The sequence below is a fragment of the Patiria miniata genome, unplaced genomic scaffold (genome assembly GCF_015706575.1).
Source record: "Patiria miniata isolate m_02_andy unplaced genomic scaffold, ASM1570657v1 HiC_scaffold_13, whole genome shotgun sequence".
NCBI classification, from domain to species: Eukaryota; Metazoa; Echinodermata; class Asteroidea; order Valvatida; family Asterinidae; genus Patiria; species Patiria miniata.
In genome coordinates, this window is record NW_024037051.1 from 11,138,009 (window position 1) to 11,241,014 (window position 103,006).

Below are 103,006 nucleotides of genomic sequence, written 5' to 3' on the forward strand. Positions count from 1 at the left end.
ATGGCAAAATATCTCTCAGAATTCTCTAATATAGAATATTAGAACTTTTTTTCACGAGCTCGGCGGACGGATTTTTGGCCAATTTACAGGTGTGCGCCCTAAAGATACTTTTGCAGTCCAATGGACAATGGGGTCAGGGAACCAGACTAGCCTGCACCCTTTAAACAGCTGCAGCAGCTTTATGTCCTATTATGTAGGCCATGATAAGAATGCCATCCCCACTTCGTTCACAAGATTCTGTGAAGATCATCAGCCCTTCCCGGCCCAGCCCCCTAGGCCCGGTGTTTGCAGGGCGGGGGTACGAGCGAAGCGCCATCACATGATGAACATCGGTATCATGAACACCGCCCCGTAGTTTAATGTGGTGTCCTGATGAAATGTTGTTTTCGACTACATTTCAATATTCGTTTTTTGAAAACTAGGAGGAGAACTTGATGTTCACATTACTTTTCACGGATACAATGTTCGATGACAGGCTGATGAAGGACTGTTGGGAACAGTGAACGGAATATAAGCCTGATTTACGGTGTTAACAAACAAATCCATAAAAACAATGATCGTTTCCCTTTTTAAAGACGTCCGCGTACAATGTTGAAATAGTATAGCAGACGAAGTTGAGAATCTGTCCAAATACAAAGAGTATAGTCAAGCGCAGATCCAGAGGGGGTCGAACCCCCACCCCACCCCACCCCCAACCTCGCTCTGACACACACAAAATATGTATAACAATAATAATGAAAGGTGCACCTATTATCAACGATCGGATAAACATCTAACGGGCCTGACCCCCTCCTCCCCGCAAAAAAATGGGATCCGCCACTGCAAGCCTGATGACTTTTTTAAATAAAAGCCCTGCATAACAATGGTGTCCATTGTTGCGTAACGATAAGTATGTTTAGCGCACGTAGGCATACGACTAACGAGGCTGCCGTATACAATTTTCCAAAGAAATGAAACTGTGAGCTCATTATTGCCCGAAATGTCAACTTCTTTTCGTCCAGGGAGCCAAAACAGATGGACCCGCCAATGTTCCACGTTTTTCCTCCTATTAAGACAAATTATTTTTGAGAAGAGCTCTAAGGAAGCCGAATGGCCTAGTGGTTAGAGAAGTCGTCCGCACATCGCGGGGCACGGGTTCGAATCCCCTCGGTGTCTTTTTGGTTTTAGTCGGCCTCATTCAGTCATTATAAGATGTTTCATTTCCCGTCGTAGAATACCAACTGTACCTTAGCTTAATCGGTAAGCACTGCGGCTGGTACTGTCCGCGAGTTCCAGGTTGGCGCCTTCGTACAGGTTCAGGGCATGTGGTCCACTCGGAGGATCAGGGCTTAGGGTGCCGCCCTGTTCCTCCCTTAGCTCTTTGCTTTTACATGGTGACTGGCCCTCCGGGGTTACATGGATGGACAGGGAAGGAAGTGTGTATTGGTCGGGACCCCCGAGAGCCCGGAAGAGAACTAAGGGATTGGCTGGGGCATTGTTATGGCTCAGACCGATCCCTGAAAGCTTGGCCAGCACATAACTTTTTGATTTTTTTTTATCCTATATTTTTAAAAACTTTGGTTTAGTTTGATATTTACATCTGCTCGGCAGGCCTACGGAAGTATTAAAAACAAAACAAAGGTCTATGTCATAAATCAATGAATTTTTAATAATTGACTATAATCAAAACGAAATTTCGTTCCATTATGACTATAGGTTTTCTGGACATTCAACAGGATAATAGGATATATAATAACAGTCCGATATTTTAATTTAATACAGCAGGTATGTATTGAGTTATCATCTGGAAACGAATGTGTTCAATTAGGCACTGAGATTTGTCTCCTTGTTGACAAAAATATTACGTTGTACATGACCACATTTTGTGTAGCGCGCCCTCTCTTGAAATTATAATGGTGTGTTTTCTCTGCTAATTGTTCAGCGCATTGGAACCCCGTGTAAAATGCGCTTTATAAGAACGGTTTAGTATTATTGAAAGAAAATTTTAGTTGTTTTTAATTCGGCTGATATTTTTAGCGCTAGTCTAGAAACACACTGCATTGTTTTGTTTGTACATTTATATTTTTGAGGATTTCTCTTATATTCTAAGATTTCTGTTATACACCACGACCAATCCTGGGCTGAAATTACAATTCAATACAAGCCGCATTTTTTGAGTTTTTTGCTGGAAAACGAGTGTGTTGTTTTTGTTCCCTGAAAGTAAACTTTTATTCGGATGGTTACTTTTCGCGCATACACGACCTTTTTTTTGTTGCTATAATATATTTATTGGTCGCCGATTTCTGTCGATATTCAACAAATGTGTTTAGTATATTACGACCAATCTTTTGATGATAGTTATTAGTTATCATCGGGAACACAAAGGTGTTGTTTTACATCAAATTTTCTTCTTTTCGGATTGTAATTTTTGAGCACAACACACCACATTGGTTTGGTTATATTATATTTATTGTTTAAGAATTTTTTTCGATATTCAACAGATTTTTGTCATATATGACGATCAATAATTGGACGAAATTGTAATTCAATATAGCAGGTGTATTGTATAGCATTTGGAACCGAGTGTGTTTGACTCGGTTAGGAACTGGGATATTTCTCCGTGTTGACAAAATATTTACGGTGTCACCACTATTTGTGCAGCGCGCCCTCTTTTGAAAGAAAATTGAAGTTGGCTTCAGTTCTGGTTGGATTTTTCTCTCTACAAACATACTACATTGTTTGAAAAACATATTTTTATTTGATAATACTTTCTTTTTATATTCTACAGATTTCTGTTACATATCAACCCCAATCCCGGGCTAAAATTTTAATACAATACAATGGGTATTTATAGGAGTTTTCTTTCGGAAAACGAGTGTCTTGTTTTTGTTCCCTGAAAGTTGACTTTTATTTGGATGGTATATACTTTTCGCGCTTAATACACCACATTGTTTTGGTTATATTTCATGTGTTGCTCTGCAATATTTCCCGATATTCAAGAAATGTGTTGAAAGTATTACGACCAATCATTGGACGAAATATTAATTTAATAGAGCAGGCATTTCTTGGTTTATATATTTTTCTCCGTGTTGACAAAAATGCATAGTCACCACTATTTGTGTAGCACGCCCTCTCTTGAAAGTAAATGCTTCAATTCGTCTGGCATTTTTCGCGTTAGCAACATCTACATTGCTTTGGTCATATGATTTTTTTAGAATTTATTTTTAGAATTTCTCTTATATTCTTAAGATTTTTGTTATATATCAGGACCAATCCCGGAATGAAATTTGAATTCAATGCGTATTTCTGGAGTTTTTTCCCTGGAATATATGTAAAGGACTTAATTAGTTACCCAGGATGCCATCCCTACTTCCTTCACTAGATTCTGTGAAGCTCATCAGCCCTTCCCGGCCCAGCGACCTAGGCCCTGTTTGCAGGGCGGGGTACGTGCGAAGCGCTATCATAAAGGAGGCACATCGATATCGTGAATAGCACCCCTAGTGTAATGTGGTGCCCTGGTGTAATGTTGTTTTCATGTACATTTGGGGGTTTTGGGGGGCGGGGGGGGGTGAATTAAGGATACTTTATTTTTCAGGAAGATAATGTTAGATTACAGGCTGACTGTTGGGACAAACAAATCCGTAAAAACACGTTTCTTTTTTTTTTTTTTTTCTTGTTGAAATAATAGTGATGGAGTTGGGAATCTGTATTCTGTCCAAATAGAAAAAGTGAGTCAAGCGCGGATCCTCAGGGGGTGCGGACTCCCCCCAAATGGCGTAGCCACGGGGGGCGTGGGGGGGGGGGGGGCGACAGCCCCCATGAAACCTTGTCACCCCCCCCCCGTCGCCCCCACTGAGATTTTGAGTTTCTAAAACAATTATCATTGATCCACATGACGCCCCCCATGAAATGTTCCAGCCCCCCCCCCCCTGAAAAATTCCTGGCTACGCCACTGCTCCCCCCTCCCCCTCCACTATCCCGCCAGACACCCCCAGCTCTGACACACACAAAATAGACTAAATTATCTAAAATGCTTAGATTGGATATAGAATTATAACGGGCCTGACCCCCCACCCCGTCAAAATTCAAAATAGCCTATTGTTGCGTAACGATAAGCATGTTTAGCACACGTATAGGCCTACGAATAACGAGGGTGCCGTATACAATTTCCCAAACAAACGAAAACAGGTTACTCATTACTGCCCGAAACATCGACTTCAATTCTGTTCGTCCATGAAGCCAAAACAGATGCACACAGCAATGTCCCAGGTTTCTCCGCCTGTTTTTAAGACAAATTGTTTTTGAAGGGAATTTTTATCGAATCCCCGTCGGTGTCTTTTTGCTTTCAATTCAACGCACGCGTTGTATTCAGTCATTATGAAATTTGGAAATTTCCAAAAAAGTCTAAAGTCAAAGGCTTACCCCTTACATGTTGAAATTTCCAGAAAAAGTCAATTTTTTTTTCAAATTTTGAGAAAAATGCAATGCTAACCCCTTACATTTTTTAATTTCCAGAAAAAGTCAAATTTTGATCAAAATGCCAGGCTCACCATTTACGTCTGTGATTTTTCAGAAAAAGTAAAAATTTTCCGAATTTGGATAAAAATGCAAGGCTAACCCCTTACATTGGTGATTTTCCAGAAAAAGTAAAAATTTGTTTAATTTTGTTAAAAATGCAAGGCTAACCCCATTACATGTTGAAATTTCCAGAAAAAGTCAAATTTTGCCCAATTTGGATAAAAATGCAAGGCTAACCCCTTACATTTGTGATTTTCCAGAAAAAGTCAAATTTTGCCCAATTTTCTTAAAAATGCAAAGGTAACCCCTTTAGTTTATGATTTAAAAAAAAAGGCACATTTTGCCCAATTTTGATAAAAATGCAAGGCTAACCCCTTACATTTGTGATTTTTCAGAAAAAAATCAAATTTTGCCAAATTTTGATAAAAATGCAAGGCTAACCCCTTACATTTTGAAATTTCCAGAAAAAGTCAAATATTGCACAATTTTGATAAAAATGCAAAGCTAACCCGTTACATTTTGAAATTTCCAGAAAAAGTCAAATTTGGTCCAATTTTGAAAAAAAAAAGCTTAACCCCTTACATTCTTGATTTTCCAAAAAAATCCAGTTTTGTTCAATATTTAGAAAAATGCAAGGCTAAACTCTTACATAAGAGAATGTCCCCGAAAACAAAATTTTGCTCTTTTTTGATAAAATGCAAGGCTAACCCCTTACATTTTGAAATTTCCAGTAAAAGCCAAATTTTGTCAAATGTTGTTAAAAATGCAAAGCTAACCTCTTACATAATTGAATTTACCCAAATTGTCAAATTTTGCCCAATTTGTTAAAAATGCAAGGCTAAACCTTTCCATAATTGAATTTACCCAAAAAGCAAAATTTTGCCCAATTTTGAAAAAAAATGCAAGGCTAACGACTAGCATTTGTGATTTTTCAGATAAAGTCAAATTTCGCTGAATTTTAATAAAAAGGCAATGCTAACCCCTCACATATTTGAAATTACCCAAAAAGTCAAATTTTGACCAATTTTGATAAAAACCAAGGCTAACCCCTTACATTTTAAAATTTCCAGAAAATGCCAAATTTTGCCGAATTTTGTTAAAAATGCAAGGCTTACCCCTTACATCATTGAATTTACCTAAAAAGTCAAATTTTGCCCAATTTTGATACAAATTTAAGGCTTACCCCTAACATTTTGAAATTTCCAGAAAAAAATCAGATTGTACCCAATTTTGATAAAAATGAAAGGCTAACCCCTTATATTTTGAAATTTCCAGAAAAAGGGCAAATTTGGTCCAATTCTGAAAAAAACCAAGGTTAACCCCTTACATTCTTGATTTTCCAAAAAAGTCCAGTTTTGTTCAATATTTAGAAAAATGCAAGGCTAAACTCTAACATTAGAGAATTTCCCCGAAAGCAAAATTTTGCTCTTTTTTGATAAAATGCAAGGCTAACCCCTTACATTTTGAAATTTCCAGTAAAAGCCAAATTTTGTCAAATAGTGTTAAAAAATGCAAAACTAACCTCTTTCATTTTAAAATTTCAAGAAAAAGTCAAGTTTTGCCGAATTTTGATAAAAAATTACATAATTGAATTTACCCAAAAAGCAAAATTTTGCCCAATTTTGAAAAATTGCAAGGCTAACGACTAGCATTTGTGATTTTCAAAAAAAAGTCAAATTTTGCCCAATTTTGATAAAAATGCAAGGCTAAACCCTTACATAATTGAATTTACCCCAAAAGCCAAATTTTGCCCAATTTTGAAAAAATGCAAGGCTAACGACTAGCATTTGTGATTTTTCAGATAAAGTCAAAATTCGCTAAATTTTAATAAAAAGGCAATGCTAACCCCTCACATATTTGAAATTACCCAAAAATTCAAATTTTGCCCAATTTTGATAAAAAAAACCAAGGCTAACCCCTTACATTTTGAAATTTCCAGAAAAAGTCAAATTGTGCCGAATTTTGTTAAAAATGCAAGGCTAGCCCCTTATATTTTGAAATTTCCAGAAAAAGGGCAAATTTTGTCCAATTTTGAAAAACCAAGGCTACCCCTTACAATCTTGATTTTCCAAAATGAGTCAAATTTTGCCCAATTTTGATAAAAATGCAAGGCTAACCCCTTACATTTGTGATTTTCCAGAAAAAGTCAAATTTTGCCCAATTTTGATAAAAATACAATGCTAACCCCTTACACTTTGAAATATCCAGAAAAAGTCAAATTTTGTCCAATATTGATACAAATGCAAGGCTAACCCCTTACATTTGTGATTTTTCAGAAAAATCAAATTTTGCCGAATTTTGATGAAAATGCAAGGCTAACCCCTTACATTTTGAAATTTCCAGAAAAAGTCAAATGTTGCACAATTTTGATAAAAAAAACCAAGGCTAACCCCTTACATTTTGAAATTTCCAGAAAAAGTCAAATTGTGCCGAATTTTGTTAAAAATGCAAGGCTAACCCCTTACATAATTGAATTTACCCAAAGAGTCAAATTTTGCCCAATTTTGAAAACAATTTAAGGCTAACCCCTAACATTTTGAAATTTCCAGAAAAAATCAAATTGTGCCCAATTTTGATAAAAATGAAAGGCTAGCCCCTTATATTTTGAAATTTCCAGAAAAAGGGCAAATTTTGTCCAATTTTGAAAAACCAAGGCTACCCCTTACAATCTTGATTTTCCAAAATGAGTCAAATTTTGCCCAATTTTGATAAAAATGCAAGGCTAACCCCTTACATTTGTGATTTTCCAGAAAAAGTCAAATTTTGCCCAATTTTGATAAAAATACAATGCTAACCCCTTACACTTTGAAATATCCAGAAAAAGTCAAATTTTGTCCAATATTGATACAAATGCAAGGCTAACCCCTTACATTTGTGATTTTTCAGAAAAATCAAATTTTGCCGAATTTTGATGAAAATGCAAGGCTAACCCCTTACATTTTGAAATTTCCAGAAAACGTCAAATGTTGCACAATTTTGATAAAAATGCAAGGCTAACCCCTTACATTTTGAAATTTCCAGAAAAAGTCAAATTGTGCCGAATTTTGTTAAAAATGCAAGGCTAACCCCTTACATAATTGAATTTACCCAAAGAGTCAAATTTTGCCCAATTTTGAAAACAATTTAAGGCTAACCCCTAACATTTTGAAATTTCCAGGAAAAATCAAATTGTGCCCAATTTTGATAAAAATGAAAGGCTAACCCCTTACAATCTTGATTATCCAAAATGAGTCAAATTTTGCCCAATTTTGATAAAAATGCAAGGCTAACCCCTTACATTTGTGATTTTCCAGAAAAGGTCAAATTTTGCCCAACGGGCCACGCAGTCTGGGGTGAGGCCACGTCGTGTTAGGATTGACAATGTGCCGACGCCGGTGGTCCAGGCGCGGTTCTACGGGGGGGGGGGGGGGGGGGCTAGGGGGGGGGGGGGGGGCTGTAGCCCCCCCAAAATTTTGTCTAGCCCCCCCCCCCCAAATAAATTCCGTAAAAAAAAAATTGCATTAGCAAAAAGAAGGATTGTGATGTACATGCGAACGGTCTCCCCCTAAAGAAGAAATAGCCGTGACAAGGGTGCATTAGTTAATATAGTGTGAATGATTTTAGGATTTTATTGGCGCTCCCCATTGAAAATATGGCATGAGCCCCCCCCCCCCCCCCCCCCCCCCCCTATTGATTTTCGGAGGCCTAAGTGTCTGGAAAAATAACCGGTCAACATTTCAGCACGCCTCCCTGAAAAAATTCTGGATCAACCGTGCTAGCCCCCCTAAAATATTGGTTCTAGAACCGCGCCTGCGGTGGTCAGAAGTCAGCAGCCGGCGTTAGGACAACCGGAGCTGCCGATCAAACCTGCACCAGGACCGAGTGGATCTGAGAGCCAACGAGCAAGGTGGGGTGAGTCTAGTCTGGGGTGTCATCATTGCCTGCAATCAGTCTGCAATGAACATTAATCACGCTTCTTTTTGCGAGCCAGCCACGACTGGCTTACTAGACAGTAGTCGTAATATTAATAGTTCTAGTAATTTTGCACGGGTTGACGGTTCCGTCTCCCAGCTTGGCGATACTCGGCCTGTACCGGCCCCAGCCATGCCAGCCCTTGACCAGATTTTGTCTAGGCCCGACCCGGTCTTTTCAGGCCAGGGCGAGGCTCCGTTAGGGTTTCAAGTACCCATTGGGGTTAAAGAAAAAATATGGAGAGGGAAGTACATAGATCTTTCCTTACTTTTTCATGATCCGGCCGCGACTTCTCTGGTGCAACCAAAAGATAGAACCTTAAAGTTAGCGCTTGAAAATGGGGCTATTGTCTGCAAGCCCGAGTCTCCTAAAAGGAAACTCGATACCATTGATAAATGGCTCACTGCCTTTCACACCTTTACGGCCATTTATGCGGTGCGCCACCCTCTCCGGGTAGGCAAGTTACTCAAATACGCGGAGACGGTGATGATGGCTGCCTCCCAGTTTAGCGGCTTAGGATGGCGCGCGTACGACGAGCAGTTTCGTCTGCGCCAGGAAGCTAATCCGAGCCGTTCCTGGGGGGCCATTGACATGGACTTGTGGGTTACGGTAGCAGCCGCTGCCGTACTCGCCAATTCCTCTCCATCTGCACCACCTAGTTCTGATGCCACTTTTGCGCATCGTTCATCCAAAGGCGGTGGCTTCTGCTTCGCCCTTAACCAGGCGAAGGGTTGCCACTGGGCGAATTGTAAATTCGCTCATGAGTGCAAGAGTTGTAACCGTTTTGGCCATGGGGCACTAACTTGCCGTGTAGGTTTTTCGAGCCGAAACGGCAGCCCTCTTCAGGGATGACTTCTTCGCAGGGGGCTAGAGCCAGAGAATCGCGTGCTTGAGACAATTTTCGTTCTTCCAACCCCAATTAAGTCTAACCCCTTACATTTTGAACAGTCAAATGTTGCCCAATTTTGATAAAAATGCAAGGCTAACCCCTTTCATTTTGAAATTTCCAGAAAAAGTCAAATTTTGAAAAAGTCAAAATGTCTGCAGGGCGGGGGTACGTGCGAAGCGCTATCATAAGATGCACATCGGTATAATCAACACCTCCCCGTAGTTTAATGTGGTGTCCTGGTGAAATGTTATTATCGTCTACATTTTGATATTCGTTTTTTGAAAACGAGGAGGAGAACTTGCTGTTCACACTACTTTTCACGGATACAATGTTCGATAACAGGCTGATGAAGGACTGTTGGGAACAGTGAACGGAATATAGACCTGATTTACGGTGTTAACAAACAAATCCGTAAAAACAATGATCGTTTCTCTTTTTAAAGACGTCCGCGTACAATGTTGAAATAGTATAGTAGGCGAAGTTGAGAATCTGTCCAAATGCAAAGAGCATAAGTCAGGCGCGGATCCAGAGGGGTCGAATCCCCCGCCCCATCCCCCAACCCCGCTCTGACACACACAAAATATATAATGATAAGGTCCGTCTGTCCGCAAAGATCGGATTTAAACATCTAACGGGCCTGACCCCTCCCCCGCCAAAATTCCTGGATCCGCCCCTGCACGCCTGATGACTTTTCAATAAAAGCCCTGCATAACAAGAGTGTTCATTGTTGCGTAACGATAAGTATGTTTAGCGCACGTAGGCCTACGACTAACGAGGCTGCCGTATACAATTTTCCAAAGAAATGAAACTGTGAGCTCATTATTGCCCGAAACGTCAACTTCTTTTCGTCCAGGGAGCCAAAACAGATGGACCCGCCAATGTTCCACGTTTTTCCTCCTATTAAGACAAATTATTTTTGAGAAGAGCTCTAAGGAAGCCGAATGGCCTAGTGGTTAGAGAAGTCGTCCACGCATCGAGGGGGCACGGGTTCGAATCCCCTCGGTGTCTTTTTGGTTTTAGTCGCGCTCATCCAGTCATTATAAGATGTTTCATTTCCCGTCGTAGAATACCAACTGTACCTTAGCTTAATCGGTAAGCACTGCGGCTGGTACTGTCCGTGAGTTCCAGGTTGGCGCCTTCGTACAGGTTCAGGGCATGTGGTCCACTCGGAGGATCAGGGCTTAGGGTGCCGCCCTGTTCCTCCCTTAGCTCTTTGCTTTTACATGGTGACTGGCCCTCCGGGGTTACATGGATGGACAGGGAAGGAAGTGTGTATTGGTCGGGACCCCCGAGAGCCCGGAAGAGAACTAAGGGATTGGCTGGGGCATTGTTATGGCTCAGACCGATCCCTGAAAGCTTGGCCAGCACATAACTTTTTGATTTTTTTTTAATCCTATATTTTTAAAAACTTTGGTTTAGTTTGATATTTACATCTGCTCGGCAGGCCTACGGAAGTATTAAAAACAAACAAAAGGTCTATGTCATAAATCAATGAATTTTTTAATAATTGACTATAATCAAAACGAAATTTCGTTCGATCCATTATGACTATAAGTTTTCTGGACATTCAACAGGATAATAGGATATATAACAATAGTGCGATATTTTAATTTAATACAGCAGGTATGTATTGAGTTATCTTCTGGAAACGAATGTGTTGGACTTCAATTAGGCACTGAGATTTGTCTCAGTGTTGACAAAAATATTACGTTGTACGTGACCACATTATGTGTAGCGCGCCCTCTCTTGAAATTATAATGGTGTGTTTTCTCTGCTAATAATGTTCAGCGCATTGGAACCCCGTGTAAAATGCGCTTTATAAGAACGGTTTAGTATTATTGAAAGAAAATTTTAGTTGTTTTCAATTCGGCTGATATTTTTAGCGCTAGTCTAGAAACACACTGCATTGTTTTGTTTGTACATTTATATTTTTGAGGATTTCTCTTATATTCTAAGATTTCTGTTATACACTACGACCAATCCTGGGCTGAAATTACAATTCAATACAATACGCATTTTTGGAGTTTTTTGCTGGAAAATTAGTGTGTTGATTTTGTTCCCTGAAAGTTTACTTTTATTCGGATTTTAATTTTTCGCGCATACACAACCTTTTTTTTGCTATAATATATTTATTGCTCGACGATTTCTCTCGATATTCAAGAAATGTGTTTAATATATCACGACCAATGATAGTTATTGTTTAAAAAAATCTCGATATTCAACAGATTTTTGTCATATATGACGATCAATAATTGAACGAAATTGTAATTTAATACAGCAGGTGTACATTGATTTATCATTTGGAAACGAGTGTGTTTGACTCCGTTAGGAACTGGGATATTTCTCCGCGTGACAAATTATTTACGGTGTCACCACTATTTGTGCAGCGCGCCCTCTTTTTAAAGAAAATTGAAGTTGGCTTCAGTTCTGGTTGAATTGTTCTCGCTAGAAACACACTACATTTTTTTTAAATATAATATTTTTATTTTATGATAATTTCTCTTTATATTCTACAGATTTCTGTAACATATCACCGCCAATCCCGGGCTAAAATTTCAATACAATACATTGAGTATTTCTGGAGTTTTCTTCCGGAAAACGAGTGTCTTGTTTTTGTTCCCTGAAAGTTGACTTTTATTCGGATGGTATATACTTTTCGCGCTTAATACACCACATTGTTTTGGTTATATTTTATGTGTTGCTCTTGAGTTATCATCCGGAAAACGAGTGTGTTGCTTTTGTTCCACGAAAGTTTACACTTTCTCGATTTTCAACATATTGTTGTCATATGTGACGATCAAAAATTGGACAAAATTGTAATCCGATACAGTGGATAAATTGAGTAATGATCTTGAAACGAGTGTCCTTAACTTCAATTTAGGCACTGAGATTTTTCTCCGTGTCGACAAAAAAATATTACGGTGTACATGGTCACCACTATTTGTGTAGCGCGCCCTCTGTTGAAAGTAAATGATTCAATTCGGCTGGTATTTTTCGCGCTAGAAACACACAACATTGCTTTAGTTATATAATTTTTTTTAATTTTTTTTTTAGAATTTCTCTTATATTCTAAAGATTTCTGTTATATATCAGGACCCATCCCGGGATAAAATTTCAATTCGATACAAAACGTATTTCTTGGATTTTTTTTCCGGAAAACGAGTGCGTTGTTTTGTTCCCTGAGAGTTGACTTTTATTCGGGTGGTTATTTTTCCCCACATTGTTTTCTTTATAATATATTTATTGTTTGACGTCATATTTATTTATTTTTGTGATATATGACGATCAATAATCGGGACAAAATTTCAATTCAGTATAGCTGGTATATATGGAGTTATCTTTCGGATAACGAGTATGTTTGACTTCAATCAGTTAGGCACCAAGTTTTCTTCGTGTTGACAAACATTCTTTACGGTTGGTCAACTCTATTTGTGTAGCGCGCCCCCTCTTGAAAGAAAAGTTTAGTCTACTAAACTTTTAATTCAAGAGAGGGCGCGCTGGCGGGAGACTAATAATAATTAATAGTACTTTGTACGTGAGTTGCATATTATTATGGTAAACAATGGTTGAAAGAATTGTAAATTTGTCTAGATGTTGAATCAATCAAACTTAGGATTTAGGGAGGGTGTGTGTGACCGGTAACAAGAAGTGTAGAAAAGCTGAACTTTGGAAATCTATACTTTTGTACACAGCAAGTGAGGGAAAAAAGCGGGGGGGGGGGGGGGGGGGGGGTAAGGGAGGTATTTACCACCCCCCTAATATTTTGTAAAGACTGCCCTTTTCTATTCAAATGCCCCTTCTTCACGAGCGCTTTTACCCCCCAATATTTTGTAAAAGAGTTCCCCTTTTTTAGCAAGTGTCCTTTTTTTCTGAACAAGTGGTGGCCTTTTTGGTGCCACCGACCGTTGCGGGTGCTTTTGTGTTAATTTCGCGCATGTATCGCCGTTAAAAGCACCATATATTGTAGGTGTGTGTAATCGTTGTATTTGAATAGCGCCCCCCCCCTCCCTTCCCCCCCCTCCCTTCCCCCCCTCCCTTCCCCCCCTCCCTTCCCCCCCTCCCTTCCCCCCATTTGGATTTTACGGAGGTCAAGTGTCCGGCGGAAAAAAACAACTCAACATTTCAGCACGGATGTGCAAGTGCCCTTTTCAAAAAAAAAATTAACCCCCCCAATAAAAATTACTGTGCTACGCCACTGGAATCACAGACACAGGGAGTTTAGTCTGTTACTGGTGTTGATTATTTTGCCACACATTTAAAGGAAATAAAATTGTGAGTCCACGCATATTTTTTTTTTCGTTCTTTTTTTATTCTGTTACTTGACTCTTGTGATATAAATTTGTCAATGTGACATAAAAGCTAATTATACTTTAATTGATAATATTTTTTCAGAACTAGTGGGACAATTAACACTTTTTTTGTTGTTAAACACAAGTAAACAGTAAAAGTAAACACACCCTTTTTGATTTTCCTGAATACTTTTGAGTTGACAAAAACAAGGACCGGCTGAGAGTAAACATAATGCCATCAACGAAACTAAAGACATTTTCTTATCTTTGCAATAACAGTTTACTAAAGATTAGATTTTGTGCAATCATTATTTCTTGAGGAAACACTTTTGTTTTACTTGTCACAGGCAACCTCACATACATTTTACATTGATAAATAATAGATATATAACGATTCTACAATTTTAACCAATTCATTCACACTGCAATGCACTACATGTATGCAACCAGTAAACTATGACAGTGTACAACCTAGACTTACTTAAGTTTCCAAGAGTGCCACCGAAGATGCTTTCGCTTTGAAAGTTCAACATGTATTTTCCATCAATGCTTGTTTAAAATTATCCCGTATTTCTCTCAACCAAATGTATTTTTTTCCACATGTACAACTGCAGACACTCAGAAATTAAACAAAAACCTTTGGAACTTAAAACAAATCCTGTATAATTTTTTGTAAATTGTTGTAAGAAAAAGTTTTGACAGAAAAGATTGTTCAACCAATTTCAATTGACATCCAGTACAAAATTGATTTGTTTGTATTTATTCATTTGTTTCTGAACTCTTCAGTGGTCGAAATTGCATGCTCCAATTTAAAGGTATTGTTAAAATGAAAGGGTTCAAAACGACGATGGAAATATAAAACCAGTGGAGAAAGGGTGGCAGGGCCCAGTTTTAGTTTTATATTTTCATGTATTTGAAAAAAAGAAATCATTTTAGTTACTGAAGATTTCCCCCCCCCTTATTTTGTTGGTAGTGTGTCCCCCTGTTTGTTTACTTAAGCCCACATGTTCCCCCTATTTAAGCCGCCACATGTTCTAGCCTCATTCACTTTACCCAGCAGACCAGCAGAGACAAGTTCTATATACATTTATGTTCCTCCTAACTGGAGTGGTGTATTCTGCTTGAAGTTAATCTGCTGTTGGAGTCATTTGATATTCTGTCAGAGTGTATTCTTTATGATCCACTTAATACACACTGTGTTGGTTTTTAACTTGGTTTTAGTCTTTGGATTTTAAAGTTTTATTTTTTGCTTTTAGTTTCTGGTTTTTGGTTTAAGGTTCTTGTGAATAAATTCTTTTTGGTCCTTTTTTTTGTTCGAAATCTAGAATTCGTCTCTGGTCTCTATTAATTCAATTTCCTCGCGACAGTTCCCTTCAAAGATCATGAGTTTAGTTTAGTTTTGTTAGTTAATCCCCATTGAGTATTAGTTTTTGCGATTCCCCCAAGTGTGTCGTTTTTCCAGGTTACATTTTAAAAATATTTTTGGTGGAGAATCCGGTACGGAATATATTTTTTAGTAAAATTTAGCCAGGAATTGTTTTAATAGGGACTAGGCATTTTTTTTCAAAGGATTTTGTGTGTGTGTGTCATTGGTGGTCAGTTTAGTGATTAGTGGGTCATTTAGAGTCAAAACCAACACAGTGTTTTCGGTGGGTCTGAGAAGTACACAATGACTGGAATCCTGACTCCACAGTTACACATCCTGGAGCTGCTGCAACACCAAGCTCGGATGCAGCAAGTCATTCTCCAGCAGTTTCGGCAAATCAACATGCTGAAAGAAGTCATCTCACATGTTATCAAAGGGCAGCAGCATCAGAGGATGAACCTGCAAAGTCAAGTTCATGTTTCCCCCGTCTCCATCCACACGCAAGAACCAAAGAGCCTAGAAGTGAGAAGTGGCATACTTCTCTACAGAAGAGGTGAAGACGAGGCCAAGACTCCGATGGTACCAGTACTACCCCGCAGCTTAAGGGACAGAGTACTACACGGCTTGCATCAAAGCATGGAGACACGTGGACATGGACATGTCCTAAATCTAGTGAGAGGACAGTACTTCTGGCCTGGTCTCCATAACGAAACCATGGAGTACATGAGACGACATAAGATGCAAGTACTGCAACACTGTGAGAGGATGTCCACCAGAGTCCCCCCCCCCCCCCCCCAGTTGAGTTTCGAGATGCGCGTGACAACAAAACAACCCCTATGACGGAAGATGTTTGTGTCATCCCACCTCCCCTTGCGTTCCAGGATGTGGAAGGGTCCTACCAGTGTGGTTGATTGCCGGGTAGTTCATTGAGTGGTGTATTCTGCTTGAAGTTAATCTGCTGTTGGAGTCATTTGATATTCTGTCAGAGTGTATTCTTTATGATCCACTTAATACGAAGTCTGCAGACCTGCGTCTATCCAGACCACGGCATCCAAGCAGCTAGTCTGCACCAGTCTAGAGTCTGGAGCCTGACAAAAGGAAAGTAACAACTAAGATGCTTTGGTGGTGACTAACCACTATACACCAAACCATAGACCACACAGAGTTGCAAATGTGCCGTAAAAAAACTTTCTTCATACACGATGGATTCCCAAAGAGGCTGCATTCAGACCGCGCCACGCTTGTCTTGTTGTCTTGGATTATGTGCGGTTTCTGGAATTCAGAAATCTAAGAGCGACTCCATACCATCCACAGGGAAACGGCCAATGCGAAAGATTCAATCAGACCCTGCTCAGCATGCTTGGTGTTATCTTAGATGCCAATAGAAGAAGAAATGGCAGCTACATTTAAAAAATCCTTGGCACATGATACAATTGCACCAAACACTTCTCCATAGGCATGTCCCCGTATTAATACTGGACTGAATTTGTATTCATACAGCAGATACATATATTCTTAATAAATGTTTGAAAAGAGCCGCGGATAATCCTGAAGTGTGCATTCTTAACGCCTTCAGCCGATATGTTTGCTAGTCTTAATTGGATGTCATTTGCTGAAAGAGTAGAGTATAAAAAGGCTATTCTTGTTTACAAATGTATAAACACAATTACTCTTTGTATATGACAAATATGTTTACACCACTTATTCAGATTCGTGAAACGAGACAATCCACTGATATGGCATTGAGGATTCCTTTTGCAAAAAAACAATGTTATGCCTCAAGCTTTGCTGTAACTGGTACAATCATCTGGAATAATTTACATGTGCAGTTGAGAACCATGACTTTACTAGCCTCATTCAAATCTGAACTACGTAAAACGTTCAGTCAGTAATAATATTTCTGCAAATAATTATTTGTGTATTTGCCGCTGTCTTCTCTGATTATACAAATCTAGGTATGTGCTGATCTATGGAATTAACAAACTTGGTTGCCATAATAATAAGAAGATAATAAGGAGCCGGATGGGAATTTCCCCGTGTTTTCTCCCAAAAGGGTTTTCGCGGGGTTTTCGCCCCTCCCGTAATCAGCGAATATAGTTACAGCAATAGGCCTATTGTTTTTCTTTTCTTGATGTTACAAGATAGATCCAAATTTTTCGTGTTCACTGAATCAACTTTATAGTAAAGCATTCATACCGCACATGTAGCTATAATAGTTTTAAAATATATTGTATTTATAATATTTGCTTAACACCTATGCATTATTCAAATAATGTTTTATCTCACTGTATTGAATTTTATTGTATTTGTAATGTATTGTATAAATACATGTTTGTAGTCATTATTTATTTAATGCAGGGCCCCAATGGAAACCAGTTTTAAACTGTTTGGGCATACCCTGGGTAAAGAAATGGAATAAATAAATAAATAAATATATTGAGTTATCATCGGAAATTGAGTGTTTGACTGAAGTGTGTTGACTAAAATTATATACAGTAGTCACCACTATTTGTGTAGCGCGCCCTCTTCTGAAAGGAAATTTTAGTTCCCTTCAATTCGGCTTGTATTTTTCGCACTAGAAACACACAAAATTATTTTGGTTATATTATTTGTATCATTTGAGGATTTCTCTTTATATTCAACATATTTGTGTAATATCACGACTAATCCTAGGCTAAAATTCCAATTCAATAAAACAGGTAGTTCTGGAGTGTTCTTCCGCAAAACGAGTGTGTTGTTTTTGTGCCCTGAAAGTTGACTTTTATTCGGATGATATTTTCAAGACGTCAGTAGCATGCCCAAAGGAATCTGCAGCTGGCAGGAGACTGTCATCATATGGGATGAAGCACCCATGACTCATCGACATTCTTTTGAAGCACTCAATCGTACAATGCAAGACATCCTACAAAATGATCTCCCCTTTGGCGGTAAAGTTGTACTCCTAGCTGGCAGACTTTCGCCAAATACTTCCAGTTGTGCGACATGGAACTAGAGGCGTCATTGTCAATACTACCCTCAAAAGATCTCCTTTGTGGCAACATGTGCAAGTCCTTCCTTTAACTACAAATAAATAACAGAAACTGTACATGGGTTGCACAAGACATCGCAAACAATGGTTGAAAGAACAGTACATTTTTGCAACCTATGTCCAACAACGACCCCGACCCTCCCTCAGTTTACCAGCCCAACTATAACGCAGATGAAGAAGGATGGACGAGAACACTGACAAACCGCAACATCCACAACTTCAGGGGGCAAACACAAGCAGGCCCCACATTCCATAGGGGGAAATTGCCACTCTATTACTTCTTGAGGTTTTTCCCCCTCCTGCTCTTTGCAAGAATGGTGGAGTGGACCAACCAGAAACTTTGTGCAGCTGGACACATCAAGCTCACTTGTCTCGCTGAGATGAGAGCGTTCATTGGTATGCAACCAATGATGGGCGTTGTCAAAATCTCTAGCTACAGGCAGTACTGGTCAAGACACCCTGGCCTGAACAGCTCATCAGCATGACCATGACAAGAAACAGATTTGACCAACTGAACCAGTCCTGGTGCTGCAACGATCCTCAGAAAGACCCACAGAAAATACCAGACAAAGGACACCGCTTCACATAGACCCATCCCTTGTACCCATTACAACCCATATGGGATGAGGTCAGGAAGCGGTGCCTACAGAAGTGCCACCCACGAAAGGATCTTTCTATTGACAAAGCCATGATAAAGTATCGTGGCTTCAAAGCCAACGTCAAGAAAGTTTGTATGCCCCTAAAGCCAATAAGAGTGGGCTTCAAGGTGTATGCCTTAGCGGAGGCAACCACGGGGTATTTCCTCAACTTTCTCGTCCATCCATTCCAGAAGACATCAATGCCAGGCATTGTAGCAACCCTTATGAAGCACCATCGCGGCCGTTACCACCACCTATATACTGACAGACTGTACACGTCTGTCAGTCTGGCAAGAGACCTGCTGGCATCGCAGACCTACTTCACAGGTGCAGTCAAGGCAAGCAGTAAGGGGCTGCCCCGTGAATTCCTGAAGGCGCAAGACAACCCAAATAGGGAGAGAATCAATCAAATGAGCAAGACTCCTCGTGGCACCTTCTATGCTCGTCAAAACGGCGCAGTTGTTGTAACTGCATGGAAGGACAGCAAGGTTATGCTCACCGTGTCTACTGGCCATCAGGGGTGGCGTGACCCATACATCCATACTGTCCAGCGGAAAGTACCCGATGATGCAACTGGACAGCTGAAGACCAAAACCATTCCTGCCCCACCTCAGATCATCGACTACATCCACCACATGGGAGGAGTGGACAGAAACGACCAGCTCCGGGCCTACTTTACCTGTGCTTGTAAAGCACAGTTCTGGTGGAAAAAGATCGCCTACTTTCTACTGGATATTGCACGGGTGAATGCCTGGCTGTGCTATACGCAGCACCACTTGAAAGAGGGTGAGGGCTCTGAGACAGAAGATGACAGCGCTGCCGGTGAAAAGATGTCCCATGCCTCCTTTGTTGTCAAGCTGGCAACTGATCTCATCGAGGGCTACGCCAAGGGTGGTACGGAACGACACATCCGCCAGTCCAAAGCAACATCCAGCAGCACAGTCAAGGGCCACTACTGTTGCAAGATGCCGGGCTTATACCCGAAGTGGTGCAAATGGTGCCGACTACATGTCGCTGACTATTGGTGAATTTTGTGCACAAAGGCCACAGAATATTGGGCTGATTCTTACAAATCATGAGAAGATTAATTTATTATTATTAATTATTATTAGTGTATTTATTTGCAACTAAACATGAAACCTTGTTTGGAATTCAAAACAATCGTAAATTGTCTAATTTGTATCTGGAACATGAACAATGGAATTTTTTAATATTTGGTTTTGTTAGGTGTAAATCTGTGTGTGCCTGTCAGCTTGTTAACAATGTTTTAATCACTTACATGTAATGTATTTGTTATTTTTTTCCTCAAATTTTTCATATTGGCAGGTTTCTTTAGGTTACTCCTGTGTTCTCGGTCCCTGTTTTGTTGTGTTGTTTGATGTTTGCCAAATTCATACAGTATCTTTGTGTGTGATGGATTATATGTTTTATTTGAATGTTCTCATTGTGTCTCCAGGAGTGGATGAAAATAAAGGTGATCTCAAATAAATGAGTGAAATATAATGTATGCATGTACTTCAATTTCATCACCGACTTCACAAAATGTTAAGTTGAGACTTGAACATTTTCTCAGAGCAACACCAACAACCAGAACTGCCAGTAGTTGTAAAAAACAATCAAACTAAGAAAGACCAGTGACTGCTTTTTCAGAATGGATGTTTACTGCAAGGACACACTATCAATTACTAAGTCACCTTCAAGAAGCGGCTGCCAACTAGTACAGATTTTCATACAGAAATCAAACAAGAATACAGAAGTATTTGCAAAATCCGAACATACATACCAGGTACATAGTATCTGCTCAGTGAAAAGACAGTCTCTTTACTCTCTAGGACAGAAGGCAGCACTTCAAGGAAGTCACATAAATCACCAGGAACAAAAACTGATAGTACTTCCAAGTCAGTGCAGGGAAAAAGTGGTACATGCTGTTCAGAAAGTATAAAAAGCTGCTGGAATTCATGCCAAACTCAATGACTACAATAAGCTGCACTGTTTCTCAGCAAACAATTCCTCTGTTCAACAAACTAAACTTTGAGCTTCAAGAAGAAGCACCTAAAGTACACCTCCTTCATGAGAAATTGCAGGACTTCCTCCGTGGCATCTTGCTTGGCTTCGTCAAACTAGCAGTGATTGTTACTACTTCATCACTTGAGTCATGTGGCTACAAGAAGGAATGCAATCAAAAAGCAGATGAAGAAATCATTGTTGGGAAGAATGGAAGAGAGTTTCTTCGTGCAGGAGAACAGTTCTCATCTAAGGAACGGGATGAATCCATGATACATCTGTGAAAAAGTACTACATGTATGTAGCTGTCTGCAATTATGTCATCAATAAATTTCCCCTACATGATGAAGTGCTTCAGCATGCAAGAGTTGCTAATCCAAGGAACAGGATGGAAGTTACATGCTCATCACTCTCCTTTGAGAAGAGATTCCACTTCATGGAAGAAGTACTGGATAAACTTGAAGTGGAGTTTGCACAGTTTGTAATTACAAATGTCATATTCTTTCATCATATGTTAAGAGGTGTATGGAGGGCGCCATATTTTCTGTTCTAATTACGTGCGAAACTCCGCAAAACAAGACTGATCACATCATAATATCATTGTTATTCCATCAGAGATCCTCCCGGGGATATCCCTGTGGCACTATGGAACCACGCGTCCACGAGTCCGGTGAAGACTGGCGATACTGTCAAAATGACACATTTGACAGCCAAGCACAAGAAGTACTACGGTTGTTTGGCTCTGAACTCTTCATCATACTCGACAGTTCTGGTATGTTCACATCTTTTAAAAAGAATTGCCTAATATTATCCTATTCTTTTAAATACCCACACATTGCCCTGTGTTTAGATATCTCCCTTTTGCTCTTACATTTTAGTCCCAATCTGCATGAACCCCTCAACCAATGAATATGTTATGTTCAAAGTTCAGTCTTTATAGTCCGCGCCGGCGATTCTCAGACTGCTATATTGATGAACCTGAATTTACCGGATACAGTTTTTTCCTATGCCGATTCATGAGCTTTTAAATACCTCCACATAATACACGAGAGTGCTCAGTGATATCCCTTGAGCATTTTCATATGTTAACCCCTTTCTGCCAGAAGCACCAAAATCCCCCCCAGAAATAGATGTGAGATGACGCCACTAAATCACACCATATGATTATTCGTCATATTATTTCCTGTTGTACCTTCAAAACAAAACGGGGCTCTTGGCAAACCGCGCAGCCAAGGCACTCACGAAAAACTAGTTTTTCTTAATTACTTAACAAAGGAATAGTCGTAGCGCCAATGCCGCTTAAAACAATTGTGTACTACAATCACATACCCTTGACAAAACAGTCACTTTTAAGACAGACTTCATTCACCATCCAAAGCAACCCTGGGAAAAGTATGATTTCACCAAAGTTGGAATATACCTAGACTGGGATGTCTTATAAATACATTTTTTTTTATGTCATGATGACGTCATCACGTGACATATGACGTCAGAGTCAATAAACATATTTTAAAGGCATATATCTTTGATGTCCCTGTTATTCTATTATTATCATTTTTAATATGCAGGTAATAGTTTCAACTTCCAATTTACAGGGGTGTGAGTGACCACTGATAAAAAGAGCTGAAAACAGCTGAAAAAGGTGTTAAAAAAGCTGAACTTTGGAAATTTGCTATACTTTTGTACACAGCAAGCGAGGGAAAAAGCTGAAAAAAACTGAAATCCAAAACTAAAAATAGCTGAAATCAGCTTTAAAGCTGAGATTTCACACCCCTGAATTTAAGACCCACGAACAACTACACTTGTCAAAGCTTTAGTTTAAAAGGAAAAATTGCTATAAATATTGTCATTTTCATTTCTCCAGTGTGTCCTGGTTCAAGTCAGGAGAAATTGAGGATTTTATTTCTCTTGAATTAAAAGGGTTACATGTAGTTAGATGCCATAGCAAACCAGTTTAAAGTCAAATGACAAAAAGAAATGAAGTGTTGATCCATTATATATAGAATAAGCTTGAGTGCAAGAAAACTCCCCAGTGACATGCAGGCACACAGTTTTGTTGAAGTTGAGAAACTAGTTGAAACACATTGCCATAATGGAATATTATTGTCAATGTATGTGTTTTTACAGGTGACTTGGAAAGAAGCCGTCAACCTAATTGACTCCGAGTTTGAATTACTTAGTGTCAGCAAAGTTGGCGACCGGGTACGCATTCGTCAAAAGTGCCAAGAGATTCTCAACAGTAAGTAAGATTAGTTTGTTTCAAGGATGATTGCTATTCCAATTCTGGATAGTTTTTATAAACTGACAAGTAATTGAGGTAGATTTTATCATGGAATAACAAGTAATACATTACATACAAGTAATCGGTACTTGTCGGCAAATGTTATTTCAAAAAATATTTTTCATGTAAGAGTTAGTTTTATTTGCAGAAGTTTGTTCCCTTACTTACAGGTTTATCTGTCTGGCTGTCACGAAAAGAATTACAGGATATGTCAATTTTGCCATGGGAGAGGAGCTTCAAAATCTTTGTACACTTTGTGGGGAGCCTAGAGCAGTCAAACCTGGAAGAGCACTCCATAGTAAAGACACCCAGGTAGAACTCATGTCACGGGCCGTGAAGAGAGATGTCAACACTGTCAACGAAAAACGTACATCCCAAGCTTGTTTGCCACAACAGCGTCAAAACTTTAAAAAACTGGTGACAGAATCAGAAAGAAGGGCGTAAACTGCAGCATTAACACCCATAATTTTGTAAGAACTGGTTGCAGTGTTTGTCATGGTGAATTATTACCTTTGATGATATTGCAAGTGCTCATGGACTTTAGTGTGGCATGGACAGCACCTCACATGGGCGATGCGGATGACTGAGGATGGAGAGCTATGATTAAGTGTAAGATTGTGGAAGTCCATTATTTGCAGAAGTGAAGTTCCAACATCGTCATTTTAAAGATATTTCGGCATTGTTAAATGAATCAGAACACATTACCTATCTCGTTCACACAATCACAGGTAACAAAACATGTATTGGCAATCAGGATTTCAAAGACATTGCCGAAGCAAAGAAAGGCATGCGGGGAGAAATACCAGTCACAATAACAGGTAGTGACTGGTATGAAACTGTACCCATCCACCACTGTCCGCCACAAAAATTTTGCACTACTGGTGACAACGCCATCGATTAGATGCCCAGCATGCAAGCTGCACCGAGGAGATATGTTCTCTATCGACAACAGGTTGAAGACCCAACAAAATACTTTGACCAGCACATCCACAAGAAACAACAGAGTAAGTCTTGCTGAACATATCCAGAAGGCTGCCGGTCTTAGTAATGAAAAGCAGCATCTAAGCAGAAAGCTACCGGTACATGTACAACATATGAGCAGTAAAATTGATTCTTTAATATCAGCAGAAGGTGTGTTGCTTCGATCTACAGAGGAACAGGCATTGGTGACATTCATCAAACACAATGATGCAGCACTCAAAAAATTCCTTGGGCCAGGTTCCCCAGCTTACCTGCTCTGGGAACAACAAAAACAAAGTGCACTGAAAAGTCGAGGAATGCGTTGGCATTCAGCAATACTACGTCTCTGCATTGCTTTACATAGCAAGTCATCATCTGCATATTTGTAGTCTCCTTTGAGAAAGTGGATTTATGAGACTCCCGCACCCAAACTACCTCCACCCGTACAGCCACTTTGGGAATCCATTCACTGGATTTAATCCAGACCTGGTTAAAAGAATCTTACCGGACATTGGTCTTGCCAACCTTCCGCAATATCAGAGGAACATAACTATTGCCTTTGACGAGATGAAAACCCAGTCTGGCCTGGTCTACAACACCCGCACTGGCCAGCTTGTTGGCTTTGTTGATGTGGGCAGCATCTCTAATGAGATAATGCCTTTGAGAGGAAGATAATGGCCTTTGAAAGGAAATCCTGGGGTGAAGCCGAAGCTACACTAGTCCCTAACCACTTCTGAGTAAGTCAGAAGAGTGTGTTATGTATATTGAAGGAAATGAAAGTATTACACGTGATAACCCTTCATTATTTTGACTACAAGAACACGTTTGAAAAAAAAATTGCTGTACATGGTATCATCATTTGAAAATGGCTGAACAATCTTTTCAGTGATAAATTTTTTTTGCAAAATGACAATCGTCGTCAAAGCTGCAAACTATCTCCAGGATTTAGAAATTGTACAAAGGCTTCAACTGTGAGCTTGTAAAAAAAATAGTGCGTATTTCATTCAGTGAAGCAATTAACAGTGTTGATTGTGACCAAAAAAACACCAAAAAATAAGAATATATTACCCTTCAATTAAATTCACAGGAGAAAACTCCCTAAAACGTGTTTTGGTATAGTATTTAAGAATTGTCAAACAATTTATGATTTGAATTGGGTAATTTAGGTCGATGTAACATATTATCATGCAATAACCACTGCTTTATAAGATTCTAAATCAGCTAAGCTCAGCCGTTGAGCAGTTAATACCTGCACAAATAAGCAAGTCGTGGGTTCGGGTCCTAACCAAGCAAGGTAGTTAACTATATTCATTATTTTTTCTATCAAACTCTTGTACAGCACTGATTAAAGTTGTTAAGGACAAAATACGATAATAAACATAGTTGTCATTGTATTATGCAGAATACGAAAAACAGTGTATAATGTGGAATAATCCATTGATGTTACCCAAGATGACATTCAGCAGCAGCAGCATGCTGTGAGGATCAGGATTCTCTTGATATCTGCAGGATGCTAGCTGGGTTTACTGGAGACCAATGATCTACGAATTGCAGTCAGCCACAGTATAATCTTGGCATATTTCACATACTCCTGAAAAAATACACACGTATTAACCTATTAGCACTCATATTATAAACCCAACTGCACATTGTACTGCAACTGTAGTCATATGTAGCACATATGTGACAGCGGGAACCCCTACTCTGTTGTGTTGGTCATAGTGTTACCAGAATCTCAGGAATTCTTTTTGAGTTATCTGGGGGGGGGGGGGGGGGGGGGGGGGGAGGGTGCTAGGCAGCAATAGTCTAGGGTGTGTATAGGGTACAGTGAGATCTTTTTTTGGGGGGGGGGGGCGGGGGGTTAACCCTCTGTCACATATCGTGCTAGGTATAACTGTAGTTACTCCTTGATGAATCCATAAAACCATAAAGTGCTTGGGCTGTATAGGGAGTATCAGGCAGGGCGCTTTGGTGCGGTATGTTGCACCATGTGTCCTTTCTCTATGGTTGCACCACCTGAAAAGACTGATTCATTAACCCTCCCATGCCAACAAACATACATGTGTCAAGTCGTCCTTACTGTCAAAATCAATCAAGTGACTGTTTTCAACAGTTAAGAGCTCACAGCCTACATGAAACAAGATTGACTGTCTGTGGCTGATCATGAACCTTGATACAGCTATGCTTTGACTTTAGGTGATTGATAATCCAGCTGTGCCTGATTTTGTCCGTTGACTGAATTTGACTAGTCACAGTGACTAGGCTGTGTAAAAGGCACGGCAGGGGAAGAGGATTGGTTTTCTTGCTCTGATAGCAAGAGGGTTAAGCCCAGCCCACTGCACAAGTGGGCAACCAATACTTGCACCTCTCCAATTCCACATGGCTGTCTGTCACGCGTGCACAAATGTCGGACATTAGTCATGGCTGTGATTGGTCAAAGCACCATGTGGCAGGGCTTACTGGATCAGTCTATTGTGGCAGGTCTCCAACTGTGGTTATTTTTTCCCCTGAAGGCCGGTTTATACTTCACACGAATGCAACGCAAATTTGGCGTCAGGAAACATTCACTACAAAATTTGCCAAATTGAAATGCAAGTTTAAAGTTGAACCTGCGACCTCCGGATTGCCGTTCCGGTGCTCCCCCATCTGAGCTATTCAGCCCTTTGTTGGCGGTTTCTCATTTTGTCTATGTCTTTGCTCAAAGGCCACAAGTTGAAATGTGTTCAACTTAGCACTGGTTCAACTTTTGCAAATTTTCTTCACAAACACTTGCCATGACGTAATACATTTGTAATTTACGTTCACGCCGAGTTTGATTCGGCCTTTAATCAGAAAATACAAAAAGTTATGTAAACACAAACCTTATCTTGAATATATGTGACAAGACTTCAATGTATGTGGAGCTATCTTGGGAGATCCATGTTACTCAGGCCCCGTAGCTGCAAACATGTACTCAGCCAGTCCATGTATCAGAAGATCTCCATCTCACTGAAAAGCAGGGCAGCCGCCTACAAAGGACCACCAACAATAAGTTAAGAAACTGCGGCATATATTTCTCTTATCTTCAAGAATTGAAAGAACAGAAATGAGGTAATTTTAAATTAAAATGTGAGTTGACCTTACTGTAACCAAATTTCTATCAAGAAATGTCTGAAAACTGTATTTTCACTAGATGCCCACCATACCGGTATGTTACACAAATTCTAGGCTACAAAGCACTCAGAGAGCGCAAACCTGTGCCAAGGCTAAACAACTCCCCGCCATATTGCGCCAATGTGGGACCCTTTGGTGGGGCGTGAGAAATACCCGGATGGGAAACACCCAAAGCACGATGACTGCGAGTGTTGGAGGGCGCCATCTATTGACATGCTTGTCAGTACACCCAAATGGTGCAGAATCCTTTAAAAAAATCCTAGATCCAGACCCAGATCCCGATCACTTCCAAAATCCAATGGATTTCTACTGGTACCAAGGACCACCCCTACAAAAATCTTCATGCAAATCCGTCCATAACTTTTTGCGTTATCTTGTTAACACACAAACCAATCAACCAACATGATGAAAACATAACCTCATTGGTGGAGATAATAAATTGACCATGACCCCAATGCTATAAACATCACATCAACTACTTTACATAAATTTGTCCTCTCAAATCGTTTTACAACCCATTATGTTATTCAATACTACTAGCATCAGCAACTTGGTCACACTGTTTTCAATTCACGGCAAAGTGGATCAACCAATTTTCAAATGCTGACTAAGTAATAAGCCCAGTTTGAGTCAATGTAGAAACATTTATGACCGGTTCTCTGGTTAGTCAAAGTAAAACAAATAAGCCAGTTTTCGCCCCCCCCCCCCCACTTCATTTTCCTGCCCGCTTCCCCCTTTTAAAAATTCCTACATTTGCAGTATGGGCTCCATGAGCCAACAAAAGAGGGCGCGTTTTTACTACTTTTGATAGCCCCTTGGACAGGACACCGTGTGTGCGTAATATGCTGGTTCGCGTTCGAAGTATGGACGACTATTTATCCTGAATTTGCACAAAGCTAAGCCATAGCATCTTCGCCGTGAGCGTCAGGCGTCGTTGGCGCGTGAATACATTCAAATTTAACTTGCGATGGTCTCCCAGACTAATCCCTACCCCCAATAATTTTGGATCATTCGAAATACGCAGTGGATGGACCAGGAACCAGTCTAGGTCTCCCCCAACTCTCCTTCTCTGGCCGTTGAAGGGGTACTTGTGCACGGTGCCCATATTTTGCAAATGTAGTCAATATACCGATATTGTCTATATATTTTAACAACATTGTAGCTACATGTACGTAGAAAGGGTGCCGGCTCCTTTGTTTGGACAAATTGTTGTACCGGTACCAGCAAAAGAGTCGAGAAAATGGAAGAATCCATCTGGTATCTTGGAAAATCTGCCATCTTTGGGGGGAAAAGGGGGCCGCCTCATTAATTTTTCCAAAAAGCCTGGACGAGAAGCCTTTTTTTTTTACTCGGCCTTAAAATTTACTGAAAAAAAAAAAAAATCTTACATGCTTTCACTAGTGTCAGTGATGTTATCTGCCACACATCAGCCTGGACACTTCACTGACATAGTTCTTTCAATGCGTCTGGCCACATCATCAGCTCCTCTATGGAGGACGAACGGCAATCGTCTCCAGTTTCCCATTTCCTTGGCAAATCTCTGCTTTCCGTTGACTCTGCGCCATCCCTTCATATGGATGAGACTACACGATCATGCAGCAAGGGCAAATATTCATTAGTCAACACGGTCAGATCACTGTGGGAAAGAATACACGTACATGTAGGGCAACAAATTTCACAGAAAGGGAATTAAGTCAATAACTTAATCAAAATACATTTTCTTGTGTAGTATTTGCTTTATGCATGATGGACTATGCATCATGGATACCAGCACATTTGTGGTCATATGATAATCTCTGGGTACATTTCACTGAACACTGTTGCTATTTTTACAAAAGTTGACCACTGCATACATGTGTCGGTGGTCAACTGAATGGTTTACAAATGTATGGACGTTTTTTATACTTCCTATTTAAAAAAATTCCTCAAAAAGAGTTCCATACGTGGACATATCACTTGACACTGTGTACACATGATATGAGTTGCTTGAGAACTCCAGCTCCAATGCTTATCGCATTAGCAGTGGAGCTGGAGTTACTCAAGCTGAGTATGAGACTGGTCTGAAAAAATCCCAAGTGTTTTCTCAGTAAATGCTTCAATATTTTCCCTGCAAAATTTGACTTTTTTAGGACAAGTTTATGTTATTGCTTTCTGATGGCTGCTAAAAAAGGTTACTGCAGGGAAAAAATTGTGATGTCCATGTATGGAATTCTTCCCAAGAGCATGAAGAGGAGGATTTGCTTTGTTAAAACAATAAACATAAATTTCCTGACAAAATTGGAAATGTTTCTCACATGATAAAGTCACAGTCGAGTCCCAGATTCATGTCTTATCATCATTTTTAATGACTGACCTTCATTGAGATGATATATGAAGAAAAAAAGTGGCATCATTGCAACATTTTTTCGAATACACCATCTGACCATGGAGGCAAAACTGGAACACCTCCACCCCCCCCCCCCCCGCCCCGCCCCGCCCCGCCCCTCTAAAGGCCTAGGCCTATGTGGAAATGCGTTTACCTGATATTGATAAACCACCCTACTAAATGATGCTTCTTCAGATTCTACAGAACTCAAATCTTCCCATTTATTATCTCTTCTACTTATCCTCCATAATATCTTTTTCAAAGTTCCATTAGGCTGAATCAACGCCTTTATCTTGAACGAAAAGTACGCCAGATTTGCCTGAACTCTGCTGGAACTCCAGTCCGATGGCCACTCGATGTTAGGAATTCGGAAATTATCGGGAAAGATCGGACCATTTTAGCTAGTCTCTTTTAGAGGGTTAATGATTGTCAACTACGGTTTGCGCCATGCTCTACAGTTGACGCAAGCACCATACTGTACAAATTGAGCTTGAAAAGAGAATAGTAAATGCCACCGGGATGTAGCATTTTTCGAATAGGGGTGCTTCGAAACAAAAGTAACAAAGTAATTTACTTTACACAAATAGCTTACAATAAAAGAATGTAAATCAATATCAGTAAATATGCAAAGATAGTTTCCTATGTCAGATCGGGAACATATTTGTGCATTTAATGAGAATACGTGCAGAGGAAGTACGTTAAAATATGATGGACACCCTGTGTACTTAGCCGATAAATTTTCCATGTCACGATTCGGCAACCATCGGCCTTTACCGAACTTCACCGAGAGGTCACAACGTACCCGTATGTATCATGGCGATTCCCCCACCTAATGGAATGCAATGTGTTGTGGAGTGATCTAAAAATCGAATTTTCGGATTTCGGGCCACGGTTTTTTCGGTATCTAGCTCACTCCACACACACTAGCATTGATGGTAATGCATGCAAGCAAACATCCGAGACTCAGTGATGGGTAATTGTCGCCAAGTTCTCCGTTCAAAATGAACCTTCCTTATCTTGGACTGATGTGCAACCCGCCAGTCCAAATCAAATGACAAATGGTCATGTTTGTCACATGAACATCTACGCCTGGGGAAAGTGTCAGCTACCATGGCCACTTAAGCCTGCTAACAAACCCCCTCAGTGTTACTAGATGGATATTTTATGTCCAGGAATCCATGAAAAGGGTTTAACATGCATTTTCTTCTTTTGTTTTCTTTCTGCAGGTTCCACGACAGGAACGAAGCCCATCCTTTCCAGGTGTGTGAAAGAAGCCTACCAATTGGATGATGAGACTTTGCGTCATTCACCGATGATGAGAAAACTCACTCAAGGAGCTTTTCAAGATGGAAGATCTGCTGATCATCGCACATGTCTTCTCTACTCCGTCTTACGGCTGCACATGCTTCATTTCCATCGTAGACATGGAAATCAAGCATTGCAGAAAAAAGTGTCATTCAAATCATTGAAGCAATTATTGTTGTTTATGTTTTTCCCCCAGATTAAGTGCACTCATCACAAAACTGTGTCTCAAAGGGGCCTTGTATTAAGAGTGAAATATGTACACTCCAAGTCCAATCACGTTTGTCTGCAGATGTTTCTTAATGGCAAGAGACAAAAATCATGTTTGCTTTGGCTTTTCCCACATAGGCCTAATCCTGCACCATGAAAATCTCACAAAGTTAAAATTATAAAAAAAAAAATTAAAAAAAATTGGGACAGACCTGAAAGTAAACTTGAAATGATTTTTTTCATCACTTAAATGGTGCTGCTGAAAAGGGGAAAAGTTGCTTACAAATATGACTTTTTACTGGCGTAGTCAATGAAGAAACTATGCAGTTTGCAGATTTGTATGTAGTGGTTTGCCTTAAAAATGTGTACAAGCAGTTTGAGACCTCTTAAACGCACTGTTGTGATTATTGCACTTCGTCTTCAATATGTCTACATGTAGTACATCATGTCTTCAATTGTTTTCACAGCTGGTGTGAACGAGTTTCAGGTGTAAATATGGAGACGCCTGAGGGTGCTCATAAACTGTTGTCAAACTTCAACCAAAAGCTTGACAGCAAATTATAATGTGACCATAATGACGAGGGATTCATACAAAATCACACTGCATGTGTTTGCCATGGCTTGTATGAAAGTCAAGTGATCAAAATGAAAAAAATCTGAGCCAAAAATTTTCGGCCATCATTAATTGAAAATAATTTTTAACTTGATAAACTCAGACTTGCAGTGTAATTGTTATGGATCCACTTGTGCTATAAGTGGAACAATCCAATTTTGAAAGTAAGTGTGTGCACCTCAAAGTACAATTTCACACAGCTACTCCTAATCCAGGCATTCATCTTTCTCCATGGATGAGCTGAAATGCTGTGAGACGACAACTTACAAGTGGGAGTTGGAGGAATTTCCACTAGGCTAAGACAGTCAATTGACCCACTAACACCGCTCCAGGTAGGACTTCAATTGCGGTCACCAGAGATGGAATTCGAGGAAAGACCAAGAACTACATGTATCCATAGTAACTTAACCCTAACCGCCCTGAATCCTTCAAAATCCTCTTTACCAAAGTGGAGGAATTTGGAGGATTGAGGTTACATGGTAAAAGTGCATTACTGATTTCGTAAGATGCACTTTGGGAAAGATTTCCATATATACGAAGTTCACTAATTTTCCTCTGTATTGACTAACAAGCCCCCAGATAGCAATTTCATGTCATCAAAGTCAATTTGAGCAGTGAGAAAATACAAGCATTTTCTTAGAAAACTCTTAGAATTTTTCAGTCCAATCTCATAGGGTTTGTACACAGGGTGTTGAGTGAACTTCGTATATGGAAATCTTTCCTGCACTTTGTCAAGGTCTTGGGCCGGACCTTGTGCTGTTTTTGCCCAGCCATGCATAAATATGGGCCTGGATTATATGCTTGAAATCCTCCGCACTGCTCCAAAATGTCACTGGCTAAGCCTCAACATATTGACAGTCACTGCTGCAGGATTTTGCAGGACCAAATTCAAGAAATAATGGAGGAATTTGCAGGATTGAGGCTGTGCTATTTTTCCAAGGGGCCAATTGGAGGATTTTGCAGGATTGAGGCTACATCCTAGCAAAAAGACCTAGGGAATTGGGGTTAATATTAGATTTTGCCCTTCACTGACGTACATGTATAAACACTGTATACTCCGTGTGTTTGAGTCCCAACCGAGTGATTCTTTTTCTCACTGTCACTCGGGAGGTATCGCACTGAGTATACAGTATTTATTATATGTCAGTGAAGGGCAAGAGGTATTACTTATTTACATCACCCCAACGCAAATTCCATCTTATGCATAGAAAATTACTTCCTAAGCCTTGTGAGTTAGCTTGCCCATAAAAGAGGTCCATTTACTAGACCACGTCCATATGCTGGGCCCCACTGCCACCCACATGGAAAACATAATAAAGTTGGGTTTTTTTCCACAAAATTTTTACATGGAAAGTAGACATCTTGTTATTTTCCATCTTAATTTCCCTGTGTTTCTAAACCAAAAATGCAGTTGCAAAAGAGCCACTAAATGCAAATTGTATTGAGTTTTTCCAGTGGTTGTAGCAGGGCCTAGCATTCAGAGACGTCTAATATCCAGATTCCATGTGGAAAGAATGTTGTATCCAGACGCCACTTCTTTGGTTGCGTTCAAAGTGTATGGAGAGTTCCATGCATTTTTATAGTATTTTCTAACAAAATTGGAAATTTATGTTTCTCAGTCCCAGATTCATGTCTTTTCCACATTTTTGTGATCACTGACCTTCATTGAGATAATATATGGTGAAGAAAGTGGTGTCAGGATGCAACATTCTTTCCTTCCTTTTTATGGAGCCACTATTTAGCCACTATTTAGCCACTATTTCACTCACTGACATCACAAAAAGCTGTGGTACATGTATTTGCTATGCTGAGCTGTTTAGTCAAGTTAAATTGGACAGGAAAATGAAAAATATGTAAAAAAAAAAAAAATGACCAGGGTCTACAAACAACTCATTTAGCTTGATGCATCACAAATGGAGTTTGGGTTAAATAATGAACTGTCTATTTCAAAAATTGTTCGTTTCTGTTAAAGTTGCTCTCCCGGTGCTCTTTAACAAGTCAGATTTGTTTTCCTCTTAAAGGTAGAGTACATCATTTGCAGCTATCCAATACACAACTGACAAAATTAGTGTTGGAAAGCATAGTTGGTTTTAAAGATAGTAATTGCACAAAACTCCCTGTGAAATTGTTCTTTCTGGCATGCTGTCATTTTGAGGAAAACAACAAAAGAATGTCATTTCCAATGATGCGTCAAAACTTTGGAAATTTTCATTCGTAGTTGGTTTTTAATTTGGCAAAGCCGTGAATGGGTGTGCACAAGCGTTGACATGGCGCACACACACACGTGGTTGATATATTTCATCGGTTCAGTGGATGACATCACAGAGTTGCAATTGGCTGAATGAGAGCATGTCCCGGATGCTGATTTCGTGCGCAATTCAAAAACACAACTCGCCACTGTTGAATTGAAATCGAGATCCTAGAATATTGTTTTCTTGGAATATTCTGCATCCAATGAGCTAAAACTTTATCAGGTTAGTTGTTAAGCATCCTTCTTTAAATTGTGGACACTTTTGTTGCTTCAAAAAAAAAAATGCGCAAGTGATAAACTCTACCTTTTAACACAGGAGGTTCTAGAGAATGTTGGAGGATTGGAGATGGCAAACCCAAGCCACCATTACTCTACATGGACCTGGTTGTCCTTACCTTTCAAAGTACTGTACAAAGAATGTTCTATTAGACTCCTTCACAGTGGAGGATTTTGGAGGATTCAGAAAGATTCTAGCAAAAAAGTCAATTGAGTTCGGAATTATATGTATGCTTATATTGGTTATCATGTGGATGAAAGGATTGAAATTGCATACATGTACATATAGCTTGAAGAAACCTTTGGAGTGTGTTAAGTGGATTGTTAAACATGTTGTTTATGTAAGTATGATACATTTCAGTGTATTTGTGTTAAAGAATCGTCTTCCTTTTTTAACTTGTACAAGTTTTTTCCAGTATTGCTTCAATGATTGAAATGTACACACAGTGTTTCCTGATCCTCTTTGTCATGTGAGGAAGCAGTGAACACTTCCTGTTTTTATTTTAATTAGAAAAATGGCATGTTGCAGCTTTTAAGATGATCAGCATGTTTTCCACACTTGAGAAATGTCTGGGTGATGATTTCATCTTTGGCATTTTATCAAACCTGTTAACAATTCAAGTACATACAAAAAAATCACTTCAATTCCCTGTGAACAGCCAAAAACAGGCTACTGCATAATCATGCAATTAAAAATGATTATGCAGTTATTAAACTTTGCAGTATTGCAATGCAAGGCTGGTTCATGCTTGGTGCAAATTTGTGACATCACATGAAGTTTACCTGAATCAGCAAAAGTTGAACAAATTTCAGTGCCAGTGAATTTCACAGCGACCATTTCGGAACCTTCAAATTTGCTGTACATTCGCATTCACGCGAAGTGTTTATCAGCCTTTAGCAAGATGTATCTGGGCTATTCCAGTGTTATTTTAATGTCCATGACATTTTCAGAGCTCGGTGAATAAACCTAAAAATGTATTTTTCAAATCTTACAGATCCATCATCTGGTAATGGTCATTGAGATTACACAGAAGGAGTTTTGCATCATTTCTCGAATCTTCATCTTGAATCATTAAATAGATATGGTTAATTGGCTTTGTCACGGACATTACACTTCCTTTCATAACGCTGGAATTGCCCATCTGTAGTAATACAGTTGGGAAAGATATTTATAGTAATAATACACAACAAAACTTCATTAAAAAAAAAGAACATATTTTTGAACGTGTGGAATCCCTTTAAAAGAGGGGGTTTGTTTTGGGCACAGACAGATCAGCTTTGCAGATGAAACTCGAAAATAGGATGGAGAACACAACTTTCAAAACTTTGAGTTTGCCACTAAACTTCATTTGTTTTCTTAATCCTCTTTGTTGGAAACCCCTAGACTGTGGACAGATATCCCGCCAAGGGTCACAGTGGGAAAAGTGACAGCAACCAGGGCTCCATGTCCAGCCGGCCCACTGACCACACTGACCATGCTGACCATCGAGACCGACTGCAACTCGCCAACAAGGACTCGCCCAACCAGCGGCCCACGACCAGCCCGGCCTCAAGGCAGTCCAACGATCGGAGTAGCCCTCGTACGTATCGGAGTAAAGAGTCCTACTTGCAGCGGCAGAGGGAGAAACAAAAATGTGAGTGCCAAAGTCCACTTTTGAAAAATATTACTCTTTTTTTAACTCTAACCGCCCTGAATTCTTTAAAATCGTCTTTGCCAAAGTGGAGGAATTTGGAGGATTGAGGTTACATGGCAAAAGTGCGTTAGTGATTTTATAGGATGCACTTTGTCAAAGTCTTGGGCCGGACCTTGTGTTGTTTTTGCTGTGTTGGGTTATGCTTGAAATCCTCCGTACTGCTCCACTACATGTATGTCACTGGCCAAGCCTCAACATATTGACCGTCACTGCCGCAGGATTTTGCAGGATTCAGGCAGTGGTCGCCCCTCCACTGACAATGTTCAAGAAGGAATTTGCAGGATTGAGGCTATATGTTATTTTCCATGAGGCCAATTGGAGGATTTTGCAGGATTGAGGCTACATCCTAGCAAAAAGGCCTAGGGAGTTAGGGTTAAATATTCACTTCATTGTTTTTATGATAACATAATCTACATGGAACTGACTTAAAATGCCCTCTAAACCTATAACATGTACCTCAAATTCTTCAAAATCCATAAGGAAGTTTGGAAGATTTTGTGGGATTGAGGAAGGCAGAAAACCAGTTGCTACCACTGTACAAATGCCTTCATGCCCCTTTAAAAGGTTAAGTGTGAAGAATGTATTCATTGAATTTTCATACTTCGGACTTGTTTGGAGGAATTAAGAAAGTTCCACAATAATGCAAGTGAAACGAGGATTGCTGCGTTACTGGTACATTGATCAAGTCAAAATGCCAAGTACTATATAGCTAAGGATTTGAGGAGTCCTTTTCAATGAAGAGCTAGTTTTGTCCGGTTTTAGGACAGTAATGCACTTCCATGTTTGATGTCCCAATTTGTGTGAAAACGAAGACTGGTGGGTTTACTGCACAATGCTCGAGTTGGCATTCGGGAACCTTTCAATAAGATATACCTGCGAGGTTAGGGATAAGGATGAACAGTACATAATTGACATCTAGCCGGTAAATTGTCGCAGCTACAGCAGGTGCCATTTCAACCTAACATATTGGCTCACCGTGCTCAAGAAGTTAATGCAAAGTCCCAGCATTGCCTTTGTAATTTATTTCTTTGAGGAATTCACGTGCTGTGATAGCCGATTCTAGTTACACACGAGTCAAACATCAAACCCGGCGAACATCAAGCAATGCTGTAAAGAAACAGATTGTACATAGCTTAATTAATTGCACACAACCAAACCTATTCAATATATGGGGAAACAATGCAATACAAGTCACTTAAGCCCTAACCCCCTTGAGTGATTTACTATGAACCATCCTCACTCCTGCAGATTCCAAGACCATATGGTGACTCTACACCCAAACTGTTGGACTCTGATAATGGTGGTATGCCTGACCCCATGTAAAGCACAATCAGTTTACCAGCGCAGTACTCACTCCAACAGACTCTGGTGTTGGAGTTAGATTAGATGGGGATTGTTAAGAAATAATAAAAAAAAATGTCCCTGTGTCATTTTTCCATGGTTTCACTCTTTACAGCACTTGGTAGTTCACCAGCAGAAAATGCAGTCAATCACCATGGAACCAACTCCCACGTCACAGATCACGAGAGGCACATCAAAACGGTGAGCATGCTTTTGTTCATCTCTTAAAACACTCCTCTTTGTAATTTTTGCCCCAAAAAACACCCCCTCTCCCTCCCCACCCCCCTCAAAAAAACCCTGAGATTTTAAGGGATGTATGACTTTGTTTGTAGACGCATCGTTTAGGAGTTGACATCCTATTTCTAAGATACATTTTGTTTCCTGACTGGGCCTTTTGAGTCATCGGCAGTAAAGGTCTGTGAAAAAAAATATACTGAAGAATATCACCATGGCAAAATTTTGCAAATTAATGACCATAATAAAACAACAAAATTGAGACCTCAACTTCTAGTCAATAACTCATGCAAATTATTTTTGTGTAAAGACGAACACTGAAGTCTTTGACAAGTTGGTGTTTGGTACCAAGACGTCATACAAAAATGAACATGAACTTGCATGCTCTTATCTACTGTGCATATTGAACACATTTCAGGTCACAACCCTAATCAGCAAAAAAAAAATCTCTATTGAATGATTTTGGCCACTCATTTGCTTATCAGAAGATAAGCTTGGAATTCCTAGGAGTGTATAGCTGCCACACCCCGTGTAGGCATGGGTCATTTTCTCACTTTGTATGAACTCTTTTTGGTGTGTTTCTGTATGCTGCAGATCTTGGCAAAGGCAGGAGAATGGACAGAGCACACCAGCTCATCAGGGAAGAAGTATTATTACAACTGCAGGACGGAAGTGTCCCAGTGGGAAAAGCCAAAGGAATGGATGGAGAGGTGAGACAGCAGAAATTGGTGTCCTCTCCCCACCCCCCCCCTTCCCCGATCCTCAACCCCATCCCCATTCACCCTTCCTCCATCTGCCCTTCCCCATCCAACTGTCCCCCATCTACCTGTCCCCATCTGCCCTTTCTCCCATCCCCCATCCACCCTTCCCCCATCTCCCCTTCCCCCATCTCCCCTTCCCCCATCTCCCCTTCCCCCATCCCCTTCCCCAATCCACCTGTTCCCCATCCGCCCTTCCCCCGTCCGCCCTTCCCCGTCCGCCCTTCCCCCATCTACATTTCACCTTTCCCTCATTCGCCCTTCCCCCATCCACCTGTCCCCAATCTGCCCTTACCCCATCCACCTTTCACCTTTCTCCCATCCGCCCTTCCCCCATCCACCTGTCCCCCATCCTCCCTTCCCCCATCCGCCCTTATCCCATCTGCCTTTTACCTTTCCCCCGTCCACCCTTCACCTTTTCCCTCATCCACCCTTCACCTTTTCCCTCCCTTCCCCCATCCACCCTTTCCCCATCCGCCCTTCACCTTTTCCCTCATCCGCCCTTCCCTCATCCACCCTTACCCCATCTGCCTTTCACCTTTCCCCCATCCGCCCTTCACCTTTTCCCTCATCAGCCCTTCCCCCATCCACCCTTTCCCATCCACCTTTCCCCCATGCTCACTCAGATAATTAAGTGCAAGTATTTAAACACTAACTTGAAATCAAAGCACAATTTCGTTATTATTTTTTTTTTTACTTATGTACCTAACAGAGAGAAACTTCAGCGAGCTCTTGGCTCTAAAGAGAGACCAGTGGCCAAGGAGTCGCCGAGACCAGCTCAGAGTGGAGATGCAACACCTTCAAAAAGTAAGTTTTGTTTACTGTAATTTGCTTGATACATTGACAACTCAAATGATAAAGGATTGACACATTTGTATTGTTGCACAGAGGAAACAGACTGTACTACAAAACAAATCTAACTTATTGTGTGTCCAAAAAAACCGTCAAATTTGCTGAATCCTTGTTGCCAAAAATTGACGTCTAGTTTTGGTGGTACACTGCGGGCAACTGTGAATTTCTTGAATTCAGGTGTCAATGGACTGCAATCTGATTTGTATTACAGGTGATGCCAACAACAAGCATTCCATTGAGTCGTCCCATGAGAAACCCACCCCTTCTCCTCACCAGCACCAGGCTACCAATAGATACCCAGACAGACCCTCCGGCCGACCCCAGGACCGGCCCCAGAGCAAACCCCAGGAGAGACCCGTCCTCAGACCCCAGGACAGACCCGCGACAACCAGTGCGGCCACGCTCTCCCGTGCGTACAGCTCCAACAGCACTCAGTCGCAGAAGCGGCCCTCGCAGTCTAACCAAACTCCTTACAGCTCCCTGTCCAGGAGTCAGAACGAAGGAGTGCGGACTGAGCGCGATAGGAGACATGAGATGGACTACCCTCATCACAGGGAACACTCTAATGTTAATGATAAAGCCCGCAGCGGTAGCTCTGCTAGTAGCGGAGGTAACAGTAGCAGTGCTGGTGGTGGACTTTCTCTGGCCACTGATATTTATGGCCGACTTAAACCACTTGTGTCCTACTCAAAGACTGATAGAGATCGTACAGGTGAGATCATTATGCACACAATCGGTTTTTATCGTCAACAAACTTGAGTCCTCAAATCTGATTGGTTGATCCATGACAACATGGTGATATAATCCCAAGTAGCACAGTGCACATTGTATTCCGCATATCGTGCCATTCTAAGATGCGTGCGCTATTCATACTGCAGGCACATGCAATAGGATAAGTGCTGAAGTGTGTGTACAGCGTGCGCGCTAATCACCATTGATAACAGAATTTTCAATAATTGATATTTCTTGATTATCCCCATTAAAAAGTTAAAAACCATAAAGATGACACTAGATTAAAAAAAAATATAAAGTCCCAATTTTTCAAGTTTTCACTAGCATATTGCCCAAACGTTTCTAAACAAATCTCAGCACTGACAGTTTGTCCAGAACAAGTGGTTTCTTTTTAGGTTTTACATCGGGGGGGGGGGGGGGGGGGGGGGGGGGGGGACTGCCAATTCCAGCAAACGCAGAACACAAAGCATTTCCACTTCGCATTTTGTGGTGTTTTTATTTTCAGTCACAAGCACAAGTTGCCACCGAATTTTATTTCATTGTACAACAAACGTTTTACACAAAGTAACAGCACAAATGGGAGATATATTTTGACGAAATGTTAGATATTTTGATATGATTAAATAATTACTATCGGCAATAAAGATATCAAAATAATACCGAATAATCAGGTAAAATAAGTTATTCTTGTGCTTAGTACAAAAACTTACCTCGAGAGAGTCGGGGATAAACCTCCTATTGCGAAATCATTATTACGCACATTGGAATTCACGCATCTGTGAGTCAAAGCATCCTCCAAGACACCTCAGCTTGAGTACATCAGCATGTCCACTCGACGTATGCTAAATTACACCAATAATAAAAGCCGAAATGGTTTAAAGCATTACAACTGTGAAGGAAAAACTAAGCAGAGAACGCAAAATAAACATGCGGTAACTTGAGGTATACCATGAGGTTTTATGAGGTTTAACTATGGCACGTCGGGTTCAACCTCGAGTTACTGACTGTTTAATTTTGCATTTTTCCCTAATATCACATGCTAATTCATGTCCTTTTGGCCACAGAATCCCCACGCGTGAGAACCACACCCTCCCCAGGCACGCCGACGGCCACGCCCTCTCCACACCTGTCTAAGCCTCACCACAACAACCAGCTCAACCAGCAAAGTCTCCACCCACCCGTAGCACAGAAGTTATTCCCCGCCCACTCCCCGTCACTAGACAGACACGGGCATCCTCACCACCATAGCGACAGAGTCGACGAAGCTTTTGAAAGTAAGTTTCACCAGGAACATTTGGAATATTATAAAACTTCTTCTTTTTTTTCTGCAAATATCTTTGTCATGGTTGCCATTTGCAATACAATACCACATGTCTTATAGGCAGTGTGATCACACGTCATGCAGGCACTGTGACTAGTCAAATTCCATCAACAGCCAAAATTAAGTAGCTTATCAGTCTCTAACAATCTAAACATATGTATCAAGTTACACTAACAGTCACAGACAGTCAATCCTGCTTTATGTAGTCGGGGAGCTCTGAACTGTTAAAACAGTAACTTGATTGATTTTGATTGCTGGGATGGCTTTGATGAGTTCGCCAGCCAGAGAGGGAGGACTTTTTTCCCTTCAGGGTATTTTGGCTAGAAACCCTGCTAAATGCAGCACATGCAACACCTGTCAAAATGACAAGCCTGCCCAGTGTAGCAAGATCCAACAGGTCAAAAATTTCAAGGCCAAAATCTCTCAAGAGTCTGTGGTCACCAACTGCAGCATGATACAACTTTGGCATTGTACAATGGGACTAGCTGTCATTGTTTGAAAATTGGCCTTTAATCACTGGTGTTGATGGCAGGGTTAACGGTGAAGCAGCATTGAACTTGAAGCGATTCAGATTATGTACATTTTGCTTTAAACTTGTGTTTTTTTTGTCATTGCAGGGCTGTCCAACCATTCTCCCGTATCTGTAGCGTCTGTCTCGGATCTGTCCTCCCCGGCTGTCTCACAGCCATCTCCACGCAACCAGGCCTCCACCACCCCACTGCTGGCCCAACCGCAACCTTCCTCGCACCCCTCGCAATCCCGGTGTAACTCCCAGTCGCAGTCCCGCAGTTGTAACGCGCAGTCGCAGCCAGGGCCGCAGCCGGACTCGCGCTCGGCCACCCCAACATCGGTGGCCCACCCGCCGGTCAAGTTGAGCGGCGTGTCATCGGCAGACGTCAAGCAGGAACAGCCAACGCCGGAACTAGATGCTGAGGAGCCAGTCGTGGAGAATGAAGCCACTGTCGACAGTAAACAACTAAGTCCAATTTCAACAAGGTAAATATGATCTCACTTCATTTTCTCCTAAAAGCTAACCCTCTTGGGTATTTTGGCAAGTATCCTTGCTAAATGTAAACAACATGCAAACACTTTTTAAAACTCAGAAGCCTGTTCAGTGTATCGTGATCCATCAGGTCAAATTCGCAAGGCAAATTTGCTTCAGAATCTGTGGTCACCAACTTCAGCAGGATACAACTGTGGCATTGTTCAAAGGAACTAGCTCCCATTGATCTCAGAAACAGACTTTAACATCGGATGAACGCCATGGTCCAGTGGTTACGGTGTTTGACTCATGTACAAAGGTGCGTGGGTTCGAACCCTGCCAGGAACATGAACGGGGTTACAATTGTAAAGCTCTTTGAGATTGTTGATACGATGGAAAGCGCTATTTAAGCACAATTATTATTATTTGCACGAGTTGATTGGCTTTACCTTTTTCTACCCTACAAAATCCTTCAAATACATCGTGTTTGATTCTCAAGAATCTGGGAGTGCTAGGGCCAACCTGTTAATTGTTTGTGTGTATTTGTGTTCTTCGCTAGTCCAACACCCAGCCAGACATCGAGTCAGTCAGGCACAGGAGTGGCTAGCCTACCCACTACACCTCAGAAGCCTGCTGTCGCAACACTCACTCCCTCGTTGGCGCTGTGTTACACCGAGTCCTTAACGAAGCATGTGACCGGCTGGTCATCAGAGCTTATGGACAGACAAGTAAGACAAGATACTCATTTCATCTGGTATAAGTTTCACTGGTTCTAGAGGGCCGGTCTGTAGTCCTCTTTGTACTTGCCGGACCGACTCACTGTCACTTGTGAATTAGACTACCTTAAAGCTACAGTCCATCATTTGCAGCTGTCCAAAAAGTAACTGACGCAATTATTGTTGAAAAACATACTTGGTTGAAAGATAGTAAGAAGACTTAACTCCCTGTGAAATTATTCTTTCTGGCAAGCTGTCATTTTGGAAATCAACGAAAGAAGGCCTTTCCAACGGAGCGTCTTAAGACCCACCGTTGGAAATTCCGTTAGTAGTTCGTTTTTTATTCGGCGAAGCGAGGCAACCTTTGGCACAAAGCACACTTGCGCGCGGTTGCTATCATTCATCGCATCGGTGCACGACATCGCGTAGCTTCAATCGGCTCAGTGAGAATGCGTCTCGGACGCTGAATTCAGGCCCAATTCAAAACATCATTCAGCAACTTTTGATTTGAAATCAAGATCCTAGAATGCTGTTTTTCTCGGAATATACAGCTGAAGCTGAGCTGAAACTTCATCAGGTTAATTGTTCAGCACCCTTCTTTAGATTTTGAGCACTTTTGTTGCTTCAAACGGACAAAATGCAGAAATTACTAATGATGGACTGTACCTTTAAGTCTCATCATAAATTTGAGTGGCCCATAGGCTTTATTCACAAGTCGGCCATATTGATTTGAAAGCGAGGTGTAAAATCTTTTTGGAACATGCGAATAGAATTGAAAGTAATAAAACAAAGTTAATTACAAGTTAATACCAGTCTGCTCTGATGAGTGATTAAAAATTTGTGATTAATGATACGCTAATGTTTTAAGCCACATTTAAAAACCATTGAAAGTGAGGCTTGGAACGCATCTCATTCAACTGTTTACAAGGCCTATTTACACATGCACGATTTTTTTCGCAATGACTATGTCGCGCGGCAAGGTCGCACATGCGCGTGTGTGACGAGCAAATATGCGATACATGCACGATTTTGAAATTATTAGCACACTAAGTCGCAGGACTTTGTCGCGTAAATGTAAATTGATTTGTACATGTATATAAGTACGAGCGACATGATGGCGCGACAAAATCACGTGACAATCGCGTTTGTGTAAATAAAATTCAGAGAACATCATCAAAAAACGGCTTCATCGTGAATAAGGTCTATTGAGAGAAGACTTGGAATATGTCATTTTAAATGAATCATCTATTAATTGTTGCAGGCCCAAAGGTTATTTGAGGAGTCCCACACGCTTGGTGCAGAACTCTGCGCTAAGGTTTCAGCAGATCTGAAGTTTGCACGGTCACTCGTCAGGGTATCCGAGATACAAGCTACATTACAAGAACAGAGGTACATGCTTTCGTCCTTAATAATGTTTGTTGCTATTATATTCATGTGTATAATATCTGATAAAATATTACTTAATGCGGTCTTAATTTGGGCGATTCACAATGCAGTGCGGCACCAAAAGTTTGCCACGAAGAGTTCATTTTTCCCCAGTGCATTGTGGGAGATGGTCGACAATTTCGCAGCGTGGGATATTTGAACTTGTTAGTTTTTCCGGTCAGTAGCTTTGCAAGCATATGATGTGAGTATGTGTTTGCCCCTTTCTTTTCGTTTTATCAATATGGTGTTTTTTTGTAAGGCGGCAGAACGCTATGCCCCAATCTATAACAAATTTGCTCAAGTTGTCTACTGACACTCATTCAAATGGGCCATGTTTTGTCGACCGTTAACTTGAAAAATGGACTCTCCATGGCAAACTCTTGGTGGGGCACTGCATTGTGAATCGCCCAAATTGAGGTTGTACTCTCCTTTATATATGAGGCTATACTTTCTATACGATATATGAAAAATATAACTTACAATATTTTAGACTTCACTTTTCATAGTCAAGGACTAAAAGAAAAAAACACTGCTGAAAATTGATGTAACATCTTACTAGTCTAGAAGGCTGACCACTTTCATCAAACATGTGTGTAGCGTTGTGCCGAATATACCAGGGCTGCCCCGAATATACTGCGATCATCAACCGAATATTCAAATAGCTTTTTGCCGCTTTGAATATTCGGGGGAAAAAATATATACATTCGCACATGACTGTGATGTTAACTGACGATATTTTGGACTTCACTAAAGCACTTTGAGCTTGTTGATAAGATGGAAAGCGCAATATAAGCACTACGATTATTATAATTATTATGTTACTTTATCATAAAGGTACGGCGTTTTATTGTCAGGTGCCACTTTTTTTGTTAACGGTAACATATTTGTCGACGGCGATTCATTGTTTCCATCCTTTTAGCAGGTTAAAGCCCTTGACGGTTATAAAATAGTTATAGTCGTGTTCCCTAACATGGCCCACTTCGAAGCGTACCCAAATTTCTTCGTGTAGTGTTGCAAAACCTCTTCGTTAACTTTCTGTGAAATTTCAGTTAAAACTTTTGCTCTAGCTGGGCGCCACAGGCGAAAAATCAAAGTGCGCCACGTTAGGGGCCACGCCACGTTAGGGTACATCAACAATACTGAAAAACTCTCCGTATCGATCGCCACATGCAAATTTTAACTGGCGTGCTCTGCAAGCAACGTCTGACTGGCCTGGCATGCAGTTGCAGCTGGCAGTTTCGAATATCCAAATTTCCGGTCACACACAGTTTTGAGTAATCGAATACTAAATTATTCGAAAATGGCAGCCGTAGAATATACGGAATAGTGAATATATTTATCACCAAACAAATATCCGAGTAGCATTTTTTCAATTCAAATATGAGTATTTCCACACTAACGGGGTACAATTGACTGCAAATTTTGGATTTGAGAGGGCGACACTGAAGGGTACAGCAAAGCAAGATATTTTGTTCAGATGTTTCCTGCGCATTTCTGAAACCTGAGCATGTGTACATATAATATAGAAAACCTTCTTTGTACTTTTGAAATTGCAGGGGTCATCATAAAAACTATGTACGTAGCAAAAAAACAGAATTTTTGCTACAAATTGACAAGATGCCAATTATCATGTGCATGAATTCACCCAAATGTCATCTCATTGATATTTATAACCCATTAAGGAGTGCAAACAGCCACAATGAACACAATAGTGTTGGTCTTTAAGACACTTAGAGGTAACGTACGTAACGTGGACAGAAATGCTGTGACATTTTCTGTCCATGTTACGTACGTAATATTCTGCACATAATACCCTGTGACATCTGAAATATACAGTTAACTGTCTAGGTTTTTACAGGTAACAAGGCTGTAGGGATAAGAATGAAAAGGCACAATATTTGATACAGACATTTATTTTAATTATAACTTTCTGTCAATATTAACAAACTTTCTGTCCATGTTACGTACGTAGAACTGTGAGCATAAATATCTTGTTACATTTGCCTGGAAAGTGTTAAATTCTTTAAAAGCACAATCCTCAACAATGGGGTGGGAATGTACAAGTGGAAAAGAGGACTAACAACTTGATATTATTATTCTGCTTCATTTCCCAATCCCATGTCACACTTTTGTACACCTTTAGTGTGGAAAGGCCCACATTCAACAAATGTGGACAGTCTCAAGGAGCTGCACCCGATTTCACTAAATGATGCGACGCATCGCAACTCGGGTTACAACGTGTAACACATCGCAACTCGCGATGCATCGTACAGTCCATTTCACGAAACTTGCAATGTGTTGAACGCGTCGTAAGTTCCTTGACAACGGCTTAAAACATGTCGCAAGTTATGACGTGTCTAGTGGTCATCGCAAAATAAGAAGAGTCCTTTTCTTTTTTTCCTTTAAAATTGCATCACACGGCCGCCATTTTATTTGACGATTTAACAAATTTAGGGCGGAGATCCGACGACGCTTTGTTGAATATCAGATGACTATTTACTGTAGGCTGACTAAAGACATAAAACAGTCACTGAGTTGTGCTATAAATACACCTTCGCACTTACGACGTGTTTTGTGAAATGGATCGCAGGACGCGTCGCAGCTGCAACGCATCGTAGGGATACGAAGAGTTTGATAAAATCGGGTGCTGATGAAAAACTTCCACGTTATCATGATCAGATTTAATTTGTTGCTTGTCAAATGCCACATTTTTGTTGAAATCCACTTTCGCACATAATTTGAGAGCGTCCATGAGCAATATTAGCTCAAATTTCTCCTCAAAATACGAGCCATTCTGCTACCTGTTCCATATATTATTTTAATAAGCTCTTTGGGAATTTTGTGACAAGTGCAGGCACGAATTTGCAAACCCCAAAACTATCAGAACAGATTCTGCAAAGCTCAGCAATCGTAAAATGATGTAGTGAAATTATACCTTCAGCTCCAAGATAAGATTAAGTTCATTCCGTCATTCAAGTGATAAAACTTAGTTTGACTCCAGTTTTTTATTATTTTTTTTTCAGAATATTATTTCTACGACAGCAAGCAAAGGACTTAGAGAAACTACGGAACGAGAACGCCTACATGACGTAGTATTAGCCCCCATAGCAGCTGCTCGTGTCTGCTAGGTGATTGTATATAACTACCGGTATATAGAACATGAAAAAAAAATGTTGGAAGGAAATACTAAGGCAGCCACACATAACAGGTATTACTGTGAGAGTATACTGAGTCTGGTGACCGGTAAGGCAGAGTGCTCGGATCTAGGCAAGAATAAGTTACACAGTGCAGGCATGCAGCTATTCCTCGGATCCGCTGATTTCCTCAATTTTTTTTACTTCTCATGAATGCCATTAAAAATTGAAAAATACTGTACAAAGTCTTGTTTCCTCATTTTTTTCTATATTCCCAGTTGCATGGCTGAAAATGTAATGTTCAAATTCAGCTTATGATTATTGGAAGTACTGACAGTCTTTGCTGGTCCCATCCTAGTGTTCTCTTTGTACCCATCTGACTCATTGACTGACTGTCACTAGACAGCCGGGCAGTGCTGTCATATAGGATTACCCTGTAACGCCAATGATGGGCCAAATCTGAATAGCCATTCTGAGTCCATTGAATACATTTTTTTGTGACCTGGACTTGCTTTACTAGACTGCCTTGTCTTGTTTTGCTTCAGTTGGCGTTAGCTTTTTCTGGTAACTGTTAAGCAGGTCCACAAAATGTAGCCCCTGTAACAATAAATGGACTGTTCTGGATTTGGCCTTAAGCCCCGCCCACTGTTAGTTTGTGTTCATTTCTGTGGTCACCTGACCTATAGTCATGATCTGATTGGTCAATGGACACTGTTTGATCGACAGGCTGGGATGGGCCATTCCACAATTACTGTGCCACACTGCCCTTATCATAAACTGTATTAACAATATGTACAGCAAGCACTAGATACGGGCTTTGGTTGTGCACATTCTTTTGTGCAGTCCGCGATGAGTATTCTGCCTTGCCTGTCACCATTTCCGTTATTACGCCACATCCACGCTTGACATTTTGTTAAGTAGGTACAGTAAGCAATTTATAGTAATTATAGTGTTAATTCTATTTTTGTTTTGTTTATTCTTTTTTTACCTGATAGTTGGTGGCGTAATATTTTTTGTGTTCTTATTTTGTCTTGTTCCGATGTATGTGAACAAGTGTTTCACCAAATTAGGTGTAAAATTTATTGATTCCCCTTCCACATTCTAGACCCTCTTGTCTCTACAGTTCTCCGTCATTAACCAAGCACAATTTACTTCTTTAGTTTGCAACAACATTTACGCAGAGAACAAAAAAGTGGTTAAGCGCAATCAGGCCAATTGCCAAAAAAAAAAAACCTGTTTTAGAAAGATATGCATGTGACATGACTTATTCAATTTTTTGGCATTATTCAATGCAGCACTTGCATCAAATTCACGTAGCTACTCCGCAAATATTTTGTATACTTTAAATTTCCATGAAAATTGTTATTGGTTTTGCTGGGCAAAATACCCATTCATCGTAACCCTGCTAAATGCAACAGAAAGCAACCAAAATTTTTGCATACTGTTGCATTTAGCAGCCAATTCAAGTCCATATGTTGTGTTGCATCTTGTTGCATTTAGCAGGGTAACTGCTCATAGTGCCAAAGCAATACAACAGAATCCACTGTTGCATTTGGTTGCATTTAGCAGGGTAACTGCTTGGTGCCAAGGCTGGTATGCACTGGGTTCACTGCACAATGCAACAGAGTCCACTGTTGCAATTTGTTGCGTTTAGCAGGGTTCTATTTCAGCCAAGTTGCATTTTGTTGCATTTGGCATGGTGCCTAGAGAAAACCTGTCGGGGGATAGGGTTAAGCCCCACCCACTACACACGTGGGCAATAGCACGCCATTTTGCATGTTCCAGCTCTGCGCGTCCTACGCACGAGCTTACATGTCGGACTTTAGTCCACACACGTCGGATCGGCTGTAATTGGTCAAGGCGTCATTAGGCAGGGCTTAATTGATCGATCTTTTGATGAGAATGTTTAAAGTGAAGTTGAGGCACATTCTCGTTTCAGTGATTGATTGTTGAATTTGCATACCCACGGTGAGGCTGCATTAATGTGTGTTGCATTGTAGACATAACAAACATCCAATAATATGCCGTCATAAGGATGTACTTTCCACATGTACTTAAGGTGTCATTTCCTTTGGAGGGGGGGGGGGGTGCATGACAATATTGTTTCCCATACAATGGCAATTCCTGTAGAAAAAAGGGGGTAGCTTGTCATCTTTCACATTCTATTGAGCTCAATGTTGAGTTTTGTTTGGTGTTTTTTTTTTGTGTGTGCATCTTGTGAATCAATGGTGGGACCATTAATCTGACCAGTGCAGCTCACTTCTCACACTTTCATATTACCTCTTACAAAAACATGTCATTGAAAAGGGAGTGATACGGCATCTCTATGGCTTACTGACAAAGTTTGAGTGTATACTTTCCTTGGGTCTAAACAGAAATTAAAATTGTACTCATATCTTTGCTGCTTAACGAAAAAAACCTCTGTGGTGTTATTCACATTTTTCAAAGCGGCAGGACCTTTTAAAAACTGATTTTAGTGATATCTGCCAAATCTCTTTGCTGCTGCGTAGGCTGTATTGGGCCCAGGATCTCAAACTGTAAGCCATTTGCTGAGTATGCCTGTATCTTTCAAATCCAGACCCTTCAAAGCCAACTGTAGGTTTTTGAAGGATTTTGTTGGATTTAGGAAAGTAGAGCCCAGCTGTCATTATACTTACATGTACATGGCGATAGATGGCAAAAAAACGCTATCAGAAATACTTTGAAAGTAATGCATAAAGTGGACTACATTTGTACGATTTCATTTTTTTTTTCAGCGCAAATTGGACACCACCATGATGTTATGCTGTTATGTTTTTTTTTCCATTTCAGTTACATGTACATGTACAACCAAACACTAACAAACTAAAACATTAAAATGTTTATAAGGAACCTCTATTTGCAAACCTTGTTACGAAGAGTCTTGGTTTTTTTTTTTTGCCAATGGCATTTGAGTCGGGGTCACTAGAGCTACTTGAATTTTAGACACTTTAACAAAATGTAGCAATGCGGAGTGTAGAAGGGTTTTTACCGACAACATGTCGATACATATTCATCAATAAGTCAAAATATGTCAAAATGAAAACCTGAGTATGCTCATTTTGTTACATATACAACTGTAGCAACAAAATACAATCAGAAAAGTTTGTCAGACTCATTTTGTGTTCTCCAATAACATTTGTCCTGTGAAATAAATTTTAATTTAAATTTATGTTATTTTTTTAATTTGGGTACATGAATCACACTTTGAACATTTCTGGTAAAGTGAACGAGTAGCGTTTTCAGTTTTAAGATCAAATTACTAATCTATTGGCCTCCCATAACATTAAAAACTTCTCTCAAGCTGCACATTTAAGAATTGTTTGGAATTCCAATGTGAAGTGTGTGGTGCAGTACCTAATGGGGGGAAGTATTGCAGAGCACCATGCGTATGGCTTGAGTTATAAAATTGCTTAGTAAAACAAAATCCAGCACTGCAAATACTGAGACTGTTGTAAGCAATTGGCTTATGCAAATCCTGGGAGAAACAAATAATACTACAGTGGCAGAACTGGCCAGAGTTACTTCTTGTTTTCTGTGAATATACAAAAAAAACACACCTAGTACACCCAAGCTTACTGTACCAGCTTAACGCAAGACGTTGTTGGCTTTTATTAGCAAAGAAATCCTGTACTCGCTGTTCGGTATACATATTTTGTGCTTTGTATTTTGAAGAAAATACTCTCACTGCTTCTGAATGTGTGCACTCTCGCCATGTTCAGTTAGTACCAAAACAATTTTAAAATGTAAACCCAAATTTTATGATCTTTGTAAAAAAAATAATGGAAGTTTTGGTTTGTGCTTCAGTTGAGCAGTTGTTGAACTTGAGTATACTTATATGCAAATGTGATAAATTAAAGCCCCCCTGTGAAAAGGAGTTAAGTAAAAATAAGTATCGTTTGCAAGGCAGGTTTTAAGCACTTACATGTTTCTGTACATGAATCTATTATGTGATCACTGTTAATTGTGAGACACCACAAGCATTGCGGCAGCGATATTATTCCAACCAACCGTCAGTCTCACAGATATAGTCAAGCAACATACATGTACATGTACTCAGTTTCACATACATTGTCCACTAGCTTCCTAGTTTACTCTATTTCAGTTTACTTTTGGCAAAGTAAAAATACAGGCTTCAGTTTTGAAGCTGATCAGTGCATTTAGTTGATAAACAGTAAGGGAATGCATATTCATTCGCAACCATACAGCCTTAGATCTAATTATTAACTTATCAAAAAGGGTTGTCACATGAGGACTAATCAAAAATAGTCACTACACCCCCCCCTTTCCTCCCCACCCCCCCCCCAAAAAAATCCAGTTTTTCCCACAGCACACTTCGCACACTTGTGTCCAATTTATCAATGTACAACTTTTACACTATCATTTCACATGGAAAGTTATGTATATTGTGTGCAGTAGAAACATTTGTTGGCTGTCATAATATAATAAAACTTAGGGAACAATTTTTTTTTGGGGGGGGGGGGGGGTGGGGTGGATGGGGAGGGGGGTAAATATAGATAAATCACAGAGATTTATGTTGAAGAGGTTCTACCTCATTTTTGATCAGATTTGTTGGCACTTACTTTGTGTTGTATTTTTCCTATCCAAACAGACAGATTTTATCCCAAAAATAGTATATTTAATTGTCAGCTGTTGTTTCACAAGGTGATGTTTACACACATGATTTTTTGCCACATCAAAATATTTTCTTCAATACTTAATTTCACCATAAAGTGGTGGTAAAACAGGGGCAAGACCTCTGAAAAAAAATAGCTAATTGTTGCGTGGCAATTTCGCAAAACTAAATAAAGATAAAATTTTGGTTAATCTGGCTCGATCGCTTGTCAATTTGAATGACATTGGAAAGCCAGAAAAACCAAAGTGGTTCAGAATTGAAATTTCTTTTGTATGATGTTTAAGATGGCTTTAAAATTGTTTTGTTTTCTTTTTTGTTTTCATTTTGTTCCTGGTTAGTATTATTGCTGGGCTACACGATGTCATGTGCAACCTTTTGTTAAAATTTATCATGCCAAAATAATTACAGGTAATTGTGGTCAGGAAAATTAAGTATGGGTAGCGCATTGGAATAGTTTAAGCATGGATGCTTGCAAACACTGTCTAAACAGACTGCAAGCAATCATGCAGGTAGAACAATATCTGATCGTGTGTAAGTTTTCCAGCGTAACAAATATAATGTGTAGTTGATGTGGGAATGTAATACATCAACATGAGTTACATGATAATGTTGTTTTTTTTCCTGTGGGGTTATCTAGGTCCCCAGCTATCTTCAGTGGAAATCTGAAGAGAGAACGATATGGGGGGAAAATGGCAGTTGTTTTGTAGCTAGCATAAAGAATTTCTCTTTTATATAGGTTCTTTGTTTGCCATTTGTTATGTATAAATCAAGCCGCCTCCGACATGAAAACAAAATAAAACTGTAATTATGAAATTCATTAAGACCTTTGCTTTGTTGTCTTATTGAGTGATGACTTCATTTTAATACATGTATTGTGCAACCAGTTTTATATTCGGATGGTCTGTCATTTTATTTATTAATGTTTGGCTGGTCAGCTAGCCTAGTGTCCACTTTGCACCTATCATACTGACTGACTCACTGACTGTCACTTGTCAACTGGGCAGTGCTATCATATTTATCCCAAAATACAAATCGCCCACTCGTCGCTCATGCCAGTCCAATCCGGTGTGTTGTGGGGATGTTTTATTTTGTTGCAGAGAAATACGCTTCTGGGTAATTTCCTTTGGTCAATTTTGTTTAATAAACCAAATTTACAATGTGCAGTTATGCTTGTAGTTTCTGGCTATAACCCTTCAGAATCAGTGTTATATGTTTTAGCACTGCACATGTATTTTTCAAAGGGCGCCTTACTGCCCCCCCCCCCAAATTGCTAAACAAAAAGAAACGCCCAACCGCTTGGATCTTGCCGCCATCAACGTGATGATTAGGGCGCCCTCATGGTTGTTGGTGTTTGATTAATTTCATTTCAAGTCGCTGTATTTTCTGAATCGCAAGATGTTAGAGCATTTCCTGCAATTCAGCGTTCTTGATAAAGGCAAGACTTTCAATAAGGTGGTGTTATATTTCTGAATTATGCAATAATTAAATATTTTAATTAGAAATAATCACCATTATTTACAAAGTTAAAAGACAGCTTATCGATTAAGCCTTGAAAAACGTCTACGAGGAAAGCTTCACGTTTTTCCTGGCATAATGCCTAGGCCTATACATAAGCGCATGAAGTACACGTACACAATGATCACTGGATCAAATGCACTCAAATTAAAATGTGCCTGTGATTGTGAATGCGTTGATGACGAGCTACAGTAATGACCGACAGGGTGCCTCGTGAACATTGATTATTGATCTTTGATCTAACCTGCTCAGATTACCACATCATACGGCTGCCTGTCAGGTAAGACAAATGTAAGAGGAAGAAGCCGGGTCTACGCTCGCCCCCTAAACTAGTTAAAGCTACGCGGTCCTATTTCTACGCACTTGCCACTCACCTTCGCGCGCGCGTTGCAAGCGTTACCTGCGCAGCGCAGATTGATATGGAGGGTCGAGGGTAAAGCACAATTTTCATCTAGACCATCTAGATCATCATGATCACGGAGGTACCGGTACATGTACCTCCATGATGCTTACTGGAGTTCAGCGAAGCATGCTAAATTTCCTGAAAAGTTGTGTTTCCTGAATCTAGAACGGGTTGTAAATTAAAGGAAACGAAGTGGCTATCGTTACGGCAGTTGTTGTTTAGCACCCTCTACGATACTTTTTTGATACGCACGCAGGTATATAATTATTTGTTTCCACACGTTTTAGCGAGCAGTGTGACAGCTCAATCGATAGAGGGTAGGATTTTGCACCGCTAGGTTGCGGGTTCGAATCTCAGTTTTGCACTCGAATTTTTTTCCTTTTCTCACCTGAGGCTTTGGAGGATTTTTTTTTAAAAGGGAAATAAAGTCCGAATTTCATAACGTTCAAAATCAAATTCACTTTTTTCCTTCTAATTTTATATTTTCTTGTCATGTTTTTATAAAAGTTGCAGTCTACCGTAACGATAGAAAACGGGAAATGCGTTACGGCTGCCGTAACAATAGCCACTGCGTAAAGGGAAAATACAACATTTGCAAACATCAAAAAATAAAGTTATTAAACTATTTTGAAATACGTTGCTAAACTGTTAGTGAATGACCGTCTAATTCATCCTGTAAAATCATGGCACCTGGTAAACTGTCATTTTCAAGAAAAGTGGTATTTTCGTATCAATTTCTAACGCTGGTGAGTGGTCGGCCGACTAGCGTTGGAAAATTTTTTTTTTTTTTTTAAATACTGGCCCCAATTGATCATATTTTATAGTTAGTCCGGTTTTGTTTGCAATCGATTACACATCTATGAACGGGTACAAGCAAGCTAGACTGGTTCCCTGACCTTACAATTCCCAAACGTCTATAAATTGCTCCGTTTCACTTTGAATGGAGTCAGGGAACCAAACTACAGGAAAATGACTGTTTTTCTTCGTTCTTATAGCGATCTACGAACCCAAAACGTAAAAAAGTTGGTGTAACAATATTTACCATATATAACCAAACCCCCAAATCCATCCATTACAGCGAATTACAGCAAAAGCAAATGATGTATATTCCCTTTAAATATTCGCTATTGTGTCATGCCATAGAACTAAGTTAAGTAGTGGGCCAAAGTAACGTTCAGTTATACTGGTACATGTATCAAAATTTTTAGCCTAGTGGACAACTTGGCCTAATAATATTATTGAGGAAAAAAAAGAATTCAATATTTCTAGCTACTCCTAGAACTATGAGGCTCCACGTAGCATAGTTCTAGGAGTAATTTCTAGCATATCTAGGCCTACATGTAAATGTATATTAGGCCTACTAGTGTAACGTTTAAATCCTTTAATTTTTAATGGAAAATTTTAATGAGATTTCAAAAATGGCTATGACTAACCTGACTAAAAAAGTGTAGGCCGCTCTATTATTTTTTTTTAAGATCATGGGTCATGTGCATCTTTGCCCTTTCGATTTTCAGGTAGGCTAAGCCTATTACTAATACTACTCCACTTCCGCAAAAATTGCAAAGATTTGTGAGACTGAATATTGTGGCTTTATTTGGTTCTGGTTCTAGTTCTGGTTCTGGTGGAATACTGCATAATCTCCTCAGCAGGGATGTAATATGCAGGCGCGAGGTGACTGAGCAGATATTTACATGAAGTGGGCCCCCCTGATGATGTCATCTATGTTAACCCTAACCCCCTAGGCCCTTGTTGCTTACAACCATCCTCAATCCTCCAAAATCCTCCAAAATTTTTCAACTCCGCCTAAATTTTTCAAAATTGTCAGACAGTCCTGCCTCAAAATGCATTCATCCTCAATCCTCCAAAATCCTCCTCATCCCAAAATTTTGCACTCGTGTTTAAATGAAGGATAAACCAACGCCAAATCCTTCAAAATCATCAGACAGTCCTGCCTCAAAATGCATTCATCCTCAATCCTCCAAAATCCTCTTGTGCTTCAATCACCATTCATCCTCAATCCTCCAAAATCCTCATGTGCTTCAATCACCATTCATCCTCAATCCTCCAGAATCCTCATTTGATTCAATCACCATTCATCCTCAATCCTCTAGAATCCTCCAAAACCGCCAGGAGGATTTTGGAGGAGTGAGGTGGGTTAGGGTTAAGAGATTGAAGTCCAGTAAATTGCCACAGAATGGGGCTATTTACCTGGTAGACCTGCATGTAGACCTGACTCCACTTAAGATAAAATGGATCAATTTATAGATGCCAGAAAATTGTAGGGTAAGGGAACCAGTCTAGCTGGCCTGCACCCGTTCATGAACATGTCACCAATAGCAAACAAAATTTGGACTGAAAAAAGGGTAAATATGGAGCAGTAGGCCTAGTTGAGGTGGTCGGCCGACCACCATCGGAAATGTATACAAAAATACAATTTTCTTAAAAATGACTTCACACCAGGTGCCATAATTTTACAGGATGCTTTAGACTGTCATTTACCAACATACCAGTAAGGTATTTCGTAAAAACTTGGTAGTTTTATTTTTCGATGTTTGCAAATGTTGTATATTCCCTTTAAGCTACTTTTATTCAGGCAAATTTACAATCAGATAAAAAAGACTTAGGAAAACAATAGAACTACAAGATAGAAAAACAAAAAAAGGACAACAACAAACGAGCAAGTACCGGTACATGACTAAAAAAGACAGTGAAGGGCTGCCTAGGAGAAGACTTAAAAAGTATACTTCAAAGTGTGGATGCTACCATTCAACTCTACATGGGCAAAAGTGGTTTTGCAAAACTTGAAGGGTTACGTTTTCAATGAACCATGTTGTATTTTCCTACATATGTTGTTGTTGTATTTGCACAAAATCTGTTTAAAGGGAATGTACATCATTGGCTTTTGCTGTAATTTTCAGAAATGAACTATTTGAGAGGTTAGTATAATAGATCAAATATTGTTACACTGACATTTTTGAAGTTTGGTGTTCAAAAAGGTTGGAAAAACCAAGAAAAACAAAAATGTTCAAGTAGTCTGGTTCCCTGACTCCACAAAAGATAAAATGGATCAATTTATAGATGATGGAAAATTGTAAGGCAAGGGAACCAGTCTAGCTGGCCTGCACCGTTCATGAACATGTAACCAGTAGCAAACAGAATTTGGACTGAAAAAAATGGTAAATTTGGAGCAGTAGTTGAAAAATAGTTAGGTTTTTCCAACGCTGGTCAGCCGACCAAACTTGGAAATATTTACAAAAATACCATTTTCTTGAAAATGACTTCACACCAGGTGCCATAATTTTACAAGATGCTTGAGACTGTCATTTACCAACATCCTAGTAAGGTATTTCGTAAAAACTTGGTAGTTTTATTTGTCGATGTTTTCAAATGTTGTATATTCCCTTTAAATTAGAATCATTATCTTGTCAGCTTCCTTATTTGCATAATTCCAGTGCATATTTGGGTACATGACTGAACAAATCCGTGAAGACTTATAAATATGTACTACATGTATACATATCAAGTATATGTACCGGTACAAACTACAGTTTGTGTGGTTACTTAGACAGTCCATGCCATTTATGCATGCTTAATTTTTTTGTACACGCAAATGTCCATTACTGCAGGACATGTACACGGTACATATTGTATACATTATACATGTACATGTAGTTGATACACATGTATACATGTACATAGGCCCTACACATGTAGACTTGCACTTTGCATAAGTAAACATGACCAGTATTAAAATTTCTGTCACTCTCACCTCTCTAGCCGTTTACACGTCCTTGATGGGCTTATCCCATGTGTACTCAGTAGGCCCCTATACACAATGCACGTAATGGTGTTAATGAATCTGCGTTGCTAATGCTATGCAATTGATACATGATACATGTTACAAGCGATTTCAGCCCAAATAAGGTCTTGAGTTGTATCATTGCAAGTAAATTCACAAACTACATGTACATATTATGTACGTACCGGTATGTTAAATTTGTAAAACATACACAGCAAGACCATACAATGAACATTGTACACTAATAACAGGCCTTTGTTTTTGAAAAAAATTAATTGCTTAGCTTTATTCAATCTCCAGTTTTGCTGCTATCGAGTTTAAGCGATACCGTATTTGCAATATGACTCCCTCATGAATATATTCATCCTGGCTAATTAGAGCAGTGCTACACATCGACACAAGCATCTTAAAGATTGAGAGATCACACATGTCTGGCCCATTGAACTTTGAAAATTGGGACATCAGTGCGGCCCCCAAAATTGAATTGTGAATTATTTAGTGCCCTGGGGGTTTGTACATAGCACGGTAGCTGTCGCGAGCAAAATATTTTATGGTGGCTTATTTGATGCAAGTGCACACGTAGTCTTTTAAAATCACCTGGGGCTACACGTGTACGAGTGTGTACCGGAACATATTTTTTGGCTACTGCACACGTACTGCATGGAAGTACAATGTACATACATAACATGTACGTAGAGGCTTTATGTACATACTGTGGCGGTGCTGGGAGGGGGGCATTTTCCCCCAAAAATGTGTTCCTTGACACCCCTCCCCAAAGAAAATCAAACCAAATAGAAAAATGGAAAACAGTAAGGTGAAAGAAAAGGAAAAATGAAGAGAAGATACTGGAAGTCAATATTTGACTGTATAGTGAATACGTACAAATGTATTATATCGACTGGAAACCCTCGGAAATGGCCCTAAAACGTGGCTACAATATGTACATAAATACATACATGTACATGAAGTGTTTTGAACAGCCAGAATATGAACCACCTGTCAAAACCTCACAAGCAATAACACACGTTTACATTTTGCATACATGAAAACAAGATGCCAAAATAACCCCTTAAAACTGACAATTTCAGCCCCCCAAAAACCCCGGATTTTTTGACAAAAAACCCATTTGACGTTTGACCATATTCCATCTCACTGGCTCACTACTCAATGAAAGGTCCTTATTTCTTCCCTTTTATTTGATGTACCACATTTGAGGTTGTGATGCTTTTTGTACCCAGTAGGTCAAAAGATTTAATACATTTTCCACTCTTCGGTAATGTCCACTCTTGCATAGAAATGCCTTAATTAATAGGTACATGTCGATGATATCAGGTGATTGATAAAAGGTTTGGCAGACAGCATCCATAGACATCTATGTACATGTATAAGAGAGAAGTTTACTCGCCCCCGAGACGATGTTTGCTCCTGAAAGGATCCGAGACCGCGGGCTCCCGCGGCCCCAAAATCGCTCCACGTCCGTGAAAAAATGCGGAGGGTGTCTTCCGCCGGGTTGGACGCTTCGGGTCGTCCTAATTTTCCCGTACGGACTGGCGATCCGTTTTGTCGATTTTTCGTGACTGAATTTTGCACAGGAATTTGCCGTCGTGTGCGCTTTCACGTTGACTGCCTGGCCGCCCCCCGTGCTGGCTTTTCTGCGTGTCTAGACTGTGCGAGGTCAGCGAGGTCAACGTAGGGGTTTCGTTTACGTGTTCTACTCGGCCCTTCTGCAAAAGCGTTCACCAAACGTTAGTATGTGGTGACCTTGGTAAAATATTTTTTGTCCATGGTGTGTGGCCACCAAGTGCCCCTATTCTTTCATATGCTTTGCTTGCCGCCCCTGCGCCGAGTGCAACAAATACTCAGAAGGACTACACATTAAGTATGCCTTGCGCGGTCTGACCAATCGAAAGTCTACACTGCGTAGTATTTCCGGGCTATGCAAAACTGTCGATGGCAACGCGTACTGCAGCCTGCTCCACACCCTGGAAACGAGGTTGGGTCTACGGTGCTCGCTATTTGCATGATTTGAAGCACAAGCATGTGACGTGTATAGTGCTCTGTTGCTTCCATCGTGTGCTCCATGCTTCCACCAAGGCTGAGCGTTGTGAGTTCGCTGCCCGCCACAGTGTTGCGTTATAATTTCGGGGGCCTGTCTGGGATCAACGAAGGATTGATGCATTGCTTCAAACATCGCGATCTTAAACGCAGTCACAAACTCGAAAATGATGTTTAAAAGATGATCTTTTGCAAAAAAAAATTGTTTTAGTGGTCAGAAATTGTCTCAGATCGCACCACAGAAATTGCTTTTCTATAACTGCATGTCTTCACAACTAAATCCCCCAATTACATTCATCTCCCCACATTTTCATCCCCAACTCTACGCCCTACCCGATCTATGATGGGGTAAATCAACGAGGGATCGATGCATTGCTTCAAATATTGTGCTCTTTGAACTATGTTGGGTTGGAATAACGAAGAGTGCATAAATAATAATATTGGCGGTTGTTGGCTGTTTGGCCTTGCTTATATTATGGTTGAACCATGCCAACTTGAATAAAATAGTTAAATCGACTTTTTCCTCGCAGGTCTCGCAAATTGTAAGAAGTTCAAGTTTACGTTTGTTGAAGAGTCCAATACTGTACCTTCATAATGACCTTCCTCCATGATTCAGACTATGTAATTTTATTATCATGGGCGCGGCGTCAATCGGTGGGGGACGGGGGACCCCCACCCCAACATTTTAAAGCGGGCAATATCGTTTGGTTCCCTACCCCCACTTTTTCTTCCCCGAATAAAAATTGTAGCCTACTATAATATTCTTTTGCTCAGAACAGCTGATTCAATGACTCCGAACTCGAAAATGATGTTTAAAAGATGATCTTTTGTTTTACTATCGTACGTGGTCAGAAACTGCCTCAGATCGCGTCACCGTAAATTGCTTTTCTATAGCTACATGTCTTCTCAACTAAATCACCCATTTACATTTAACTCCCCACACTTTCAACCCCAACACAAATACGCCCTACCCGATCTATGATCGGGTAAATCAGCTTGTTATAAATAAAGTCAATAAATTAATGCACTTTTAAAACAAATTCCAAAAGGATGTTCCAGTATTGAAAAGAATTTAAAAGCGTGAGAAGGATGTTCAAATGAACAAAATACAATGTACATGTACATGTACAACAGTGTGGAATTATTGATTTCATGGCCACTTTATTTATTTTATGGCCCCTGTTGCATGTGGTATAACATTTAATCCCCGACCTTGACATGGAATTACTGAGCTTTAACCCTTATCCTTTTGAGTACCTCCTTAAAAAATACGTGTACATGTACAGTGTTATGTCTCAAGTGTGCTTTGAGCTCTGTCTAGACATTTTATCACGATAAAGACTTTACATGTACCTGAATGTGACTCGTTTTCGCAGAGCCCATCATGTACTTGCATAGTGCATGTGGTAAACTGTTCATGTAGCTTTATTAATTAATGTTCAAAAACGCAAGTGACAGATTGCCTGGGCTTTGTGCACAGTCGATACTTCATGATAAGTATCCATGATACATCACGTTGTGGTTCAACCAACGATTTTTCATGAACTGTGCTTACATCTTTGATCTTAATACCGGTACATGTATTATTATGGTTACACAGGCCTCTTATGTTCTGACACCCCTATGTTCCGACTGCACGTATTCCTATTCCTAACCCTAACCCTAACCCTAACCGGGAGTAACACAATCTAGGTTGTCGGAACATAGGGGTGTCGGAACATAGAGCAGTCACCATTATTATCCCAGGCTGGGATAATTTACTTTATGTACATTAATGTCATTTGAAGCAATAAAATGCTCAATATATCATAAGGCCAAAAAAAAAAAGTCTCTGGTTTCTGGTATGGAGCTTGCCCAAAAAGTGGTGCGGCGACGCGGCTTTTTTTTTTTTTTTACCTGTCTTTTTGCTTCAAATGTCGGCTGATGACTGCAAATGGTGCCCGACTAAACTTAGTGCAAATATATGGGAGTCCGGAGAGGCCACATAAAGCTTATTCTCGATCATAACCCCATCTAAAAACACGTTAAAATTGTGCAGCAGCAGGATTCCAGTCAAACCAGTGAGTTTGGCGGTTTTGAGACATCATCTTTTATTGAAAAAAAACTTTTTCATTTTGCCGACGCGCATGGCTACGGTGACGCGCGTGCATACCAGAAACCGGAGACTTTTTTTTTTGGCCTAAGTAGGGTGCATGTAACAACTAACTTGTTGAAGTTTCAGCTATACATTTGGTACACACAGTGTACGTATTCACAACTTTTGGGGTCTTGTAACTGGATTCTGTTACATGTACTTATGCACGTAGAACCCTGGGTTTCACCCTACCGGTACTTTGAAACCACCTTCAATTATTGTGTTCTTCCATTGAAACAATACCATTTCAGGCGGGCCAATTTCACAGGATAATTGATGGAGAGAATGTAGTATCCAGACGCCACTTCGTTGGCTGTGTACAAAGTCTATGGAAAGTCGATCAAGACAATTTTCAAAGCATTTTCCAACATAATTGGAAATGTTTCTCAGTCCCAGATTCATGTGTTTTTGCAGTGACTGACCTTCATTAAGAAAATATATGATGAAAAAAAGTGGCGTCAGGTTGCAACATTCTTTCCTATTTGATACCAGTCCTCAACCTCGTCCCCAGGGTGTCGAGCAGTACGCACCCACCACTACCTGCTCTCTCACCCTGGTATTGGATCATTTGCATGTGCAATATTTTTGCACACGTATGCAAATGAGGAACAGTCTGGTGCCTGGATATGCGTTACACATTAGCGTTTGTTTTTGTATGCGGTGTCTGGGGTAAAGACAGAGTCAATTCGTAGCAGCGCGAGCACGGCGTGAGTTACGAAAACACGATTTTTGAAATCAAACTGTTACGATCTTATCGAGACAACATGCAGTATCATATTTCATATTAATATGAGCAAATTGGAAAGGAAATTAGTATTTTCGAGGAGGCGTGGACGAATGATCGCGAAATCACGTACTGCACGTTGTGAATATATAGCACCAAGTACACGATAAAAATCCATTACTAGCCAATTGCGGTATCCAATCAGGATACAGGAAGAAAGTTTCCTATCCAGGGTTTACTATTGGAAACGCGGTTGGAAATAAAGTAAGCACTGGGGACGAGGTTGACCATTCCAACATTCAAAATTTATGATCCCACTGGTATGCGGCTTTAATTTCTGCACTTTATGTTCACAGGTTCATCCATCATCGCTGTTGAGGTTCAGGTCATCGTTCAATCAGTTAGCCTACAGTTCTTCCACCATATACTTCCACTATGCCCGTTGCTAGAGATGGTTCCAGCCAAGGTGAGCAGGCAGACCCAGGTGAGATGACCCGGGGGTCAAAGGTCACATATCCCTAACCATTCCCCAGATCTGTGAACAAGTTTCATCATTAGGTTGTTACTGATTTAGTTGGGTTTTGAACTGTTGGGTCCAGTCGTGGCAGTCCAACATGAGTCTTGGTGTAGAAATATTACTTCTTTTTTTTCGTACAAAGAGTGCACAAATGGTTTACTGTACGGATGCTTTCAATTTGGGCGATTCACAATGCAGTGCGCCACCAAGAGTTTGCCACGGAGAGTTCATTTTCCCTAGGGCATTGTGGGAGACAGTCAACAAATTCGCAGCGTGGGATATTTGAAAAGTTTTTCCGGTCAGTAGTTTCGTAAGCGTAGGGGGCCTATGATTTGAGGATCTGTTTGCCCTTTTCTTTGTATCAATACGGTGTTTTTTGTAAGGCGGCAGAATGCTTTGCCCTAATCCATGAAATAATACACAAGTTGTCTACTGACACTCATTCAAATGGGCCATGTTTTGTCGACCGTAGAGCTGAAAAATGGACTTTCCATGGCAAACTGGCGCACTGCATTGTGAATCGCCCGAATTTAGGTACAGGAGTAGACCCATAGCATCGGACGTTACATCTCCAGGGAAGGTCTGTGTACCTCTGTGGTACATACATGTACCGGGTACATGTACAGTATGAGTAGACACCTTGTACTTTCATTGTTACTGAATCAAATAACAAAAAACTACATGTAGGCCTGTGTGAGTGTGAGAAGTGGATTTTTGTACTCGAGTACTTGCAAAGAAATTACTCGATAGTAGTCGAGTACTCGTGAGTACTTGACCGAATTCCCATAAAAGCAGATAAATGGCAAGATGTTTGTATGAGGGGAAATACCTACAAGCAAATATACAGTGTATCTTGCAAGTCGCACCGCACTGAGATATCTTAACTCTGCGACGTTTTGAGTCATTTACTTGAATTGGTTTTTGTTTGACGAATGGAATCCTAGGGAGAGAGAGGTGGAGGGAGAGATTCCCAGTTTGCAGGGGATGTATTGAGCCGTGAACCCTAAACCTTCAATTGCTACTCGCGAGTACCTGCTTCTACTCATACTCAAGTGGATGAATAACCACAAGTAGAACAACGAGTAGCATACATTACTCGAGTAATCAACTTACTCGCCCACTACTCACGGTTTGCAAATAAAAGGTGGGGCAACTAAATTTGGCAAATTTTGGGCAGTATTTGAAGAAAAATAAAATTTAAACAATGGTCAGCCGACCATCGTTGGGTCAAATTGATGCCAAAAAATCAAATCCACTTTTTTTGTAAATGACATCACAGGGGTGCCATGATTTCACTGGATGCTTGAGAGTTCAGACTATTAATATTATTCACTAATTACCGGTACCATGGAGGTAGAATGCCAGTACAGTATGTCAAGTAAGGTGGGTACCGGGTGTTTCATAATAATTTGGTACTTTTGTTTTTTGATGTTTGCAAATGTTGTACATTACCATTAAAATATCAGAAATTTGTTCCAGATTGTTTTTTGAAGGTCTGATGGTTTTTTAAGCATATCGGAATTCACATTCATTAACTTGTACGGTATCAAGGAACAGTCGCCACTAATCCTGCCAGATAGATTGCGATGGGTTCCGCTCCATTGCAAATTCATTACTCTAGAAAGTATTAGACATGTCATCAACGCCTCAAAACACTATGATGTGCAAATGCATAGTAACAACAGCCAGCACAGCATTTTCAGAAACGACTCGAAACAGAAAACACATGTACACGTACACACTCTGGCTTGGTTGACTACCGGTATATTTCATTGGAAGTCTGTAACATTGTCCATTGGGTAAGTGTCAAGTTTCTTTTGTGATTGTGACGTGCTGATGTTGCCTTAGATTGAGTTCACTATATATCCATGGATGGTTAACTAGCAAAATTACATGTACCGGTATGAGGTCTGCATTTCTGATTTTTAATTAATTAAATGTCAGTAAATATCTTTCAAACATACCTGTATTCAGCATTTATTGAGATCATACATGTCTGAGTATACCAGTACATGTACCGGTATACACGTGTACAGTGTACATGTAGGTCAAAATTTGTGATCATGCATGCATAATTACAGGTTGTGCTGAAAATACCACTTGAGTACTGAATATTCGATCATCCACTGAATATCCAAAAATGTGAGCCATCCCCAAAAGATGACAAAAACATCCGTGATTTTCGTATAAAGTTGAATGGTTAAATTATAGCCCAAATTTACATTTTTAGATTTGTCAAATACCCCCGGTTTCAGTTGGTCAGCTTTCTGGAGGAAAAAAAAACGGATTGGTACATACCGGTATGTACATGGTATTCATAAAAAGTTTTTACTTGCACCTCAATGCCAATGTTCAAATATTTGATCAAATAAAAGTTCCAAGAATCGAATACTAAATTATTTGAAAACTACATTGCAGGACTAGTGGAACTTGGTGTACCGTACTCGTACATTAGATGAAAATTTATGAATTAATTTTGTGGTGGTCATGTGGTGAAAACTAAAACTTACGTACCAAGTACTGGTAGGAGACTAAAATGTCTTTCAGAATATGCCATTTTTTTTTTATCAAGTTGAAGGACTCATTAATTAGCATTTCAAAAAAGCTTACTTGACTGCTTATCTCCAAGTGATTTTTCATCATTTTTCCTTGAGAAATACCCGGTACCAAGATAGAATAAAATTCCAACATGAATGTTTCTTGGGGTGATTACGGTTAGAAAATAGAAATCATTCTGTCAAACATTAGGCCTACACAAGAGAAATGGTTTAGTGTGAAATGCCCATTGGCGGGCTGCGTGAAGGTTCCGTAAGCTCGCCGCGTGACTTTTCACTTTCAGTTTCAGGGTCTGTAGCAAACTTCAGTATTAAATTTACGTTGCACATACACTTTCACCAAACAGCTAGGTCATGTTTTATGAGTCTAACAAATCAATCACCCGATGAAGACAGCAGAAGCTTGTGTGGAATGCCAAGACTGATGATTGTGCATTCCTTAAATTTAAGTTGTAATAGTCCTAATTGAAAGACCCGCTCACTGACAAGCACGCACAGCTCTGCATACGGTAACTCTGCATACATGTAGCTCTGCATAAATCAAGACCTCATCAATTTTTCAACATGACATAATGTTTCGTATCTTCACTTTTTACTTTCCTTTTTGGTACATGTACATGTACATGAATAAGAGTTGTGTTCCATTCACAGAAGATAATGCAACCATTTGTCATAAATGTACCGGTACAGTGTTCTAAAGGCTGTGCACAAAAAGATGGAAAATATTTCAACATCAGTATTGTTCAATGTTCATTTACAATGTACAGTACAATGTACATGTACATGAATTTGGGATACATGTGCATGTGAAGTGCATGTACCGGTACAGGTGTCTTTATAACACCTGCACCCGATTTCACGAAGCCCTGCGACGCGTCGCAACTCGAGTTACGACGTGTAACACGTCGCAACTTGCGACGCGTCCTATCTTCCATTTCATGAAAGTTGCGATGTGTTGAATGCGTCGTAAGTTCCTTGACAACGGCTTAAAACATGTCGCAAGTTACGATGTGTCTAGTGGTCATCGCAAAATAAGAAGAGTCATTTCTACGCCAGTTTTATGCCACAAACATTACATTAACGAGATTATAATACCAAGGCAATGTGTGTAAAGTTGTAAATAGAAAATTCATTGAAAAATTATGAATTAGACCGGAATATTAAAGATGAAATTTCAAAGTAGCTATACAGTCCAATGAGAGCTTGTTTTTCTTCAAAATTGCATCACATGGCCGCCATTTTGTTTTACATTTTTACAAATTTCGAGCTTAGATCCGACGACTCTTTGTTGAATATCAGACGACTATTTACTGTACGCTGACTAAAGACATAAAACAGTCACTGAGTTGTGCTATAAATACACCTACGCCGCGTCGCACTTACGACGTGTTTAGTGAAATGGATCGCAGGACGCGTCGCAGCTGCGACGCATCGTAGAGATACGACACATCGCAGCGCTGCGATGCATCGTAAGTTACGAAGAGTTTGGTGAAATCGGGTGCTGACCTACAGATTCTGTATCTTGATTGGCCGAGAGCGAGTCACATGGCACTCACTATTTTGCTATCTTGTTGTGCACGGCCACTATACCCGTAACAACCAAAGTACTATACCCATACCGGTAGCAACCAAAGTACAATAGGCCTAAGCATTATGTGCAAATGCCTACAGTATGTGCGTTGCGCACTATGCGTATTGTTCCCAAGCACTAGCGCTACAGAGCTGGGTTCAAACATTTTGTGAAGGGGTAGTTTGCAAAAGTTAATTTTCAACTAATTTCGTATTCAAATACCGGTTCCGGTAGAAGTACAAATGTAAATTTTAATTGTATTCAGAATAAATTAATCTTTATCACTTAAAATCAAGCAGAATCTGTGGGAGAGGTGTTATAAAACAAATATTGACTGCTTTATCTCGTGGTGAAGTAAAACTAGCCTTCCTTGGTGATCCATGGAGCATTCTATTTTCTATTAAAAATAGAATGCTTCATGGATCACCTCGGGAGGCTACCGGTAGTTTTACTACACTACTCGAACTCGGTCAATATTTGTATAATATTCGTACTGGTACATTTTGTACGTGTACGGAATAATATTGATTGTCAATTTTTAACACGTTTCTGAACTGTATTTAACGTATTATCATATTGATTTTCATGTATTGATTCCCACGTGTGCAACTTTAATACTTACATGAACATGTAAGGCAGTACGGGATTCAAATGTTATCTATCTGTATTACCGTACATGTACCGGAGTGTGTTAGGCCTACATGAACAATGTACGGATGGTAGACACATATGGTACACCGGTACATACTTTATACATGTACATTATGTACAATGTATTTTGCAAACAAAATATTCTCCATTTCTGGCCTGTATGATAATATTTCCATTCATAAGATGGAATTTTGCATCGGGGTGATGTACATGTGTAAATCAAATTAGGTTTTACCCTTCACCGACGTATAAACACAAAATTCCATCTTATGAATAGTTAATGCGGTACCCGCTGCTATGTACATTAGATTCGAACCAGCCAACTGATCCCGTTAGCTTGGTGGTCGAGTGGTAAGACATCTGCACTAGAAAGCAGGAGGTAGTTGGTTCGAGTCCCACCCGATGACCCGAGTGATTTTTTCAAACCTTCACTCGGGAGGTAACACACACTGAGTATACAGTGTTTATACGTCGGTGAAGGGCAAAACCTAATTTGAACATTTCCATTCTCTACACAAAGGGCGTTCATTAAATACGTGTGTAAAATAATCCTGAGTTCTTGTACCGGTACATGTACCGGCAGGGGTTTTCCTTAGCGGTCGCCCGCTCGCCAAATGCGAGTGAAAACAGCGGCGGGCGAGTCAAAACCCTCCTCTCAGTAGTCCGACGGGCGAGTCAAAAAACTGTTTAAAAAAAATAAAAATAACGAAGTTTTCCCTACAGTATTTTTCAATCAATCAAAATAAAAAGTTAAGGGTGATACAACACATGAATACTTTTGCCACGCCGACCGAAATAAAAACATCGGTAGTTCGAATTCGTATCACTCCATGTATATTCGCAGTGCGCTGTGCATTGAAATCCCAACGACGAACATGAGGCGAATCAACGTGTATTTGCCATTACACATTGTGCACACATGCAGCGCACGTGATTTACTTGTCTGCAGTCCACACGGTACGGACGGATGTACGTACGTTAACATCCGTATTCGTATCATACAACGTGGTGAGGAGAAAACTTTCATGACAATTTCACTGCCAAAACTTGTGCCCGAACGGATTCTTGGGATGATTTCTTGAACACTATCAAACGAATGTACCGAAAAGATGAGGACAATATGAGATTCGAGGGGCCCATTTGAATGTAAAGACTAGTGAATGTAAAGTGGACCGTGCTCCGGAAAACGTTATGGATTGACGTGACCAGCGTAAGTTCGTGGGTCGCCCGCCCGCAGCGCTTCTTGGCTAGGCATGCTGATTGCACCATTCTTCGCTAGAAATGCATGGCGCGCGCGAGAGATTTTTTTTGAAAATACTGGCCTTCTCACTCATTTTCAAATAAGTTGAAACAGTTCAGTTACTAACTTGGTAAACTCCCATTAATACCACGACTGTGTGCAATGTTTTCTTGTTCCTCAAGATAACGCTTTTTTAGTTCGTGTTTTATCAAAACATGTCGGAAATAGAACACCTAAAGCCTTAAGTTCGGAACGAAGCATACTGCATAAATTTTGATTATAACTTCTCCCCCTATTTGATTCCTGTTAATTAAAGCCTTGCTCTATGTTAAAGCATGGACGATTAAAGAAACATTGACATCACTTAAAAAGGAACTACATGCAATATTATGTACATGATTAAGCTAATTGCCGATTGTATTCATATTGCATAATTTATTATCAAAAATGTTATCAAAAATGCTTATGGTGAATTGATTGAAAGTTACTATTAAAACATGTGGGCTAGTGAAAAAGGTTGCGGGCCAGTGAAAACTCTGGTTTACTGGCCCGGCCGGCCAGTAAAGGAAAAAGTTAAGGGAAACCCCTGACCGGTACATTGTACATGTTGTAGGGCTTGTCAAAACAGTTTGTTCCATGTTCCATGTGCACTCAAATGAGCTGGAGGCACCTGCAGGATATGCTGGGTCTGTACAAAAATTATGATGTAAGCTCATAAATCACGTACATTTACATTGCACGTTCACTAGTGTACTGGTACTCTAGCATATTGATCCTCTGTCCACATCAGGCTTCATTCTGAAAATACTGACACAATTCGAAAGAGCCCCTGAAATGCATAAACCTTCACATATTACACACATGAAGCTATTGGTCAGGGGTTGTGCAAATGGTTTTTGCAATGTACCAAAACAAGCAAAGCATCAAATCCAAACAACGCCTTTTACATTTCACAGCTTTGATAGTGCTGTGCTTCGTATTCGTAGGACTAATTCAGCAAACAAAATTTGAAGCCAAAAGGCCTAAAAACAATGTGTGTGTTTACCCTTTAAACCGGACCAACATGTAACGGTACCCAGATTTTTTTTAGGTGAAGTACATGTACATGTGTATATTTGAAAATAAAAAAGTCTTCCCTATGCAATTTTGTGTGTGTGCTATTGGTTTATAAACCCTAACCGCCTTGAATCCTTCAAAATCCTCTTTGCCAAAGAGGAGGAATTTGGATGATTGAGGTTGCATGGTAAAAGTGCATTACTGATTTCGTAGGATGCACTTTGTCAAAGTCTTGGGTGGGCTGGACCTTGTGTTGTTTTTGCTCAGCCGTGCATAAATATAGGCCTGGATTATGCTTTAGATCCTCCATACTGCTCCAGGATGTCACTGGCCAAGCCTCAACATATTGACAGTCACTGCCGCAGGATTTTGCAGGATTCAGGCAGTGGTCACCCCTCCACGGACCATATTCAAGAAATAATGGAGGAATTTGCAGGATTGAGGCTATATGCTATTTTTCCGTGAGGCCAATTGGAGGAATTTGCAGGATTGAGGCTACATCCTAGCAAAAAGGCCTGGGGGAGTTTAGGTTAAACAATGAAACAGGTTAATTAAACAAAATACTTTATAGAGGAATCCAAAAGTAAACAAAGGAAGTTTAAAAGACTGACAGGCAAAGACTCAAAAGTTACAAAATGAAATCATTTTCCTACCTACCTACTACCTGGATAATTTTTTACCGTAAACGTTACCGTTAGCACACAATTATTTTTCTTGGCCTTACTGGAGGGGACTACCACACTAGCGAACAGGTCACATGCATTCTTAAAGTCGGGGCTTGCGCGCATTTTAATAACCTTATCTGTCAAGGGAGCATTAAGTGATTACCTACCACCTGCGTGCGAGCATGTCTAGTATAGAGATCAGTGGTTCTCGTGGATTAGTCTATGCACCTGTTTTATAACCGCTGCCATTCTGGTTTTTCTTTGTTTATTTTTCAGAGGCCATGGATACTGTAGTTGGCAATCTGCACGACATCGGCAACTCCACACAGGCTGAGAGTGTTGATCTTCTATTCCTGAAGGAGGTCATGCAGGGACGAGTACTACAGAATCTTGTCAAGGTACATGTGGGTAGAAAGCAGTGTCAAACGTGTATACACATGTAGGGCTCGAAATTTCAGATACAACTATACCAGACTATAGGGCGAGAAGCTCACAAATCTTATTCGACCATAGCAAGAATTCAGCCAGCATTTTAAACATGGGTGTCCAAACTTAACAGGGGTCCAAGTTGCTGAAGGTCAATGCTGTTACATACTATTTGTGTGAAAACGGGGTGTCCAAAATAGCACTTGGATGTCCAAAAGATGCCCAAACACCCCTCTGGCTAAAAGCCTGACAACTACTGTTTTCCCAAGATTAGAACCAATACATGTGAGACAAAATATCACTCATAAAGCAGATACAGTTGAAGGATGATTGTTCGAGAATGTTAGGTCAAGAAATTGAGCAAAACATTTGTGGCTTGCTATAGCATAATGAGAAATAACCCCCACAATTGCCTTTTCACGTTATGTACATCATGTTAAAGCACAAATAATGGGCTGTCCAATGATACCAAATTTATATCTGTAGCTTAATTTATTCCAAAGGTATGACGCAGGAACTTCAACAGTGTCCTGTCAAGTTTCGCAAACCTCATTTAGAGAAAAACGGCTTTGAAAAAAAAAAAACATGCATTGGGGGAAACACTGCCGCCAATGGCAGTGGAAAACATTCTTCAGTTTTTCCACTTTCGTGGGAATTTTTTTCTCAACAAAAATGCATAGTGTGAATCTTGGATACCTTGGCTACCCAACAATCAACATCGACTTTGACATGATTTTTCTGGTATATCCGACTTCATGTGTCATTTACTCAAAACAAGGTTTTGGGGGACATTCCTCATTTTGTCTCAGTAGGTCACATTTGTGTTTAGTGTTTTTACTGATGGGGGAAACAGAAATTGCAGAAAAGAAGAAATTCAGTTCATTATTACATGTAAGAAACACATTTGACATTGTTGAATGGGACTCAAAACTGAGCATTTGAAGTTTGTTGGTGACGACTGGCCAGTGTTTTGTAAATAGGCTCCTACATTGTAAGCTGCCAAGAACAGAACAGGAATTGGTCATGGAAAGCCTTAACTTTGTCCTGGAAAAGTCATGTCATTTCTTTTTAAGATTACTTTGGGCACCCTGTTCAGTCCCTTCTCGATGTTGTCATTATGTGTTAGGTCTTGAATTATTACTTCTGGTCGGTTTTTCCCCTGTTTCTCAGGCCCACGATGCTTTAGAGGAGATTGAGTTGAGACCGATACGCAAGGATGGGGCGTCTCTCATCCATGAGGTCATTGAAGACATCAGTCCATTCATTGCAGAAGACGACCAAGCAGCTGAACTGGCAGGAATTTTAGACGACCCCAACTTTTCTGTAAGCAGAATTCATTTGTTGTTCATCAAATTTCCCTGATGGACAAAAGCAATATTTTTATAATACATTGCTATAAAGAGCAGTTATAAAGGCACATGCTGAAGCCCAAGGTTTTAACAATCCTCAAAAGCCACTTCATGACCATCAAAAGGACACTTGTGAACAGACAGGTTTCATGTGAATTCAGAGGGTTTTAAAAAGATCTAAAGATTAACAAAAAGGAATTTCACGGGAATAACAAAATTCTTAAGTTTAGTACCTTGCCCTGGCTGGTGAAGTGTTCTATTGTTAGGCAAATTTGGACTCAGAGTGTCCCCACTATAAGTGTCCACTGTGGAATATCTCCATTAAGTCCTTTGTCCACACTAAAACCTATTGTGCAAGTATGGACTTGCTTTTGCATTTTTTTTGTAATCATACCATCCTAAATTGCCTATGATTGTTACAATTGTTTTCTTTCAATTTCTTTTGGCATGTGACCAATTGTGCCTTGCAACATAGACAATGAGGAAAAAATTGCTTAATTGTGTGAATATCTTAAGTTTGTATTTTCATAAGATTTTCTTTCTAATACATGTATATCGCCTTGGTTCCCTCCTCTCCAGTCTTTAACTAAAACCCATGACAGCATTGCCAATGGTGACTTTGAACAGCCGTCCGTATTCTTGGACCGTACGCGGCCAGCCTACCCACCTCCACATGAGTTCAACGCAGCCGGGGACGCCATTAGAATGGTGGGCATCAGGAAACCTTCCAACGTACCATTGGTATGTGTCATCACGCTTGAAACTTTTTCCTTTTTTTTCTCCTTCAAAGTTTAACAGAAATGGTCTACCACAGCTGCTCAGAATATCTGCTAGCATTTAGCCTTGCAATACCAACACCTGTGCAGGAACCCAATGGTTTATTCTGTACAATCTAACTTTGCAGATTTGTCCTTGAAAAAATATATTGGTAGAATAACAAGCAATGGCAGCCATTTTGAAAATTTTAGAAATTGCTTGTTGTTCTCCCTATATTTTTTCAAAGGACAAATCTCCAAATATCTTTCTTATGACATACTTTGACCGTGTGCCAAATGCCATGCTTTTATTTCCAAAGTGAACAAATATTTCCCCTATCTACCCCACTGCAAACGTTATTTTCCTCAAGACTAATTCTCCCACACCTGGTGGATTTTGAAGGATCTGGAAGGGGGTAGAGTTAGGAGCTGATTGGGAAAACTGGATGTTAGGTTAACCTGAGTGAACATTAACCCTAACTGCCTATGCCCTTTTGGCTAGGATCCATCCCCAATCCTTCAAAATCCTCCAACTGCCACCATGTCAAAATTTGACGAAGCCCCAATCCACCAAAATCATCCGTTATTTCTTGTATTTGTTAAGTGGATGGATAACCACTGCCTTAATCCTTTAAAATCCTCCAACAATGAATGATATGCAGTAGCAGTGCAGATGATATCTAGTACAATCTAGGTATAATTAATGCATGGCTAGGCATACACAACACAGCTTAAGACCTTGACATAAAGCATCCTCCAACAACAAAAAAAGAGTTGTTTATTACTATTTTTCACTTATTCTACATTTTTGTATATGACTAGGTAAGGTATTTTCCACACGCATTCAACTTCATTTGAACCATGTTTTCAGAACCATATTTTAGAAACCATTCACAGTACACTGCACATTGTTAAAGTATGCCACTTTTCCAATTACTGTTGACATCCTTCAAATACTATCCTGCAGTTGTTCATAGTCATTATTTACAGTATGTGTGATACCACACAAACTCACATGCATTTGAAAGACTTGTAAATTAACTCATCGATATTAACTCAAAAGAATTCCAACTATACATGCATGTACCGGTAGCTCAAAAACCGCAAAAAAATTACCAAGCCAGTAGGAATTGTGAATTAGGTACAGGTTAATTTCCCCAGCATGATTTTTGTCCTAATATATGCGCTACAAAAAAGGGTCTCTCCATCAATGTCCATGGCAACCTCTTCGTGACGCTCTCTATTGTAAATCACCCCTGTTGCGAAATCTTAGAGAGTCATATTCGTCATAACTTAACTGTAAAAGTAATTTTGTTTTCTTTCTAGGGTATAACATTACGACAGGAAAAGGGTGAGGTGGTTGTAGCCAGGGTAATCCACGGAGGTATTATTGAAAAACAGGGTAAGCGGATTGAAGATTTTTCCTAAGCATTTTCCATTTCACTAGACTGGTTTCAGTGTGAGAGTCTTGATTGACATTAAGCTACAGAACAAACAAATTAACTGTTGTAACTCTAACCCTGCCAGATGCAAGGTGGACAAAAGTATGGTGTACTTCCCTGTTGAATGCTGCTGCATTCGCTGACCGCAGACTCTGAGGCAGTTTGGCCTTGAGACTTTTTTATCCTTGCATGAAGTTTTCAGACTTAAGTCTGAATTTAGACTTTTGAATCTGAGAGAAAGAAATTATCAGTATAGAAAGAAATGCATCTTTCAGACCTTTCATTGAATTTTCAAATGTTTTTCAAATTGACAATCTTATCCCTTTTAAAAAATTTAGGCGCTGCAGGATTTTCTTTCTTGGATTGTATCATTGGAAGCACAGGTATTTTCTTCTTGGTCTAATGACAAATGACTGGTCAATGGTTGTGTGATGTTAGCCCTCCATTGTTTCCTCAGGTCTTCTTCACGTTGGTGACATCATCAAGGAAGTCAACGGCATTGACGTGACCAATGATCCGGATGCACTCCAAGATCACATGAAGACAGCCTCGGGAAACGTCACCCTCAAAATTATCCCCAGCTACCATAATGACTACCGACTCTTACCGGTGAGTAACATTGGGTTAAAACATTGAGTAAAGAGCAAGTGTAAGCGAGGACTACGGTTAACCATAGTTCGACCAACTTCACTTGAAAGAAGATAGTTGGACTACTCTAGTCGACTATTTGGAACGAGGCCACAGGGCACGGTTGCATTGTGGTTGCAATTGACCTATCGCCATTTGCGAGTTAGCTACGCCTTTTAGACAACCCTATGGAAAATTTGTACACTACGTTTTGTTTGTCTCAGATTTTGCGCGTTCCGCATCCATTTGAATATCATGTAATTGGACAATATTTCACAAGCTGCGTTGACGCGATTCTAACGCGATTCAATTGCTGCACGCATCAAAGCACACAGCAGGGAGCCAGGATCAGGATGTTTTGTGAGCTTGGACCAGCATTTTACAGGAGGCATTCGCACGTTGCGCTGGCGTGAGTTACGTCACGAATCAACCGTCCTCGCCCGAACTTGCTCTGTGATGCAATGAACATCACTACTTTGGTTGAAACAGTTGGAAGTATTTACCGGACGTGCTCAGCTAGTGAACATTTGTATTGTAAAAACACTTTAAAGTGCACGTCAAAGCTCGAAATTCATTGTTGCTACTTCAGAGTTTTGTCCAAGCAGAGATGTGTTTTCTCTGGTTTATTTCCAATCTCTGTGATTCTGTGTCATCTGGAAAAAAGTACACTAAGTATATTTTTGACTGACACCAAAATTGTTTATTTGGGATCACTTGTGTTTGGGCATTTGAGCATTGTTGACTCATGAAGTTTTAAGGTGTTTATATGTATAAATACATTAAAGCCAGAAAAGAGTTGAACCAAAAGTTGACCGGAACATGACATTAAATTTTGTGTACATGTCAATTGCTGGGATGGTATGTTCCTTTCAAGCAATGATCAAGCCAATATTAACCAGCAGATTCCATATTTATTATTTTAGGCCATCTTCAGAATGAACAGAGTGGTATGTTGCCTAGATTGTTACTCAGCAATCTCTTCCCAAAACTGCAGATCTCAAAAAATAATTCAAAGATGCTGGATATTCAAAGACGTTTGCTTTGAAGAGTGCCATGCTTTTGCGCTCTTAGGGTTTAGGTTAGGGTTGCGGCATTCCTATAGTACTTCAGCTCTTGGGCCGTATACATAGATATATCAGTGCAACTTTGGTGGAAGAATCTTTTTGTTTGCTGAATGTTAGCTTACCCCAAAATCCAACTCTTTGGGGGTTGGGGGGGGGGGATTCACTGCGGTAGGGTCCTGCCACTATAACTGTGACTCAATCAGTCCCAGACTGTCATTCTTTTGCTTTACTTTGTAGGACTTTGGTGGATTTGGGAAGCTTCCTTGGGAAAAAAACCCATAGACATGAGGGATTCGGGTTCATGATTTTTCTTTTATTGTTGCCATTCCGGTAACACTGGCTGCTTGTGTGGGCTTATTAGATTTTGCAAAGGAAATCTTGTTACGCAATGCACCAAAATGGACACTGAACGGTACAAATAGTACTTACCTGTGCATGTACTCCTGATACTGCTGCTGGGATTGTGCTTAAACCTGTTAGATTTCAACAGTATCGAACATCACGTGCAAAGCCTGCTAAATCCAACAGCTTAAACTGAAAAAAAGTCTTTTTTTCACTGCTTAGGTTAACAAAACATTATCGATATAATCGCAAGGATATCACACGTTTCATCCCCAGTCCAGTCTGGAGTCAAAAGACAAGCTTTCAAATGACTTGTAACTATTAAGACGTTGCTTTGTTGTTTGTTCATGCCCTGTTTCTTGTGATCTTGCTTTCGGTTTTTGACTCGTGATATTCTTCATAAGTTACGTGAGTACAACCCTTTGTGGGGTGCTATGGTCCAGTGGTTACGGTGTTCGACTCTTTTGCCGTGGTACATGGGTTCAAATCCTGACGGGGAACATGGTGCTTGTGCTCTTGAGCAAGGCACTTTACTACAATTGCCTCTCTCCACCCAGGTGTAGTAAATGGGTACCTGGTAGGAAGAAATTCCTGCAATGCTTGAGCGCCGTAATGGCAGCCGTGCTAAAGCCAGGGTAATAATAAGCGCCAGGAGCGTCACTTTGTGACGGACATGAGCGCTATACAAGAAGCCATTATTATTATTTAAATGGCTGGATCTGGCATGTAAAGGTTCCTGTGTGTTTTGTAATTCAGGAGTAATAAGTATCAAAAGTCAACTAATCGATCCTGTCAAAAGCTGGTCACACACAACATTGGATGAACACTGATAAAGGAATGCCTTTGCCACAGTTCGCTTTCAGAATACAGTGCTTGTGACTGGGCTTGAGACTGGATGATTTGTGAGTGACCGGTGAATTAGATAATGACTTTAACACTGGCTCATTCCTGCCTCGTGTTTCTGCCTGCAGGTGTACGTCAGGGCATTCTTTGATTACAACCCCAAGCAGGATAGTCTTCTCCCTTGCCCTGATTTGGGGCTGGCCTTCCAGAAGGGCGACATCCTCAGTATCGTCGACAGAGAGGACCAGAACTGGTGGCAGGTAGGTCTCATCTGTCAGACAAATTATGGCTGATTTCACAGAGATAAAGTCAATGCTGTGATGCCTGTTTCAGTTTGGTATTCCAGAGAAGTGCTGAGCCAAAAAAAGTATCTGGGACTCACGTTATGTTATCATTTTCCAATGACTAGACTCTGGAGTTGGTCAGAATGACAGCAACGATTGGTCTTGCAATGTAGCTACTCCTAACTGTTTCAAATGTCAAACTGCCCTCTGTCTGTCAAATACAGTGTACCTGTAGGTGTATATTGGGAAAAAATGTTGCAACCTGACGCCACTTTTTTCTTCATATATCATCTCAATGAAGGTCATTCATTGCAAAAATGATAAGACATGAATCTGGGTCTGCGAAACATTTCCAGTTTTGTTAGGAAATACTTAGAAAATTTTCTTGACTCTGCATAGACTTTGTACACAATCGCGCAAGTGGCGTCAGGTTGCAACATTTTTTCCGTATATTGCGCCTTACAGTTCACAAGAATATCATTGGATGAAATGTATATACATGTTTATTATGATCATTTCCAAAAAAAAAAATATTAATATTAATTTTTAATGAAACGGCCAGGTCACATTTTCTCTAATCAGCTGCTTTCCTTTTTTGTTTACGTCTCTTGTAAGCCATTACAAATTGAAAAACATTACAGAGAGTTTTGCAAAGCTTGAAACTAACTCTTGTTTTGTGACTTCCCAGTTGCATGCCTGATTAAAAGCCTTGCCTGTTGGCTACTGGATAGCATGAAGAATAAAGCAGTGAAATCAATCTGATATAAAACACACCATAGGACTATAGCTTGTAGTATGACTTATCCTGAACTTTCCAATTTGGAAAAAAAAATGTTACTACATCATTTGATTAAACACTGACTTCTGGGGAAAATTCTCTTGTATTGTACAGTGTAATTTTCTATGGAATGTCATGTCCTATTTTTTTTGTTAAAATGCAGGCATATGTTTTGAACAGAGATGGCCACCCAACTGGCTTGATACCCAGCGCTGAGTTAGAGGAACGCAGGCGAGCTTTTGTCCCCAAAGAGAACATCTATACAAGACAAACAGGTTATGATCAGACTTTTCATTTTACAGGCACATTTTACTTCTTTTGCGCATAACCAGTAAATCGTCAAATGAAAATTTATTTAAAAAAATATACCAATAATTCTAAATGCTCTGTAGTGTATGCTGTGCAAATGACTGGATGTAAACAAAATATTGACCATATCAATGACTGAAATTGAAACTTGCTGTGAATTGAAACTCCAAGTAGTTTCTGTTTCACTTTGTGTACCGGTACGGTTCAATCTGGGTCTGCTGTATTAAATTTGAAAGTGAGGTAAACTCTTCATTTCCGGATCTTGCGAGTAGATGGATCTTGTGCCAGGGACCCGCTTGCATCCTCTGTCATTTAGTAAAAACAGGGTCAGCACGAGAAGCCGGACAGTAGGACTTGGTTAGGATAGGCTAATGTTGAGACGCAGTGCTAAACAATGGGGTTTTTCAGTGGGAAAGGAGCTGCTCGGTTATCCAGTCCACCCCAGCACATCCTAACCCCTTTCACCCGAGTAGAAACGAAAGCAACAAAATAAAAGTTCATAACAAATTAATACCAGTCTGCTATAATGAATAATTTGAAATTTGGGATTAAACATACCCTAATGTTTTAAGCCACATTTAAAAAACAAAATTGGAAGTGAGGCTTGGAACGCACTGCAATCATAAAATAGTCTGGCACCATCCCATTCAACAGTTTACAATTTATAAGATAGATTCAGGGAGCACGATCAAAAATGGCCTCCTCATGAATAAGGTCTAGAGAGATATCAGTTGACATTAAATCAAGTAGTTTGTATGACGATTTGTAATAAAAAGCACTATGCTGCTGCGACTTGTGATTTGCATACATGAAATATGCCTACCATCAACAACACGTTGACAAGTTTGGAGGCTTGCCAACATTGGTCTGGATAGCTCAGTTGGTAGATTACTGGAACAGCATGTCGGATGTCACTGGTTCAAACCCACCGATTTCCATTTCTAAAAATCTGGATAGCCCAATGGCTGCTACAAGTGAACTTTACCATTTGCCATTTGCCATATTACTATTACACTTGTACTGTAACCATTGATTTGTAAACAAATGTGTTTTAAATAATTGCCATGTGTGCTTTTTGATTGAATGTTTTATATATTTTGAATTAGAAAAATTAGGTTAGAAACAAACTATTTGTTACAAATAGTTTGTTTCTAACCTAATTTTTGTCACAAATTGTCACATTAAACTTCTGTCTTAATAAACATCATTGTGTACATAAGACAATTTTCTTTTCTTATTAGATGGGAGTAGTACCAGTATATGGCTCATGTACCACATTCAAACAGCACCTAGTTTCGATTGTGCATACTGCTCACAATAGGGCTCGCTCAATGACGGCCATCTCCGTAGGAGAACTGCAACTGCGTATTTTACACAATCAAGCACGCATTGCGCAGTGTTGAAAATGTTCCAAACACGCGCGCTTGTTGCTGGAAATGTGTTCGAAATACGACGCAGCCAATGCGCGTTATGCAAGTTGACGCTCAAAATGTTGATGCACGTGGATGGTTGGTAGGAAATGACGTCATGTGAACGAGACCTATACCCAAAGAGCTACAAGCATCCTATTTTTTTTACATGGTATTCAGGGTTCAAATTCTGTTCCTGTCAGTTTCCTTTGTTCGACCTGATATTGGTTACAGGTGAACATACTTGTATTCAGTTTCCCGTTTGGATCATTTGATTTCTTTGATAATTCATTTAGATTTCTGATAAAATTGCCTCAGGCCAAAAAAAAAAAGTCTCCAGTTTCTGGTATGGAGCTTGCCCAAATAGTGATGCGGCGACGCGGCTTATTTTTTTTTTTACCTGATTTTTTTGCTTCAAATGTGTGCTGATGACTGCAAATGGTGCCCGACTAAACTTAGTGCAAATATATGGGAATCCAGAGAGGCCACATAAAGCTTATTCTCGACCATAACCCAGTCTAAAAACACGTTAAAATTGTGCAGCAGCAGTGTTCCAGTCAAACCAGTGAGTTTGGCGGTTTTGGGACATCATCTTTCATTAAAAAAAAAACTTTTTCATTTTGCTGACGCGCATGGCTACGGCGACGCGCGCGCATACCAGAAACCGGAGACTTTTTTTTTTGGCCTAACCGTTTCTTTTTTGGTTGCAACAGTAGCATGTGGCCTTATACAGAGCAAGCGGCGACGTCACGAGCACTACAAGACGCGCAAGAACTACGAGTTTGACCGCAGCGACATCGTCATCTACGAGGAGGTGCAGGAGATGCCGCCGTTCCAACGCAAGACTCTGGTCCTGCTCGGAGCTCAGGGCGTCGGGCGAAGGATCCTGAAGAACAAGCTGATTGATTCAGATTTCAAGCGCTTTGGCACTGCCGTGGCTCGTGAGTAGGAGGGGCATAAATGGTGGGGAGGAATGGGATATAATGAAGAAAATCCCGAAAGTTTCCAGACATGGTTGTATGTGTAAAAATTAGCATTTGCTTTTACTACCTATTTTTAAGCATTTACTTGCATTTGTATGAATATAAATAAAGCAAGTGCTTTTACTGGAAAGTAAGACTAAAAGTATTTACTTTTTACTTTTTAGCTTTTGCCTAACTAAGTGTTTACTTCATTTCGTATGAATAAAAAGGAGTAAATGCTTCAGATTTGAAGTATTTACTGGTCATTTTTCAAGGCTGGGTCGGGGCTACCTTGAGAATATAAAGCAAATACTTCTTCACAAAAATTGCTGCATTTATTAATATTAATCGTGCCAAAATTAACACAAATTCACATGTTAATAAACTACATATATTCTGTATTTTGAATAATATTTATGCAAACTTTAAATATTTTTTTTATTTTTAATTCCATTGCAAGAAGAAACGAAAAGTTCGCATTTTGTTCAAGCCCATTTGGGAGGATTTGGGAAGATTAGGGTTAACGATAGTCATCACGCGCATGCAGTGTGTCCCTCCTACTGAGGCTGTCATAGTGCTCACAAAGCGCCCTCTACGTTCATGCATGGAGTCCATACAAAGATGGAGTGCCTAGTCAAATCAAGGTGTCTAAATTTCTTTTTCTTGTTTCAATCAGACACATCGCGTCGACCCAGAGAGGGTGAGGAGAACGGTTTGGACTACTACTTTTCTTTGCGCCCGGAGATGGAGGAAGACATCCGACAGAACAGCTTCCTAGAGTACGGAGAGTACGCGGACAATCTGTACGGGACGACGTACGATGCTATACGTGCTGTCAATCGATCAGGGAAGATGTGCGTGCTCGACATCAACCCTCAGGTACAAGCAGGTTTTGACGGCCCTACGGTCCCCTTTGTACCTATCTCACTGATTGAATGAGTTGATTTTCTGGCTGTCACTTGTGAATAAGCCTTGCTTCAGCCTCAACTTGGCCCACAAATTGGACACAGGTGACTACCTGGACCCCTTGGACCAAATCGGTCTGGGACCACCTAGGCTTGTTTTGTTTATTGAAGTCTGTATTTTGAAATCGTCGGGTGCCCGGCAGAAGGACAAAATTGCATTGAAAGGCTTCAATGTTCCCCATGCGTATTCTGAATCTAATGTTCTCCCATGGATATTATAAATCGTACCAATTTTAAATTTTTCACATGTTTGAATCAAAATTTTTAGAACAACTTGTGTTCATTTCCTATGGAAATGCTTAAATTTCATTAAAATAGAGGCAGTTTTGCTCTTTTGCCGGGACTGTTTTGGTGATTACGCGTTCGCGCATAAGGATGTACGCGCATCAAGGGCGGATCCAGGGGGAGGCCAAAGGCCCCCCCCCCCCCCCCCAAAAAAAACGAAACCAATTTTTTTTTTTTTTTTTTATGTGACATCGCAATAAAGGCAGGCAATGAGTACACCACCATCTTTTCCTCAAAAAAAACTGCCTCAGATCGCACCACAGAGCATCTAGAATCCAAAAAATTTCGGGGCCCTTAAGCGGGCCCCGAACCCCACGCCGTAATTTTTTTTACCCACTTTTAGGGGCGACCAACATTTTTTTTGGCCCCCCCCCCCCAAAAAAATTGTGTTCTGGATACGCCCTTGACGAGCATATGCCCTTCTGCCAGGAAAACAACAAAATGTACTTCAATTTATGCTTACAGCAAAGCACCTTTAAATCTTTAACACTGTGGACTCCACAAAGGAACAGCAGGTGGCGCTCTTCTGGCCTAGTCGTAAGAGCCTGTGATTGCTACGCACAGGCAAGCGCACTGTTTCACAAGCAGACAACTCAGAATTCACACACAAAAATTCCATCAAAATGTAATTTCATATATGAATGCACCCGAGGGTGGGCACACGGCAGCAGTTGTCTTTCGTAAGAAAGTAGGGTTCCCACTGTTATCTTACTATAATTCAAGGAATCTCTGTCTGTCCGTCGATTATCTCCAGAACCGGGCACTGTATGAAGTTGAAAATCGGCGAGTGTATTGCTCGGGGCCACAGAATGTGCAGTGCCAAGTTGGAAGTTGTTTGGATGAGCAGTTCCTGAAAAAGCTTTAAAAAAAAGCAGTATTTTCGGAGGCAAACTTGGCAGTATAGCCTAGACCACCACGCACTGATGTTCTTTTTCAATTGTTTACGTCATGTACGAGCTAAAGCGCGCGTGCTCAATATGACGCAACAATGGAAAAAGGACGGGCACATTGTAGGGCGATACCATTGTGCAGTATAGGTGAACAGCACTGCACACATGTCTCCGTACGTACATGTACGTGAGTGGGCATGCACGGGCACATGCATTTTGCAGTCAACTGAGCAACCATCTCTGCACTGTATGTAGGCGGTCGACTGAGCAACTCTTACTGTAGGGCGATACCATATTGTCCAGTAAGGGTAAATATCAGTGCCAGGGGGTGACGACATGTATGCGTTAAACCTGCGAGTGTGCGTTCAACCTGTGGGAGCATCATTGAATCATGTGCGTTGCTTGCACGAGCTGCAGTTCTCAACTGCCCCTTCCAAACAGCCACATTTTCGACTGGCCCTGCACTAGTGGCAAAAATCCTGGAAAATATTTGAATTATGGAAAGTCATTGAAATTTGATACAGTTTGGAAAATTGATATAAAAGACATGGGAAAAGCAGAACAATTGGTCTTGGAAAGCCCTGGAAATGTTATGGAAAAGTCATGGAATTTCTTTTTAAGATTTGTGTGGAAAGCAGTGGTTTCTCCAAGTCAGAGGATTTTGACTGATTCATGATGGTTCCTAGCTAAAAAATAATGCCTGCAGAGTTACGTTGATATGGATTCATATTTGTGTGTCCTTTCTTGTCAGTCCTTGAAGCTACTCAGAAACAGCGAGTTCCTTCCATTGGTGGTATTCATCAAAGCGCCGGAGCTGGAGTCGCTGCGGATGATCCATGAGGCTGCCAAAGCCACTGGGGAGACGGAGAAACACGTCACGGTAAGGCAGATTGCATCACGGCTTTCCATGTATAAATGCAGACTTGCATTTGAGTCACCAAACATTGAGTCCGAGTCATGCAGGTCGAATCAGAGTCACAAGTCACAAAGGTTGAGTTTGAGTCACCTCTCCAAGTCCGAGTCATGCAGGTCGAGTCCGAGTCACAAAGGTTGAATCCGAGTCACGAGTCACCTTTAAGTACTAGATATTAGAAATAAATTTCTAGCTGCACCCGCTATATATGTAGATACTTACCGTAATTTCGGAATATAAGCCACGCGGCATATAAGCCGCAGCACGCAAAAATCTGCAAATTAAGATTTGAAATCGGCGTATTAGCCGCACCGACCGCAACGGTTTCAATGTTGTAAGACCTCCAAATTCTAGTCAAAATGAGCTGATCCAGTTCCATTTACACTACGAAAGCTCTAAAAAGGGCCACAAAAGTTATATCAAATCATTTACAGTCGATGACAAACAAATATCGAAACTGATGATGAGAAATGAACACCAGGAATTGCTGCCGGCTGGCCCCTCCGGTCACCGGCCTAAAACTTAGTGCATGGCCCGGCACCGGCAGCCTGCGCCGGCAAATGACAACATTTTCCCCCAGCACTTGAGAGAGTATGCTACCCACCGTGTGTTGTCTGACTGGAGCGCTAAAAATCTTGCTTTATGGCAACAGATGCTGATTTGTTTTGTCCTAAGAATAAAAAGGTCCGTTTTTACAACAAAACTATAAAATTGTTGTGATTACTAACGAGTAGTAACGTCAAAAATTCAAGTTTCGATCGTAACTTTCTTCGAAAACAGTCAACACGATGCTGACATTTTTATGGATGAATCATTAATTTCGTTAGGGGTGATTTAGCCCCTGTTTTGAGTTTTACATCATTTCTTGAATACATTTCAAGAAAAATAAATTATATTGTGACGTTGAACAACTGATTATCGAATAACGAAATGTTTTGAACTCCATAAAAAGTATTTAGTTGTCTTTTTTCTTTTTTTAAACAGCTAAAATATTGGAAGTTATTGTTCCCAAGAAAGTAAACCCCTTTATTACCACAAATGGTGTGGTCCATGGGGAATGCATGCAGCATGGCATGCAGCAGTATCACATACAGCTGGCCGGTTGTCGAAGACAGCTTTCACTCACGCATGGTCGGCCGGCCTGCCGTACTTTTTACCGCTCGGTATATTTTCGTGGGACGTGCTTTCGGTTTGTTAATGACTTTCTTAATTGATAATTCATTTCAGCAACAGATCTTTTCTTATACCAGTACATTAAATACACATTTGAATCTCAATTTTATTCTTTAAGGCTCAGCGTATAAGCCGCCCTGTGTATAAGCTGCAGTAAACATTTTCATGGGCAAATTCAACGTATAAGCCGCGGCTTATATTCCGAAAATTACGGTAGATGCGTTTCTTCTACACCACACTGACTTTATCGCTTGCTCAGGAAAGGATCGTCCTCAAAATAATTTGTAATTGTTAAAAAAATAAGTGATTTGCAGTAATTTTGGTTGAGTCACGAGTCATGCAACACCAGTCCAAGTCCTTTATCCTCATGACTCAACTCCAAGTCCCAGTTTCGAAAAATGGGATTAGGGTCCGACTTGAGTCTGAGTCATGAGTCACACAACTCTATAAATGTAACGTAGGCCAAGTTCGCGCAAGGACTATAGTTGACCAATGGTTAACTAACGTTTGCCCGAACTCTGTCTAGTCGACGGTGGTTGACTACGCTAGTCGACTATTTGGAATCAGCCTACTGGGGTTAGTTGCTTCGCTGGTAACCAATAGCCGCGTGCATTCATAACACTAGCAGAGAGCCAGGATCCAGAAGTTTTGCAATGACATTTTGACCAGCGTTTGACTAGAGACGTTCGTACGTTGCTATCAGTGCGCAGGCGTAAGGTACGTCACAAATCAACCACTAGTCGACTAATGGTCCTTGCCTGAACTTGGCCTAAGGTGGAAATATCATTCATATGGAAGGGGATATAGATTTTGGGCAACATTTGAGTCTTCATTATGGATTGGTCAGTGCTCATGCACTGGAGCAGATACTGTACAGTTATCATTGGTTATTGGAAGTGTGATTTGACTATGTACGTAGAAAACTGTTGTGTACAATATCGTATTTTATAACACCTCACCCACAGATTCTGTGTCTTGATTGGCCGAGAGCGAGTCACATGTTACTTTCTAATTTTGCTATCTTTCTGTGCACGGCCAAAAGTACTATGCGCATAGCAACCAAAGTACTATACCATTAGCAACCAAAGTACTATTTCCACGGCGCGGTATTTGTGTGCAAATGCATGCTGGTGTGCACGTTGCGCGTTGTGCGTAGCGCGTATTATTCCAAAGAGAGCGCGCCGCAGACTTGGGTTCAAACATTTCGTGAAGGGTTAGTTTTTAAGAGAGAAATACATTTTCCACCAATTTTGTATTGAAATTGAAGTTTATTTCAACTGTGTTCAGATTTAAATAATGTAAAATATTAAAATCAAGCAGAATCTGTGGGTGAAGTGTTATAAAACAAATATTGAATGCTTTATCTCGTGGTGAAGTAAAACTAGCCTCCCTCGGTGATCCATGGACCATTCTATTTTCCCTCGGCTTCGCCTCGGGAAAATAGAATGGTCCATGGATCACCTCGGGAGGCTAGTTTTACTACACCACTCGAAGCATTCAATATTTGTATAATGTGTGTGCTTGCAAAACAGAAAGAAAGATTTCCTACCGACCATGTCACTCCTATCCCATGTTTTATTCATGTAATGCTAATTTTCAACAAACTGTTCTTTTCTGTACTGCGTGTATATCTCGTGAAATATGAAACATTAAAAAGGTTGACATTTCCATGTGGGCAGAATATCATGAGAAAGATGCGTTGTTCGTGTAGGTGTTTGTCTTGCCTGTGGTTGCCTGTTGGCATGACGTTGCAGGTGGCATGGTCTTTCCAATTCAGAATATTTGACAAGCAGATCTGATATTCAAAGGTGTCCAAATTAAAAATAAAATATAATTTGAGGATTGGTTTTCTCCAGATACCCTGCAAAATGCAACAAAATCCAGCACATCTAAAAACATAAGCCTGCAAAATGCAACTGGATTATGTTGCACTAGCCCAAGCACTATGAGCAGTTGCCATGCTAAATGCAACAAGATGCAATGAAACATGGGACTTGACTGCTAAATGCAACATTGGATTCTGTTGTACCAGCTCTGGCATTGTGATCAGTTACCATGCTAAATGCAACAAGATACAAGAAACGTGGGACTGGACTTGACTGCTGTATGCAACAATATGCAACAAGTTTGTACAACTGCTGCTTTCTGTTGCATTATGCATGGTTAGGGTTAATAAGTAAAACAGTTTTTGTTTTATAGTCGTATGGTGGAGAACAGATGAAATTCTCTAGGATGCTACACCAACCCACCCCTTTCGTGCCTGGTTGCATTAATTCTTATTTATTTTTCATAGGACCAGGATCTTCAGAAGACCGTTGATGAGAGTGCACGCATGGAGCGAGCCTACAACCACCTCTTTGATCTCATCGTCGTCAACAGCAACTTAGAGGAGTCCTTCAACAAGCTCCGTGAAGCCATCGACGACATGGCCTCCAAGCGACAATGGGTGCCCGTCGATTGGGTCTACGACTCGCCCATCATTAACCCAACCACAGCATTTTAGTCTGGCGGGAACATCCCCCTCCCTCCTTTCTCCCCTCCCCCTCCGGATTAGTGAGACAACCAAGACCAAGGGTCGGATGTGAAGGTGTCATTTGAAACACAAGACAGGGCAAGCCTATTAAAGCTGGACCAAGTATGTACAAATTCTATTCAATTGATTTGGAATGGCTACTCCCTGGAAGTGTTTTCTTGCATCTGGTCTACACAATGGGCCGGATTATGGCTAATCCCACTTCAAACCTTTGGGCGAAGGTGAGACTGAAGCAAGTCTAAGTCATATGTGACAGTCAGTCAGTTAGTCAGTCTGGGAGTCAGTCAGTCAGTCAGGTAGGTACAAAAAGGACTATAGGCTGGCCCCTCTGAGTGGGACCACCAAAAATCAGAAACTTTATCCAATTTTTTATTTTAAAGATAAACTATCCGTACTCTTCAACATATTCATTTTTCTTCTAATGAATTTTCAATGAGTTTGAATTGTTGTGCATTTTGTTTGCTTTTCTCTTCGCACAAAACATTTTTGTGACATCCGAAACAGTCACAAAATGACATGAATACAACTCCAGAAACTCTTCTCCACTTGTGAAGGTTGTACATAGTTGTGTGAAAATGTATTCAAATGAAAATTCAGTCCATTGGTGTGATGATTCTGCACATAAATGCAACATTTCGAGCAAGTTGGTTTTTGTGGCTGTACATCATATTGTTGAATATTTGTGGTGAGCAAGACATCTGCAATTTGGATGGTAAAAAAAACAGGGTTTAAAAATATTAATTGTTCTGAGCAATGAAAACAGATGTTGTAGCACACAAGGCATTACCTAGTCTATCTATAACATTTGAGCAGATTCACTGATTCATTATGCAAGACAACCGCATCTTGACCTGTAGATTTTGACCAATCAGTGGGCGGTTTCTTTATCGGGCGTTCGGTCATTCACCGTTGTTGCGTCATCGAACATGGATTAAAAACAAATGCCCTAGACACAGCAACAAAGGCTGTGGTAACGCACTCTGTATTATATCTGTTGTGGTATTACAAAACACTGCATTCGAATTGACCAATCAAACGTTTAGTCCTGATTTAGGAATGAAATGACGTCACGATTTAGTAAAGTCGACCCCGATTGGCTGAGGCGCGAGATTGCATAATCTGCATGCTTTTGACATTATACAGGGGACTTGGCTCCGTGGATAACGGGTGATACTCAGACTAGGTATTACCATGAAGCATTATGAAGAACTTAAAGAAAACAGAAATGTAAAGATTAAAAAACAAGGATCCCAAGACATGTTTTGGATTCACAGATTTTCCATTTCACGCTATGCTTTTGGAAGCATGCATCTACATGTACATGAAACTCCCCCCCCCCAAAAAAAAAATCACTGTAAATTTTCACATTTTTTTAGACTGAGCAACGTGTTGAAAAAAAAGTTGTATTTTACTACAACTACATGAAAGTTTTAAATTATATGCAATTTGTGTGGCCGCTTGTACATTGTACGTCCACATCTGGCTGTAAAGCTTTCTTCACTAATAGATTCGAAGAATAGATGTTAAATTATGGAAAATGGCCCCGACTCTTTTGATAGTTTTCCATGCTTTTGGACTTCCTTGTGTAAATAAAACCTTGTTCTTGCATGTTGTCGTCCAAGCCTGTTGTCAGCATTAGCTTCAAACAATAAAACATGTCTTGAACTTTGTATTTCTGCCATTTAATATTCATCAGTATTTATGATGAGCACGTTTATGACACCACTCATACTTTACATTTAGGATTTTTGTTGGCAAAAACAGTGTAGATATATTTTTATCATATGTAATTTTTTTTAAATGCTCCAAATGCATGAATTTATAATGTTACCACATTGACCAAACATTTATCTTGAGTTTCAACTTCCAAGTGTGATGTTATATGTTCATTAGTGTGTCATATGCTTCCAAGTCAAAATTAAAAATGTTTGACATTGATACAGTAGTTTGTGCACAAATAAAGCTACATGTATTACAATTTTAAGTTTCACCAAAAATGCTGGAACAAAGACAAACAAGAAAAGTCTTCATGATATTCATAATGAAGGTGGCAAAAGTCTATCCTAATTAGAGAAAATGTACACGTATGATCATCTATCATATTCTGTGCATTTGAATTGAGAGAAAAAAAATCATAGGATAATCCTTGAAACTCGGACTGTAATAGCGCCCTCAATGGGGTGGTCTTGCACCGTATAAAGCAAACCAAACGTGTATGAAACTCTACTGACCAGGGTGAAGAGGCTCATTTCATAATAATTATGCACAAATTTGGTTGATTGTAATTCATATGACCAAACATGAAGTGCAATTCCTATTGTGTACATGTATATACATAGACACTTATTTTGTTTCACTTAAAAAGTTCCTTTCATGGGAGAGAAAATCCATCATTTCATGGTACATTTCCTTTGCATTATTTTATGCCAAAAGTGTTTTAATTTTATTATATTTACTTATTTTAACTAGCTTTAGGTTTCATTTAATTTTGTTTTTTTCTTAATGAGAATTCATATGCAGCTTTTGTTCAAGAGAAATAGCCAGCAAAAAATCCAGTGTTTCAGACAGATTAAGCACAAGTGTATTATGGACTTGCCCATTTGAAGGTTGTATATCCATTTCAATGCAAAATTTTATCTTAAGTGCAAAAGCGGATCCAGGGGCGCAGCCAGTGTGCCCCCTTGTATGTTTGAGTTTTACCTCCACTTTTGCCCCCCCCCCCCCTCGTAAAAGCTGGATCCACCACTGAAGTGTGTCCATACTTCATACAGTCCAAATTTCACACTTCACCCGCATAAAGAACCAGAACCAGAAATAGATTCAGCTGCTTCGTCCATAGGAGCATGTGTAATTGTAAACGGGGTTTTTCAAACAGGGACTATCTTACCTAATATCATTTAGCTTATGTACACCAGACAATGAGCAACCATTGAAATAACTACATTGTCAAGGTGGATATTCACAATTCAAATGCTTTCAAGTGATAATTATGCTCTCAACACCCAGAATGGATGTGCTAATTTGGAATTAAGTGGCTCATGTACATGTACTGATCAGGAAACAAAAACCCAAGTGCGTGCCTCGGCAAAAAAAACAAGAATGTATATGTTTATTGTAATGTGACACACCGTAAATTACTAGTGTAGTACAGATGTTATTAACCAGTAACCTGCAAAAACTGTATTCAGAATTTTATAACATATATACTTGCATTTATATCTCTGTGTGGTTTTGTGTTTGTACTATTTATACATACTAACAGTAACTTTGTTGGTTGGTTAGTTGTTTAGTTGGTTGTTAGTAAATGTTCGTTTGATTGAATTGTGTAACAGGTGTATTGTTCAGATGCAATGCAGGGCTTATTTACTGCACAGTTTTATGGAGAGGTCAATCAAAGCCTAGCCAGCCGAATTGCAATCTGTGAATATATTATTCTTACATCTGAATTTAGTGTTCAGTTTGATAAAGTAAGGCAAGGTTATCGCAAGAAGACTCGAACCTGCCACCTCTGGAAAACATACCAGTGCTCTACCAAGTACCATTGTACTACAGTGGAACATTACTATAACGAACACCGCTAAAACGAACATTTGGATATAACGAGCATCCCCTCTGGCTCCTGAAATAGTCAATTCTATTATAATGCACAATCACTATAATGATCAACCACTATAAGGAACATTTATTATTGACCCCATCATGTTCGTTATAGTGGCGCTCTCTACTGTATTCAATATACTTATGTATAAGCGTTGTTTGGGAATGAAAATGTTTTCACTCGGACCTCAATATTTTGGTGGAAATAATTGAATGATTAATCAGTCAACAATATATTGTTCTTTTTGATAAAGCAGCAAACTATTTCATGATTCAGGTGAAAATACAAGTTTTAAAAGTGCGCCAAAATGTCTACAAAGTGCGAACAGAATGAAACAAGGAATGCATGACTATGTCAAATTGTGACTTCGGGTTACAGTGTACTAAAAAGGTTTATGTTGAACATTTGACCTCAATTGTATTACAGTAAAAACTGTAAGGTGGTTTTTTAATACTACTTTAATGTGTGTCAGTGAATGATGACTATTAAAACATGTCACTACAGAAAACAAATTAAGTAAGTTGACTTGGTGTCCTCATTGCAATGTATCAGGTTTCAAAAAGTACATGTATGGTATAATTCTGTATAGACACCGTATTAGCTATTATATTTAGGATTTTTAAAACAGCATTTAATGTTAAACAACATTGTCCATTGATCTCTCTCATAGGATGCCATCTTTGTAGGAAAATTACAACTGCGTGTTCAACGCCATCAGGTGCGTATGCGCGCAGTGCGGAAAACTCTTCGAAATACGGCGCAGCCGATTTGACGCCCAAAATGCTGATGTACATGGCAATCTATAGGAAGTGACGTCATTTGAGAGAAACCTATTTAATAGACCGCTTGCAGATACGTTCGATAATCGACGCGAGAAGGCGCGCGACGCCATGTTGTGGGACAGGCGTATATCTATCCATGCACATTTTGTCCCATAACATGGCGCCGTGCACCTTCGCGCGTCAATTATCGATCGCGTCTGCAAGCGGTCTATAGAAACACTAAAAGTTAAACATTTAAGTATACAAGAAGGCCTGTACTAAACCTTAAATACTTTTTAAAGCATGACTACTTAAAACTATAGGCGAATACTTGCATACACAAACATTGTATAAAAATGGTTAAGTTTTAAACTATAAATTGGTTGGGTTTTCCCATCATCACCTGTCATTAAAGATCATCTATTAATAGTACTTTTATTTTTTACTAACATTTTCTAGGCCTGTGTAGTATGCAGTGTTGCACTGTGTGAATTCAGGGGCTGTGAATCTGTGTCAGAAACATGTTTTTTAATTAAACAATTGTTTTTACACTACAGATAAGTGCAGTACTTATGTTGAAGCAACAATGACTATAAAAACTCCGAAATCATTAAAAATATGAAAATACAAGTAATACGCGATACCAATATACATGTACATGTAAACCATTAGCAAATTATAGGAAGTTATACCATATAATAACTGTCAGAATCTTTTTGACTAAGAAAATGTTATGGTAACTGAGCATGAAATTATATGCCGACGTGCATGCAATCCTCTATGGCTTAATAATCTAATAGCTGTCAGAATTGGCCTGAAAAAAAATGTATTAGGCCAAAAAAAAAAGTCTCCGGTTTCTGGTATAAGCGCGCGTCGCCGTAGCCATGCGCGTCGGCAAAATGAAAAAGTTTATTGTTCTATACAAGATGATGTCTCAAAACTGCCAAACTCACTGGTTTGACTGGAATCCTGCTGCTGCCCAATTTTAACGTGTTTTTAGATGCTGATGGGGTTATGATCGAGAATAAGCTTTATGTGGCCTCTCTGGACTCCCATATATTTGCACTAAGTTTAGTCGGACACCATTTGCAGTCATCAGCCGACATTTGAAGCCAAAAAAAAAAAGACCAGGTAAAAAAAAAAAAAAAAAAGCCGCGTCGCCGCACCACTTTTGGGGCAAGCTCCATACCAGAAACCGGAGACTTTTTTTTTTGGCCTTAAAGTTTGAGCAAAACTAAATAAAATTAAAATAGCTTGCTTTTAATGCTACTTAAAATTGTGTTTGATATACTTATGAATAAACATGTTGAATACATATATCACTTGCTCATTAAGCTTAGAAAGATAAGAAAGGGCACCGTTGCACAAAACTTATAATCGACATGCTCATGCAATTAAAAACACACGCTTAGAAAGAAAATATAGCCCTGTAAATGATATATGAATATTCAATTTCTCCCCAAGAGAACTAACTAAATTTTCTAGTCTACTAAACGTTCTACGTAATTTTAGATGCGTAACTTATGACATAATCAATTGAACAGCTTCGTGAAATGAGCAAAGAGTGGCATGAAGGGCCTGCATGCATAATGCAGATATATGTTGGCTACCGTTTACAACATATTATCCAGCTGTTCCAACAAAATCACACGCTTAGAAAGAAAATATATGCCCTGTAAATAATATATGAATATACGATTTCTCCTCAAGAGAAGTAACTATATTTTCTAGTCTACTAAACATTGTAGGTAATTTAAGATATGTAACTTGTGACACAATCAATCAAAGAGCTTCATGAATTGACCCAGGAGTGCATGCATAATGCACATATGCTGGTTTACAAGATACTATTCAGCTGTTCCAAGCGGTCCTTGAATGCTTGCGTAGATGGTCGCTTGTTGGCATCACGGCTCCAGCACTCCTTCAGCAGATCCTTCAGACCGTCTCCAACCTGGACATCCTCGGGAAACTTCAGGTTGACATCCCCACTGCTTACACGGCGCATCAGCTGATGTATGTTCAGACCACTGAAAGGCACCTCTTGGCAGATGACTTCCCAAGCCACCACAGACATTGAGTAGACATCAGCCTTGCACATGGCCGGCAGACCAAGCTCCTCCCCTGCCAGTACCTCCGGTGCTGAGTACTTAGGTGTACCAACTCCTTGGACTTTGGCTGTGGACTGCGATGTTTCTGTTTCGCTCTTCATCATGCTGAGGCCAAAGTCGGATATCTTTGCCACAATGCCATCGTCGGTGCTATCCAGGAGAATATTAGTGGACTTCATGTCACAGTGGGCCACCGAAAACCCATGCAGATAAGCCAAACCATCAGCCATGTGTAGCAGGATCTGGTGCTGCTCCTTAGAAGTGAAATCTTGCTCTTGAACATGGAGAGCATCGAAAAGACTCTTTTGCATGTACTCCATCAGAATGGCCAGATTTGGTGTGATTATGCTGGCGCCAATGAACCTGACAATGTGGGGATGGTCTAAGCGATACAGAATCTCCACTTCCTCTTGAAACTGCCGCAGTCGCCGCTGTGACACGCGCTGGACCCGCAGCTTCTTGACAGCAACCACGGTGCCTTTGTATTTGCCAAAGTGGACGTCTCCAAAGCCCCCATGCCCGATCTTCTCCAGGATCTCTATCTCCTCAAACTTGACGACTGGCCCATCGTACTTAAAGGTCTTAAGTGCTGTGCGAGGCTGCTTACCTTGGTTGGATTCCTTCCACTTCAGAGCCTGGTTCATACGTCTGATGAGACTGAACACAGTGTCGCACATGTATTCCAACTCTTTCTCAGGGACATCGTCTGGAAATTTTTCAAAGTCATCTGCTTCCTGTAAAAATAATTGTAAACAACGTAAAACAATGGGCCCAGGCAATGTCGGTCAGAAGCCTGAAGATACCTGGGGAAGAAGATGATGAAGGAACATTCAGCTTTAGAGGTGGGTCAGTAAACCCAAAGGACATTCCACAGAAAATCAACAGAAGAACTTGAGCCCTACACAAATGTACGGCTTGTTAGTATTCCAACCAGGAAAATAAATTGCAGGCAAGGAAGCTTTATAAACTTATTTCATCTGACTAGTCACAAGTTAATGAAACAATGATTGAGGTTAAATTATGGAGATTGTTGTAACAAATTTATCGAAAAATCTTGACATGTTACATTGGTAAGCACTTACATGTCCAGCCCTCTGCAGTTGATCAAACATCTCATTCATGACATGTGTAGGCTGTTTTTGCTTTCGGCTGTTTTTGCTTCCTGTCCTAGACACCGGCATGGTTCCAATCTTCAGGCCCACCCTGCCCAGCTTTCGGTTCATGGGGTTGTCCACGTAGAACTTCTCTGAGGATTTGGATGCTTGGCTGCGGCTGTACTCGCTCCTTGTGGGTACTCGACTGTGGGGCATGGACCCAAGCGGCATGCCAGCTCGACCCAATGCTCGGTTGAAAGCATTATCTTTGTATAACTAGGTGGAAAGAGAAAATTTTGACTGTTCTGCAGATGGAATATACAGGGTTTTTCCATTATGCCAAAATAAATTATGGTACCAAATTGACATAAACTTATTACTGTACAAGATCAATTTATACATATATAAATATCAACAACTGCACTTTGAAAAGTGATGTTGCTTCTGTGATGTGGTAACATAAACATGACTCAACAACTTCTGTTAAATGAGCAATAATTGCAACTTACAAAACACTAATAGAAGCTAAGGGTGGAATACTTTTGTGTTGAGAACAAATTACTTTCAGAAAAAAATGGCTCCAAGTACAAGTTAAGAAAAATGTAGAAGAGAACTGGGAACTTAATGTGAAATGCACTAGAAGACTGCAGCTGTTTACTGGGTCATCAACAACCAAAGTGGGAGTGGAAATAAGGATGTCATCAAGACTATGCAAATCAAAAACAAAACCAATCAATACACACCTTCCCCTCCGCAGCAGATTTGGACGAGTCTCCCGAGCTGGCAGAAGTCTTGTTGCTATAACTTTTAACAGTGCCGCAGGCAAGTGAGGCTCCAACTGATGACTTGGAGACTGGCATGCTACCTTTCGGCATGCCAACCCGGCCAACACTTCTGTTGTAAGCGTTATCAACGTAGGTATCTGAGCTTCCAACGGATGAGTTGCGACTGGATTCTGATGATGCAGAAGATGATCGAGACACTGGCATGCTACCCAGCGGCATCCCTACCCTTCCCACACTCCTATTATAGGAGTTGTCTACGTACGATCCGTGGCTTCCGGATGACGAGTAACCACCCCCGCTTGATGATGCAGACATTGGCATGCTACCCAGCGGCATCCCTACCCTTCCCACACTCCTATTATAGGAGTTGTCTACGTACGATCCGTGGCTACCGAATGACGAGTAACCACCCCCGCTTGATGATGCAGACATTGGCATGCTACCCAGCGGCATCCCTACCCTTCCCACACTCCTATTATAGGAGTTGTCTACGTACGATCCGTGGCTACCGAATGACGAGTAACCACCCCCGCTTGATGATCTTGATGATGCAGACACAGGCATGCTCCCCATTGGTGCTCCCACTCTCCCAATACTCCTGTTGTAGGAGTTGTCAGCATATGTTTTTCCTCTAGGCATTATTGTCTTTGTTCTTCAGTCTGGTCAAGTCTGAAATGAGAAGCAGAACATCTACAAAATTACACAAAATAACTCTTACCGAAACGAAACGAACAGAAACTGGAACATTTATATCCATCAATGGTAAGTATGTGGCAATCCCATGCATTACTACTAATCTCTTTGGCCTCGGCCTCAATTTTGGGATCAATCGCCGTGACGAAGACCGTGTAGCTGTATCACTTTGTTACGTTTCGCTCGAGGGCATTATTTTTGGTCCATCTAGGAGCTCAGGAGTTGTTCTAGCACGTAGCTTAAGTAGGCTATTCTTCTTCCACCTCATTTTCGAATTTTCTGAATTTGACAACTAGAAGTTTTACAATTTTTTCTTGAATTTTGGGTTTGTTCTTGCTCACAAACACCATCGACAATTTACCCAAAGGTGATTAAAATACTTTATCAAACCGCAATAATAATTTGTCTACATTTGTTTTCTAACTTTTGGCCAATGTTGACAGAGATTGGAAGATTCGCAGTCACATATTTTGGATTCACAGATATCATGTCGAGAAAGCATGAAAGTCAGGTATGGAATCAAAAAAATCCTTGAAAATTCGGGAAACGGCCCACAAGTCAAATTTACATTTCTTTTGTTTACCTTATGAAAAAAATTGCCTAAAATTGCTGAATTCAAAACGTCATAATTTTATGTCACAGGAAGATGATCCTTATATCATTGTAAATGTCTTTCTCTTTCAAGATCTTTACAATGATGCTAGCTGGAGTTACCCAGCCCTAAATTTTATCATTGGGTTGTCATTTAGGAATGATAAAATTTAGGGCTGGGTAACTCCAGCTACAATGATGCCAATTTTATTAGAATCTGTTGATATTGAACTTTTTTTGTCACACACCTATCAACGGTGATAATTATGAGAAAGAGAGAAACATATATACTGACCTGATTGATTCCAGCAAGGCAGATCTCCTTATTGATATCCGTCACTCCAGGGACAACTTGTCGAGTGATAACGTTAACGGGTCTGCCAAAATTTTGAAGAGCTCTTCCAAATAATGCTTTACAATTTTCATTTCCTTGTAACCCAACCTTTCACTGAAGTCAATACAATTACACGAGTTGGGGTTTCCCAAGGGCCAGAAATTTAAACGTTTCTGTTCATGGGAAAACCCCATGTCATGCAACTGCACCAGCTCTTCATATAGTGCAGTGCTCTCAAAAGTTGATCAATTGTATACGTACAGCACTCTGTGTCTCAAAATGATGCCTTGTGCTGACCTGGGTTTTATAGGAACAAAAGATTGTAAAGGTCTCCAGGCTATATAATATGCAATTTCTAAAGGTGAATCCAAGGTCTCCACAAGGATTTCAAGAAATAGATATATAGATTTTACTCAAAAAACTAGGAATTTCCAAGGTACATGTACTTATCTGTCGCAAATAAAAGTATTTTATGTAAGGGATATTTGGTCGGAATTTCAACCCAGGAAAGTAATTCTGGTTAAATAGGACCATTTTGAAAATAGCTTTCGACCCTCTCGCAATTTTGTACACGAGAACAAAGCGATGTCTCCACAAGGATACAAATTTGAGTATGTGTGAAGTTAAAAGTTTAAAGATCAAGTTTAACAATTTATATAGGCCTTTTAGGAATTGTCCGTTACTTGTCATAAAACTCCCAACCTCAGCTCAAAATCCAGATTCGGTTTCAAACGATATCAGGGCCCCGATTCCGTGTCTCTGGCTCAACATAAGAACAAGTTCTGCTTTAGGAACATTCAAACGTATGACTTGAGACCAAACGTATAGAGTTTTTTTCCATTGGTATAGACACTGATTCTATTGCCAGATATGAAGGCAAAGGTAGAGACGAACCCATGGTTATGGGAACTGTCCTTGGGAAATACTGAAGTCTGAGATATAATGGCACAGTTACAGATATCAAAAACAAAGTCAATGACTTAGTTTGAAGTCCACATGTCTTCACAAGTCTCAAACAATTCCTAACAAGTCCATCACGTCATACAGTCCCAGATCAATTATTTAAGTCACAAGGTATCCCAATGAATTGTCTAATTAAGGCATTCCTTTGTCATTGCTCATTCTTTGTTACTTTGTCCTGTGAATGGACTTGCGATTTTACTTGTGGTCATACATACATACGGGTGATGGATTTGATATACTGTTATTCTATTACAAGGTTCAATGTGTTCGTGCAACTATATCACAACACACGGTACCCTAAACAGCATGAGTCTGGTTGAACGTACAACTTAACCTATTTGGAGCAGGATTATTTGCAACTTGAAACTACAACTGTAGCTCAGAGGGCAGTCACTTTGTGCTTTCAATCAGTGCAGAAAAAAAGGAACACTCAAAAATATGCTTGTGTGTTCCTCTTCTGACACGTATTTATCAAAATAACTTTTTGTTTTTAATAAGTGTTGGTTTTTTTTGTAAGGGGAAAGTATTTGGCTGTTTTGGGAACTTGCCGAAACAGCTAGCCTTTGTTTTCGTTAAGTTTTTTTTCTTTTCTCTTTTTTTCTTTTTCAGACTTCGATCATATCCATAGCATTTGTGCAAGTTTTCATCCTACAATGGCACTTTTGGCACTTAACCAGTTCACGCCAAAATTTTGAAGAGCTCTTCCAAATAATGCTTTACAATTTTCATTTCCTTGTAACCCAACCTTTCACTGAAGTCAATACAATTACACGAGTTGGGGTTTCCCAAAGGCCAGAAATTTAAACGTTTCTGTTCATGGGAAAACCCCATGTCATGCAACTGCACCAGCTCTTCATATAGTGCAGTGCTCTCAAAAGTTGATCAATTGTATACGTACAGCACTCTGTGTCTCAAAAATGATGCCTTGTGCTGACCCGGGTTTTATAGGAACAAAAGATTGTAAAGGTCTCCAGGCTATATAATATGCAAATTCTAAAGGTGAATCCAAGGTCTCCACAAGGATTTCAAGAAATAGATATATGGATTTTACTCAAAAACTAGGAATTTCCAAGGTACATGTACTTATTTGTCGCAAATAAAAGTATTTTATGTAAGGGATATTTGGTCGGAATTTCAACCCAGGAGAGTAATTCTGGTTAAATAGGACCATTTTGAAAATAGCTTTCGATCCTCTCGCAATTTTGTACACGAGAACAAAGCGATGTCTCCACAAGGATACAAATTTGAGTATGTGTGAAGTTAAAAGTTTAAAGATCAAGTTTAACAATATATATAGGCCTGTTAGGAATTTTCTGTTACTTGTCATAAAACTCCCAACGTCAGCTCAAAATCCAGATTCGGTTTCAAACGATATTAGGGCCCCGATTCCGTGTCTCTGGCTCAACATAAGAACAAGTTCTGCTTTAGGAACATTCAAACGTATGACGTAAGACCAAAAGTATAGAGTTTTTCCATTGGTACAGACACTGCTTCTATTGCCAGAGATGAGGGCAAAGGTAGAGACGAACCCATGGTTATGGGAACTGTCCTTGGAAAATACTGCAGTTTGAGATATAAGGGCACAGTTACAGATATCAGAAACAAAGTCAATGACTTAGTTTGAAGTCCACAAGTCTTCACAAGTCTCAACAATTCCTAACAAGTCCATCACGTCATACAGTCCCAGATCAATTATTTAAGTCACAAGGTATCCCAATGAACTGTCTAATTAAGGCATTCCTTTGTCATTGCTCATTCTTTGCTCATTCTTTGCTCATTACTTTGTTCTGTGAATGGACTTGCGATTTTACTTGTGGTCATACATACATACGGGTGATGGATTTGATATACTGTTATTCTATTACAAGGTTCAATGTGTTCGTGCAACTATATCACAACATACGGTACCCTAAACAGCATGTGTCTGGTTGAACATACAACTTAACCTATTTGGAGCAGGATTATTTGCAACTTGAAACTACAAATGTAGCTCAGAGGGCAGTCACTTTGTGCTTTCAATCAGTGCAGAAAAAAAGGAACACTCAAAAATATGCTTGTGTGTTCCTCTTCTGACACGTATTTATCAAAATAACTTTTTGTTATAAGTGTTGGTTTTTTGTAAGGGGAAATTATTTGGCTGTTTTGGGAACGTGCCGAAATAGCTAGCCTTTGTTTTCGTTCAGATTTTTTTCTTTTCTCTTTTTTTCTTTTTCAGACTTCGATCATATCCATAGCATTTGTGCAAGTTTTCATCCTGCAATGGCACTTTCGGCACTTAACCAGTTCCCGCCGGGATTATTTTGACAAGAACGGAACGAGGCGCGGGATTACTTTCACTCGACCTCAAGCCAGGCGGGCCGTTGAAACTCGGGCAGCACACTCATATTTCCGGCCTCGCTCGCTGCGAGTGGGTCGCTGACAGATATTTATGGCCTAGCTCCCTGCATGTTTATCCATTCCGAATACCACAAAACTTGTGCGTGTATACACGGCCTCCGACGCGAACTGGTTAAACCAGGATGTTTTATTGATGAAAATTGAAATGATGTCATGAGGTGACAGGTCCTCCGTCACGTCATGTGACGTCACATTAAAGGTGCTTTTTTCAGGCTTATTTCTATAGAACTATTTGTCCGATTTGGTTGTAACTAATGTACCTACACTGGATGTTTTATAGATAAATATTAAAGTGATGTCATGATGACATCATCATATGTCATGTGACATCACATTAAAGAGGAATTTGTGTAAGGCCTATGTCTACAGGTTGTTACTTGGTACAATAGTCCCACTTATTCAATGCCTAGTGTCACATTATTATTCAACTGTGCTATCTTCATATAGAACTGCACATCTGATAACTGCAACTTCATACTGCACATGTACAATGTTTTGTTATATTTTGTTATATTCAGTTGTTTAATTGTTTGGTTGTTCTTTTTCTTTTTTTTCGCCTGCTCTGATTGGTGCAGTATACGGTATTTTCTGTCAAATCCATGACAAAGAGATCAAAAATACATCACGCAAAACACTTTTGGATAAACTGGAACAAAGTCATGTTTTATTGATAGGTCTCTATGCAACAACTATTGTTGACAATCATCCTTTTTTTTGGGTATATTTTTAAGGTTTTTTTTGGGGGGGGGGATGTTTTGTGTTTTGCTTTGTTTGATACATTTTTGTAAACATTGTCTTTGGTAATATTTATTCAAGTGCAGTTAAATTAACAGGCAAGATGTATAAAAAGTGGTGATTCCCTTGGGCCAATTCTATTTAGGTAGAAGTGGAGGAATTTGAAAAATTTTGAGGAATTTGAAAATTTTTGCCAAAAATAGCCTGGGTTAGTAACCACACATTTCACTTCCAAAAATCTGAACAGGAGAAGTAATTGTATACATCAGAGACCAACTGAGCTTTCTAATTCAGTACCAACAAATCTGTTTCACAAGAGAGAACAGTTTAATCTTGAACATATCCAATATTCACATAGATTAGTAAATGTTACTTGAATAGTGGTGGATCCAGGGGGGTGCAGAGGGGGCGCCACGCCACCGGCAGTGACCACAATGTTCTCAAATTTCCTTCCACTAACCCCCCCCCCCCACCCCACACACACACACACCCACACCCTCCGCCCTCCAGCAGTAACCTCTCTGGATCCGCTCTTGAATTTGCACCAACACATTTAAAACTACTCCTAGGCAAAACAACATGCCACCCAGGCATAAACAACTAAAGATTAAATATAACAAAGTTAAAGCTATGTATACACGAGTATCATGTTTCAAATAAAGTGTATATATCTAAAATATAACATTATGGAGAATCTGATCTTTTAAAATCCAATAGGTTTAAATGGAGTTTTTGAAATTGAGGAAGATCTACAGCCACTATATTATTACTTCAAATAGGTCTTGATGCACCTTGAAA

At 40.0% G+C, this 103,006-nt stretch overlaps 3 protein-coding genes and 1 long non-coding RNA gene across 8 annotated transcripts; 2 read left to right on the forward strand and 2 right to left on the reverse strand.

The window, feature by feature from the left end:
* Positions 1–24,884: 24,884 nt before the first annotated feature.
* LOC119721271 lies at positions 24,885–28,689 on the reverse strand. The gene is made up of 3 exons (XR_005270167.1): positions 28,445–28,689; positions 26,765–26,911; positions 24,885–25,494 (listed from the first exon to the last, which is right to left on the reverse strand). It is a non-coding gene; the product is annotated as an uncharacterized LOC119721271 (long non-coding RNA).
* A 1,542-nt stretch (positions 28,690–30,231) lies between these two features.
* LOC119721272 (WW domain-containing adapter protein with coiled-coil-like) lies at positions 30,232–52,737 on the forward strand. Its single transcript, XM_038191262.1, has 12 exons — positions 30,232–30,394; positions 30,648–30,681; positions 35,458–35,707; positions 37,224–37,309; positions 37,937–38,052; positions 38,813–38,907; positions 39,164–39,664; positions 40,749–40,958; positions 41,623–42,001; positions 42,547–42,715; positions 43,965–44,092; positions 47,152–52,737. Exons 1-12 carry the CDS (start codon positions 30,354–30,356, stop codon positions 47,219–47,221), a joined length of 2,079 nt encoding a protein of 692 aa, XP_038047190.1. The 5' UTR covers positions 30,232–30,353; the 3' UTR covers positions 47,222–52,737.
* Positions 52,738–53,256: 519 nt separating this feature from the next.
* Positions 53,257–92,263, forward strand: LOC119721273 (MAGUK p55 subfamily member 6-like). 5 transcript variants are annotated; one of them, XM_038191264.1, is made up of 13 exons: positions 53,257–53,368; positions 62,903–63,030; positions 71,077–71,198; positions 72,397–72,549; positions 73,155–73,316; positions 74,657–74,732; positions 75,230–75,381; positions 77,777–77,908; positions 78,874–78,985; positions 81,142–81,369; positions 82,067–82,269; positions 84,282–84,410; positions 87,910–92,263. In XM_038191264.1, the coding sequence occupies exons 2-13, from the start codon at positions 62,982–62,984 to the stop codon at positions 88,117–88,119; spliced, it is 1,728 nt and encodes a 575-aa protein (XP_038047192.1). In that variant the 5' UTR covers positions 53,257–53,368; positions 62,903–62,981; the 3' UTR covers positions 88,120–92,263. The 5 variants fall into 5 exon arrangements, with proteins under 5 accessions (XP_038047192.1, XP_038047193.1, XP_038047191.1 ...); XM_038191265.1 differs by lacking the exon at positions 53,257–53,368 and adding an exon at positions 53,498–53,722; XM_038191263.1 differs by lacking the exon at positions 53,257–53,368 and adding an exon at positions 53,498–53,711.
* A 1,460-nt stretch (positions 92,264–93,723) lies between these two features.
* On the reverse strand, positions 93,724–98,250 carry LOC119721274 (dual specificity protein kinase splB-like). The gene is made up of 4 exons (XM_038191268.1): positions 98,075–98,250; positions 96,454–97,164; positions 95,699–95,986; positions 93,724–95,350 (listed from the first exon to the last, which is right to left on the reverse strand). Exons 2-4 carry the CDS (start codon positions 97,132–97,134, stop codon positions 94,346–94,348), a joined length of 1,974 nt encoding a protein of 657 aa, XP_038047196.1. The 5' UTR covers positions 97,135–97,164; positions 98,075–98,250; the 3' UTR covers positions 93,724–94,345.
* Positions 98,251–103,006: the final 4,756 nt, after the last annotated feature.

What these genes read in the sequence shown, in the direction of transcription:
- LOC119721272 (XM_038191262.1), top strand. Translation starts at nt 30,354, where the DNA reads ATGGTAATGCATGCAAGCAAACATCCGAGACTCAGTGATGG. An exon ending in GCAGAGGGAGAAACAAAAAT is followed by an intron (nt 35,708 to 37,223) that starts GTGAGTGCCAAA and finishes CACTCTTTACAG; the next exon opens with CACTTGGTAGTTCACCAGCA. An exon ending in ACGAGAGGCACATCAAAACG is followed by an intron (nt 37,310 to 37,936) that starts GTGAGCATGCTT and finishes TGTATGCTGCAG; the next exon opens with ATCTTGGCAAAGGCAGGAGA.
- LOC119721273 (XM_038191264.1), top strand. Translation starts at nt 62,982, where the DNA reads ATGCCCGTTGCTAGAGATGGTTCCAGCCAAGGTGAGCAGGCAGACCCA. An exon ending in CATCTATACAAGACAAACAG is followed by an intron (nt 78,986 to 81,141) that starts GTTATGATCAGA and finishes TGGTTGCAACAG; the next exon opens with TAGCATGTGGCCTTATACAG. An exon ending in CTTTGGCACTGCCGTGGCTC is followed by an intron (nt 81,370 to 82,066) that starts GTGAGTAGGAGG and finishes TGTTTCAATCAG; the next exon opens with ACACATCGCGTCGACCCAGA.
- LOC119721274 (XM_038191268.1), bottom strand. Translation starts at nt 97,134, where the DNA reads ATGCCTAGAGGAAAAACATATGCTGACAACTCCTACAACAGGAGTATT. An exon ending in AATCTGCTGCGGAGGGGAAG is followed by an intron (nt 95,987 to 96,453) that starts GTGTGTATTGAT and finishes CTTTCCACCTAG; the next exon opens with TTATACAAAGATAATGCTTT. An exon ending in AACTGCAGAGGGCTGGACAT is followed by an intron (nt 95,351 to 95,698) that starts GTAAGTGCTTAC and finishes TTATTTTTACAG; the next exon opens with GAAGCAGATGACTTTGAAAA.